The 144179-nt window shown below is 42.7% G+C and overlaps 2 protein-coding genes, 2 long non-coding RNA genes, 2 other non-coding genes and 6 pseudogenes across 13 annotated transcripts in view; 6 read left to right on the forward strand and 6 right to left on the reverse strand.

The window, feature by feature from the left end:
- The first annotated feature begins 14635 nt into the window (after positions 1-14635).
- Positions 14636-16540, forward strand: LOC116549097 (annotated as a pseudogene). The gene is made up of 2 exons (XR_004267712.1): positions 14636-14680; positions 15652-16540. The product of XR_004267712.1 is annotated as a steroid receptor RNA activator 1 pseudogene (transcript).
- Positions 16541-28093: 11553 nt separating this feature from the next.
- Positions 28094-49683, reverse strand: AMD1 (adenosylmethionine decarboxylase 1). The gene is made up of 9 exons (XM_032275030.1): positions 49241-49683; positions 36218-36304; positions 35059-35185; positions 33709-33811; positions 31708-31750; positions 31463-31607; positions 31085-31177; positions 30838-30993; positions 28094-30272 (listed from the first exon to the last, which is right to left on the reverse strand). Exons 1-9 carry the CDS (start codon positions 49348-49350, stop codon positions 30132-30134), a joined length of 1005 nt encoding a protein of 334 aa, XP_032130921.1. The 5' UTR covers positions 49351-49683; the 3' UTR covers positions 28094-30131.
- A 12405-nt stretch (positions 49684-62088) lies between these two features.
- On the reverse strand, positions 62089-65471 carry LOC116549098 (annotated as a pseudogene).
- A 132-nt stretch (positions 65472-65603) lies between these two features.
- Positions 65604-65710, reverse strand: LOC116549811. The gene has a single exon (XR_004268089.1). It is a non-coding gene; the product is annotated as a U6 spliceosomal RNA (small nuclear RNA).
- Positions 65711-68006: 2296 nt separating this feature from the next.
- On the reverse strand, positions 68007-69429 carry LOC116549455 (annotated as a pseudogene).
- A 49-nt stretch (positions 69430-69478) lies between these two features.
- On the forward strand, positions 69479-69639 carry LOC116549848. Its single transcript, XR_004268123.1, has one exon. It is a non-coding gene; the product is annotated as a U1 spliceosomal RNA (small nuclear RNA).
- Positions 69640-80063: 10424 nt separating this feature from the next.
- LOC116549053 lies at positions 80064-81083 on the forward strand (annotated as a pseudogene).
- A 13137-nt stretch (positions 81084-94220) lies between these two features.
- Positions 94221-111837, forward strand: LOC116549458. The gene is made up of 3 exons (XR_004267884.1): positions 94221-94233; positions 103356-103359; positions 110893-111837. It is a non-coding gene; the product is annotated as an uncharacterized LOC116549458 (long non-coding RNA).
- On the reverse strand, positions 96915-113246 carry LOC116549459. Of its 3 annotated transcripts, XR_004267886.1 has the most exons (4): positions 112749-113246; positions 112329-112433; positions 104645-104650; positions 96915-96926 (listed from the first exon to the last, which is right to left on the reverse strand). It is a non-coding gene; the product is annotated as an uncharacterized LOC116549459 (long non-coding RNA). The 3 variants fall into 3 exon arrangements; XR_004267885.1 differs by lacking the exons at positions 96915-96926; positions 104645-104650 and adding an exon at positions 104120-104133; XR_004267887.1 differs by lacking the exons at positions 96915-96926; positions 104645-104650 and having other exon boundaries at positions 112323-112433; positions 112749-113243.
- Positions 97693-98255, forward strand: LOC116549457 (annotated as a pseudogene).
- A 17737-nt stretch (positions 113247-130983) lies between the features above and the next one.
- Positions 130984-131763, reverse strand: LOC116549456 (annotated as a pseudogene).
- An 8176-nt stretch (positions 131764-139939) lies between these two features.
- Positions 139940-144179, forward strand: part of CDK19 (cyclin dependent kinase 19) — a 202288-nt gene continuing 198048 nt past the window's right edge. For 2 of the 5 annotated variants that reach the window (XM_032275032.1, XM_032275037.1), the window contains exon 1: positions 140216-140396. In XM_032275032.1, coding sequence (XP_032130923.1) covers positions 140269-140396 — 128 coding nt within the window. In that variant the 5' untranslated portion in view covers positions 140216-140268. Of the gene's footprint in view, positions 140397-144179 lie in introns of all 5 variants that reach the window. The other 3 variants (XM_032275031.1, XM_032275038.1, XM_032275033.1) reach the window with 3 other exon arrangements.

A 144179-nucleotide genomic window follows, 5' to 3' on the forward strand; every position in this document is an offset into this window, starting at 1 on the left:
GGATGACAGATCCAGACCCTGTCTTGAAAGTCAAAACAAACATAAAGAGCCCACAAAGTATAATTCTCTAGTATTTTATCTAATGAAAGTATAATAGAAGCTTTGCTGTTAAACATAAGATACAGAATTAATAAAGCGCCTGTGAATACATATTTTTCTTTTTGTTCTTTTTTCTTTTACCATACATATTCTGCTTATGTAATATTTTTCATAATTATTTTGGATCATAATAATTTTCTCTGAGATTAAGTCCTATATTTTGCCCAGGCTAGCCTCAAACTCTTGGGCTGAAAGATCCCCCTCAGCCTCCTGTGTGCCTAGGACCGCAGGTGGGCACACCATGCCCGTCAGGATCATAACAGTTTTCACTGATGTTTTAATGAATCTTGATTCTTTTTTAAGATAATGACTTATGGTATATGAATTATCTATCTTTTTTTTTTTTTTTTTTGAGACGGAGTTTCACTCATGTTACCCAGGCTGGAGTGCAATGGCCCGATCTCGGCTCACCGCAACCTCCGCCTCCTGGGTTCAGGCAATTCTCCTGCCTCAGCCTCCTGAGTAGCTGGGATTACAGGCACGCACCACCATGCCCAGCTAATTTTTTTTTTGTATTTTTTTAGTAGAGACGGGGTTTCACCGTGCTGACCAGGATGGTCTCGATCTCTTGACCTCGTGATCCACCCGCCTCGGCCTCCCAAAGTGCTGGGATTACAGGCTTGAGCCACCGCGCCCGGCTATCTTTTTTTTAAAAAAAAAAAAAAATGGGATTTCACCATGTTGGTCAGGCTGGTCTTGAACTCCTGACCTCAGGTAATCTGCCCGCCTTGGCCTCCAAAGTGCTTGGATAATTCACACCTGGCCTGAATTATCTATCAATTTAAAAATAATTCTAAAAAAGAAAAGAAAAGAAAAAGGCCGGGCGTGGTGGCTCACGCCTGTAATCCAAGCACTTTGGAAGCCAAGGCAGGCGAATCACCTGAGGTTGGGAGTTCAAGACCAGCCTGACCAACATGGTGAAACCTCGTGCTTAAAAAAAAAAGAAAAAATAATAATAATTCTAATTTTCTGTCACTCATCAAATGTATAATCCACTTGCATAAACCATTATTCTAAGTTAATGATAATTTCAGATGTACAGAAACATTGCAGGAACAGTACAATGAATTTCTAGATAGTCTTCACATAACATTATATACATTTCTTTATAAAGCCTATCTTATTGTAGAAAATCTCATCTATAGGTTTTATACAGATTAGACTCTACATATATATGTCTTTTTTTTTTTTTTTTTTTTTTCTGAGTAACTTAAGAGTAAATTGCAGACATAATGCCCTTCTAACCTTAATCCTTAACCGGAAAAAATATACAGCACCCAATTAACTATAGAGTAATCTAAGTATCGGTCTTTTCAGCAACACCCACTCAGATAATAATCATTGTTGATAGCATCATTTTCAAATTGTAGCATCTTCTAACGTGAACAATCGTAGATAAAAATCTAGCTATAAGAATAATTGATATAGTCTTTTAGGTCAATAGATATTTACTAAAGAATAAGTGCTTTAGCTGGGCACAATGGACATGCCTGTAATACCAACTACTTAGAAGTCTGAGGTAAGAGGATTGCTGGAACCCAGGAGTCTGAGACCATCCTGGGCAACATAGCAAGACCTCTGTCTCTACAAGACGGAGTCTTGCTATGTCACCAGGGTGGAGTGCAGTGGCATGATCTCAGCTGACTGCAACCTCTGACTCCCTGGTTCAAGTGATTCTCCTGCTTCAGCCTTCCAAGTAGCTGGGATTACAGGTACTAACCACCATGCCCAGCTAATTTTTTTTTTTTTTTTTAGACAGAGTTTCACTCTTGTTACCCAGGCTGGAGTGCAATGGCGCAATCTCGGTTCACTGCAACCTCTGCCTCCTGGGGTCAAGCAATTCTCCTGCCTCAGTCTCCTGAGTAGCTGGGACTACAGGCATGCGCCACCATGCCCAGCTAATTTTTGTATTTTTAGTAGAGACAGGGTTTCACCTTGTTGACCAGGATGGTCTCTATCTCTTGACCTTGTGATCCACCCGCCTTGACCTCCCAAAGTCCTGGGATTATAGGCGTGAGCCACCGCGCCCGGCCTCCCAGCTAATTTTTGTAATTTCAGTAGAGACAGGGTTTCACCATGTTGGCCAGGATGGTGCAATCTCCTGACCTCGTGATCCTACTGCCTCGGCCTCCCAAAGTGCTGGGATTATAGGCGTGAGCCACCATGCCAGGCCCAAAAAAGTTTTCCAAATTAGGTGGACATGGTGGTGCATGCCTGTGGTTCCAGCAACTTGAGAGTCTAAGGCAAGAGGATCACTTGAGCTCAGGAGGTTGAGGCTGCAATTGCTCTCTAGCCTGGGCAACAGAGCAAGATCCTCTCTCTTAAAAAAAAAAAAAAAAAAAAAAGGACATCTTGGGCCGGGCGCGGTGGCTCACGCTTGTAATCACAGCACTTTGGGAGGTCAAGGCGGGCGGATCACAAGGTCAAGAGATCGAGACCTTCCTGCCCAACATGGTGAAACCCTGTCTCTACTAAAAATACAAAAATTATCTGGGCGTGCGCCTATAGTCCCAGCTACTCGGGAGGCTGAGGCAGGAGAATTGCTTGAACTCGGGAGGCAGATGTTGCAGTGAGCTGAGATCACACCATTGCACTCCAGCCTGGCGCCTGCCGACAGAGCAAAACTCCATAAAAAAAAAAAAAAAAAGACATCTTTATTAAGCAATGACCACCACTCCTTCTTTTTTTTTTTTTTTTTTTTTTTGAGACGGAGTTTTGCTCTTGTTACCCAGGCTAGAGTGCAATGGCGCGATCTTGGCTCACTGCAACCTCCGTCTCCTGGGTTCAGGCAATTCTCCTGCCTCAGCCTCCTGGTAGCTGGGATTACAGGCACGTGCCACCATGCCCAGCTAATTTTTTTTTTTTTGTATTTTTAGTAGAGACGGGGTTTCACCATGTTGACCAGGATGGTCTCGATCTCTTGACCTCGTGATCTACCCGCCTTGGCCTCCCAAAGTGCTGGGATTACAGGCTTGAGCCACCGGGCCCGGCGAACACCACTCTTTCATGCTCTGTTTTTCAGTTTATATTTGTTTTCTCAGGTGTTACACAGCTGTTTTTGTTTTTGTTTTGAGACGAAGTCTTGATCTGTTGCCCAGGCTGGAGTGCAGTGGCAAAATCTCAGCTCACTGCAACCTCAGCTCACTGCAACCTCCACCTCCTGGGTTTAAGCAATTCTCTGCCTCAGCCTCCCGAATAGTTAGGATTACAGATATCCGCCACCATGCCCAGCTAATTTTTTCATTTTTAGTAGAGACAAGGTTTCGCCATGTTGGCCAGGCTGGTCTTGAACCCCTGACCTTGTAATTCATCTGCTTCAGCATTCCAAAGTGCTGGGATTACAGACGTCAGCCACCTTGCCTAGACTTTGGTTTTTTTTTTTTTTAAGAAAGGAGGTGATTGCTTCAGTACCACAGAATCCTATAGTAATTTATCATGTAATTTTCTACATGGAAGTCACTCTGTTAACTTGGGAGCACAAACAGGCATCATCGGTGGCTTTTCATAAGCCCCTGATAACTTTGTGTTGTTGGTTTTCTTTTGTTTTGTTTTTTTGTGGGTTTTCTTTTTTTTAGACTACTCTTGCTCTGTTGGCCAGGCTGGAGTGCAGTGGCACAATATCAGCTCTCTGCAACATCCCCCTCCTGGGTTCAAGCGATTCTCCTGCCTCAGCCTCCTGAGTAGCTGGGATTACAGGTGCCTGCCACCATGCCCAGCTAATTTTTGTATTTTTTTTACTAGAGTTGGGGTTTTATCACATTGGCCAGACTGGTCTGGAACTCCTATCTCAAGCAATCTGCCTGCCTCAGCCTCCCAAAGTGCTAGCATTACAGGGATGAGCCACCACACCTGGCCAGACCCTGATAACTTTGGATATACTTTAGGAAGAAGAAATTTTTTTTATCTGCATTACAGTAAACTAACCGGATCTATTTGTCTGTCATGAACCTTGTGTTCCATGAAACAGTGCCCACTATCTGATAAGCAACATGAAAGTACAGGACCAGTCTTCTTATTGTGTCCTTTGACGTCAAGCATAAAATAGTACACATTGCAGGAGTTTATCGGTATTCTTTACTATATCGTAATCTCCATGAGGGCAGGGCTCACATCCTCTTCATATCTATACCCCATTGTACCTTGCCTAACACTTTGCAGATAGTGGGTACTCAGTAAATGTCATTTGATGATCTCTTTGTCTAGTAAATAATTGAGAAACTTGGTTTTTAAATGGCATTTCACATTAAATAATTTTTTAAAATATAATATTTATATAGTGCCCATCACCTAAAATATTTGGTTTTCCTTATGCTCATTAAATATTTGATCCTGGGGTTGGGCATGGTGGCTCATGCCTGTAATCCCAGCACTTTGGGAGGCCAAAGCAGGCAGATCACAAGGTCCAGAGATCGAGATCATCCTGGCCAACATGGAGAAACCCCATCTCTACTAAAAATACAAAAATTAGCTGGGTGTGGTAAACTTAGCTGTGGATTATGCGCCTAGAATCCCAGCTACTCAGGAGGCTGAGGTAGGAGAATTGCTTGAACCTGGGAGGCAGAATTTGCAGTGAGCCAAGATTGCGACACTGCACTCCAACCTGGGTGACGGAGCAAGACGCTGTCTCAAAAATAAACAAATAAAAATAAGAAAATATTTGATCCTTTTTTCAGGGGTCAGATGAGGGCCATCCTTCTCTATGAAGTACCAATTGGTTGTTACAGCACTTATTGATGTCATTTTCTTATTTATTGTACCGTTCAGGTGACTTAGCATATTGGGTGGTTCTCTATCACCACATTAGATTTTTATTTATTTACTTATTATTTATTTTATCTGAGACAGTGTCTTCCTATGTTGCCCAGGCTGGACTAGAACTCCTAGGCTCAAGAAATCCTCCCACCTCAGCACGTTAGATTTTTAGTTGAGCACAGGGAAGAAGCATGTAATGTCTCCCTTGTATCCTGTAAGCATGGTGCCTTCATAACAAAGTTGCTAAATAAATATTTGATGATCCTGATGATCAATAATAAGTGGTTTACTGTTAAAGGCTTACCAGTTGCTTATATCAACCCCCAAAATACTTCAGATACAAATTTTCTAAAAGGAACACGCTTTGGGAGTGACAGCTTTGCTCTCACCTTGCTGCAGGCTTCCCTTCCAGACTCCTGCAGCCTGTCTCAGACCATACCCAGGCATAGCCTTTTCTGTATTTTATTGTCTTCATTTTCCTGGAAGCCAGGGGATTTGGAGGAGGATCAAATGGAAGGAGGGAATGAAGGGAAGGAGGGAGGGAAGGAGGAAATGAAAATATTTTTCTATGCATTGTGAACGTAGTGTACAAGATGTAACAAAAGAATAGGCAGATTTTGAAGACATTATAATCTACTGAGATAATCTGGATACACACAATTGAAAATATATAAAAGTATACAAATGTTGAAACCCAGTCTCTACTAAAAATATAAAAATTCGCTGGGCATGGTGGTGGACGCCTGTAGTCCTAGCTACTTGAGAGGCTGAGACAGGAGAATCACTTGAAGCCAGAGGCTGAGGTTGCAGTGAGCCAAGATTGTGCCATTGCACTCCAGCCTGGGCAACAAGAGTGAAACTCCATCTCAAAAAAAAGAAAAAAAGAAAAAAAATGGTTGAGTAAGTAGGAGGAGGAGCTAAATTGATAAGGAGATTTAGTGTAAATAATTTAAATAAAGTTTCTATGAAGAGCTGCTAAAAGCAATAAAAGGTTTATGAAAAAGGACTTAGTATTCAGTGTTTGAAGAAAAATATTCTTGCCATAATTGATATTTGTTGAACGCTTCTTATATGTCTTATATGTAAGTGCCTTACATATTAGCCCATTTAATCTTACAACTGCCCCATAAAGAAGACACTGTCATCTCTGTTGTACAGGCAAGGAAACTGAGGCACAGATCCTGGGTAACTTGTTCTCCCAATGTTCCACTGCTTCTAAATAGCAGACCTGGAATACAAACTCAGGCTGTCTGAATCTAAACCTGGTGTCTCTTCCAACCATCATGTGACATGGCTTCTCTTTCCACAGAGCTATGTATCTGTGTGGTAGACAGACAGGAGATTCATCAGTAAGTAGTAATGGTCTAAGTCATGTAGTGATTAGACTGAACTGGGACTGCGATCACAGAAAAAGCAAGAAAGGGATGAAGCTGAGAAAATTCACATGACAATTAGAGTTGCTAGAGATATTTGGAAATGGAGGTAAGGTATAGGAAGATAAATATATTATTTTATTCCAAAAAGATTTATTTATTTATTTAGTGACAGAGTCTTCCTCTGTCACCCAGGCTGGAGTTCTCTGGCTCAGTCATAGCTCACTGCAGGCTTGAACTCCTGGACTCAAGCAATCCTCCCTCCTCAGCCTCCCAAGTAGCTGGGAAAACAGTTGCGTACCACCAGATCTGACTAATTTTTTTTTTTTCTGTACAGAAGACAGATAATTTTTTTACTTTTTGCAGAGATGGGATCTGACTATGTCCCCAGGCTGGCCTCCAACTCCTGGACTCCAGCAATCCACCTGCCTCAGCCTCCCAAATTGCTGGGATTACGGTGTGAGCCACTGCTCCCAGCCCCCCAAACGATTTATTGAACATTTACTATGTGCAAGGAACTGTGTTAGGTACTGTATTCAGTTAAGAAACAGTGAACCAAAAAATTAAAAAAAAAAAAAAAAAAAGAAACAGTGAACCAGATAGACAGAGTCCCTGCATTTATGGAGCAAGATTGTGTTGTCAGTGGAAAACAGACTGCATATGCATAGAAAACACAACAAACTGGAAACGCTGGTTGTTTAGGAGAACTAGATGGAAGCAAGAATGTAGAAGAGAAACCTGTTGAATTTTACAGTTCTTTTAGAATTTGTCTAACAGATTTTCTCCTCCTTGACATGGACAGGGAGGGAACAAAGGAAACATTGAATTTTAACACATGAATGTGTTAACTGTTTTAAAAATGGAGTTTAAAAAATATAATATTTCATGGTGCAAAAAATGTATAGATTTTTTTGTTTTTTGAGACAGTCTCACTCTGTCACCCAGGCTGGTGTGATCTCAGCTGGCTGCAACCTCTGCCTCCCAGGTTCAAGTGATTCTCATGTCTCAGCCTCCCGAGTAGCTGGGACTACAGGCACTCGCCACCACCTGCTAATTTTTGTAGTTTTAGTAGAGATGGGATTTCATCGGGTTGTCCAGGCTGGTCTTGAACTCCTGGGCTCAGGTAATCCACCTGCCTCGGCCTCCCGAACTGCTGGGTGCTGAGATTACAAGCGTGAGCCACTGCACCTGGCCTATAGTTGTTTTCTTTTTTTTTTCCTGTTTTTTGTTTCTTTTTTTAAATGGCTAATGTATATGTATATACCAAACTGTTTTTTTTTTAAGTGAGATACTAAGACTGTGTTCTGTATAGTCACACATACACACACACGCCTGTATATGCATAGGCTTTCTGACAAGAAACTGGCAAACTGGACACCTTGAGGAAGGGAATTGGGTGGGAATAGAGATAAGAGAGGGAGTGACTTTTTATTCTACCCTTTTGTACCATTTGTGTTTTCATGAATTCGATTGTAGAATATACTGTGTACACATATTACTTAATAAATGCAAATGATTTTTAAAAATAGCAATCAGAGTCGGCCGGGTGCGGTGGCTCACCCCTGTAATCCCAGTACTTTGGGAGGTGGAGGTGGGCGCATTACAAGGTCAGGAGTTCGAGACCAGCCTGACCAACATTGTGAAACCCGGTCTCTACTAAAAATACAAAAATTAGGCCAAGCATGGTGGCTCATGCCTGTAATCTCAGCACTTTGGGAGGCCGAGGTGGGCAGATCACCTGAGGTCAGGAGTTCGAGACCAGCCTGACCAATATGGAGAAACTCTGTCTCTACTAAAAATACAAAATTAGCCAGGCGTGGTGGTGCATGCCTGTAATCCCAGCTACTTGGGAAGCTGAGGCAGGAGAATTACTTGAACCCAGGAGGCAGAGGTTGAGGTGAACTGAGATCATGCCATTGCACCCCAGCCTGGGCAACAAGAACAAAACTCTGACTCAAAAAAAAAAAAAAAAAAATTAGCTGTGCCTGGTGGTGCGCATCTGTAATCCCAGCTACTCTGGAAGGCTGAGGCAGGAGAATCACTTGAACCCGGGAGGCGGAGGTTGTGGTGAGCCGATACCACGTCACTGCACTCCAGCCTGGACAACAGAATGAGACTTTTGTCTCAAGGAAAAAAAAATAGCAATCAGAAACCTAGGAATTAATAGAGGTTTTATGGAGAAAGAATCCCATAAGTTTGAAATATTTTACATACCAGCGTGCTTTTCTTTAAGTTATAACTTTTACCAAAATTAACATTCAAAAAAAAAGTATGTGTGTGCATGTGCAGTGGAGGGAAACTAATAAAACTTTGGCGTTTATGGAAATAAGAGAACTAAAATATTTTGGCATTTGGCTAATGTGGGAAAAACTCCTCAGCTGTTAGAATTCTCTAGATAAGTCTTCAAAAAACACCTAAGGCAGTTTCACTTCTTACAATAGACACTGTGTTGAAACAGGTTCAGGTGGTGGCCAATCTCCACCCATAGGCTGCAGGGTTTTTGTGCTTTCTTGTTGAAATAATTAATCCTGACATGACAGTTTGTACTGTGTTTTAAACCGGAATTGATCCCCTCAGTTTCAAACAAAATTTGGATCATGAAACATACTATTCTTTTGTGGAATGAGGGCCAATTTGGTTGAACCATGATTAGAAAATTTAGTTGTATTTCTGGAGATATTTTAACTTTCAGGATTTTTTTTTCAGACAGGGTCTCACTCTGTCACCCAAGCTGGAGTGCAGTGGCATGACCATGGCTCAATGAAGCCTTGAACTCCTGGGCTAAATGGATCCTCCCTGCTCAGCCTCCCAAGTAGCCCCAGCTACAGGCATGTACCACTGCTAACCCAGCTACTTTTTAATTTTTTGTGTAGGGATAGGGTCCCCCTGTGTTGCCCAGGCTGATCTCAAACTCCTGGGCTCAAGCTATACTCCCACTTCAGCATCCCAAAGTGCTGGGATTACAGGTGTGAACCACCACACCTAGCCACTTTTGGAATATATGTGTATACAGAGTTTTGCACTTGTCTCCCAGGCTGGAGTGCAGGGGCAGGATCTCAGCTCACTGCAACCTTTGCCTCCTGGGTTCAAGCGATTCTCCTGTCTCAGCCTCCCAAGTAGCTGGAATTACAGGCACCCACCACTATGCCCGGCTAATTTTTGTATTTTTGGTAGAGATGGGGTTTCACCATGTTGGCCAGGCTGGTCTCGAACTCCTGACCTCAGCCTCTGAAAGTGCTGGGATTACAGGCGTGAGCCACTGTGCCCAGCCAGGAATTTTTAAAAACAGCATTATTGAGGTATAATTGACACACAATAAATCACACATACAAAAAAGTTTACAACTTAATAAATTTTGTATGTGTACAGTTGTCACTACAATCAAGATAATGAACATATCCATCACTTCTAAAAATTTTCTCCTGCCTTTTTTTTTTTTTTTTTTTTTAAATAGATATGGATTCTTGCTCTGTTGCCCAGGCTGGTCTCAAACCGCTGGCTGAAAGTGATCCTCCTGGCCTTCCAAAGTGTAGGGATTACAGGCATGAGCTGCCAAATCGAGTGGTATACATGAATCCATGTGATAAAACTGTATAGAACTAAAACGCTCAGGAGTATAAAATCAAAGGGCCAGGCATGGTGGTGGCTCATGCCTGTAATCTCAGCACTTTGGGAGGCTGAAGTGGGTGGATAATTTGAGGTGGGGAGTTCAAGACCATCCTGGCTAACATGGTGAAAGCTAGCCTCTATTAAAAATACAAAAAAAAAAAAAAAAAAAAATTAGCCAGATGTGGTGGCGGGTGTCTGTAATCCCAGCTACTCAGGAGGCTGAGGCAGGAAAATGGCTTGAACCTGGGAGGCACAGGTTGCAGTGAGCTGAGATTGTGCCACTGCACTCCAGCCTGGGTGACAAAGCAAGACTCTGTCTCAAAAAAAAAGTATCAAGGGCAATATCCAGGTTATAGTTTTGTAAGATGTTACTATTGTGGGAAACTGGGTAAATGGTACAGAAGAGCTCTCTGTATTATTATTATTATTATTTGAGATGGAGTTTCAAAAAAAACACCAGGCTGGAGTACAATGGCATGCTCTCAGCTCACTGAAACCTGTGCCTCCCAGGTTCAAGCCATTTTCCTGCCTCAACCTCCAGAGTAGCTGGGGTTACAGGTGTGCACCACCACACCTGGCTAATTTTGTATTTTTAGTAGAGACAGAGTTTCACCATGTTGATCAGACTGGCCTCAAACTCCTGACCTTGTGATCTGCCCATCTTAGCCTCCCAAAGTGCTAGGATTACAGGCATGAGCCACTGCACCCAGCCTGAATAATACTTAATTGAATGGGTATTTTGTTTATCCACTCATTAGTTGATGGACATTTGAGTTGATTCCACACTCCCATCTTTTAAATTGTAGCCATTCTAATGGGTTTGTAGTGATATCTCATTGTGATTTAGTTTGTATTTCCCTAATTATTAATAATGCCATATGTCTGAAAAAACCTTTAACTTCCTTAGATTTTTGAAAGATATTATTGTTGGGTAGAGAATTCTATGTTGATGGCTGGGCTTAGTGGCTCTTGCCTGTAATCTCAGCACTTTGAGAGGCCAAGGTGGGAGGATTGCTTGAGCCCAGAAGATCGAGACTAGCCTGGGCAACATGGCAAGACTCTGTCTCTACCAAAAAATAAAAATAAAAATTAGCCAGGTGTGGTGTGGTGGCACGTGCCTGTGGTCCCAGCTACGCAGGAGGCTGAAGTAGGGAGGATTGATTGAGTCTGGGAGGCTGCTGTTGCAGTGAGCCATGATTGTGCCTCTACACTCTGGCCTGGGCAACAGAGCAAGGCTGTCTTAAAAAATAATAGTAATAACCAAACCACAAAGGGCCAGGCAAGGTGGGGCTCACTTCTGAACCCCAGCACTTTCGGAAAGTGAGGCGGGAAGATCCCTTGAGCCCTGGAGTTCAATCTTGAAGTGAACCATGACCATGCCAGTGCATTCCAGTCTGAGTTACAGAGTGAGACCTTCTTTATTTATTTATTTATTTATTTTATCCTGTCTTAAAAAAAAATGTTTGTTAGAAATGAGCCATGTTAGTAAGATATGTTGAAAGTCCTAGCAGTTCTTTTTTTTTTTTAAACTCAATCTCAAAATCAGTAAAAGCAATTAAATCTACAAGGAAATGACAGTTGGTTTTTCTGGGTTTTTTTTTTTTTTTTTTTTGAGATGGAATTTCATTCTTGTTGCCCAGGCTGGCAATGGCATGATCTCCACTCACTGCAACCTCCCCGTCCCAGGTTCAAGTGATTCTCCTGCCTCAAGCCTCCCTAGTAGCTGGGATTACAGGCACCTGCCACCACGCCCAGCTAATTTTTTGTATTTTTGGTAGAGACGGAGTTTCACAATGTTGGCCAGGCTGGTCTCGAACTCCTGAACCCAGGTGATCCACCCGCCTCAGCCTCCCAAAGTGCTGGGATTTCAGGCATGAGCTACTGTGCCTGGCAAAATGACAGTATTAACTAATATTTATAAAGTGCTTATAATCTGCCATCGACTCTGTTAAGCACTATACTTGAATTATTGTATTTAATATTCACAGTGTTTAAAGCACATGCAGTAAATAGTACCTCTTCATTTTATTTCATTTTATCCTTCATTCATTTTATCCTGTTTGCAGAAGGATAATGAGGTTTGTCAAGGAAGATGAGGTTTGGTCAGTTTAAGAGACTTGCCTAAGGAAACACAGCTAATAATCATCAGAACCATGGATTGATCCAAGCCCGCCCGGTTGTTGAGTTTGTTTTTTTTTTTTTTTAAGACGGGTTTTCACCATGTTGGTCAGGCTGGTCTTGAACTCCTGACCTCAGGTGATCCGCATGCCTTGGCCTCCAAAGTGCTTGGATTACAGGCGTGAGCCACTGCGCCCAGCCAAGATTTTTTTTTTTTTTTTTTTGAGGCAGCCTCTCACTTTGTCACTCAGGCTACAGTGCAGTGGCATGATCTCAGCTCACTGCAACCTCCACTTCCCAGATTCAAGCAATTCCCCTGCCTCAGCTTCCCAAATAGCTGGGATTACAGACATGTGCCACCACGTCTGGCTAATTTTTGTATTTTTAGAAGAGACAGGGTTTGCCATGTTGGCCAGGCTGGTCTCCAGCTCCTGGCCTCAAGTGATCCGCCTTCCTCAGCCTCCCAAAGTGTGAGGATTATAGGTATGAGCCACCGCACCCGGCCGCTGAGATTTTATCTAACTGTGTTGAAATGTTATAATGCCTGTCCTGTGTTTTTGGTCTTACAAATATTTCTGAGGAGGAGGGAAAGACGAATAGATGGAGCACAGTCGATTTTTGTGCAGTGAAAGTACTCTGCATGATACTATAATGGTGGATACATGACAATATACATTTGTCCAAACCCATCAATGTGCAACAGCAAGAATGAACCCTAATGTCAACTACAGACTCTGGATGATAACGCTGTATCAATGTGGGCTTATCAATTGTAACGAACATGCCACTCTGGTGGAGGATGTATAATGAAGGAGGTTTTGCATGCGTGGGGAAGGCAATGTGTGGGAAATCTCTGTACCTTCTGTTCGGTTTTGCTGTAAACCTATAATGGCTCTCAGGGAAGAAAAAATTAAAGATAATGGGGAAAAAAGAATGCATGGAAAATACAGAGATGTCGGCCAGATCATTTAAAGGCTTGACTGGGTCTAGAGGACTTATCATTGGAATCATACTCCCTCATTTCTGCAACAACCTACTGGCCTATCAGTGTAGGAAGGGACTACAGAGGGTGTGAACACAGCACAGTTTGTGGGAATTATTAGGGCTATCTTGGACCTCCAGGCTTGGGAAATAGAAACAAAGCAGAAGGAAAAACAAAGAATAAAAGAAAAAACAAAGAAAACATTTTAAAAAATTAAAAAAAAGAAGAAACCAAGCAGAAGCTTACATTCTAGTAGAGAGTAATTCATCATGCTCTAGTAGACGGAGCTAGACAATAAAAAGGGAGCAAAAAAAATTATGGAAAATGCACATTATGGAGAAGGCCCTTCAAGCAATTCTCATGTCTCAGCCTCCTGAGTAGCTGGGACCATAGGCACGTGCCACCATGCCCAGCTAAGTTTTTTGTATTTTTAGTAAAGATAGGGTTTTACCATGTTGGCCGGGCTGATCTCAAACTCCTGGCCTCAAGTGATCTGCCTGCCTCCCAAAGTGCTGGGATTGCAGGCATGAACTACCGTGCCTGGCCCCAGATGTAATTTTTTTTTTAAAGTAGATAATAGGGGGGAAAAAAAAACTAGAAGAAATGTAAAATTGCCATGAATTAATTGTTTTGATTGTAGGAATATGGATGAATGGTGATTGGTTTCTGCTGTATGCTTTTTGAATTTTCAAATTTCCTAGAATACCAAAAATACAAAAATAATTTTAATTCTAAAAAAATATGTCTACTAATGAAAACTGTGGAAATGAGAACTTAAAACCAGCCCATTTCTGGGGGAGCTCTGGTGCCTCTCCATGCCTGGGACACAGTAGGTGCTCAGGAAGGAGTTTTGGATATCGCAGAAGCCTCCAGGGAAGGGTGGGAGGACTGCTGGAAAACAAGCCCTGCTCAGATCTCCTGGCTACTTGTGCAGGGCAGAGATGGAGGGACACTTGGAGCTCACACAAGAGACCCACCTCTTGCGTGGGCAGGACCTACATTCCTCAGACTCGGGAAGCCATTGAATAATCATCATCATAGCAAATGGAATTCCTCATCTACATGTTCCCAACACAGTTCCTTGAAAGATCTTGATCTATCACCACCAAGGGAGCAGGCGCCTAGAGGGCACTGCCCACAGATGCCAAGCGCTCTGTGCTGAGAGCTGCACCTGCTCAAGGTCATCCTGAAGAGAATATGCCGATGCTCTGCGGGTGAATGACTTGCCCCAGGCCCCTGAGTCACAGTGCACCTGGGATGGGATCCCACCTACTAGGTGAGGCGCTGCCTTGTGAGCAAACCCAGGGGACCTGGCTCACAAAACCTTTGTCTAGAAAGATGGAGGGACCCGAAAGGTGGGCACACAGCAGGTTTCTTGTTTACTTTTAGCATACAAACACAGAAATATCAGCACCTGCTCACTCCAGTCTCTGGCAATCCTGACCAGGCTTCACGATGGGTGAGGTGGGCTAGGAATGGGAAAGTGGATGATGACCTCAGGCCTAGAGACTGCAGCTGTCACCTGGGGACCCAGTGAGTCCGCTGCACGTTTGAGAGCTACCATTCTCTGCCACATTTAGTCTGTCCATCTGTGACAAGGACCAGGCTGGCAAGATTCCTAGCACCAGGACATCTGGCAGAGTTCAGAAGTGGGAGGGGTTGAAGGTAATAGAGCTAGTTCACCACTCCAGTTCTGGAAAAAATGCGAAGTGGTATGTCCAGCGTTCTAGGTCCTTGGTACTGTATGGTGAGTAACAAGCAAACAGTATTTTTCTAAATGGGAGGTGATATAACAGAGTAGCATCCTGTTTTCCTGATCTTTTGCTAGATTTCTAGATAATTCAACATGTAAAATGAGGGGGACTCTGGATTTTTGTTTGTTTTTGAGATGGAGTCTTATGCTATCACCCAGGCTAGTGTGCAGTGGGACCACCTCAGCTCACTGCAACCTCCATCTACCGGGTTCAAGTGATTCTCCTCCCTCAGCCTCCCTAGATGCGACTACAGGTGTGCGCCACCACGCCTGGCTGGTGATTTTTATACCCTCATATTAAAAGAACACGCATCATTGCTTTCTTTTCTGCGAATGGGTGGACACTGGATTTCTCTCACACTGCAGACATTCATGCAGAGAGAATTCTTAACTGTCAGATCTGGCATGGAAACGAGGCTGTAACTCCAGAGCATAAATAAAGGCTTGCGTTGACTCAACCTGGAGGTCTTGCCAGATGCTATATTTTGTCTTAACAGGGAATTAACGAGAAAATTGTACAAACCTAGTTACACCTGTTTCACGTATTCAATTAATGAGGCTTTTATTCCAAAAGGATGGAAGCTTCTCCTCAAGAGGATATTTACAGTGTGGCCACTCCAACGCCATTTCAAAACACTGGGCCCTGATGTAGTTGTAATCTTGCATTCCACCTAAACACAAGCATATTTAATTTTTTTTAGCGTCTAAAATTGGAGTAGAGCCAAATATCACGTGTATTGGGGACAAGTGAATCAGACAACTACATGGAAACAGAAAAAGATGAATTTGACGTGATAGCTTATAAAATCAGGGCTTGACATTCTATTACCCATGTATGACCAGACAATCCCAAATATTCTCGTATGGATAACTGGACCAGAGCTGACTGAAGTAAGATATTTCACAAGGATACATTGAAAAAATATGAAGTCCAGGTGAGTGTGCACCAATATTTTTTTAAAAAGAAAAACTGTGGGGAAGTGGAGATGGCGGAGCTGTACGTGAAGCCGGGCAACAAGGAGCGCGGTTGGAACGACCCGCCGCAATTCTCATACGGGCTGCAGACCCAGGCCGGCGGACCCAGGCGCACGCTACTCACCAAGAGGGTCGCTGCACCCCAGGATGGATCCCCCAGAGTCCCCGCCTCAGAGACTTCTCCTGGGCCTCCCCCAATGGGGCCTCCACCTCCTTCAAGTAATCCCACGTCTCCACCTGTGGGGAGTGGTCCTGCCTCTGGTGTGGAGCCCACAAGTTTCCCAGTTGAGTCTGAGGCTCTGATGGAAGATGTGCTGAGACCTTTGGAACAGGCATTGGAAGATTGCCGTGGCCACACAAAGAAACAGGTATGTGATGACATCAGCCGACGCCTGGCACTGCTGCAGGAACGGTGGGCTGGAGGAAAGTTGTCAATACCTGTAAAGAAGAGAATGGCTCTACTGGTGCAAGAGCTTTCAACCCACCAGTGGGATGCAGCAGATGACATCCACCGCTCACTCATGGTTGACCATGTGACTGAGGTCAGTCAGTGGATGGTAGGAGTTAAAAGATTAATTGCGGAAAAGAGGAGTCTGTTTTCAGAGGAGGCAGCCAATGAAGAGAAATCTGCAGCCACAGCTGAGGAGAACCAGACCATACCAGGCTTCCAGCAGGCGCCATAACCATCAGTTCCCCGGACTCACCTGATACCATCTCCTACGCCCTGGAGGCCTTCTCTTACTTGGCTCCCTCTTACCAACAAGACTGTCCCACTGGGCCTGACCCACCTATGAGGGAAAAGGTCCCACCTGGGCCAGAGGGAGTTCGTGTTACTCATAACATGCATTTCAATAAAAACATCTCAGTGGTGGGTCTTGGATAGATAAAAAAAAAAAAAAGAAAAGAAAAACTGTGAAGTAATTTAATTTTAACACAAACCGTTTACAGCTGGAACTCTTATCTTCATAAACTGCCTCTAATACTTAAAAACAGAAGGCCAGGCGCAGTGCCTCGCTCCTGTAACCTCAGAGCTTTGGGAGGCCAAAGCGAGAGGACACTGGGGTCCAGGAGTTGGATACCAGCCTAGGCGACATAGAGGCTCCACCTCCACAATCAAAGAAGTTTTGAAGTCTCTAGTCCACTGAATTACTCATTCTTTTGAATGGAATGGAGGCTTCCTTTTGTTTACTGATAACACTTGAGGATTTCTCATGTCAAACAGCACATCACAAATATGTACTCCCATTTCACAATGCAGTATTTGTGAAAGAATTCACAATGTCAACGTAGGATATTTTGGTAAGCAGAAATTTATCAAATTTCTTGCCAGGGCAAAGAATAGTTGGTTACTAGATTAGGGATTTATCGGTCTAAGTGTCTACTGTAAGAAAGGTGAAATTGTGAATCAACTGCTTCAGTTGGTTTCCATGTTCTTGAGGAGTCTTTCTCCTATGTAGTAACAGTCATGATTTCAAACAGGATGATCTACATTTCAGCCCTAAGAAACCAAAACTGTGTTCTACTGTGAATTATACTTTATTGCACATGCATTTAAACATATTTTATGTCTAATACATACTTCTAAAAATTACCCTGTCTCAGTCTCCTGAGTAGCTGGGATTACAGGTGTGCACAACCAAGCCCAGCTTTTTTTGTGTTTTTAGTAGAGATGGGGTTTCGCCGTCTTTTGTTAAGCCCTATCCTATCAGTTTGCAATGAGATAAGCACAGAAATTAAAATACATGTTTAGTTTTATAAATATTTGGCAATTTTGACTATATTAATTTTCAAAACGGGATATTTTTGATTTAAAAAATTCATTTGAATAGCAGTTGACTTTAACTGTCATTTACAAAAGCATCAGTCCGTGGCAGATTGGAAATAAAAACTGATCCTTCGGCCAAGCGCGGTGGCTCACGCCTGTAATCCCAGCATTTGGGAGGCCAAGGCAGGTAATCACAAGATCAGGAGATCGAGACCATCCTGGCTAACACAATGAAACCCTGTGTCTACTAAAAATATAAAAAATTAGCCAGGCGTGGTGGCATGCGCCTGTAGTCCCAGCTACTCAGGAGGCTGAGGGAGGAGCATTGCTCGAACCTGGAGGTGGAGGTCGCAGAGAGCCAAGATCGTGCCACTGCACTCCAGCCTGGGTGACAGAGTGAGACTCCCTCTCGAAACAAAAAAAACCCAAAAAACAAAAAACTGGCCCTTCAACAGCAAACATTTAAGAAGCTCTTCTAAATTACAGCCTCAAATTCCTGGACTCAAGTGATCCTCCCACCTAAGCTTCCCAAGTAGCTGGTACTACAGGTGTCTGCTACATTAGAGATGGGGATAGAGCTATGCTGACTAGGATGGAAGCCTTGTCTTTTTGATTGCCTATATGCCATTGGCCTCTATCTCTGTCCCTACCTGGTCTTACCTTAACCTTGGTCTCCATTCTTTTCCTGCAATCAGGGCAGCTACATACAGTGATATAATTTGCACTGCCTAAAGATCGATTTTCAGGCCAGGGCTGAAACCCAGCACACTCTCAGCTCCACTCTCCATGCCTCCCCACAGGTCTGTGGCTGCCCTGAAGGAGCAACCTTCTACTTCACCAAATAGAGTCCCTGCATGGGCTAGACTTATGGTAGGTGGCTCAGGGTGGAATGGGTGAGCAACAGCAGGAATGTGTTTTTGTTAAGATATTACTATTTGCTACTAAACAGTCCACATAGATTATAGAAATAGATAAGCAAAAGCACACCCACAATTCCATCACCAGGGTACTTTTGATTTCCTGTATCTATTGTACCACTATTTAAAATGACAAAGGTGATCATTTGCTGTTTGCCTGCCTCATATCTGCAGGAATACTTTTTTTTTCCAGATTGGCAGTGGATTTTTTTCCTTTTTTTTTTTTTGAGACAGGGTTTCACCACGTTGGCCAGGCTGGTCTGGAATTCATGACCTCAGATAATTCACCCGCCTCGGCCTCCCAAGTGCTGGGATTACAGGTGTGAGCCACTGCATCCGACCTCTGTGTTTGTTTTTAAGTTAGTTTTATTCAGAGTCTTTTGTTGTTGTTGTTGTTGAGATGGGGTCTCGCTCTGTCTCCCAGGCTGGAGTGCAGTGGCATGGATCTCAGCTCACTGCAACCTCTGCCTCCCAGGTTCAAGCGATTCTCGTGCCTCAGCCTCCCAAATAACTGGAATTACAGGCATGCTCCACATGCCCAGCTACTTTTTTTGTATTTTAGTAGAGATGGGGTGTCTTGCTCTGTTGGCCAGGCTGGTCTCCACTCCTGGCCTCAAGTGATCCGTCCGCCTCAGCCTCTCAAAGTGCTGGGAATACAGGTGTGAGCCACCATGCCTGGCCATTTTCCTATCTTACTTTTCCTCCTTAATGTTATAAAAAAAATTATGTCAATATAAATCTGTATGCAGTCTTGATAGCTTCATATTTCAATGTATAATTTTTTAAACAATCTCAATGTAAAATTTAAAAAATTATTTAAAAATTACTGTTGAGGCCAGGTGCAGTGACTGAAGCCTGTAATCCTAGCATTTTGGGAGGCCAAGGCAGGCAGCACCTGTGGTCAGGAGTTCAAGACCAGCCTGGCCAACATGGTGAAACCTCATCTCTACTAAAATACAAAAATTAGCTGGACATGATAGCAGATGCCTATAATCCCAGCTACTCAGAAGACTGAAACGGGAGAATCGCTTAAACCTGGCAGATGGTCGTTGCAGTGAGCCGAGATCGAGCCACTGCATTCCAGTCTGGGCAGCTGAGCGAGACTCCGTCTCAAAAAACAAAATTACCAGGCCGAGCGTGGTGGCTCACGCCTGTAATCCAAGCACTTTGGAGGCCAAGGCAGGTGGATCACCTGAGGTCGGGAGTTCAAGACCAGCCTGACCAACATGGTGAAACCCCATCTTTAAAATTAAAATTACGTGTTGAAAAGATTAAGCATTCTTTTTGAAGGTGCTCATAACCCCACAGTTGTAGCATAACAAATTTGGCTTTCTTTATGCACACTTTGCTTCATTAAACTCAACATATCCAAAGCAAATCTAGCTCCTTGTATCCCCATCCTCCGCCCTCTCCTGAGTTGTCAGTGGAATGAGGTCAGGAAACTCTTTAGGTCTATCCTTTACCTCCTTTGTCTCATCCCTTTCCTCCCCTCCCACTTTCTCATGTCAGCCCTAAGATTTCTTATCTCTCTAGTCTGACCGGCCTCCTGGCTTCCAAACTAACTTCCTGCAATCCCACTGTAAGCTGCACCAGCACTACCTTTTTTGGTCTTTTAAATTTTCCCCAAACTACTTCAAATACTTGAAAGTTATTCAAGTATTTGTGTTCTTATACAAAAACCTTTTGCTGAGAAGTTCCTAGAGAGGGACCTGGCTGTGAGCGGCTAGGAACCAATATTCCTGTTAAAGTAGAAGAATGAACACCTTAGTCCTGGGGGCGATCTTGGTGCGGCAGCATAGCACCTACCTCAATCCCATCTTGACCCTCCCTCTCCCTGCCCATACCAATTACATGCAGTTTGTAGAGCAAGGAATTTACTGGTTTCTTCAGAAAAAAAGATCTCCCTTAGAACACCACACCCTTGTCATCTTGTGGATTTTTTTTTTTTAGTCATGTCAAAGATGACCCCTCCTGTAAACCTTTTCTGAACTCCTTGGAAAGAGGCTCTCCTCTGTACATGCTTCTTGTGGGAAGTAGAAAAGTTCCTTTTCAAAGTTTCCTTTCTTGTTAAATCATAAGTGTGCTAATAGCTTTGTTAAGCCCTGTCCTATGTAGCTGTTAGACATGCTGTGCTTATAGGCCCGTAGTAAACTCTATGTTCTTGTACGTTAACCAAGATTATCTGTGCTGGACCTGCTCACAGGCATGTCCCAGCTCTCCATTGCTTTACCCATTTAGAAAAGTTTTAAGATGTTAACCAATTGGGTTTTAGTTTAGATTGTGAGGTCTGACTCCAGCCAATGGAGATCAGACACAGCAGTAAGGACGACCCCAAACGCATAAGGAATAAATTTGCGTGTGTCCCTTTGTTCTTTGTACTCTCATGGCACGACGGCCACCAGGAGTACCCTTCCTGCAGTCCAGGAAGTAAAAGTTGCATTGCTGAAAGATCCTTTGTCTCAGTGCTAATTTTTTTTTTTTTTTTTTTTTTTTTTTTGCAGCACCGAGCATCTATTTCCAACATTCTGTAACCCCTCATGTTGTTAACATATCTAATTCCTCTATAAGTAGAGACTAGACTAACCTCCTCCAAGGGTCAGAGACTTCAGCTCATTTCTGTTTATATTCTCAGCATCTACCAGTAAGACCAGCATTTAATTCATACTCATCCAGTTATTTTCAACTGAAAATCCATGGAGTTTTTTTGTTTTGAGACAGAGTCTTGCTCTGTCATCCAGGCTGGAGTTCAGTGGTGTGATCTCAGCTCACTGCAACCTCCGACTCCCAGGTTCAAGTGATTCTCCTGCCTCAGTCTCCTGAGTAGCTGGGACTACAGACGTGTGCCATCACGCCAGGCTAATTTTTGAATTTTTGTAGAGACGGGATTTCACCATGTTGGCCACACTGGTCTCGAACTCCTGACCTCAGGTGATCCGCACACCTTGGCGTCCTAAATTGCTGGGGTTACAGTGTGAGCCACCGTGCCCAACCCATGTAGTTTTTTTTTTTTTTTTTTGCTATGAAAATGCTTTATTAGGCAAAACTACATATTATAAAAATGCTTTAAAATGCAAGAGGACGAGATGTGAAGATACAAAGAACAAGTGCATAGTAACACATGGCTATCAGTACATATTGAAGAATCAACACTACTTCCCGCCTTTACCCAGAAAAGGAAGCTTCTAGGCCACCTCCTCCTCCTCAGCACACAATTATATATAATTGCATAGAACTTAAGAACACATTAACTAGGCTTTTTTTTTTCTTTTCAGAGCTTTGGTGGGTCTGTCTGTGAAAGGATGCAGGCTTCATCTCAGTATCTCTTACATATGAAATGCTAAAGGGGGCCAGCACGGTGGCTCATGCCTGAAATTCCAGCACTTTGGGAGGACGAGGTGGGTGGATTACTTGAGGCCAGGAGTTCAAGACCAGCCAGGCCAAAACGGTAAAAACCCATCTCTACTAAAAATACAAAAATTTAGCCAGGAATGGTGGTGAGTGCCACCAGCTACTCAGGAGGCTGAGGCAGGAGGATTGTTTGAACCTGGGAGATGGAGGCTGTAGTGAGCCAAGATCACACTATTGCATTCTTACCTGAGTGAAAGAGCAAGACTCCCTCTCAAAAAATAATAATAAATAAATAAAATAAAATGCTAAAGGTGAGGCTGAAGTCACCAGAACCAAACATGCTACCAAGGATGAGAAATTATTAAATGGCAAATAAAATAGGAGATAAAATAATTGAATTCTGAAGTTTTAAGTAGATTAAAAGGAAGATTGAGCCGAGAGATAGCAGTGATTAAAACAATGAACTCTAGACTGCCAGAGCTTTAATCTAGGCGCAATCATTTCTAGCTTCTCTAACCTTGGACAAAGTTACTTTTATTTTGAGATGAGAGTCTTGCTCTGTTGCCCAGGCTGGAGTGCAATGGTGCGATCTTGGCTCACCACAACCTCCACCTCTCAGGTTCAAGTGATTCTCCTGCCTCAGCCTCCTGAGTAGCTGGGATTACAGGCATGCACCACCATGCCTGACTAATTTTTGTATTCTTAGTAGAGTCAGGGTTTCACTATGTTGGCCAGGCTGGTCTTGAACTTCTCACCTTGTGATCCGCCTGCCTCAGCCTCCCAAAGTGCTGGGATTACAGGCATGAGCCACTGCACCCGGCCACAAAGTTATAGTGAACTACCCAGGTGCCTTTACAATTTTTTTTAAGTGAAAGCAAGTTTATTAAGAAAGTAAATGAATAAAATAATGGTTACTCCATACACTTTGCTTTTTGCCCCCAGTGTTAGAGGACCTGTTTCAGTCATCAGGTTCCACTACTAAACTCATTTCATTCTGAGGACAGAAACAGTATCTAATAGAATAAAGCATACAAACCATGACCATCTCAATGGATGAGAAAAAGTGGGGGTAGGGATGTGACATCTTCCATTCATGAGAACCCAGCAAACTAGAAGGGGACTACCTCAATCTAATAAGCAGCATTGATCATCTACATAAAACCAGTAGAGGCCAGGTGAGGTGGCTCACTCCTGTAATCCCAGCACTTTGGGAAGCTAATGTGGGCAGATTGCTCACTTTGGGAAGCTAATGTGGGCAGATTGCTTGAGCCCGAGGTGGGGCCCAGCCTGGGCAATATGGCGAAATCTCATCTTTACTAAAATACAGAATTAGCTGAGTGTGGTGGTGTGTGCCTGTAGTCCCAGCTACTCAGGATGCTTAGATAAGATCACTTGAACTGGAGAGGTTGAGGCTGCAGTGAGTTGACTGCACCATTGCACTCCAGCCTGGGTGACAGAGCAAGATCCTGTCTCTTAAAAATAACCCACCTCTAGCACTGAAATGTCCTTTGATGTAATAAAAAAAGAAAAAAAAAACCCTATGATTTTTTTTGAAACTCTGTGATTTCACTACTGCACTCGAGCCTGTGTGAGAGCGCAAGACCCTGTCTCAAAAACAAAAACTAGCAAACACTCTTGATGGAATATTCAATGCTTTCTTCCTAAAATTGGGAACAGGGCAATGATGTAAGGCCTTAATATAGGAACAGCACATGAGACCAAGCAAGTAAGGTACAAGTGCAAGGGAGGGAGCAGGTGCAAGGATGTACTCCCACTCAGATGCCCACTCTGCTTCCACTGCCCTGACAGTGCCTCCTTACGTTTTACTGCATACCTCACCTTAGTCACAGTCTACTGTTACCTCTTCTACTCACCACGTACTGAAAGTCCTAACCAGTGGAATAAGGGAAGAACCAACCAACCACCCACGATTAGCAAGGTCTCATAATACAAGTCAAAAAATTTTAAGTTGCTTTTCTATAAACTAGCAACAGTTGGAAAAGAAACCAATTCCATTTAGACTAGAGGTCCGGAGTTCCAGACCCGCATGGCCAACATGGTGAATGAAACCCTGTCTCTGCTAAAAATACAAAAAAAAGTTAGCCAGGTGTGGTGGTGGACACCTGTAATCCCAGCTACTTGGAAGGGTGAGGCAAAATCACTTGAACAGACAAGGTGGAGGTTGCAGTGAGCCAAGATTGTGCCACTGCTCTCCACCCTGGGCAAGAGCGAAACTGTTTCAAAAAAAAAAAGAAGCTGGGCGCGGCAGCTCATGCCTGTGATCCCAGTGCTTTGGGAGGCAGAGGTGGATGGCTTACAAGGTCAGGAGTACAAGACCAGCCTGGCCAACATGATGAAACCCCTCTCTACTAAAAATACAAAAAATTAGTTGGAAAAATTAGCCGGGTGTGGTGCCAGGCACCTGTAATCCCAGCACTCGGGAGGGTGAGGAAGAGAATTGCTTGAACTGGGGAGGCAGAGGTTGCAATGAGCCGAGATTCCGGGATTGTGCCACTACACTCCAGCCTGGGTGACAAAACGGGACTCTGTCTCGGAAAAAAACAAAAAAACAAACAAAAAACAGTTTAACTCAATTCTAATAACAATTCCATCAGGCTTAAAAAAATTGAAATTGACAGGTTTATTATTGTATTTATTTCACAGTCTAAAGGACAAAGTAATCTGCAAATGAAACAAAAGTAGACCACTTGACTTCAACAAGACTTTAAAGCTTAGCAATCTGTTATATTGGCACATGGACAGATAAAACTGAATCAATGAGAGAATACACTCCAGGAGGCCGGGCACAGCGGCTCTCACCTGTAATCCCAGCCCTTTGAGGCTAAGGCAAGCGGATCACTTGAGGCCAGGAGTTGGAGACCAGCCTGGCCAACATGGCGAAACTCTGACTCTAATAAAAATAAGAAAATTATTGATCCTGGGTTTCAAAAAATAAAATTTAAAAATATATGAAAATTAGCCAGGTGCGGTGGCATGTGCCTGAAGCCCCAGCTACTTGGGAGGCTGAGGCAGAAGGATCACTTGAACTGGGGAGGCAGAGGTTGCAGTGAGCCAAGATTACACCACTGCACTACAACCTGGGTGACAGAGTGAAATTCTGTCTTGGAAAAAAAAAACAAAAAATAGAGAATACACTCCAGAAGTAGATGGAGAAAAGAATCTTTTCCAGTGTTAGAATGACTTGATGGGGTAAGAAAAATGAACCTCAAACCTTACCTTACAATACATGCAAAAACTTGAGATAATAGACCTAAACATAAAAGCTTAAACATTTTATGAGAAAACAATACCACCATAACAATCTGGAGGTAGGCAGATTTATTTAGAAAAAAAGTCCATTTAAAAAATTGATAAATTAAGACTCCAGTGGAAACTTCTGTTTAAGACACATAAAAAATCAAGAGTGAAGACACACACAATGGTGAAAATATTTGCAAAATAACTGACAAGAAATTTTATTTGAAATACAGAGTTCCTATAACTTGGTAATAAAAACCAACCTAATTAAAAAATATACACTCAAACTCAGAGACATATTAATGGCCAATAAACACATGAGAACATGTTCATTAGTCATCAAGAAATGCAGACTGAAACCACAAGAGATACCACGACACACCCAGAAGTCACAATACTTGTGTGCAAATATTCATAGCAGCTTTACTCACACTTGCCAAAAACTAGAAACCAGTAAAATGTTCATTAACAGGAAAACAGTTGAACAAATTATAGTATATTCATACAATAGACTCCTACTCAGTAATACGGATCGTTGAACCTTAACAATATTTATGCTGAAAGAATTACAAAGTTCCAGGGAAAGAAAATGAACCCTAGTCCATGATGAAAACATTTCAGTGTGGTGGTGAGGGTATTGCTTAATTGCCTGGGTAGATAAGTGAGCTTTTGTCCTGGTAAGGTGAGGGCAAAGGAGAACCATCTACCATAATTACAGCTTAGGTTTTTGTTTCGTTTTTTGAGATTTCTCACTCTGTGGCCCAGGTTAGAGTGCAGTGGCACAATCTTGGCTCACCACAACCTCCACCTCTCAGATTCAAGTGATTCTTCCGCCTCAGCCTTCCGAGTAGCTGGGATTGCAGGCATGTACTACCATGCTTTGCTAATTTTTATATTTTTAGTAGAGACGGGGTTTTGCCATGTTGGCCAGGCTGGTCTCAAACTCCTGACCTCAGGTGATCCACCTCCCTCAGCCTCCCAAAGTGTTAGGATTACGGGCGTGAGCTACCACACCCAGCTGGATTTATGTATTTCAATTCAAATAAATTATACTTAAAAAGATGGGCATGTAGTTAGTAGACAGAAACGCCAAACTAGAATGGTGTTGAAACTTGTATATAAAGGTTTATCGTACCACTTTACTTTGTATGTTTGAAAATTCTCCATGTTAAGGCTGGGAGCGGTGTCTCACGCCTGTAATCCCTGTACTTTGGGAGGCTGAGGCAGGTGGATCGCCTGAAGTCAGGAGATCCAGACCAGCCTGACCAACATGGTGAAACCCCTTATCTACTAAAACCACAAAAAATTAGCTAGGCATGGTGGCGGGCATTTGTCATCCCAGCTACTCGGGAGGCTGAGGCAGAAGAATCACTTAACAGGAGGTGGAGGTTGCAGTGAGCCCAAATAGCGCTACTGCACTCCAGCCTGGGCGATGGAGACTATCTCAATTTAAGAAAATTCTCCAAATTAAGATGTTGTTTACAAATCTAAAATCTATTGTCTGGGCTCCATATATTTCCAACAATTTACCAGACATCCCTTGACATGTCTCTTTGATGGTTCTCTTGCCGCCTTGAAGTCAAAGACCTCTAGCTTTGTTTCAAATTTCACCATAGGGGTCTGTTGAGAATTCAGGAAAATGGTGGCTACTGCACAAAGGTCATGCTTTTTGTTTTTGAGACAGGGTCTTACTTTTGCTTGAGCTGGAGTAGTGGTGTGATCACAGCTCACTGCAGCCTTGATCTCTTATTAATTATAGAGACGGGGCCTCACTGTGTTGCTCAGGCTGGCCTCAAATTCCTGGGCTCAAGAAATCCTCCCAAACTTTTGGGATTACAGGTGTAAGCCATGGTGTCTGACCCAAAGTTCAGTTTTGGAATAAGAATTTGGACACTTGACTAGGCACAGTGGCTCACGCCTGTAATTCTAGCACCCTGGGAGGCCAAGGTGGGCAGATTGCCTGAGGTCAGGAGTTCCATACCAGCCTGGCTAACATGGTGAACCCTTGTCTCTACTAAAAACACAAAAATTAGCCAGGTATGATGGCACATCCCTGTAGTCCCAATCCCAGCTACTTGGATGACCGAGGCAAGAGAATCACTTGAACCTAAGAGGCGGAGGTTGCAGCGAGCCGAGATTGCGCCAGTGCACTACAGCCTGGGTGACAGAGCAAGAACATCTCAAAAATTTTTTGGACCCTTGCCATCATTCAAGGCACTAGCAACGAGGCCTGTGGAGGGCCCTAAGTGAAGAAAATCAGAAAAGTGAAACACACTAATGAAAATGTTTTAGGAAATCACAGGACAGTCTCTGAAAGCAGGCAAGGATGGAATCCAAATGAGCAGCACCTCTTCCATTATGACAAGAGGAAGGGCAAGGTGGATGCGAATGTAAAGCCTGAAGCCTGGAACCCAAAAAATCCATCAAGAATAAAATATCATCACATTTTTCACTTACGTGTCTATCTATGATGGAAACTTCAGGACTGCTCATTAATGAACCCCTGACTTCCTTCATTCACCTGTTTTTGGCAAATGAATCTTGCAAATACCTATTGCACAGATATATAACATTTTGCTTTTCTAGGAACACCATCTGCTTTTAATGAAAATTGAGGAAATATTTTCTAACTGAAGCATATTCTGAAAAAGATCAGAATATACATTTTCTTAAGATTTTCAGCTTATTACCTATTTGACAGCAGAACTAAAATGTTGCCAAATAAAGAAAATAAGTCAAGCATGATGGCAGAAGCCTGCAGTCCCAGCTACTTGGGAATCTGCAGGACTGCCTGAGCCTAGGAGTTCAAGGAATCAGTATATGCTATGACCGCACCTGTGAAAAGCCACTGCACTGCAGCCTGGACAACAGAACAAGATCCTAAGTTAGAAAAATGAAGAAAATTATCGAGCTTATAATTCTCTTCTACTTAACAGAAATAGCCATGAATGAAATAAGGAAACTTACAGTTTGATCATCCTCAACCAGTGTTTCAAGAGTCTAATCTGTAATAAAGGTTGGGACCTAACACTTTCAACCTTTTATCTCCAAACTCACAAATATACATTGCTATACTGATTTTAAACTTCAGATATACAGTATTTGGTCAAGTAGGTTACTTTAAAAAACAGGGCAACAGAAAAGTTTCTGAATGTCACTAGACAATTAAACTTTTATTGAAGCGTAAATTGTGATACAGAAATACATTTCAACTGATTTAAAGTCCAACACCAGTGAAAGGAGAAATTATGGCACCAAACTTTCCCTCCTCTATCACATCATGCTTTAGATGATGATTCAATCTACATTTCTGCTTTCTAGGCTTTGTCCCACACAACTTTGTGCAGTTTTTCAACATTAGAATTCTTAATTCTATTAGAAAAAAAGGAAAAAACCCTCCAGACCTCAAGTCAACAAATCTATTGGGATATCATGTATCAACAAAGTCCACCTTGAGCATTGGTCCTCAAAACAGAGCACCTCAAAATACTAGATGCTGTGCTCATTACAGAATCAAATTGATCACACTGATTGAAAACTTCCTCAATGAAACTTTCAATCAACAACATGCTTCAAATAAAAAGTCAGTGTTCCAACCACTTGATTTCAAACCAAGTAGATTTTAGGTTTAGAAACACTAAAAAAAGGTGTTTCGTTTATAAATACGGAAGGAACAAAAACATCACTGCACCAATCCAGAAATTATCAAAATATTTAGAGGACAATAAATATAAAATTCAGTTAACTTTGCTGTTTTCTCAGTTCCTTAAAATCCCAGAGTATCTGCAAATATACCTAAGATACCAACTCTTGAAAGTCTGTATTTCTAGACATTTTCCATTGAGTATTTTAGAATTTTATGTTTTATTTATTTATTCATGTATTCTGCTTCATGATGTTTATCTGAATTTGGACAATTCACATTCTGGACAGTCATTCACATTTCACCCTATGAATGCCATGGTGAGGGAAACACCATAGTTAGAGGAACAGATGAAGTCAGAACACTCACATGCATCACAGTCACAGAACTTTAAGTCACAAGATGAAAAGACATTGATTCTGCTTTGGATCAAAGTTTATAGAACACTAATGGAAACGGTTGCTAAAGGAAAAGTTAAGGTGAATGATCCAAGCTGACTTGATTTACTGAATCCAGAACAAAATTATGTTAAATCTCTCTGGTAATTAACTAAATAAAAATCCTTTTATACCACTACTTAGTAAGTTAGTAAAGGCGTGCTACTCATTAGATGCTAATCTCATTTACTGAGGAACACAGAATTGTTTGTTTTCCACAGTTCAGCCAGTACACTCTAATCTCAATCTACGACTCTGAGTCATCCCTGCTAATCAACTACTTTCCAAAAAAGCACATTACAATAAAAATAAGGCTAAATTCCCATGCCCTTTAAAGAATGTTAAGCCCAGGGACCATCTCCCCCATTTCTCATCTGGGGTATAGAATTAGTATATAAACCCACAGTGTTAACAGTGTATTGCTTTATTTGGGGTCTTGGGGGAGACACCAGGGAGAGGGAAGAAATCAAAGCACTAAAAATGCAGGGTCCAATAATGTTAAAATAGTAAATATGCAAAATGAGTAACTGGAATCATTTTCTTAAGGACTCGACTCATGGAAGAAGAACTTTAATTGCGGTTTCAAAAAACATCTGTATGAAGTAGAAACTGGTTTCAATAACATTAGTAAAGAATATGTTCTAGAAAGTGGAGGTAACTGGATGTAAAATTCTGGCAGCAATAGAACAGTCCCAGATGGTTGGGCTGAGGCCAACACCTAATGAGGACGAAAGCCTTGTCTGTGGGGAATTTTGGATGATACTTGGAGAAATACTACACTGTGCATAAACCAAATTGAGTTGCTTTCACAAGTGTTGTAAAGTTTCATATAGTAAAAGGTTTTTTTTACATGCACTTCAATTTCACAGCAAGAGTGGCAGAGAATACCTAAACACAGAAGAGAGCATTCATGCAAGATATCTAACTCCTTGATATAATAATGCATACAATTCAAAATGATTACACTATCATTACATCTAGGGCTTTCTGCAACTACACAGTGGTGGTTATGGAAAGCACTGCCCCCAGCATCGACATCTAGAAAGCATCCACCACCTTCTACGTGTGTTCTCTTTTTGCGTTTTTTCTTCATTTTTCTTAATCAACTCTGCTGTTGTTGCTGCTTCTTAGCAAAACTGGTAAAAACAAAATTGTAATCATTGAACATAGCACTCTGGCAATCAAGACGCTTAAAACCTTCAATCTTCTGGGGCGAAGAAAGCACTGTGCGACATTTAGAACTCTGGGGAGAAAATTAAATAACCATTAGTGTTTGCAATCCAGAAGTATTTTCAAACAAAACAGTTAAGTAACAGACTTTTTAGTAGAGACGGGGTTCCACCATGTTGACCAGGATGGTCTCGATCTCTCGACCTCGTGATCCACCCGCCTCGGCCTCCCAAAGTGCTGGGATTACAGGCTTGAGCCACCGCGCCCGGCCTCAGACTTTTATCTTAATGAAACTAAGGTATGTGACTTATTTTATCTGTCTTCTTATGTTCTGGAGGGACTGAGGCATCTTATGGTCCTCCCACCAGGCCTATAGGAACCCATCAATTTGGCTAGATAGAAGACAAAGACTGATAGAAATCTGATGCAACACCTAAAGCTTCTCATTTACCAGTAACCTCAAACAGTATTACCACTGGATATCTGAGTGGCTGGGTATATGTGCTATCTTAGAATACATCTTAGACCTTACTGTTCTCATTTCCTTTAAGATTTATGGTCATCAGAGAATAGACGTGTGGGTCAGTAAAAAAAAAAAAAAAAAAACATTTTATGGTCAATAAAAAAAATCAAATTACCTGATTAACAAACAAGGTGGTCACAAATTTTCCTGGTTTGAAGACTTCTACAACTTTCCTGATCAGGTCATCATAAGAGGTCTGACTTAAGTTTGTTTCAAAGCTAACATAAGAAAATTCTGGTTCTGGAGTGATGTGAATAGTCCAATAAGTTCCCTGAGAGAAACAGATCACAGTGTTAAGAATGGAAAGAGTATCACACATTTAAATATTTAAATAATTATTGAAGCAATATATAGCTACTCACATCCGATTTCATTCCATTCATTGAATACCCACAAGGATTGAACATTGTGGCATCAATGACAGAACCTGGTATCAGGTCACGAATTCCACTCTCCTGGGGGAAAAAAAAAAAAAAGACTCAGTTTAACAAAGGCCTGACAAAAACAGATGAGTTCAAAATTTAGTTCCAGGGTGGGAGGAGGAAGAACAGCAGGAAAAATAACTAATGGGTAGTAGGCTTAACACTTGGGTGATGAAATACTCTGTATGACAAACACCCATGACACAAGTTTACCTATGTAACAAACTTGCCCTCGTAACCCTGAACTTAAAAAACGAAAAATAAAATTTAGTCCCCATGAAGAAGAATCTAGCAACAATGATTACTCAAAATGCTTACACGAGTGACATCCTTTGCAGTAACACCATCTTTCATGTAGAACTGGTCCATAACTGCTGGGTCAAGCTCACTCATCAGAATTTCCAAAGTTTGATCTGGCTGACTGATTACCCGACTCTCTGGGAAATCCAGAGTATATAAGTACCTACATAAAAGTTAAAAATAGTTCCTAAGAATGACAATTGGCAATTTAAGTTAAATCTTACATAGGACAACAAAAATCCACAAAATTGCATTAAACATACCAACAGTCAGAATTCATACGTCCCATACAATATGCTGCTCCATCTGTTGAGGGAAGACAATGTAAAATAAATATAACACATCCATGTAACCAGTTGGTTACTACCCTCCCACAGTAAGCACAATGATACTATTTGCCATCTATTAGAAATGTCACCAATCAGTGGGCTGGGCGAAGTGGCTCACGCCTATAATCCCAGCACTTTGGGGAAGGCCAAGATGAAAACCCTACCTCTACTAAAAATACAAAAATTACCCGGGTATGTTGGCACACGCCTGTAATCCCAGCTATGTAGAAGGCTGAGGCAGGAAGGAGAATGCTTGAACCTGGGAGGCAGAGGCTGTAAGGAGCCAAGATCTCACACCACTGCACTCCAGCCTGGGCGACAGAGCGAGACTACATCTCAAAAAAAAAAAAAAAAAAAAAAAAAGAAGGGGCTGTGTGCAGTGGCTCACTCCTGTAATCCCAACACACTTTGGAAGGCCTAGGTGGGCGGATCACAAGGTCAAGAGATCAAGACCATCCTGGCCAACACGGTGAAACCCCGTCTCTACTAAACATACAAAAATTAGCCAGGCATTGTGGTGTGCCTGTAGTCCCAGCTACTCAGGAGGCTGAGGCAGGGGAATTGCTTAAACCTGGGAGGCAAAGGTTACAGTGAGCTGAAATTGCTCCACTGCACTCCAGCCTGGCAACACAGCAAAATTCCTTCTCAAAAAAAAGTCATCAGTGAAAGAAAAGGAAACAGCAGGTGAATTCTCAGATAAGCAGGATCAAGTGACTTGGTGGATATTGTGCACTAAACACCCAACACTCTGATTAGCCTAGTTTGGTTTCGTATTAGTAGATGTACTAAGTTAGATTTTCATGCTGGTGAGTGACTTTGTGCAAAGTTACTCAATTATCCTAGGTTTTCAGCCTTATCTAGGAAGTAAGGAGGTTATTAGATAATCTTTAGTTCCCTGACATCTATAAATAAAGCTTATTAAAAGGATGAAAGAAACCCTTACCAATTTCATTCAAGAAACACTAAGTTACACTGTGTAATTTTTAAAAAGTCAGGTCAGTTGTTATATAAAATGTTGGAGCAGAGGACTGGGCATTTTTCTGGAAGAAATCATATCCTTCTTCATATTGTCAAAGGACATTATGATCTATATGTTAAAGACCACTGAGGCTGGCGGACTGCTAGCGGTCAGGAGTTCAAGACCAACCTGGGCAACATGAGACTCCGTCTCTATTAAAAATAAAATAAAAATTAGCTGGGTGCTTGAACCCAGGAGTTTGACATTTCGGTGAGCTATAATGATGCCACTGCTCTCCAGCCTGGGAGAGTGAGACCTTGTCTCAAACAAAAACATAAACAGAACCACTGAGTGAGACAGAAAGTAGGGTGACAGCCAGATGAAGACGAACTCTCTCTATGCTATATGAAAACCCAGAGGGAGCAGGTCATCAATCCTACATTTTAAAATTCCATCTCAAGCAATTCCTAGATGGAAACAAATAAAAATAAAATAAAATTCCATCATTTAAACAGCACTGACTTGTGATACACCCTAGGACTTTGGGAGGCCAAGGCAGGTGGGATCACTTGAGCCCAGGAGTTCAAGAATGGCGCGGGCAACATGGCAAAGCTTTGTCTCTACTAAAAATACAAAAGCCAGGTGTGGTGGTGTGCACCTATAGCCCCAGCTACTTGGGAGGCTGCGGTGGGAGATCACTTGAGCCTGGGATGTTGAGCCGGCAGTAAGCTGTGATACCACCACTGCACCAGCATGGGTGGCAGAGTAATACCCCCATCTAAAACAAACCAAAAAACCCACAAGGAAAGCAAATACTAGTGTACGTAGAGTGCTAGGTCTGCATATGTATGCTCTCATATATACAAAGATCTCTTAGAGGTTCCACTTTCCATCTTTAAGAAGACAACAGTGGGGACGGGGAAAAATAAAATAAACGAAAAATAAAGACAACAGGTTTATATTGTATTTAAACTTACTTGGGAAAATTGCATTAAGAAACTCTATTTCTTCCTGGAAATTCCGGTGTGGGTACCCTTGGTGAGAAGGCTTCATGAAATTCTTACGAGAATAAAAGAAGCTCTTTATTTAAAAAAAAAAAGAAAAGAAAAAAAAGAAAGGAAAAAAATTAACTTTTAGATTAACTTTTAGATGTAGAATTCAATCATTTTTTCTAAATGAATCCACTATTTCCCACATATCAAAACTGGGCAAAATCAAAACTCAACTATTTCTCCCTACATTTCACTTCTAAAGTACACAAATTAGCTACCTGAGCTGATTCTAGTATAGCTATACGTTAATGTACATTTATGAGACTGCAAAATTTAGAAATTCTGTAACGGGAAAAATGTTAGGTCTAGCTGGGCATGGTGGCATAAGCCTGTAGTCCCTACTATTGGGAGGCTGAGGTAGGAGGATCACTTGGCCTGGGAGTCCAGCTAGGGCAACATACTGAGGCCCCATCTATCTTTTTAAAGCACACACTGCTTCAGATTCCTTACAAGAATTAACAGGTAACAACAAGAACTGTATTGAGTACTAATGACAATCCATCCTTTCCTTATGAAGTTAAAGATTACAATTCAGGCTGAGTGTAGTGGTTCATGCCTGTAATCCCAGCACTTTAGGAGTCCAAGGCGGGTGGAACACCTGAGGTCAGGAGTTTGAGACCAGCTTGGCCAACATGGTGAGACCCTATCTCTACTAAAAATACAAAAAAATTAGCCAGGCATGGTGGTGGGCGCCTGTAATCACAGCTACTTGGAAGGGTGAGGCAGGATAATTGCTTGAACCCGGAAGGTAGCGGTTGCAGTGAGCCGCCATTGCGCCATTGCACGGAACTGGGCAACAAGAGCAAAACTCTGTCTAAAAAAAAAAAAAAAAAAGCTGCTAGTCTCAGAAAATTATACCCTAGATAAAAACAACTTAGTTCTTGAAAAGTGTGAGAATTTAACTCAATACTGACTGTTGCTCTTCAACATAACTCTTCATTATAAAGATTGGACAATTTCGGTAATAACCTTTTTCTTGCTTTTCCTTCTTTTCTTACCATTTATCTATTATTATAAGTAACCATGTCAATAAATTAACTACTGAAGTATCTGGTTTCTTGATTTCTTTCTCCCATGCGAATTTCATCCTAATTCATTATCTGCTTCCTTCATATTTTCTGTTCCTGAGAATCAGATCTCTAAGGTATGAACACCTTACTATGTGTTTGCATGCATTTTAACAAAGGCAGTGAGTATATAATTTACTTGACATATCACAGGATAAGAACCTTAACATTTACTCCTGAAAATATATTTAAATGTTTGCTTACTTACTTGAATTGAGTCAAACCCACTGTAATCCCTAGCAAGCTTCAACAGGGGAACCAGTGCTTTCAGCAAGAGGGTGGTACCACATGTCTTCAAAATGAAACGTCTCTTGGAGACAAACATGCTACTCTCACTGCAGTTGAAAAAAGTCACAATATTGTAACAATATTAATGTACTACTGAGGATGCAATCAACCAATTGAATTATCATTTACAATTCTGGCTAGTACTTTTCAATATTAGGATCTCAAGAAAGCAAGTATCACTATTCTTTTCTTTTTTCTATTATACAAAACCACCGCAAGGCTTGACATACAGTAAGCATTTTGATAAACATTCGTATATTCATAATACAAACTTAGTTTAAAAAAAAAAAAAGAGGTTGGGCACGATGGCTCATAAGGTCAGGAGTTCAAGACCAGCCTGGCCAAGATGGTGAAATCCCTATCTCTATTAAAAACATAAAAATTAGCCAGGTGCATTGGCAGGCACCTGTAATCCCAGCTACTTGGGAGGCTAACGCAGGAGAATCGCTTGAACCCGGATGGCAGAGGTTGCAGTGAGACAAGATTGTGCCACTGCACTCCAGCCTGGACAGAGTAAGACTCTGTTTCAAAAAAAAAAGTCGGCCCAGGAAGGGGGTGCAGCCGGGGAAACGGCAGCCCTGCCCCCTTGCCCAACTGTGGTCTCCAGGGCTGGCCCACCCCCCAAAAAAAGAGTGAAAAGAAGGGTCTGTTTAATCCAGTATTTCCCCCCTGCAAGGCCTATTACAATATATACTGTAAGCATTCAAAGTATTTGTTGAATAAATTAACTCTGCAACTGTAAAAAAAAAAGGTGATGAGCTTTTACATACCAATTAGACAACTGTATTTGTATAGTGAAGCTAACTTTCCCTCTGCCTGAACTGTTCTGATTAAGAGGTCCTTCTTTACTAACTGGGAGGAAAAGATGGCAACCACCTTGAACTATCTGGTGAGGCTTCAAAACCTACTTCCTAGAAACACCCACGTTACACTGAACATTTCCTTTTATACCATGTTCTTAAAAATAATGTAAAAAAAAAAAAAAAAAAAAAACCAGAACTACAACTGAGAGGAATTTACTGTTTCACATAACATTAGGACTGAAATTAGCTATATAACACTTATTTTACAGGACTTACCTGAGTACATAAGCTTCCTGCTTGTCAGTTTTTGTCACACTTATGATTGAACATTGCACATCCTTCAAAAGTATGTCCCACTCAGATCTATCATTTAACAAAAAAATCATGATTAATCCACAACAGTACCTGCCTACTCATAAAAAATTTCAAAGCTCACATTTTCCCATAAAGACCACATTTTTAATTAATATTGTTCCAGCTTCTTTTATGAACACCAACATTTAGTTTGTTGCAAAATAGTCTATATTGGCATATCCAGATAAAGGATAGGTATATTATGCTATATATGAAAAAACAATAGGTCATTATACTATGTATTTAGAAATTACTAAAAGAAAAATAGGCAAGAGAATGTTAAAAGGTCCATAAACCAAGGTAAGCCATTAACTCATCAATGATTATAGAAATTCAATGGTATACCTTGTCTATAAAATTTGCAATTTTTTAACCTTAAGAAACACTTAAAAGCATAATTTTACCAATCTAATTGCCATAGAGATTTAAAAGCTTGTCTACCTGTCTGGACACTGAGTGGTGTTACTCTTGTAGCATTCACAAAAAACTACAATGACTTTGCTAATTACAAGCACACCTAGAAGATTTTGAGAATACTATGCAGCTCTCCAAATGCAATGAGAAAGCCCATTTAAAAGGAAATGTGCAGTACAAGCAACCATAGCAATGGAGGTCATATAGACACGAACAAACTAGTCTTAATTTGCCTGAGTTAGAATTAGGAAAGTGCTGATTCTTTCATTAGTGTGCCCATTATAAAAAGACAATGCATTCCATGCAACAACTTAACATGACCAGATATTGTCATTATTTTCTGAGACAGGGTCTCACTCTGTTGCCTAGTTGGAATGCAGTGATGCAATCACGGCTCACTTCAGCCTTGGCCTCCCAGACTCAAGCATTTCTCTTGCCTCAGTCTCTCAGGTAACTAGAACTACAAGCATGTGGCCACCATGCTCAGCTGTTTGCCAGGTTAGCAGAAATATTTTTTAGGCCAGGCATGGTGGGTTATACCTGTAATCTCAGCACTTTGGGAGGCTGAGGCAGAAGAGCTGCTTGAACCTGGGAGGTGAAGGTTCCAGGGAGCTGAGATTGTGCCACTGCACTCTGGCCTGGGGAACAGAGTGAGACCCCATTTCAAAAAAAAAAAAAAAAAAAAAGAAAGAAAAAGAAGCTGGGATTACAGGCACACACCACCAAGTCTAATTTTTCTATTTTTAGTAGTGAGAGGGTTTCACCATGTTGGCCAGGCTGGTCTCCAGCTCCTGGCCTCAGCTGATCTGCCTGCCTCAGCCTCCCAAAGTGCTGGGATCACAGGTGTGAGCCACCATGCCCAGCCAGCAAATCATTTCTTAACCAGATAAGAACTTTTAAGAGAAATCCAGCAGAATGTTTTATTCGTTTGTGTTAAAAAGCAAGCACAACACCTGGTAGAATTTTGTGCCTGTCTCACCATTTTGCTATAAGAAACTGTTATTGACCCATCTGCATACCCATACCCATTCAAAAATCTTTAATGTGTTAGGCTTGCTAATGATTACCGAGCTGAGTTCCTGTATTTGACTAACATTACTAAGCAACTTTATAAAAAGAGCTATTAAAAAACTGTAAGGTTCTTTAAAAAAGGTGCTAACAATTTGTTCATATATGGAAAGAATACATATACAGGACATACATGTGAAAACCCTTGAAATTACCCATGGCTTGTATGATGGGATACAACTGCAATCCCAGCTATCCCAGAGGCTGATGCAGAAAAATCACTTAAACCCAGAAGGTGGAGGCTGCAGTGATCTGAGATCTTACCACTGCATTCCAGCTTGTGCAACAGAGGGAGACTCCCTCTTAAAAAAAAAAAATTTTTGGCTGGTAGCAGTGGCTCACGCCTGTAATCCCAGTTCTTTGGGAGGCCATGAGAACAGCCTGGCCAACATGGCGAAGCCCCATATCTACTAAAAATACAAAAATTAGCTGGGCATGGTGGCAGGCACCTATAATGCCTGCTACTTGCGAGGCTGAGGCAGGCAGGAGATCCAACATGGGAGATGGAGGTTGCAGTGAGCCGAAATCACACCACTGTACTCCAGCCTGGGTGACAACAGCAAAACTCCATTTCAAAAATAAATAACTTTATTGGTGGGAATGAAATCCTGCTTAAGATAAATTTACAAAATTTGTACAAAAATTATGTACTATTAGACTCCAAATTCTGAATATGAAAGTAAATAAAAATACCCACTATCATTAAGTATTAGAAACATTAAGTAAAATTTAAGATTTTTTGTTTTCTAATTCAGATCTATCGATAATGCTACCTGCTTAAGTAATCACCTATTGACTTCCAAGTACAAGTTAGCATTCCTGCATATATTTTTTATCCAATGGACACACTAGCAAATCCCACCCTCCCTTTCTTCATTATAGTCACCATTTCTATTAAGACTTTTAAACATGTCCCATGGCTGAACTAAACAGTGTAACAATCTTTTCTTTTCTTTTTGAGACAGTCTGGCGCTGTGGCCAGGCTGAAGTGCAGTGGCAGGAACTCAGTTCACTGCAACCTCCACCTCCTGAGCTCAAGAGACTCTCCTGCCTCAGCCTCCCAAGTAGCTGTGACTACAGGTGTGCACCACTGCACCCAGCTAATTTTTGTATTTTTAGTAGAGACAGGCAGGGTTTCACCATGTTGGCCAGGATGGTCTCAATCTCCTCATCTCGTGATCCACCTGCCTTGGCCTCCCAAAGTGCTGGGATTACAGGCGTAAGCCACCACGCCCGGCCTGTTTCTTTCTTTTTTTTTTTTCAAGGCTGTTATGGCCAGGCATCATGGTTCAGAGAGCCCCTGAAGGAAGGACTACAAGGCCAGGAGTTCAAGACCAGCCTGGGCAACATAGCAATACCCAGTCTCTTAAAAATAAAATTAAAAAAGGGATTGTGCAGGCCTATAGTCCCAGCTACTCCGTAAGCTGATGTGGGAAGATTCCTTGAGCCCAGGAGGTGGAGGATGGAGGGAACCATGATCACATCACTACACTCCAGCCAGGACAATAGAGTAAGACTCTCTCAAAACAAAAGTATTCACCCTTACAACTTGTAGAATGGTTATGACACAGCTACTTTAAAATGTTGGTCTGTGTCCCCTTGAGGTTGATGTCTGCTGTTTTTTCCTTTGAGATGTTGAGATTTTCCTGGTTTTTGGTATGTTAATTAATTTAGGATTGTATCCTGGATATTTTGATCATGTTACACCACTCTAGGTATTGATTTTTAAAAACTTTTAGCAGATAATCAATCTCGTTTGATTCAGCCTTCAAATTTTTACTCAACTTTTGTAGGTTGTGTTACAGTTCCAATGTCAGGTTTGTTATGAAATCCTTTGCTATGCTATTTGCATCTGTCCCACTTATTTGCCACCCAATGGCCAGGCTGGCCCTAGGGAGGCAGTCTATTGTGTATTTTAGTTTCAAAGCTTCTGCCGGGCGCGGTGGCTCAAGCCTGTAATCCCAGCACTTTGGGAGGCCAAGGTGGGTGGATCACGAGGTCAAGAGATCGAGACCATCCTGGTCAACATGGTGAAACCCCGTCTCTACTAAAAATACAAAAAATTAGCTGGGCATGGTGGTGCGTGCCTGTAATCCCGGCTACTCAGGAGGCTGAGGCAGGAGAATTGCCTGAACCCAGGAGGCGGAGGTTGCGGTGAGCCGAGATCGCGCCATTGCACTCCAGCCTGGGTAACATGAGTGAAACTCCGTCTCAAAAAAAAAAAAGAGAAAAGCTTCTGATGCACTGTTTGGGGTGAGATCCACATAAAATGGCCCAGGAATGTTCATATAAAACTTTGTAGATTTGCTTTCTTCAACTTGCCATAGTCTCTCTGACAATGCCCGACTCACATAGGGAATAGGGGAAGGACTCTTCTTCATCCACTATCTATAAAAACAGGGCTTTAAGCTTGGGCATTATAGTGAGACCCTGTTTCTACAAAAAAGGCAAATCTACAAAGTTTTATATGAACATTAATTAGCCAGGTGTGGTGGTGCATGCTTGTGATCCCAGCTACTCAGAAGGCTGAGGCAGGAGGATTCCATAAGCTCAGGACTTTGAGGCTTCAGTAAGCTATGACTGCATCACCTCACTCCAGCCTGGGCAACAGAGAGGCCCTCTCAAAAAAAAACAAAACAAAACAAAACAAAAAAACAAAAAAAAAAACCAGGGATTTAGTATCTATACTCCGCAGCAGACTGCATGTGGCTGTGTCTCCCTCTAGGGCCAAGTGAGGAGAGGAGCAAGATAAAGTAAGGACCACCCAGAGATTCCATTGTGATACTCTTTACTCTTGGGACCATAGTTCCTTTAGTTTACTTTTTTTTTTTTTTTTTTTTTTGAGAGAGTCTTGCTCTGTAGCCAGGCTGGAGTGCAGTGGCACAATCTCAGCTCACTGCAATCTCTGCCTCTTGGGTTCAAGCAATTCTCCCGCCTCAGCCTTCAGAGTAGCTGGGACTACAGGCACGCGCCACCATGCCCAGCTAATTTTTGTATTTTTTAGTAGAGGCGGGGTTTCACCATGTTGGCCAGGATGGTCTCGATCTCTTGACCTCATGATCCGCCTGTCTCGGCCTCCTAAAGTGCTGGGATTACAGGCGTGAGCCACCACGCCCGGCCCCTCTAGTTTAAAAAGGATTCCCTTATCTTGTCATTTTAGGCATCTGCCTAACTACCACAGCTGCTGAAGGCCTACAAGGGGGTTGGGGCAACAAAACAAAACAAAACAAAAGCAAAAAAGAGGAAAGTTTTCCCCCTTTCACTAAAAGGGGGCCTCTCTTTCTTTGCAGACCAGAACTAGGAGAGCCTTTCTTCGAACTATTTTTGCCTGCCCCTACTGTTCAATTCTGGGTTTCTGGCAAGCCCAGGAGATACCAGAGAGGAAAAAAACAGGAAATTCACTGCTGGTTCAGTGGAATTTAAAGTTCTGGCTTTCCAATTCACCTGCTAAAATTTACTTCTCAGAGTCCTTCGATAGCTGCTCAACAATGCATTCTGTCCAGGGTTTATTAATTGCATTTTAGTAAGTGAAGACAGTGTAGCATGCTTTTTCTGTAATGGCAGAAAGAAATAACCTTTTGTTTTTTGACCCAGTCTCGCTGTCACCAGGGCTGAAGAACAACAGCACGGTCTACAGCTCACTGCAGCCTTGGCCTCCCAGGCTCAAAGAGATCCTCCCACCCCAGCCTCCCAAGTAACTGGGACCACTGGCACGTGTCACTATACCTTGCTAATATCAATTCTCCATCCAAACCTTTCCAACTAATAGTAATGCTCCAGTAGTCAATTTTTCAGTCGTAGTATCAAAAAACGCAATTGCTTTAAGAACCCTAGGACAAACAGTTGAACTAACCTAGTGATTATAAAGGCATATCTTAGAGTTGCTAGGCTCAATAAAAACAAATCAGAGGGCAAGAAAGATGACAGTAAGAAAAATGAATAAGATGGCCGGGTGCGGTTGCTCACGCATGTAATCCGCTGGGTAACAGAGTGAGAATCCGTCTTTAAAAAAAAAAAAAGAACGCGCGAAAAGAAGTCAATACAATAGTATACGTGTACATAAATAGGTGAAAAACCAACTCTGCAACAGCTGAAAATTTCAGCATAAATTATTTGTTACATTTCTGTGGGAAAAATGGCCTGCTTTTGTAAATAAAGTTCAGGAACCTAGCCACACTCATTCATTTATATGTTGTCTATGGTTATTTTCTTCCTATGAGGGCAGGGCTGAGTAGTTGCAACATAGACTGTCTGCCTTGCAAAATTTAAAATTTACAAACTTCCTTTACAGAAAGTTTGCTGACTCTTGTTTTGGTGGAAAGATTTTCAGTGCTCTGCTTTCTGATCAAATTAATGATGGAAAAGACAAAGTACTTTATACAGTTGACGGAGCCATTTTTCTAAATCACATATCTATAATTACAACACTAGACAATATTAAGGCTGGGTACGGTAGCTCAATCATGCCTGTAATCCCAGCATTTTGGAAGGTTGAGGTGGGTGATCACTGGAGGTCAGGCGTTCCGAGACCAGCCGGGCCAACATGGTAAAACCTCATCTCTACTAAAAATACCAAAATTAGCTGGGAGTGATGGCACGCACCTGTAATCCTAGCTACTTGGGAGGCTAAGGCAGGAGAATTGATTGAATCTGGGAGGTGGAGGTTGCAGTGAGCTGAGATCGTGCCACAGCACTCCAGCCTGGGTGAAAGAGTGAGACTCCGTCTCAAAAATAAAAACAAAAACCATACTATTCTATTCAAATACATCAATTTGGCAATCCTTGCTATTTAAACAGAGTTCAGTAAATCCAAGTGATGGTTATAAAGCTGAATCAAGACAAGCAAGACAGCAAGGTGACTTTGGGATTTGTTCGCATTACAGACCACATAATAGTGATCTAGTCATTAGAAATTATTATAAAGCTATTTAAGCACACAATTCTTTTTTTTTTTTCTTTTTCTTTCTTTTGTCACCCAGGCTGGAATGCAGTGGCATGGTATTAGCTTCCTCCCAGATTCAAGCGCCTCTCCTGCCTCAGCCTCCTGAGTAGCTGGGATTACAGGCATGTGCCACCATGCCCAGCTATTTTTTTTATTTTTAGTAGAGACAGGGTTTCACCATGTTGGCTAGGCTGGTCGCAAACTCCTGACATCAAGTGATCCACCTGCCTCAGCCTCCCAAAGTGCTGGGATTACAGGTCTGCACCACCATGCCTGGTCTCAACCACACGATTCTCAGGTGCTTATAAAAACACAAAGAAATATGTACAACGAGTTATTTTCTGATTTGAATTCCTTTTTCTCATCTTTTTTTTTGTCGTTCCTCCCTCCCACCCCTTTTTCTCATCTTAAATGCCACTTCTTTGATCTAACTCAGTGGTTCTCAACTTGTGATAATTTTGCCACCCAGGAGACATGTGGCAATATTTGGAGACATTTTTTATTACAACTGGGGTGGCAGTGGTGTTGCCAGCATGTAGTGGATAGAGGCCAGGGACACTGCTACACAGGTTATGATTAACAGGATAATCACCGACAACAATGAATTATCTGAACCAAAATGTCAAGAATGCTGAGGTTGAGATATCCTAATTTCACTTAAAGAGTAGGTACTAAAATATTAAATATAATCAGAGATCATGATAAATGATCCCAAAGAAACAGGTGTTCTATATTAATAATAACACATGAATTGTATGTCTGAAAAGCAACACTTTGGTGGCATGTCACATTTTATATTTAAAATGCTTTCTTAGAGGCTGAGGTCTAATAAAAATAGAACTTAGGAAGGGACAAGATAATTATAACAAGACTTCTATGTTGCCTGATTGAAACCCCATCTCTATTAAAAATACAAAAATTAGCCAGATATGGTGGCACAGGCCTGTAGTCCTAGCTGCTTGGGAGGCTGAGGCAGGAGAATCACTTGAAGCTAGGAGACAGAGGTTGCGATGCGCTGAGATCATGCCATTACACTCCAACCTGGGAGACAAAGCAAGACTCTGTCTCAAAAAAAGAAGTAGAAAATGACTGAGGTCAAGTATCTTGAACAAGTGTCCCAAGACTACATAACAGGGGAAAACAGTCTCTTCCACAAATGGTGCTGGGGGAAATGGATGTCCACATCCAAATAAAATTAAGTTGGACTTTTACCTTACATCATAAACAAAAATTAACTCAAAATGGATCAAGAACCTAAACATTAAAAGTGAATGAAACTCCTAGAAGCATACATACGGTAAATGCTTCAGGAGGTTAGATTTGGCAATGATTTCTTGGATATGACATATAACAAAATCAAAGACAAATGAAACTTGAAAACCTAAAATGTAAAAATTTCTATACATCGAAAGAAACAAGAGTGAAAAGACAACTACAGAATGAAATACTTGCAAGTAATCTGGTAAGGGGTCAATATTTAAAGTAAAAGAAACACCTACACACAACTCAACTGAAACAAAAGTGATTATAAAAAATAGACAAAAGGGCCAGGCGTGATGGCTCAATCACTTGAAGTCAGGAGAAATTTGAGACCAGCCTGGCCAACATGGCCAAACTCTGTCTTTACTAAAAATATAAAAATTAGCTGGGCGTGACGGTGCGTACCTGTAGTGCCAGCTACTAGAGAGCCTGAGGCAGGGGAATAGCTTAAACCTGGGAGGTGGAGGTTGCAGTGAGCCAAGATGGCACCACTACACTCCAGCCTGAGTGACGGGCTGTCTCAAAAAAAAAAAAAAAAAAAAAAAAAAGAAAAAAAAAGACAAAGGACTTAAATATAGAAGGAATCCATTAGTGCAGGGTTATGCTCTAATCACCTGAAAAGTGAATACATGGATCCTATCCCCATATCCAGTTAGGTCAGATACCTTCTGAGGATACCAGAAGATTTTTATTTAAAAAGCTTCCAGGTCATTAGATTACTTATTACTCCCTAATGTAAAACTGACTGGTTTCAGAGTTCATGTCATTTATCCAAAGTCACCGCAGTTTCCCAATTCTGATCTTACCTCATATTTTTAGGTTTTAGAGACTCTCATTACATGTAGTACATTCATCAGGGTGCCTTCTACCCCAGGTAGTAAGCCGTCTTTGGGTCAAAAGCATCCTAAAACCAAATTATTCTTGCGTAAAGCTAGACTGGCCACAAGATTCTGAGGATGCCTTCCTGGGTCAGTCAATTCAGATACCCAGAGAAATAAGCCACCCTTTGTGCAAAGATATGAACCCAGAATGCAGCCACACTATTATAATCACATTATTGTTTCTCTATCTCAAATTTTTACCCCAATCAGTATAATTACTCCTCTCACTTTTCTGCTACTCTGAATATGTGCTTCTTAAAGACACATGGTTTGTAAACAGTTGCAATCTTTTTGTTGTTGAGACAGGGTCTCACTCTGTCACCCTGATGGGGAGCAGTGGTGCAGTCTCATTTCGCTGCAGTCTTGGCCTCCCAATGGCTCAAAAAAATCCTCCCACTTCAGCCCCCTGAGTAGCTGGACTGCAGACATGCACCAGGATAGGCCACCATGCACGCATAATTTTTCAATTTTTTTGTAGAGTCAAGATTTCACCATGTTGCCCAGACTAGTCTCAAACTCCTTGGCCTCTCACAGTGCTGGGATTAGACATGAGCCACCAAGCCCAGCCCTGAAACCTCTTTGAAACTGCTGGGAGGAATGTAATGAGCAGCTTAATTCTTTAGTAGGAGGCATTTCTACACCCCAAAACATTACACTAAAAGGTTTTTTGGCAATGGCTTGTAAATTCCTTCAATGTAAATTATTGATAGTGCAATGCTGCATAATGATGTACTCAAATAAGGCATGAGTTTGGGGAAAGTTACGCTGAGGTGTGACTATCTTTGCAACTGCCCCAATCCTTTACTAAAAATTGTGTTTTAGTTTATAAAATCTGAGTAAAACACAGGAACAGCTGTACATCCCACCAGTTCTAGTTTTCATGTTCATGAATAACTATAAAAATAAAAAACCTCTAACCTTTCATCCTTTCCACCTCCATTACAATTTCCCATCTAAACCCACCTAACTACTAAAAACAGCTCAGGTCTGTCTGTGATGCTGTCTAAAGCAAAAGGGATTTCCAGTCCTGAAAAATCACTCTTAGCAAAATTTTCTATTTTCTAACAGACTTCCTCCTTAATACTCTCAACCTCCCTGAAGCTGCCATTTCTTATAAAAAGCTTTTGTTTGGTACAGCACTTTGATCTAACAACTAAACCATTTTTTAAATGGTCACTGATTTTTATTCAACATGCCTAAAATCTGAAAAATTAGAGAAAACTGCAAGTTACCGCTAAGAAACTGCCTCTCCCTTAATTGTCCTTTATTCATCTGGATACACCTGGACTGCTGCTTTTCATCAACAGTATCGTTTAACTCAAGCTATATCATACAGGATTTTTCTTTGCTAAATTTCTCAGTATTACATCATTTGTTCACTAAGATAAATTATCTTAAATGGTCTTCAAGAGGGAAGCAGTGTTTAGTAAAAGGTGTACATTCAGAAAGGATTCCAGCTTAACTTGGCATTAAAGCTTGGACTGATGAGCCAAGTTTGCTTAAAGTGAATTCTATTCCTTCATACCACACACAAAATCAATTCCAGATGGATTGCAGGTCTAAATATGAAAGGTAAACATCGTTTAGGAGAAAAAAAATATATTTCAGACTTTGGGATGAGCAAACAGAGAGAAGTACATTCCCTCTGTTTCTTAGAAGAATGAGTGAAAAAGGTTGGATATTTTCTCCCTTGAATTATTTATAACACTGCAGAGAAACCATCTGGGCCTAGATGATTAATGACCGATTCTAGTTATTTAGGTGTTCTAGGACTATTTTAGGTTTTCTATTTCTTCCTGCGTTAGTTTTAGAAAGCTATTTTTCCAGGAATTTTTTTCTCCCTAATATCCTTATCTTGTTATCCTTGCCTTTAGCATCGATACTAATGCTCTCTTTGAACATTTAAGGCTCTCACTCTCTTAATCCTTTCTATGTCCATGTGTTTATAATGCTTTATAAACAGATTGGTAACACTTCTTCCAGAAGCTATGTACCATTATTGCCTCCATTTTAGAGACGAAGAAACAGCTCACACAACTATTAAATGCTGAATTCAAGTCTTGTTATTCCAGAGGCTGTGCGCTTAATCATATCATTTGAGTAAAACATGTCATGCTTTATTCTTCTAGATGATCGATTATCCTTCCCTGGGGTCTCTGGGGCTGGCACCCCACGTCCCCACAAACCAGACTCCATCGATGATACTCTCTTTGCCAGGCCATTGATTTTAGGTGATTCATCGAACATCCATTTCAGGTTTTTTTTGTTTAACAACCTGGTAAATAAATAACGACTTGAGTGGTCACTGAAAAATGTTCCTACAAAGGTCACCACTGGACCTCTTCGTTAAATCAAGAGATTTTTCAGTTCTTGCTTAACTTGCTTTATCTACAACAGTTATAATGTGGCAGTAGACGACAACAGTTGTTTAATGAATGTTACATGTCCACAAAATGGATGGCACTAAATCATGAACTGTACTCAAGGGAATATTTTATCCTTCAAGGTTTAACTTTGGCCATGATTTTAAGAGCCACACTGAAAAACAATTTCGGCTGATTAAAGTACAAAGTAAAAATGGTTCTTAAACATTTAAAGAGAGCAGGCTGCTTTTGCAAAAGCCTCTTCCCCCTCCCTCCACTTTGACTCAGGAAACTCTAAAGAGCCAAACCGCCACGAACTTGGGGAGAACACAAACTTCTTCCCTTTATTAAGAACATGTACTTACTAATTATTTAAGGGCTCAAACATCTAAAAAGCCAAAGTGACAATTTGTTACTCATTTTCTAGGACGGTTCTTACCCATTAATTCTTCCTTGCCAAGATTTTCTAGGTAATAATCCTGATCACAATCGTTTTACCAAATGCCTACCAAAAATATCTGCTCTCTCATCAGTCAAAGGAATACCAAGCTTCTCCATGACCAAAGCACCGCTTCCTATAATCTACACTTGAGCCTGGCACGTAGCAAGCACTACAGACATTTTAAGTGTCACACGAAGCTTAAAAAATTAGACCTATTCCGTTTTTTTTCTACAATGGAATCGTTCAAGATGTACTGCTAGAAACTGGGCTTCCCATCCTGCCTTAAAGTCTCGGTAGCACGTGTCTGCCTGGATTCCCTTTTCCAGTTGCTTTTTGTCAAGGGACAGCTCCGAGAGCAGCCAACATTCCTAAAACGCCCATTGGCCCACACCCTGGGGCCAGGCTCTGGGTCGGGCCCAGGAGCTCATTGGTTGCCGCCTCTCAATGAAGCAGGCAACGCCGGTTACTCTGCCACACGGCCACTCTCGCCGCACTTGTGCGCAGAGAAGCCAGGGATCCGGTGGCAGGGCCTAGGAAGGCAATGGGTGGCTACTGGTGCGACCGCCGCCGGGAACAAGGCCCAAGCAGCCAGGGGATCTCTGTGTTTTTACTTAAGCTTGGATTTCCACAGTAATACCAGCTAAAACGCCTCTTCGGCGCCGTCAGCTTATTCTCTCCCGCCTGATGGCCCGCGGTGGGAGTGGGCCCCAGATTCCTTTGCTCAAGCTTAAGGCATTATGTCCTGGGTTAGGCGGGCCTCCCTCCACCCGAACCTCTCCAGCCCCGCTCTCCCGGCTCCCGCCGGCTCCGTAGCAGGTTACACAAACCAAGGTCAAGAGACTGGTGAGCAACCCTCGGCGGGCTCCGCGGCCGCGTCGGGGGCCGCCCCGGGGACTGCGCCGTCTGCCCAGCCGCCCCGAAAAGGCTCTGGCGCAGAGCACGTTAGGGCAGCGGTGGGGCCCAGCCACTGCGACACGACTGCTCCCGCCCAATCCCCGCCGCTCGAGCGCCACACGCTGCTCGCGGCCACCGCGGGTGGGAGGCCTGCTCGCTAGCCCCTCAAACCAGGCCGGGAGGGCCTCTTCGGTCCGCGCCCGCGGCAAGAACGAGCGCCACTCCCTCCCTCCATTCCCCGAGGCGGGCACGCCCGAATTAGCGCCTGACTAAGCCCGCCGAGCCACACCTGCCGGAGGGAACCCGCGCAGGCGCCCCCGACCCCCACCTGGGGCCCCTGCCGCCAACTACTACCAAGGGACAAGTCCGGAGGCGCGGGCCGCAAAACCACCCCGGGCCGCGCCGCCCACCGCCCCGCGCGGGACGTTACCTGAGCACGCGGCCGCGCCGGCCTCCTCCCCTCCCCCAGGGCAGTGCTAGGCGCGGCAACTACGGCGGGAGAAGCCGGACACGGCCGATCTCTCCGAAACCGCGCACCTTCCAAGGCCGCCGAAGCGATCCCTGCCCGTAGACCTGCCCCCACCTGAAGGCTGCGGGAACCCGGGCCCCGCCCGTGACTGGTGCCTCGGCGGCGGCGACAGTCCCCGTGCCCGGATATCAGCGAGTGCCCTGGGGACCCACCTTGGGATAGTGCGAAGATCCCCAGATCCTTGGTTTGCGTCGGGCTGCTGCCGGGAGAACCAAACCTCCAGCAGCTTCTCGGTCCCTTCGAAAAAATGTGCAGCTTCCATCACCGTGAGACTAGCGAACAACCAACAACCACAGAAAATCAACTAAATTAAACCTCTTCTCCCGCCGCTGCCGCCGTCGCTGCGGATTGTTCCAGCTGTGTTACTAAAGTTCAGGTTCCTTTTTTTTTTTTTGCTATAATTTTATATTAACTTTTTTTAAAAAAGGACTAATAAAATTTTCCCGGCTTTGTGTGAGCGAAAGTTGAACGTGAGTCTTTTGGAAATAGAGGCAGATACAGTTCAGTCTCTTGTATTCCGCTGCTTCCCCGTTAGAGAGAGTAGAGCGAGCGCTAGCTAATATCGCCGGCCATACTGTGTAAGCGAGGGCGCTGCGTGAGCACCGCCTTTATATACTCCAGCAGCCCTAAAGGGCCAGGAAGTGACGCATAGTCCCGCCTCCATGGCCCATAGGTGCTGCCGCCTGTCAATCACTCGCGGTCGAGTGGTGGCTGGCTAACCGAGGGCCTGCGGAGAGCGCCGGAGCTGCCGACTGCGCTGCGGCTCGGGCTGTCCCTGGCCAGTAAGTGGGAGTCGGTGCTGCGATGTCCGGCTGGGGACTAGAAACCTCGGATCGAATGCAGAGTGGGTGGGGAGAGCGGGAACGGAATGAGGAAAGGCTCTGCAGAGTTTGTTTAGGAAAAAAAAAAAATGGTTAGCAGAAAACATGGGTGGGTCCTTTGGGGTGTTGGTGGGGTTCAGCGGGGACTGTGGCCAGCGTTGGGTTGGTGCTGTCGTTTTGATCTTGTGCAGTTCACCGCGACTGCTGAGATATTTGGCCATTCTTTAAAGTGTGTTTTCCCAAGGCGAACGCAGTCAGGCGTTAAAACTAAACATTTGTCCGTGACGCGCACGTTGTCAGGGGTCGAATTAGAAGGCGCTTTGATTCTGCTCACGCCTTGGCTGGTGTGCGAATGAATGCAGTCCTTGGCTGGTTTATACAATAGCCAGAAGCATTGTCTTCCCATTTCAGAAGAGAAAAGCAACGTGGCGCCCAGCCTTGGAGGGCTCCGGCTCTACCCACCTCCCACCGTGTGGCTCGCCGCGCCTCGCAGTTGGCTGAGCGCAGCAGCCACCGGGAAGCACTGGCAACTGTGTTGCTCCATTAGGTCAACTGGTGGGAATTTATTCAGCAAAACTGCTTCTAGAAACTGAATGTGTTAAATATAATCTGAACTTATTTGATCATGTTTTTCTTTGAATTTTATCAAACCGATGTATTAATTGATAGAAGTTCTCCTTACCCCCCACCAAAATTTACAGTGCTGCCTTCTCGTGTACTTAAGAAGGATTTACCTGAAAATTAATGTAACGGATTCCTGATGGTAACTTAAAGAACTGTCAGTCTAATATTTCATTAATCAATGTTAAGTATAAAATAGTCGTCAAGCCATGGAAAACAGTTTAACCTCAGATGGCAAAATTGTGGTAACAAAGTTATGACTTTGAATTATGGGAGGAAAAAAACCAAGCTGACATAAAAATTGCTATTGTTACAAGGCAAAAAGAATGTTCACTATCATCCTTAGAAAAAAACTTTCCCCAAAGTGAAATAAGATAATGTCAGCATGAAAAATCCACTGAAAAAGACATGGTTTGGGTTTGCACTCTAGATACCCTGCATAACAGCACCGTTTTACAATAACGTGGATTCATGTGTCGGTGAAATCTGTTGAAAGAAGCTATGTTGTGAGCTAGGCACATGTACTACTCTTGCCATGTTCTATAAGCATCCAATTCAAACTGCGGATTAGGACAAAAGATAATAAATGTTGCTTATTTTATAACGATAAAAGAATGTGGTTACTCTACTTGGAATAGAGATAAAAGAAGTATTTCTGTGTTTTACAAGCTGTTCAATTATTTGATGGTTGCTTATTGAAGAATCTGCCTACTAAACCACCTCAAACACTAATTGTGGTATAAACATAATTTGGCTTATAATTGCTTATAATTAGTTGCTTCTCAACTACTATTATGCTTTTTCCCAGTGCAATTTAAGTTAATATAAAAGTGCCAAGAATCTTGGCAAAGTAAATCATCGTTAATTTGATATAGGATAATTTAAATAGACTCTACCAACTGGATTGGTCCTTTGTAAAATATATCATTTTTCTTGTTATCTTGAAGCTCAAAATTCCTAGTATACTCTGGTTTCTCTTCAGATTGTAGAAATAATAAAAATTAAAATCCCTTGTACTAAGTTGGTTAATCTTTGCTTGAATATTTTCCTGAACTCAATATGTCCGAAATACATTTATCATTATTTCTAAACTGATTTCCTTTCTCAGCCTCATTTATATCAAGAGTGACCATTTTTTTCCCCACATTTCCAGTTTTTAAAAAATGGCTCATTGGACATCGCACTTTGCACACATAAAACACTTAAAGGACTTCCATCCTCTAGACCTTCTTAAGTTATCTCTGATTGTACCCCTTCCCTTTATTCTCTTCAGTAATCATTCCTATTAAGATCTTACTCAAATTTTTAAAAATCCTTACTTGACCCCACTTCTACCTTCAGCTGTCACCCAATTTCTCTGCTTCTCTTAACAGCAAAACTCCCTAAAAGATGTAAAGACATGTTTATACTCATGGTCTCTGCCTCTTTATCTCTCCTTCAAATTCTCCAAATTGGTATTTATTCCTTGCACTTGACTGAAATGGCACTTCTCAAGGCCCACTTCTTGCCAAAGCCAGTGGTTGCCAAAGCCACTGAGACCAATGAACGGTCTCAATCCCCATTTACTCAATCTTTCAATAGCTTGTGACACAATTAACTATGCCTTCCTTCTGGAAATGAGTCTCCAGGCTTTTCTGACATCTTTCTTTTTTTTGGTTTTCCTTGGACATCTGAATTTTCTTCCCAATGCTGCAGTGCTCTTGGCTACTCCTCTCTTCTATATACATTTTCTCCCTAGGTGACCTACCTCATCCAGTCCATGGCTTTATGACCCACCTGTAATATTAATGACTTTCAAATTTATATCTCCAGCCCAGACATCATCCTTGAATTTCAGTCCTTTGAGAGACTTGCCTCACTATTTGAATGCCTAACAAGCATATAGAAGCTACTATTATTAGAAAAGAGCTGTTCTTTTTCACAGCACAATCTGCCTCCTCCCCACAAACGCAAAAAAAAACTAACAAAAACCCAGCTATCCTCAACTCAAGCTTCCCGCTGACCTCTCTGTCTCTACTCTTATCTTTTCTTACCTCTTTATGGTCCACCCTTTACACAACAAATCACTTCATTAAATAGTAGTTGCTTAAACTCAAAATCATCAACGATTCCACTCTTTCCTGCATTGTCCTACATCCAACTTATCATTAGCTGTGCTGAGATTTCTAAAACATTTCAAGAATTTGTTCTGTCTTTACTTCTACCATCACCCTAGTTCAGAGCGTAAAATTAGCTCCCCTGGACTTCTGCAGTAGCTTTCTAACTATAGTAGTCTTTGTCTTCACTTTGCCACCTCACTTGATTTAACACAGAACAGCTAGAGTGATTTTGTTTGTTTGAGTGTCTCCGTAGCCCAAGATAGAATGATGTTTTTAAAATATAAGTCCAATTATGACACTTATTAAAATTCTCCAATGGTTTCTCGTTACACTTAAAATCAAAATTTCTTACCCTGGCCTTCAAATCCCTAAGTGATTTGGTCCTGAATTAATTCTCCTTCAACGTTATCTCTACCATTCACTTTCTGTACTCTAGCCATTCTTACCTGTTTCCCTTTAGGTCATTTTCATTTATCTGAAATGCTCTTTCTCTCCTCTTGGTATGGCTTGTTCATTCTTGTCATTTAGATCTTAGCTTAAATGTTGCCTCTTCTGAGAGGTCACTAAGCTACTATAGCAAAGAGATCTCCAAATACAGTAACTCAAAGATTAAGGTTTATTTCTCTCTCACATAACAGTACAAAGGTAGGCAAGTAGTTTAGGGCTAAGTGGGCAGCTCTGTTCCATGAGATCATTCAGGGAACCAGGTTCCTTGTAACCCTTTTTTTTTTTTTTAAGATGGGGGTTTCACCATGATGGCCAGGCTGGTCTTGAACTCCTGACCTCAGGTGATCCACCCACCTCGGCCTCTCAAAGTTCTAGGATTACAGGCATGAGCCACCATGCCTGGCCCCCTTCTAACCCATTTTGACCATAGAGTAAAATCTTTATTCTCATTGTTAAAGCTGGCTTAATCTGTCCACAGACTAGCCTGGAAGAAGAAAAAAAGAAAGGGACAAAAACTACTTTTCTTATAAAAACAAGATGTGGAAACTTTTTTGTTTTGTTTTGTTATTGTTTTTGTTTTGAGACAGAGTCTCACTCTGTCACCCAAGCTGGGGTGCAGTGGCTCCATCTCAACTCACTGCAGCCTCGACTTTCCCGGGCTCAAGTGATTCTCCCACCTCAGCCTCCCAAATAGCTGGGACTACAGGCAAGCGCCACCATGCCTGGTTAATTTTTGTATTTTTAGTAGACACCTGGTTTCACCATGTTCCCTAGGCTGGTCTTGAACTCCTGGGCTGATGATCTGCCCACTTCGACCTCCCAAGGAGCTGGCATTACAAGCATGAGCCACTACACCTGGCCTTAGATTCAATTTAAAGTGGTGAAGAAGTGTGCTAGAACTGGCTTCCTCCGCTTTGTGAGAGCTAATTGTTACATTCTCAGAAATTTTGTTAGTGAGTTGACATCCCAGTGGTGGTTTGAAACTAGCAATGCTGTGAGTATTTAGGTCAGTGAAATCGGCAAACTCTATAATCAGGGTTCTCCATATCCTCAGCTAGGTAATTGTTAAATATTTACTGATTATTAAACGTTTACTAGTATGCCTCTGGTTTTACAAATCTGTCACACTGATGGTGTTGAAAACATGGTTTTCTTTGCCAGGCACAGTGGCTAATGCCTGTAATTTCATCCCTTTGGTAGGCAAAGAATAGAGGACTGCGTTAAGCCTAGGAGTTCTAGACCAGCCTGGGCAACATAGTGAGACCGCCATCTCTATTTAAAGAAGAAAGAAAAAGAAAACATGGTTTTCTCTAATGTCAGTGCAAGTTTTACTGCCCAAGGCTGTTGTTGGACTTCAAAGATTATAAGTGAGAAAAGTGTTTTAGAAATTGTAAAACACCATGTAAAGATATGGTATTGTTACTGCAAAATACAGAAGAAACAGAAGCAAAAGTAATGAAGAAAGAAACAACACTGTAATGCCTCAGATTACATTGAATTACATTAATTTAAGTTTTAAATTAAACTGTGAAACAAAAGTGCCTATATATAACCTGTCCCAAAAGCTGTTTGTCTTCTTTGGTGTAACTAGTGTGGATAGAAGAGATATACCAGAAGTGAAAATAAAATTTTATTTGATATGACTCTCCTCAACGTTCAGTACTGTATTTCAGTTTATCAGACATAAGTGAAAGACAAGTAACAGAAGAAAGTGAAACTAACAGGAGAGAATAAGAGGCTCGGAATATAACACACTTAGTGATAATGTTTCCTAGGATGAAATAAATATTTAACAGCAGATATATGATTAAAAATGAGAAAAGACAGGCCAGGTGTGGTGGCTCACACCTGTAATCCCAGCAGTTTGGGAGACCAAGGCAGAACGGTCAGTTGAGGCCAGGAGATCAGGGCCAGCCTGGTCAACATAGCCAGATCCCGTCTCTATAAACAAACAATAAATAAGAAAAGATGAACAATGAACCTAATGGAAATGGACAAGGCCATTTATAAGCAGTGTGGTTGACCATTGTCCTGGCAAAATATGCCAATGTAATTTTCCATCAGCAATTACTCATTTTCATCCGTAATTAAATATTCGGTAAGCAAAGAATTTGTAAGTGCTGTTTGCAAATTTTATGTGGTTCATGAACACTTTCATTATTTCTGCTTTAAAGTATTTAACCAGACAATCTCTATGAATGTTTTTAAATTTATTTTTTCTTTTGAATTTTTTTAATTGTTTTTGGAATTTTACTTTTGTATTTACTTTTTTTTTTTTTTTTTTTTTTTGAGTCAGAGTCTCACTCTGTTGCCCAGGCTGGAGTGCAGTGGCACAATCTTGGCTCACTGCAACCTCTTCCTCCCGGATTCAAGCAATTCTCTAGCTTCAGCTTCTGGAGTAGCTGGGACTACAGGCACCAGCCAACATGCCTCGCTAATTTTTGTATGTTTAGTAGAGATGGGGTTTTGCCATGTTGGCCAGGCTGGTCTTGAGCTACTGACCTCAAGCGATCCTCCCTCTCAGCCTCTCAAAGTGCTGGGATTACAGGCATGAGCCACCACAACTAGCCTATATTTACTTTTTATGTTACAATCTCAACTATGCTTATTCTGTTAGTTAAATGATTAAAAAGTAATTGGGCTGGCACTGTGGCTCATCCCAGCTACTTGGGAGGCTGAGGCAGGAGGATTGCTCAGAACCTAGGAATTTGAGGTTACAGTGAGCTATGATTGAGCCACTGTACTCAAGAGCAGCCATGAGTTCACTGTTCTCAGCCTGTGCAAGAGAACAAGACTGTCTCTAAAAAAAGGAAAGCAAAAAGTAATTGTTTAGAAAGTGTTGTTGGAGGCTGGCCATGGTGGCTCACACCTACAATCCCAACACTTTGGGAGGCCGAGGCGGGTGGATCACCTGAGGTCAGGAGTTCAATCTGACAAAAATGGTGAAACCCTATCTGTACTAAAAATACAAAAAAATTAGCTGGGCAGGGTGGCAGGGGCCTATAATCCCAGCTACTTGGGAGGCTGAGGCAGGAAAACGGCTTGAACCGGGGAGGCGGAGGTTGCAGTGAGCTGAGATTGCAGCATCACACTCCAGCCTGAGCGACAAGGGCAAAACTCCGTCTCAAAAAAAAAAAAGAAAGAAAGAAAATGAAAATGGGCCGGGCGCGGTGGCTCAAGCCTGTAATCCCAGCACTTTGGGAGGCTGAGGCGGGTGGATCACGAGGTCAAGAGATCGAGACCATCCTGGTCAACATGGTGAAACCCCGTCTCTACTAAAAATACAAAAAATTAGCTGGGCATGGTGGTGCGTGCCTGTAATCCCGGCTACTCAGGAGGCTGAGGCAGGAGAATTGCCTGAACCCAGGAGGCGGAGGTTGCGGTGAGCCGAGATCGCGCCATTGCACTCCAGCCTGGGTAACGTGAGTGAAACTCCGTCTGAAAAAAAAAAAGAAAATGAAAATGAAAGTGTTGTTGGAGCTCAGAAACCAATACCACCATATATGGCTTGGTGAACTGAGGAAGACTCAAGGTCTCTCTGACTTACACCCCTCCCTACACCCACTCTCTGTAAAATTGGAGTTCCTTTATCTTCCTGAGATCTAGACCATCAAAAAAAAAAACATTTTTTTCCTCCCTAGAAGACCAAGAATGTAACTACACCAGAACAGAACTTTTCACAGGATAATATACAATTTAATCTCTGTTCCCTAATCCATTCATTCTCCCTAGTATCAGAATTCTTCTCCCTACTTCTACAACCTGTTTTGCTAGCATGGTCTATAAGCTTCTGAACTACAATGAGGGTGGGCAATCACTCTGTGATTTTCCTCAGGTGCTCATCGTGTAATTGTTAAGTACATTTGTATGCCTGTTCTATTAAACTGCCTTATGACAGTGATTTTCAGTGAACCTTCAGAAGGCCAAGTGGAAGCCCTCCCCTTTCCCCTACAGTATATAACTATGAATTGAAGCGAATGTAAACAAAACGTTACATTTACATTGTATAATACATTTACATTTTGTTACAGAAATTGTAAAATAATCACGGAATTATTTTCAGATTAATTATGATTAATTAATGATTAATCATAAAAACTATGATGATTATTAAAACTTTAAAATAATAAATGAACTAAAATTTATTTATTTATTTTTATTTTATTTTATTATTTTATTTTTTTTCTTTAAGTTCTGGCACTCAGTCCATATTTCATTTTTTTAAGGCGGGGTTTCACCATGTTGGTCAGGCTGGTCTTGAACTCCCAACCTCAGGTGATCCGCCCGCCTTGGCCTCCAAAGTGCTTGGATTACAGGCGTGAGCCACCATGCCTGGCCATGAATTAAAGTTTAATAACAAAACTTAAAATTAAAATTATGTAGATAAGGCTAAAGTTCTTTAATTTATTTTTTTGAAAATGTAATGAAAACCAGGCGTGGCAGCTCACCCCTATAATCCCAGCACTTTGGGAAGCCAATGTAGGCAGATCAACTGAGGTCAGGAGTTCAGGATCAGCCTAGCCAACAAGGTAAAGCCTCATCTCTACTGAAAATACAAAAATTAGCTGGGCGTGGTGGCAGGCACCTGTAATCCCAGCTACTCAGGAGGCTGAGGCTGGAAAATAGTTTTAACCCAGGAGGGAGAGGTTGCAGTGAGCCGAGATTGTGCCACTACACTCCGACCTGGGCAACAGAGACTCAAAAAAAAAAAAAAAAAAAAAAAATCTGCAATTCTAACATTCCATGTCCCTTTTGCTACAAATGTAAAGAATCAATATCACACTTTATTGATAGCAATAATATAAAAGTGCTCAGTTTTGCAAAATGTTCCTCAGCTACCTATCTGAAATTTCACCCTAATTTGTGAGTATGTCTGGTGTCCTAAGAGAAGCAAGAACATGCTTGACACTAGGAAAAGATACTCTATTAGGCCAAAAGCTATTGCATTCACACTGAGAGAAAGAATTTGACAAGCTAATTATTTTGCCTTTTCTCTTATCTGTTTCTGCTGTTCAGAATCCTCCTCACATTCCAAAGCAAGGTCTTTCTCCTACTTCGACAGCAGCAGAAACCATTAAGCTTTATGGCATTTGTATTTGGTTGCCTTTTGTTTTGTAGACATAGAGCAAGTGATGTGAAGTGTTTCCCTGGGGTCTGGAGTGGATATTTAAGTTTGTAAGTCATACAATGCCAGCCTGTATGCTGAATTCCAAGTAACAAAGGTGTCTGTGTGTTATTTAATAAATACATTTTGGGGTTTGTGACATGCCGGGTTAAGGGCAGGGGCCCCTCTTGCTGGGTCTATGGGTCATGCTAGTTAGAGTTCACAAAATTATTTATTGACTATAGCTCCTTGAAGGCCTGGTGAGAGACAATGGCCAAGAACAAATGAAGAGGGCAGAAGTCCCCAGGAATGTGTTTCACACAGCCAGACAAAAAAACATAAAGGCCAAAAACAAAGCAAAACCCAGTTGCCACTAATATATATATATATTTTTTGAGATGCCGTTTCACTCTTGTTGCCCAGGCTAGAGTGCAATGGCGTAATCTCGGCTCACTACAACCTCTGCCTCCCGGGTTCAAGCAATTCTCTTGCCCCAGCCGCCCAAGTAGCTAGGAACAGGTATGCACTACCATGCCCATCTAATTGTGTATTTTTAATAGAGATGGGGTTTCACCATGGCGGCCAGGTTGGTCTTGAACTCCTGACCTCAGGTGATCTGCCCACATTGGCCTCCCAAAGTGCTGGGATTATAGGCATGAGGCACCACCCCCAGCCTGAGTTACCACTAATTTTAAGAAGATGAACATTGTAAATGATGAAAAAATTAGCAGAGTACATAAAGCTTTTGTAAATATACAAAAGGAACTTGCACACTTCTCAAAAGGCCCTTTTTTAACCTCTACAGAAAGAACTGATTCCTCAGCAGTGTCATGAAAGTAAACCAGTTAGTTCGACAAAGCTACAAAATTAATGGCTCATTTGTAATATAGTGATGGTGCATCTAATTCCCCCCAAAGACCAATAAATTATAAATGTTTTATTTAAAAAACTTACCATGAGCAATAAACTCAGTAACTGAATTTGCATAAATATTTGTCCTCAGAAAACATGAGCTTTTAAATTTTAATCTGACAGATGTTTTGAGATAGTGATTGATGAGACCCCAATCATGGGGTGGGACCCCTGTGATAGTGATTAGTGGGACCTCCTAACTTTCTACCTTTGTCTATTAGTGGTCTAGAAAGACTAGGGAAGTATTGGGAGTTTGGGGACTTTGAGCTACAGCTATAAAAAGCTGTAGAAGCTATAGTCAGGCTGGGTGTGGTGGCTCACGCCTGTAATCCAAGCACTTTGGAGGCCAAGGAGGGTGGATCATCTGAGGTCAGGAGTTCAAGACCAGCCTGGCCAACATGGTGAAACCCTGTCTCTACTAAAAATACAAAAGTTAGCTAGGCACAGTGTCAAGTGCCTGTAATCCCAGCTACTTGGGAGGCTGAGGCAGAACTGCTTGAGCTCTGGAGGTGGAGGTTGCAGTGAACCGAGATGGAGCCACTGCATTCCAGTCTGGGTGACAGAGACTCATTCTCAAAAAAAAAAAAAAAAAAAGAGAAATCGAATAAATAGGCCAAGTGCAGTGGCTCACGCCTGTAATCCCAGCACTTTGGGAGGCCAAGGTGGGCAGCACTTGAGGCCAGGCATTCGAGACCAGCCTGACCAACATGATAAACCCCATCTCTACTAAAAAAAAACAAAAATTAGCCAGGCGTGATGGTACGTGCTAGTAATCCCAGCTACTCAGGAGGCTGAGGCAGGAGAATTGCTTCAACTGGGAGGTGGAGGTTGCAGTGAGCTGAAATCTCAATACTGCCCTCCAGTCTGGGCAACAAAACAAGACTCTGTCTCAAAAACAAAAAAAGTAAACAGGCAAAAAAGGAAATCAGAGGAAACAGAAATAATGCAGGAAGTAGACGTAAACTTCCAAAGATAAAAGATGATAGTTATACTCCATCCAAATAAGAGAAAACTCTATCCATAAAAACCAAACAGAACAATCACACAAAACCAGAATACTATGAATAAGGAGAATTCAAAGAACAAAAAAGAGTGCTGGGAAATTAAAGCTAGGATTGCTGAGATTTTTAAAAATTGGATCTCTACAAAATTGCAAAAAAAATTAGCAGAGCATGGTGGCACCTGCGTGTAGTCCCAGCTACTCTAAAGGCTGAGGAGAGAAGATTGCTTGAATCTAGACGTTTGAGGCTGTGGTGAGTCATGATCATGCCACTACACTCCAGCCTGGGTGACAGATCAAGACTCTGTCTCAAAAAAAAAAAAAACCAGAAATTTTAAAGCGAGAGATAAATTTAAAGAACTTTCCAAGAAAGTTGGACAAGTCAGAGATGAAAAACAGAAGAGAAATGAAAGGAAAATTAGTTAACAAGTCCCCATATCCAGATAATAAGAGTTCAAGAAATGAAAAGAAAGGAAGTAATTTTCAAAGAAATAATACAATAAAAAATTTCAGAACAGAAGAACATAAGTTTCTGGCCAGGTGTAGTGGCTCACACCTGTAATCCCAGCACTTTGGGAGGCCAAGGCGGGCAGATCATCTGAGGTCAGGAGTTCGAGACTAGCCTGGCCAGCATTGTGAAACCCATCTCTACTAAAAATACAAAAATTAGCAACAAAGTGAGACTCTGTCTTAAAAAAATTTTTTTTAAATTTTTAATAGGTCATAAAAGGTTAAAGAATCAGAATGCATTGAACTTCTCAACAGCAACGTTGGAAGCTTAAAGACAATGGAGCAACACCTTTAATATTTTGAGTAAAAATTATTATTTTATTTTTCATTTAATTTAATTAATTTAATTTATTATTATTATTATTATTTTGCAATGGAGTCTCACTTTGTTGCAAGAGCAAGAGGCTGAAGTACAGTGGCATGATCTTGGCTCACCACAACTTCAGCCTCCCAGGTTCAAGTGATTCTCCTGCCTCAGCCTCCCAAGTAGCTGGGATCACAGGCGTATACCAACACCATGCCTGGCTAATTTTTGTAATTTTAGTAAAGATGGGGTTTCACCATGTTGGCCAGGCTGGTCTCGAACTCCTTACCTCAGGTGATCCACCCAGCTTGGCCTCCCAAAGTTCTGGGATTACAGGCATGAGCCACTGTACCCGGCCTATTTTTATTTTATTTTGTGAGATGGAGTCTCACTCTGTTGCTCAGGCTGGAGTGCAATGGTGCGATTTTGGCTCACTGCAAGCTCCGCCTCCCAGGTTCGAGCACTTCTATTGCCTCAGTCTCCCAAGTAGCTGGAACTTATGGGTACATGCCACAATGCCTGGCTCATTTTTGTATTTTTAGTAGAGACGGGGTTTCACCATGTTGGCCACACTGGTCTCAAACTCCCGACCTCAAGTGATTTGCTCCCAAAGTGCTGTGTTTTTTTAATCACATAGAATGATATTATTATTAGGGCAATAGAATGAAAATATTAAATAATTAGTTAACTTCAGGTCGTGGCTTATTCTACACTCTTCTTATTTGAGAAGGAGAAAAACTAGAAAAATTGGAACAATAAACTATGACTATTAATATATTTTCTCTCAGGATATTGGTTTTTTCCTTCTTACAAACGGGTTTTATTGTGTTTGGTCCACAGTTGTATTTCGCATGGTCTCATGGAGGAGGGACTCTGGGTGGGTGTCCCTGTGCAGTACTTGGCAGGGCACGTGGCCAGGGGAGACAGAGCAATATGGCTAGCCAGCCCAGAAGGGGAGAAGGCAGGCTGGGGGCTTCTTAAAACCTACTGAGGGGCTGGGCGCAGTGTCTCATGCTTGTAATTCCAGCACTTGGGGAGGCCAAGGCGGGAAGATCACCGGAGGACAGGAGTTTGAGACCAGCCTGACCAACATGGTGAAACCCCATCTCTACTAAAAATGCAAAACTTAGCTAGGCATGGTGGAGCACCTGTAGTCCCAGCTACTTGGGAGGCTGAGGCAGGAGAGTTGCTTCAGCCCAGGAGGTAGAGGCCAAGATCGACCACTGCACTCTAGCCTGGACAACAACAACAACAACAACAATAACAAAAACCTACTGAGGCCACAGTTGGGGTTGGGGGTAGGGAGCCGTTAGAGTGGAGAGGGTCAGGCTTAGCCCGAACAACTCAGAATTCCACTTCCTTGTACCGGCCTCACTTTCCCCACCCGGCCCGGGGCAGGTAGGAGGGTCCTAGGGAAACCCAGCCACTTGGGAGCCTGAGATATTTGGCATCGTGTCCAGGTCCCCTTTCCCAGGGGACTCATTTCCCAGCGCCATCTCCACTGTCCCTGCCTCGTTCTTCGGGGAAAAAAAATGTATTTTTCTTGTGTTAATACTTCCTGAAATTTTTGCGGATACAGAAACCACAAACTGATCAGCTGACAAAAGGGGAAGAGGCAGGCAACCGGAAGCCTTTGGGGACCAGCTCCCTCCAAGCCCAGGTATTTTCTCCCCAGCACAGCTCGCCCCACAACCTGGACATGCCAGCAGAGACCCTCACCCTACACGTATCCGGATACAGCCTCGACCCCTTCCCCTACAGCCCGGTGGCTCAGTCCTGCGAAGGACCAAGGCAAGGGGGAACAAAGCCCTGCTGCCTGATCCAACGCCGCAGCTCACAGACCCTCGGTTGATTGGCAGCACTGAACAGGTTAAAAAAAAAAAAAAAGATGAAAACAGATAAACCCAAAACCCCGATGGGGAGACGATGTGAGGAGAGAGCGTGCTGGGAGCCTCAGTGACCCCCCTCCTCCTGGTAGTAAGGGGGATATTCAGGGACCTCCCGCAGTTGCTGGAGGGATCCCGGCCAGCCACTGTGCCTTGCAGGCAGTACTTGGGATCATGCATCTGCCGGCCCAGGCCAAAGACCTGGCCGCTCTGGTTGGCACCCTGCATGTAGCCCATCTGCAAGGGACATGGAGGAGTTGTCACACTTGTCGGTTCCCAGCTTGGTGTCGTGGATGTGCCCCCGGGTCCCGGGAGCCGTCATGCCCACCTGACTGGCACACTTGTTTGTATCCATCCGGAGGCTAATGGTCCAGTGGTCCATGGGGGGTCGTAGAGATGCCTCCTTGCACAGTAGGCGGAGGCGGTCATGCCTGACTGGCTGGTGCATTTGTTGTTGCCCATCTGGATCCCGGTGACTCACTGGCCCGCCTTCAAGGCGGCGTCGTGGAAGTTCTGCTCCTGCTTCTCCCGGTACTTGACGCCAATGTCCACCCCGCGCTGCAGACCCTGAGTCTTGGCCTTCCCCGTCAGGGCGAGAAGAGACACCTGCACCTGCGTCGGGTTCCCACTCTCCAAAAGGTCGCTGGCCTCGAATGCGTCCATGGGGTTCTTGCCGTAGCTGACCATGGCCTTGATGAAGCTGGAGAGGTTTTCTAGCTGGTGCCAGTTCTGCATGGAGCGGTTGATCCTGAGGACGGAGCCCGGCTGTAGCTTGTTCATGAGTGTGCATCAGATAACCACGTCCTTCAGGCCCTAAGTCGGGGCCGATGGACAAGCTGGAGAGTTCCTCGATCCAGCTGCGAAGCTCTGCCTCCTTCTGGGGGTCGTATTTGGACAGGAGCGGTTCTTGACCTCAGCCGACAGCCGGTACGAGGGGTCCTTGTTGTGCTGCGTGGAGCTTATGGCTGGCGGGCGCGGGGGCCGGACAGGACCGCCAGGCGGTCGCGGGGATGGGATGCACTCCTCTCAGGAGATAGATAGATATATAGATATATATAGGGAGAGAGAGGGAGAGAGAGAGAGAGAGACGGGGTGTCACTCTGTCGCCCAGGCTGGAGTGCAGTGGCGTGATCTCGGCTAACTGCAACTTCTGACTCCGAGTTCAAGCGATTCTCCTGCCTCAGACTCCTGAATAGCTGGGATTACAGGCGGGCGACGCACAGCTAATTTTTGTATTTTAGTAGAGACGGGGTTTCACCATGTTGATCCGGCTGGTCTGGAACTCCTGACCTCAGGATCCGCCCACCTCGGCCTTCCAAAGTGCTGGGATTACAGGCGTGAACCACTGCACTGGGCCCTTTCAGGATATTTTTATATGGGCTGGGCATGGTGGTTCACAGCTGTAATCCCAGCACTTTGGGATGCCAAGATGGGAGGATCACTTGAGTCCAGGAGTTTGAGACCAGCTTGGGCAACATAGCAAAACCAAGTCTCTACTAAAAAGGAAAAAAAAAATTATTGGGGCATGGTGGCAAGCGCTTGTAATCCCAGCTACTTGGGAGGATGAAGCTGATCGATAGCTTGAGTACAGAAGTTCCAGGCTATAGTGAGCTATGATCAGTCTACTGCATTCCAGCCTGGGTGACAGAGCAAGAACCTGTCTTTAACTCTATCTATCTATCTATCTGTCCATCTGATATTTTTATGTGGAGCTGAAGGTCTTCTGTTATCTGGACACAGGTTTTAGTTGGTACTCAAAACTTCCAATCATTCTAGAAGCTACAGGAGTAGTTGGGAACATTTAGCACCCACCCCAATTTTTTTTTCTACCAATGCACTGATCTTGGACCACTCCTTTTCTTTCTTCCTTCCTTTCTTTTTTTTTTTCAAAGACAGAATCTCACTTTGTTGCCCAGGCTGGAATGCAGTGGCGGGCAATCTCAGCTCACTGCAGCCTTTGCCTCCTGGCTTCAAGCAGTTCTCCTGCCTCAGCCTCCTGAGTAGCTGGGATTACATGTGTGCTCCCACCATGCCCGGCTAACTTTTACATTTTTAGTACAGATGGGATTTCACCATATTGGCTAGGCTGGTCTTGAACTCCTGGCCTCAAGTGATCCACCTGCCTTGGCGCTCCAAAGTGCTAAGATTACAGGCATGAGCCACCGTGCCTGGCCAGATCACTCCAATATTTTATTTTTTTTGAGACAGAGTCTCGCTCTCTCACCTGGGGTGGAGTGCAATGGCTTGATCTTGGCTCACTGCAACCTCCATCTCCCAGGTTCAAGCGATTCTCCTGCCTCACCATGCCCGGATAATTTTTTGTATTTTTAGTAGAGACCAGGTTTCACTATGTTGGCCAGGCTGGTCTTGAACTCCTAACCTTGTTATCTGCCTGACTTGGTCTCCCAAGCTGTTGGGATTACAGGTGTGAGCCACTGCGCCCAGCAACCACTCTAATTTTTAATAAACCAAGCTGTATGTGCCGCATACCAAAATCCCATTCTGTTTTTGGAATAAGGAGAATAAACTGATATGATTTGACCCTTCTTCCCTCCAGAGTCCGAACCTCCAACTCAAGAGATAGAGCCTGAAAAAGTCCAACTCAGAAAGTCCATTTCAACTTATCTGATGTCTAGGAATTTGAGATACTAGTTGTCTTATCCCTACCCACTTCCCCATCTCAGAAAATTTGCCCTACCACAGAGTCCCTGGCAGAGACAGTTATGCTACCCACCATTAGATCTTGTCTCCATAGCCACAGCTGATTGGATCACAGAAGAACACCTAATCCAATCAGAAGCTTTTTTCTGCCTTCACATAGGATGCCTTACAAATTTGGGTGTCATCCTTGCACAGTGACTATGTTAATCTTCTCTGTATTGGTCCAATTTTAGTATATGTGCTGTTTATGTGAGCACCAATCAGATTCTTTTGCTTGCTAATTTGAACTAGAGACTTCGACTTTGAGTTAGTAGCTCAGTGGAAGACACCAGAACTGGAGAATCAGGTAGTGTGAGGAGGGGCAGCTTTTTTTTGGTGTATGCATGCTCGTAAATGGAAAAATCCAGTCATCAGAGATAAGCCATAGCCTGGATGTGCCAACAGATGCAGAAACCACACAATCCCAGAGAAAGGTGGAGAGAGTAGTGATCTGACAACTTTGAGTTTTATGACTTCTACTTGGGATCTGTGAGCTTCCCCTCTGGATTTCTTACCATCCTCTTTTAATTAATTAATTAATTTTTATTTATCTTTTGAGACAAGGTCTTGCTCTGTGGCCCAGGCTGGAGTGCAGTGGTGTAATCATGGCTCAGTGCAACCTCAACCTCCCAGTCTCAAATGATCCTCCTACCTCAGTAACCAAAGTAGCTGGGACTACAGGTGTGTACTATCACACTTGACTAATTTTTAAATTTTTTTGGAGTTTGGGTCTTGCTATGTTGCCAGGGCTGGTCTCCAACTCCTGGACTCGTGTGATCCACCCTCCTTGGCCTCTCAAAACATTGAGGTTATAGGCATGCATCACTGCGCCTGGCTGATCATCCCCTTTTAAATTGGGTTAGGATAGCTTTCTTTACTCGTAATCAAAAAATACCTGATTCACCAGTTTTTAAAAGTCAATTTTTGTCACTCTACCTTTTAGCACCTCTCTCTCAGCCTCCAGATCCTATGGATTCCCTGTAGTCTGTGTAAATTGGTCAGGAGCAGGGAAATAGGGAGAATACATTTCCTTAAAATGTCCTAGACAAGAGACAATCGGATCCTTCTAGATATAGGAATTCGGGGGTTCTTCAAGCCTCAGCCTGGCCTGCAGCAATTGTGGCAGCCTTTGGAAGAAACCAGATGGTCAGCCACGTGATGAATAATCTATGTAACTTAATGCCATTTATTAATTTATAATTGTATTAAACTTTAATTTATGAGAAAATTTTGTTTTAAAGCTATTAACTATGTTTTTCTACTTGTTTTGCTACATTTTTATAAAACAAGGCTATTAAATCTTGGTTGCAGGTTTCTAACCATCAATTTTTTGGTAGATTCAATATATAGTATATAGTTACAGAGTTTTAAGTACATATGGAAATTTTCAGAAATTTTTCATTTCTTTGATCTCAAGGTTCTTAAAAAGCTGACATAGGTCAGGCATGGTAGCTCATGCTTGTAGTCCTAGCAATTTGGGAGGCCAAGGCCGGAGGATCCCTTGAGGCCAGGAGTTCAAGAACAGCCTGGACAACATAGTAATACCCCCATCTGCCCTTTTTCTCAATTAAAAAAGAAAGAGTGAGAGAGAGAACTTTAAGTCATGCAATTAGAGAATGTGAACAGAATCTAAGTCGATATACATAAATACACCTAACCTTCTCATTTTACACGTAACTTGTTTAGCATTATTTATTTGCAATCCACAATTGTAGTTTTCAACTTGGCAAAATCTCATATATACTGTGTATTTACATTGTAATAAGAAAGCACAAAAATCAGGATCCTTCAAATGCTAAATACATAAAATTCGTGAAACCAGGAATTTCTACATTTCAATATAAACTCAACTAATGAGTATTATTCCACAGAATGCAAGAATTACAAACATTTAAAGAGAATGTCACTATTGTCACCAGTATAAAAGTAGATACCTTTTTTTTTTCTTCTGGAATCAGGCGGTACCTTAGCACTAAGATACCTTTTTTTAATGGGTACATATCAGAAAATTGTGAGTACTTTGGAATCTGGTCATATTACAACACATATACTTTTTTTTTTCGAGACACAGTCTTGCTCTACTGCCCAGGCTGGAGTGCAATGGCATAATCTTGGCTCACTGCAACCTCTGCATCCCAGGTTCAAGTGATTTTCCTGCTAAAGCCTCCAGAGTAGCTGGGATTACAGGTACCTGCCACCATGCCTGGCTAATTTTTTTTAGTAGAGATAGGATTTTACCTTGTTGGTCAGGCTGGTCTCAAACTTCCTACCTCAGGCGATACATCCACCTCAGCCTCCCAAAGTGCTTGGATTACCAGCAGGAGCCACCACACCCAGCCACAACACATATACTTTTAAAGTAGCTTTTTTTTTTTTTTTTAAAGTTGGGGTTTCACCATGATGGCCAGGCTGGTGTTGAACTCCTGACCTCTGGTGATCCACCCACCTCGGCCTCCCAAAGTGCTAGAATTACAGGCGTAAGCCACTGTGCCCAGTCTTTTTTTTTTTATTTTTTTTATTTTTTTATTTTTTTTTTTTACTGTGAATATATTTTTAATTTAGTCATTCTGTTTACAATTGAAACTCTGGGAATTTAAAATTAACATCCTTGCTCGTGAGTTTCTTACAGACACCAGAAAAAGTTTCAACCTTGTGTTCCACATTGTTCTGCGGTGCTTTGTCCAAATGAAACTTCATGAGCCGGCTGCCATCCAGTTTCACACGGATTCTCTTGCCCGCAATTTCGCTTGGGAAGACGAGGTCCTCAAGGACTGCATCATGCGCAACTGTCAGTGTATGGCTCCTGGGACGCTTTTGCTTATTTTTGTACGGCTTTTTTGAGTTGGCTTTGGCAGAATTCTCCTCTGAGTGACAAAGACAACATGCTTCCCACTGAACTTTTTCTCCAATTCGTGTACTAGCTGGACTTGGATTTTCTGGAAAGATTTTAGTTGAGGAACAGGAACAAAGATTATGATAACTTTCCGGCCACCACCAACTTCAATTTCCTTGGCTGCTGTAATATTCAGCTCCCTGAGCTGAGCCTTGAGGTCCAAGTTCATCTCCAGTTCCAGAAGAGCCTGGGAGATGCCGGACTCGAACTCATCTGGCTTCTCGCCATTGGGCTTCACGATCTTGGTGCTCGAACTGAACATGGCTTTCTCCTTGGTGAGCGCCGACTTAGGAAAAGACCCAAATCTCACGAAAGCATGTCAAAATCCCTAAAGTAGCTTTTAAAAAAAATGACTTTCTTCTGTGAAGGAGGTATGAAAAAAGAAAAAAAAAAGAAAAAATGATGTTCAATTCCATTCTGACATCATAAAAACATGCATTTATTTATAGGTATTGGTTATACTGTTGTGGGAAGTAGAAAAGTTCCTTTTTAAAGTGTTCTTTCTTGTTAAATAATAAGTATGCTAATAACTTTGTTAAGCCCTATCCTATGTAGCTGTTAGACATGCTGTGCTTACAGGCACATAGTACCCTCTATGTTCTTGTACTTTAACCAAGAGATCTATGCTGGACATGCTCGCAGGCATGTCCCAGCTCCCCATTGCTCTTACCTGTTTAGAAAAGTTTTAAGTTGCTAGTTAATTGGATTTTAGTTTATATTGTGAGGTTTGGCTCCAGCCGACGGAGAGCAGACACAGCAGTTAAGGACGACCCCAAATGGGTAAGGAATAAGTTTGTGTGTATTCCTTTTGTTCTTTGTAGTCTTGTGGCAAGATGGCTAGTGAGAGTACCCTTCCTGCAGTCCAGGAAGTAAAAATTGCGTTGCTGAAAGATCCTTCATCTCAGTGCTAATTTTTCTTTGTGGTACGAAGCATCTATTTCCAACAACTATTTCCAGCACTGTTTACAATTATTAAATACTAGCTATATACCAGCTACCAGGAGATGTAAAAAAAAATTATTATGAAAAATAAAAATCATTTTGGATGAAAGGAAATAAATCATTTCTGCCTTTAGCAGTTAAAAATTCAAGTATTGTTACCTGGTAGGGGAGATACCGTGATCACAAAGTGGTTTTCCCAGGGCGAGGCTTATCCATTGCACTCCAGTGTGTTGACCCCTGTGATTTCTTCAAATGTGGGAAACTAGACTGCACAATATGTGGTAGGGCAGACTGCATTCTCGCTTTCCCCTGAATCAAAAAAGAAAAAAAATTCAAGTATTGGCCAGGTGCAGTGGCTTACACCTGTAATCCCAACACTTTGGGAGGCCGAGGTAGGGGGATCACTTGAGGTCAGCAGTGTGAGACCAGCCTGACCAACATGGTGAAACCCCATCTCTGCTAAAATACAGAAATTAGCCAGGTGTGGTGGCAGGCACCTGTAATCTCAGCTACCCAGGAGGCTGAGGCAGGAGAATCACTTGAACCCGGGAGGTGGAGGTTGCGGTGAGCCGAGATCACACCATTGCACTCCAGCCTGGGCAACAAGAGCGAGACTCTGTCTCAAAAAAAAAAAAAAATTCAAGTATTTTACTATGAATTTAATTACATATGACTCTTTAATTGTTATAATTTCTATTTTAATTATTAACCAATAGATATTTTATAGCTTAATTTTTTAAAGAACTCAATTATGTGAACAAGGTGTTGCAGATTTTAGCTTAGCTTTGTCCAAATAGGCTGGCATTCATATATTTGCTTCATCCCTTGGAATTAAAATTATATCAGATGTTATATAGAAAGGAGTGATGCTCTCTTGAACTAGGGAGGTGGAGGTTGCAGTGAACCAAGATGGCGCCCCTGCACTCCAGTCTGAGTGAAAGACCGAGACTCTGACTCAAAAAAGAAAGAAAGGGCCGGGCCATGGCTCACACCTGTAATCCCAGCACTTTGGAAGTGAGATGGGTGGATCACCTGAGGTCAAGCATTCAAGACCCGCCTGGCCAACATGGTGAAATCCCATCTCTACAAAAATACAAAAATTAGCCAGGGATAATGGTGGGTGTCTGTAATCTCAGCTACTCAGGAGGCTGAAGCAAGAGAATCACTTGAACCCAGGACGTGGAGGTTGCAGTGAGTGGAGATTGCACCACTGCATTCCAGCCTAGGTGACAGAGTGAGACTCCGTCTCAAGAAAAAAAAAAAAGGAGTGATTCTTTTATCCTTTGTACTCATTTATTTTTCTTTTCATGGACCTTGCTGCCCTATATAAAAGTTAGTTGTAACTCATTTAAATTCAGGTCTCCAGTGTGCAGTAGTGTATTGCTTAACTGGACAGGGCTGTAACCCGAAGTGTAAGAAGGGGAGTATCCGCATTTCCCAACAGCAAGTCTTTAGCAATAAAGGTGCGGCACCACCAGTGCTAAAGGATACTATTCTAGTTAAACGTGTTTGTGTTCTGAATCTTCATTGTGCAGTAAGCCAGTTTATACATTCTAATCCATTAATAAAGAAAAAGAGGAAGAAAGAAAAACAAAAACCACTCTTCAAAACCAAAAGCCATCTACCGCCTTTGAAAATTCCTGGATTTGCATTTGCAGAAAATACAAATGAAGAGAGATCCAAGCTGGCTGATTGCTAGCAGCTCGGGATTGTAGCTCCCAGTGAAAGCACAGAGAACGAGAGGACGCCACACTTTCAGACGAATTTTTGTTGCTCATGGACCAGGAGATTCCCAGTGGAGGAGCCACATGGGTCGCCAGCTCGACTCTTGTGGCCGGTGTGGCGGTTTTGCCGGCGCCTCGGTGCAGCGGTTCTTGGTGCAGAGTCAGAAAAGCACCGTCAATCTTAATGCCGCTGTTTTAGCCGGCGCAGTGGATTGCTCAGATTCCAGCGCTGGGAATCAACAATTTGGACGTCCACTCAGAAACCCAATTAGAAAGTCAGTAATTACAAAAATGACAGATGGATAAATTATAACAGAGGGAAGAAACCAGCCTAAAAAGGCTGAGAATACCCAAAATCAGAACACCTCTCCCTCTACAGGGGATCACAGTTCCTCATCAGCAACGGAACAAGGCCTGATGGAGAACCAGTGTGTTCCATTAACAGAAGCAGGCTTCAAAAGGTGGTTGATAAGAAACTCCTGTGAGTTAAAAGAACTTGTTGTAACCCAATGCAAAGAAACTAAGAACTTTGAAAAAACGTTTGATGAAATGCTGATGAGAATAGACAATTTAGAGAGGAATATAAGTGACTTAATTGAGCTGAAGAACACAAGAACTTCATGAAGTATGCACAAATTTTAACAGCCGAATTGATCAAGCAGAAGAAAGGATATCAGAGGTCGAAGACCAACTTAATGAAATAAAAGGAGAAGACAAGGCTAGAGAAAAAAGGATAAAAAGGAATGAGCAAAGTCTCCAAGAAATATGGGACTATGTGAAAAGACCTAATCTACATTTGATAGGTGTACCTGAATGTGAGGAAGAGAATGAATCCTGGATTTTCCTTCACTCCTCCCAAGTTCTGCAGTTTCAGAGCAGGCTTCCCAACAGGAGCTGGGAGAGCAGGGCAGGGAAATGCTGCTAAGTGACATGGGGTTTAGTTGTGCAATGGAGTATCAGATGACACTTGACATTGAGCCTTGTGCTGCTTTACAGCCATTCCACAATATAATGGAAGAGCTGCAATATTATGTAGATAATGCAGTATTGTGGACAGAGAGGCAAAATAGAAAATTCCTAGCTGCAACTGTTAGTTCCAAAAGGTGAGGTAGTTTAAGAATGATGTGATTAGGCCAGTGCAGTGGCTCACGCCTGTCATCCCAACACTTTGGGAGGCTGAGACGAGAGGCTCACTTGAGGTAAGGAGTTCAAACCAACCTGACCCAACACAGTGAAACCCTATCTCGACTAAAAAATACAAAAATGGTCGGGCACAGTGGCTCACACCTGTAATTCCAGCACTGTGGGAGGCCAAGGTGGGTGGATCACGAGGTCAAGAGATGAAGACCATCCTGGCCAACCCTGTCTCTACTAAAAATACAAAAATTAGCTGGGCGTGGTGGCGCACGCCTGTAGTCCCAGCTGCTCAGGAGGCTGAGGCAGGAGAATCACTGGAACTCAGGAGGTGGAGGTTGCAGTGAGCCGAGATTGCGCCACTGCACTCCAGCCTGGCGACAGAGCAAGACTCCATCTTAAAACAAAACAAAACCAAAAATTAGCTGAATGTGGAGGTGCACGCCACCTGTTTTCAAGCAGAAGAATTGCTTGAACCTGGGAGGTGGAGGTTGCAGTGAGCTGCACTCGAGCTTGGGTTGCAGAGTGAGACTGTCTCGAGGAAAAAAAAGAGAGAAGGAAAAATAGAAATGCTGTTGTATACAGGCACACCTCAAATATATTGCAGATTCAATTTCAGACCACCCCACAATAAAATGAATATTGCAATAAATCACATACACACTTAAAAAAAAAAAAGATATGCTTAATTAGCCAGTGATGCAAGTTCAAAAAAAAAGAAAGACTGATAAGGTTACTTATATCTGAGTTTTTCTTGTTACTTCCTTCCACACCCCAGAATAAGCTTAGGTTTAGAACTAATTAATTAATTAATTAATTAAAACGTTTGTTCATTCAAAAAATATTCTTTGAGAAACTATAAGGCAGAGTGTTAGGCCGAAGTATGAAAATCAACTCTTACACTGATGTTATGAAATTTGCATAAGAAGTTTGGTGTAAAAATGAAAAAGTATGGAGATCAAAGCCAGCAATTCTTTGTATTTCTTTTTATTTTATTTATTCTTCTTTTTTTTTTTAAAGATGGGGTTTCACCGTGATGGCCAGGCTGGACATGAACTCCTGACCTCAGGTGATCCACCCCCTCTCAGCCTCCCAAAGTGCTAGGATTACAGGTGTGAGCCACTGCGTCCGGCTCTTTATTTCTAAGATAAGGCAAGAGAATGAGCCTTTATTTGATATGACTATGGGTTCCAAAACCGATATTTCCCAGTTGTTGAAGGAGGTGACCAGGAAGTCTAAACATGAATAGCTATGCAATATGTATTAAAAATTCATTATGGGCCAGGCACGGTGGTTTATGCCTGTAATCCCAGCACTTTGGGAGGCCGAGGTGGGTGGATCATGAGGTCAGGAGTTCAAGACCAGCCTGGCGAAGATGGTGAAACCCCGACTCTACTAAAAATACACACAAAAAATTAGCCATGTGTGGTGGCAGTCACCTGTAATCCCAGCTACTTGGGAAGCTGAGACAGAGAATTTCTTCAACCCCAGAGGTGGAGGTTGCACTGAGCTGAGATTGAGCCACTGAACTCCAGCCTCGTGGACAGAGCCAGACTCCCTCGCAAAACAAAACAAAACAACAACAACAAAAATCATTAGGAGTCATGCATTTACATAATCCCAGCACTTTGGCAGGCCGAGGCGGGCTGAGTTCTAGAGAGCTAGAACTCAGAAGCTCAAGACCAGCCTGGGCAACATGGAGAGAGCCCATCTCTGCCCAAAATATAAAAATTAGTCAGGCATAGGCCGAGCGTGGTGGCTCTCACCTATAATCCTAGCACTTTGGGAGGCAGAGGTGGGCGGATTTCCTGAGCTCAGGACAGTTCGAGATCAGCCTGGGCAACATTGTGAAACTCTGACTCTAGAAAAATACAAAAAATTAGCTAGGCTCTGTGGCGTGTGCCTGTAGTCCCAGCAACTCAGGAGGCTGAGGCAGAATTGCTTGAACCCTGGAGGTGAAGGTTATGGTGAGCCTAGATGGCACCACTGCACTCCAGCCTGGGTAACAGAGTGACACAGAGTGAGACTGGGCAACAGAGTGAGACTCCATCTCCAAAAACAAAAACAAATTAGCCAGGCCTAGTGGCGCAGGCCTGTAGTCGGTAGGGAGGATCATCTGAGCCTGTAGGAGATTGAGGATGCAGTGAGCCGTGTTCCTGAAACTGCACTCCAGCCTGGATAACAAAGAGAGACCCTGTCTCAAAAAAAAAAAATCATTATGTTTTAGAAGATTGCAGGCCAGGAGCAGTGGCTTATGCCTGTAATCCCAACACTTTGGGAGGCCGAGGTGGGTGGATTACCTGGGGTCAGGGGTTGGAGACCAGCCTGCCCAACATGGAGAAACCCCATCTCTACTAAAAATACAAAATTAGTCGGGCATGGTGGCACCTGCCCCTAGCTACTCCAGAGGCTGAGGCAGGAGAATAACTTGAACCTGGGAAATGGCAGTTATAGAGAGCCGAGATCAATTACACTTCAGCCTGGGGAAAAAGTACAAAACTCCATCCAAAGAAAAAAAAAAAAGCCAGGCGTGGTGACTCATACCTGTAATCTTATCCCTTTGGGAGGCCGAGGCAGGTGAATCACCTGGGCGTGGTGGTGTGTGCCTGTAATCCAGCTACTAGAGAAGCTGAGGCAGGAGAATCCCTTGAACTAGGGAGTCAGAGGTTGCCAGGGTCAGAATGAGCCGAGATGGCGCCATTGCACTCCAGCCTGATGGCAGAGTGAGACTCTGTCTAAAAAAAAAAAAAAAAAGATTGCAAGGGTTCTGTTTTAAAAAAGCTCTTGATTTTACTTTAAATAATTTAATTTATGCACATTTCAAAAAGCATATTGTTGTTGAAGTGCGCTGCGCTTGTTACTTATTTTTTGCATATTCATTTATTATTCTGTTTAGGATAACCTTTATTTTTCTTCTGGCAAATAATATCTCTAAGATAAATGAACAATCACATTTATTAAGTGCTTAATTTATGCAAGCTGGGGTGATGTTAAACACTATGCGATTGGAACCAATTTTGAGGGCCAGGTGTGGTGGCACACGCCTATAATCCAGGCACTTTGGGAGGCTGAGGTGGGCAAATCACTTGAGGTCAAGAGTTCCAGAGCAGCTGGCCAACATGGTGAACCCTTACTCTATTAAAAATGCAAAAATTATAAGAACTCTAAGTAAAAAAAAAAAAAAATGCATATATACCTAGTAATGGGATTGCTGTATCAAATGGAATTTCTATTTCTAGGTCCTTGAGGAATCACCACACTGTCTTCCATAATGGTTGAACTAATTTACACTCCCACCAACAGTGTAAAAGTATTCCTATTTCTCCACATCCTCTCCAGCATATGTTGTCTCCAGATTTTTTAATGATCGCCATTCTAACTGGCGTGAGATGGTATCTCAATGTAGTTTTGATTTGCATTTCTCTGATGACCAGTGATGATGAGCATTTTTTCATATGTTTGTTGGCCTCATGTATGTCTTCTTTTGTAAAGTATCTGTTCATATCCTTTGCCCACTTTTGAATGGGCTTGTTTGTTTTTTTCTTGTAAATCTGTTTTAGTTCTTTGTAAATTCTGAATATCAGCCCTTTGTCAGATGGGTAAACTGCAAAAATTTGTTCCCATTCTGTTGGTTGCCGATTCACTCTAATGACTGTTTCTTTTGCCGTGCAGAAGCTGTGGAGTTTGATTAGGTCCCATTTGTCTATTTTGGCTTTTGTTGCCAATGCTTTTGGTGTTTGGATTATAAATCATTCTACTATAAGGACACGTGCACACAAATGTTCATTGCAGCACTGTTTACAATAGCAAAGACCTGGAACCAACCCAAATGCCCATCAATGATAGACTGGATAGGGAAAATGTGGCACATATACACCATGGAATATTATGCAGCCATCAAAAACGATGAGTTTGGGTCCTTTGTAGGGACATGGATGAACCTGGAAACCATCATTCTCAGCAAACTGACAGAAGAGCAGAAGATCAAACACCACATGTTCTCACTCATAGGCGGGTGTTGAACAATGAGAACACATGGACACAGGGAGGGGAGCACTACACACTGGGGTCTGTTGGTGGGAAATACGGGAGGGACAGTGAGGGGTGGGGAGTTGGGGAGAGATAGCATGGGGAGAAATGACAGATATAGGTGACGGGGAGGAAGGCAGCAAATCACACTGCCACGTGTGCACCTATGCAACAATCTTGCATGTTCTTCACAAGTACCCCAAAACCTAAAATGCAATAAAATAAATTTAAAAAAAAATGCAAAAATTACCTGGATATGGTGGTGGGTGCCTGTAATCCCAGCTACTAGGGTGGTTGAGGCACAATAATCACTTGAACCCAGAAGGAGGAGGTTGCAATGAGCTGAGATTGTGCCACTGCACTCCAGCAAACAAAATCAGACTTCTAGAAAGGCACGGGGGCTCAAGCCTGTAATCTCAACATTTTGGGAGGCCAAGGTGAAAGAACTGCTTGAGGCAGGAGTTTGAGACCAGCTTGGGCAACAGAGTGAGACCCTGTCTCTACAAAAATTATAAAATTAGCCAGGCATGGTGACATGCTCCCTGATCCCTATTATTCAGGAGGATGAGGCTGGAGGAGTTCAAGGCCTTGAGCCTAGGAGTTCGAGGCTGCAGGGAGCTATGGTTGCACCACTGCACTCCAGCCTGGGCAACAGAGACCTGTCTCATTTAAAAATAAATAAATAAAAACTATCAAACTTCTCTCTGTTGGATGAGGATGCAGGCAGACTAATGAAGGGTTGCCCGCCTCCCCCTGATAGGGTATGAGCAGAGCCTGACTGATGCCTGTGGCAGTTTCTTCAGGCTGCTGTCACAAATTGCCACAAACTGGGTGGCTTATAACAACAGGAACCGATTAGCTCACAGTCCTGGAGGCCAGAAGTCTGAAATCAAGATGTCTGGAGGGCCGTGATCTCTCTGCAGCCCACAGGGGAGAATCCTTCTGTGCAGATTCCAGGTTCTGGTGTTGCCTGCAGGCCTCGGCAGTCCTTGCTTTATGACAGCATAACTCAAATCTTTGTCTCCACACGGCCGTCTTCCCTCTGCATCTGTGTAAACAAACTTCCGTCTTATTCCATAGACACTAGTCATAATGGATTTAGGGTCCACCCTAGTCCAGCATAACCTCATTTTAACTTGAGTACATCTGCAAATAGCCTATTCCCAAAAAGGTCACATTCACAGGTTCCAGGTAAATATAAATGTTATGGGGACAGCATTTAATCCAGTGCTATGTCCAAACTTTGACTCTGTCACTGAATGAGGGGCCATCCTGAAAATGCCATTCAGTGGGAGTTGGAGGACATCTTTGATATCCATGGACAGGAGTTACTTATTCATATTTTTCTTTCTTTGCTTAGTTTTTTTTTTTTTTGTTTTTTTTTTTTTCCTGAGACAGAGTCTCACTCTGTCACTCAGGCTGGAGTACAGTGGTGTGATCTGACTTACTGCAGCCTCCACCTCCTGGATTCAAGTGATTCTTGTGCCTCAGCCTCCTGAGTAGCTGAGGCTACAGGTGTGCACCACCACACCCGGCTAATTTTTGTATTTTTAACAGAGACGAGGTTTTCCATGTTTGGCCAGACTGGTCTCAAACTTCTGGCCTCAAGTTATTTGCCCACCTTGGCCTCTCAGTGTGCTGAGATTTCAAGTGTGAGCCACCAAACCTGGCCAATTTTTATCTTTTTTTTTTTTTTTAAGACAGGAGTTGCCCTGGTCTCTAACTCCTGGGGTCAAGCATTCCTCCTGCTTCAGCTTCCCAAAGTGCTAAGATTATAGGCGTGAGTCACGGCACCTTGTCTTTCTGCAAAGGAGAGTCTAACTACAAAAATGTTACTAGAACACTCCCTCTCCATCTTTTAGTGGTATCACTCTAATAACAAAAATATATTGTGGTAGAAAAATTTTAATCTTTAAAATAAGGCTAGTGTTTTCTGTCGACAAATTACAAGACTTTTTTATTGTCATTTTTAGTAGATCCTGTGTGGGAAAATATTGGATGTCTTTAAAAAGATAATAAATACAATGTGCTACAAAACAAAAACAAAGTTGATTAGTCCCACTATCAAGCTGATGCTTATTTCACAATTTTCATTCAGAAAAGAGATTATGTTTTTGTTTGAGAGTCTCGCCCTGTTGCCTAGGATGAAGTGCAGTGGCACAATCTCAGCTCACTGCAACCCTGCCTCCCATGTTCAAGTGACTCTCCTGCTTCAGCCTCCCAAGTAGCTTAGACTACAGTCTCCTGCCACTATGCTGGCTAATTTTTGTGTTTTTAGTAGGGAAGGGGTTTCACCATGTTGGTCAGGCTGGCCTTGAACTCCTGACCTCAAGTGATCCACCTGCCTTGTCCTCCCACAGTGCTGGAATTACAGGTGTGAGCCACCATGCCCGGCCAGAAAAGAAATTTTGAAATGAAATAAAAGATTATTGAAAAAAAGAGAGGATGCCAGGTGTATTGGCTCATGCCTGTAATCCAAGCACTTTGGGAGGCCAAGGCAGGAGGATTGCTTAAGCTCAGGAGTTCAAGATCAGCCTGGCCAACATGGTGAAATCCTGTCTCTACTAAAAATAGAAAAATTAGCCAGGTGTGGTTAGGACGCTGAGGCAAGATAATCCCTTGAACCCTGGAGGCAAAGGTTGCAGTGAGCCAAGATGGCGCCATTGCACTTCAGCCTGGGCAATAGAGTGAGACTTCCTGTTCTTAAAAAAAAAAAAAAGAACCAACTTTGGGCTGGGCGCAGCAGCTGATGCCTGTAATCTCAGCACTTTGGGAGGGTGTGGTAGATGAATCACTTGAGGTCAGGAGTTTGAGACAAGCTTGGCCAACATGGTAAAACCCCATCTCTACTAAAAATACAAAAATTAGCCAGGCGTGGTGGCACATGCCTGTAGTCCCAGCTACTCAGGAGGCTCAGGCAAGAGAATTGCTTGAATCCAGGAGGCAGATGTTGCAATGAGCTAAGATGCACTCCAGCCTTGGTGAAAGAGCAAAACTTTGTCTCAAAAAAAGAAGAACCAACGTTGAAATAAGAAAAAAAAAACAGGCTGTGCTTTTTTTTTGAGACGGAGTTTCGCTCTTGTTACCCAGGCTGGAGTGCAATGGCGCGATCTCGGCTCACTGCAACCTCCACCTCCTGGGTTCAGGCAATTCTCCTGCCTCAACCTCCTGAGTAGCTGGGATTACAGGCACGCACCACCATGCCCAGCTAATGTTTTGTATTTTTAGTACAGACGGGGTTTCACCATGTTGACCAGGATGGTCTCGATCTCTTGACCTCGTGATCCACCCGCCTCGGCCTCCCAAAGTGCTGGGATTACAGGCGTGAGCCACCGCGCCCGGCAAAAAAACAGGCTGTGCTTTGTAGCCGCCATGTGTCCTGGGTAGTCAGGTGCTGTCATGAGATTTTGGACTCTGTGAAGACCGTCCCTGGATCTTGGGTTAAAAATCTGTATTCTAGGCCGGGCACAGTGGTTCACATCTGTAATCTCAGCATTTTGGGAGGCCCAGGCAGGCAGATCACCTGATGTCAGGAGCCTGAGACCAACCTGACCAACATGGAGAAATCCTGTCTCTGCTAAAAATACAAAATTAGCTGGGTGTGGTGTCTCATGCCTATAATCCCAGCTGCTCAGGAGAACCGCTTGAGTCTGGGAGGCGGAAGTTGCGGTGAGCGGAGATCGTGTCATTGTAGTCTATCCTGGGCAACAAGAGAGAAACTCAGTCTCAAAAAAAAAAAAAAAATCTATATTCTAGTCTAAACCATGAGAAGAAAAAATAGTATTTACTTATGAGATGTAGAAGGCAGAAAATGTTTTGACTTCCCGAGTTCTTACAGAACTTACTGTCAGCCAAGGGCATTGTTACCCCAAGGTTGTGAATGCTCTAAAGAAACAAGTGGACAAACTGACCCTAACTTCTAGAGCTTTCTATAATAACATGCTTGGTGAATACGAGGAGTATATTACTAAACTTTTCAACTACCACAAAGTTCTTCCTATGAATACAGGCATGGAAGGGGCAGAGACTGCCTGTAAACTAGCTCATAGGTGGGGCTGTACCATGAAGGGCATTTAAAAATACAAAGCAAAGGTTCTTTTTACAGCTGGAAACTTTTGGGGTAGGACGTTACTGGCTACGTTCAGTTTCACGGAGCTGACCAATTGCGATGGTTTTAGACCGTTTATGCTGAGATTTGGCACCATTCCCCATACTGATCTGCCTGCCCTGGAGCGTGCTTTTCGGGTCCAATTCAGGGTGAAGCAAGTATTGTTGTTCCGGATCCAGATTACCTAATGGGAGTGCGAGAGCTCCGTACCAGGCACCAGGTTCTGTTTATTGCTGATGAAATACTGATGAAATTGGCTGGAACTGGTAGATGGCTGGCTGTTGGTCATGAAAATGTCAGACCTGATAGAGTCTTTCTTGGAAAGGCCCTTCCTGGGGGCTTATCCCCTGTGTCTGCGGTGCTGTGTGATGATGACATAAATGCTGACCATTAAGCCAGGGGAACATGAGTCCACTGACGGTGGCAACCCACTAGGCTCTCGAGTGGCTATTGGAGCCCTTGAGATTTTGGAAGAAGAAAACTTTACTGAAAATGCAGAAAAAATGGGTATTGAGAAAGGAACTCATGAAGCTACCTTCTGATGTTGTAACTGCTGTAAGAGGAAAAGGATTATTAAACGCTGTTGTTAAAGAAACCAAGATTGTGATGCTTGGAAGGTGTCTATGACTTCGAGATAATGGACTTCTGGCCAAGCCAAACCATGGCAGCATCACCAGCTTTGTGGCTCTGTTGTTGATCAAGGACAATGAGATTCATGAGTCCACTGAAATCATTAACGAGACCATCTTGTCTTTCTGAGGTAGCAGCTGTTTTCAGTAGTTCCGGGAGCCAGCTGGAGACAGGCAGTCCTATAAAAGCTCTGCTCTTAATGTGGGTACATTCTCTTCTATTCTCGTGTATCTTCAAAGACTTTGTTTTGGATATATGTTTTTCTTTCAGTTGATATATAACAGGACAATGTTTATGAACCTACTGTTTACTTTGTAACGTAGCTAAGGGAATATAATGGCATCTATGTTCCGTGAAAGTGTTTTGATGTGCATGTGTACTTTCTTTTTTTGTTTTTTTGGAACAGAGTCTCTCTCTGTAGCTCAGGCTGGAGTGCAATGGCGTGATCTAGGCTCACTGCCACCTCCGCCTCCTGGGTTCAAGCGATTCTCCTGCCTCAGCCTCCCAAGTAGCTGAGATTACAGGCATGTGCCACCATGCCCAGCTAATTTTGTATTTTTAGTAGAGATGGGGTTTCTCCATGTTGGTCAGGCTGGTCTCGAACTCCTGACCTCAGGTGATCTGTCTGTCTTGGCCTCCCAAAGTTCTGGGATTACAGGCATGAGCCACCGCACCAACTACATTACTTTTTAAGGACAAAATGAATAAATTAATATATCAGAACATAAAAGTGAGTTCAATTCTTTGGTTTTAATCTATTTTCAACACCATGATGTGAAATTCAATTTCACCTATGTTTTGCTGTGGTTTGAATGTGTCCCCCAAAGTTGTGTGTTGGAAACTTGTTGTGGGGAGAAGACCCCATAAGTGCTGAGGCAGGAGTCAGAAGCCTCAGCCTTTTCTTGAGGGAATGTGCTCTCTTTCTGGGTCTACGATGGGGCGTAGTTTTAAGGGCAAGAACTTCCTAGCCCCACGCCCCCCTCCCATCTCTCTCCATCCGGGAGATTTAATGATTTATGTCTGAATTTCGGGAGCACAGGAAGAAACTAAGAGTCAATCATCCCAGGGGAAGTTTAAAGGGACTCCTTTTATTGGTCAGGGGTCTTAGAGAAGGTGGGGGTTCCTCCCAGGTTAAAAGTCCCCTTCTTCCACACTCCTTCGGACTCCAGGTTTGGATCCCCTTCCAGGAACACTCTCGTGGAAACTGTTTCTCTCTATCCTGGATTTTCCCTCTGGAGTCCCCTTCCACACTCTCTCGTGGAAGCCTGTCTTCCCCTTCTAAACCCCAATATATCATTTCCTCTCCTGGATTCCATCTTTCTGGATTCTCTCACTCAGTGTGAGAGGAATTTTCCTTCTCTGGTTTTTCCCCTCTGGGAACGTTTCTCACTCAATGTGAGAGCAGCTTTTCTTGCTCTCACTCAGTGTGAGTTAGCTGTTTCTTTCTCTCTCCTTATCTGGTTTCTCTCTCTCTAAATAAATAAAATCACTTTCTATAACACTTCTTAAGTCTGGTATTTATTATGTACTGCGCTGTGGTCTCCTCACCCATTCTTGGGGAGTGAGTGACCAAGAACCTGGAGAAATGTCCTCTCAGGGAAACTGAGGGGGCACCCCTGAACCCCAATATTACATTCCCATATAAATAATGAAGAAGAAAATAACTAGAGACATAACCATAGTAGTTATTCATAGGTGATCTTATTCATATGTGATCTTAGTTATTCATAGGTGATCGTAGTTCTTTTACTAATGCCTTTCAAGTCTCGAAATGTGAACCTGGGGTGACATTGTGAAAGGAATGATGCTAAGGCAAGACACTTTAAGTCCTCTGTCACACTTGTGTAAGGGCTGCTGGAGGGCACCTCGGCTGTGTGGCAGCACCAGCGCTGGGAAAGCGCCCGCTGTTTAGCCAGCTAGGGAAGGAGAAGCTCAAAATGGCTGAGACGTCGCCTTCCTAGGGGGAGTTAGCAGAAAACTCTGTTCCTCCAAGCTCTCACGATAAGCCTGACGGCTGTCAGGGAAACCCACAGACACCTGGGGGCTTAATTGTCTCTATATGACACTGTGCTTCAGTGGTCACGTCCCATGTCCACTCTCATGTTCTGCTTCTGCACCTGGTTCCTTAGAAGAGATAATCAGTAAAAGTAATATAAATCTTAATGTCTTTGTTCTTTTTTGACAAGTATGGAAAAGTGCTGACACATTATGTTCCTTACCTCATCTCAGCTACTAGAAAGCCTTGGCCCCTACCTATATGCCACATGATATACTTGACCCTACCACTGACCACCAATGCCACACCCTACCTACTCTGCCCCCAGTTTTGTACTCAATACAAGTCAGAGTGTGCAGACACTCGGGGCCACTGCCGGACTCCGAGCTCTGGTTAGCAGTGGACCCCTGGGCCCAAACTCTCTTTTCTCTATCTCTGTGTTTTGTGTCTTTTATTTCTATAGTTTCTCTTCTCCACACCAGCAGAGAGGGGCTCAAAGGACCCTGTAGGGCTGAACCCTACAACTTTATGCCCCAAATCAATGCCATTGGGAGATGCGCCTTTATGGGAAGCATTTGGGTCATAAGGGCACCACACTCAAGAATGGATTACTGCTGCTACAGTGGGAGTGGGTTCCTTATTATTTTAAAAAATTTTTTTTTACCTCCTTCTCTCTGTCTCTCTTTCTCTCTCTCTCTCTCTCCCCCTCTCCCTCTCCCTGAGTCTCTCTCTCTCTCTCCCCCGCTGCTCAGAGTGTGGAAAAACTCAAACTGTTTTTACTGTGCTCTCACACCACAACAATCATCAACACAGAAGACTTTTGTGATCAAATGTGTGGAGGTTTTATCCCACACACCAAGTAGGCAATCACGTTTGCAGCAGACACCATCTGGGTGTCCTCCGATTCAATTCGGACACTATCTGCTTGGAGATAGTTCAGATCCTACAGGTGAGGACTCAGTCTCCAAGACTTCCCTCACTTCAGACACCCGTCACTAGCTTGGGCCTCCAGAACTTCTGACTGACCAGCTCTGGGCTCCCACAACCCTCCCTTTGGGCATGATTAATTTGCTAGAATGGCTCTCAGGACTCAGGGAGACACTTATGTTTACCAGTTTATTATAAAGAATATTACGAAGAATACAGATGGAGAGACACACGGGTTGAGATATTGGGGGAGGCGCGCAGAGCCTCTGTCCCCTCCCTGAGGGCACTACCCTCCAGGAACCTCTGTGTGTTCAGCTTTCTGGAAGCTCCACAAACCCTGTCCTCTTGGACCTTCATGGAAACTTCATTGGATAGCCATGATTGGCTACCACTTGGAATGTGATTGGACAAAAAGTGTATGATCTAACACTGACAGACTTAGGGACGCTCAGCAAGGCCTGCCGGTTCAGATTCGTCTTGGGGTCCCTGTGCAGCATTCCTTCTCCAGAGTATGGAACAGAACCCCTTCTGAATTGAGGGTATTATGACCTACAGGCAGACCAGGTAGGTTTGATAATTTCTTTATGGCCAGCTTCAAGACAGAAAGGCAAGAGAAGAGTCCTGGCTTGGGGCGAGAAAGAAGTAAGTGAACGGAGGGCAAAAGAAGGTGAGAGAGAGAGAGAGAGATTCTGTTTTTGGAGGCCCAAAGTGCCTCAACATAATAACAAGAGCTATGGGAGTTACGAGCCAGGAGCTTTGAATGTAAACCTATCTATTAATATATATAATATTAAACTCCCACTCTTGCCCTTCCACTGTGGAATGATGGAGCAGGAAACCTCTTGCCAAATGCCAGCCCCTCAATCTTGTACTTCCCAGCATCAGGGCTGTGGGCCAGTAGATTTGTCTCCATGATGAGTTACCCAGTCTGTGGTATTATATTACAAGCAGCACAAAATATACTTTTTTTTTTTTTTTAAGAGACGGGATCTCGCTATCTTGCCCAGGCTGGAGTGCAGTGGCTATTCATAGGCTCGATTCCACTACTGATCAGCACGGGAGTTTTGACCTGCTTCATTTCCGACCTGGGCCAGCTCACCCCTCCTTAGGCAACCTGGTGGTCCCCCGCTCCAGGGAGGTCACCATATTGATGTCGAACTTAGTATGGACACCCGATCGGCATGGCACTCTACAGCCCAGAACTCCTGGGCTCAATCGATCCTCCCACCTCAGCCTCCCGAGTAGCTGGGACTACAGGCACGCGCCACCGCACCTGGCAAAATATACTGTTAAACTTCCTTTTGTGAGTTGATTTTTCAGAGAGCAAAGGGGAAGTTTTCTGTTAGCCCCTACGCAAGTCTCTCTTGAAACCCTGATAATAGACTTGTTTACCTTGACACTAAGAAGGTTGGGAAAGCACCAAAATCCACATGTGATGTGCCCAGGCTGACTTCCAGGGTTTCATGTTATAAGACCTAAAGTTCTTATGAGATTGTCTAAAACAAAACAATGTAAGGAGGCCAACGGTGGTTCCACGTGGGCTAAATGTGTCTATAACGGGCTCCAGCTTGTTTTCCTTATCAAGGAGCAGAAAATCATCAAGGTGTTGAGAGTACAAGCACAGAGTCAGAAAGCTAAATTTAAAAAGCAAAGTTTTTTGAGTAATAAATCAAAAGGCTAAAAAATTTATCAAACTTGTTCTAGCATAGTGAGAGATAAATCAACAATACCCATTATTATTATTATTATTATTATTTTTGAGTAGGAGTCTCACTCTGTTGCCCAGGCTGTAGTGCTGTGGGATAATCTTGGCTCACTGCAAACTCTGCCTCCTGGGTTCAAGTGATTCTCGTGCCGCAGCCTCCTGAGTAGCTGAGACTACAGGTGCACACCACGTCTGGCTAATTCTTTTTTTTTTTTTTAGTAGTAACCAGGATGGTCTCCATCTCCTGACCTTGTGATCCACCCACCTTGGCCTCCCAAAGTGCTGGGATTACAGGCATGAACCACTGCACCTGGCCAATATCCATTATTCTTTATACTCTTCGGTAATTAAAAAAGATTTATCGGCTAGACACAGTGGCTCATCCCTGTAATCCTAACACTTTGGAAGGCCGAGGTGGGCGATCACCTGAGGTCAGGAGATCGGGACCAGCCTGGCCAACATGGCAAAAGTCTGTCTCTACTAAAAATACAAAAAAATTAGCTGGGAGTGTTGTTAGGCACCTGTGATCCCAGCTACTTAGAGAGGCTGAGGCAAGAGAATCACTTGAACCTGGACGGTGGAGGTTGCAGAGGGCCAAGATTGTGCCACTGCATTCCAGCCTGGGTGACAGAACAAGACTCTGTCTCAAGAAAAAAAAAAAGATTTCTCAAAAAAGTACTTATGGCTTGGCATGGTGGTTCACACCTGTAATCCCAATATTTTGGGAGGCCAAGGCTGGACGGTTGCTTGAACCCAGGAGTTTGAGACCTGCTTGGGCAACATAATGAGACCCCTTCTCTATTAAAAAAGAAAAGAAAAGAAAAGGCCTGGGCACAGTGGCTCACGCCTGTAATCCCAGCACTTTGGGAGGCTGAGGCAGCTGGATCACCTGAGGTCAGGAGTTCAAGATCAGCCTGGCCAACATGCTGAAATTCTGTCTCTGCTAAAAAATACAATAATTAGCTGGGCATGGTGTGGGCGCCTGTAATCCCAGCTACTCGGGAGGCTGAGGCAGGGAGAATTGCTTGAATCTGAGAGGTGGAGGTTGCAGTAAATTAAGATCACATTACTGTACTCCAGCCTGGGCAACAGAACTAGACTCCATCTCAAAAAATAAAGTATCTTCTAAATATTATATAACCTTTTATTATTTATAATGATCATATATTATGTCTGTATTTCAAAAATCATTTCTGAATATTTAAAAATTAATCCCAAATAGAACTAGAACGAAGATGCCTTCTTTCCAAGTAATCACCACGCTCAATCCTCAGTCTAGGTTTCTGTGAACTAATCGAGCAAATACTTAGAGCCATCTCCAGCTGCTCCAGTTTGAACATTGAACTCAGGATCTTTAGTCAAAGCCTTGTACTGGTAAAATTTGCTGAAGTCAGTGTTACATTGCATATTCCTTTAACACTTCAATGCATTCCCACAAGTTTCCCAGGTTCCTGTTAATACCAGCTTGCAAGATTTAGCAATTATTTTGGTATGTAAAGCCTTATCTACTTGGAACACATGTTTTAATTTCCCCCCCAGGGCCCTCGGGGAGTGCACTGGTTTATGGAGGCAGGCAGGGATGGTCTTTAGGAGAACAGGCATCCCCTTGCAAGGTTACGGCCCTGGGAGAGGTTTAAACAAGGGAAACCAGTTTCCTGAGACAGTTAGGGAGTTCTGTTTTCACTGGCACGGGAGGGTCAAAGGAACTTGGGGGTATAAGATTCCCAGCTTCGCCTGAGTCCATGCAAATATCCCCAACCCACATCTAAGAGTTTACTTCCTTCCCAATACCCTCATCTTAACATGAAAGATTTGATGAAGTTGTGTGTTGTGTTGTAATTCTATAATCTGCAAAATTAAATTTGGGGCTTTGTCTGCCAGGCAGTTGCAAGAGAGCCGTTTTTTTTTTTGTTTGTTTTTTGTTTTAGTTTTAGTTTATTGTAAATTAATGATTTATGGTTGTATATATGAACAGATCAGTTCTTTTATGGTTATTGCCGAACTTCTCTGGGCCTCTATTCTTTAAGAGTTCAATTCACTGTCATTTTCTTCTCCTCCTCCTCCTCCTTCTTCTTTTGACAGTATTTTGCTCTGTCACCAGGCTAGAGTGCAGTGGCATGATCATGGCTCAGTGCAACCTCAATCTCTCAGGCTCAAGCAATCCCCCCCACCTCAGTTTCCCAAGTAGCTGGGACTACAGGTGAACCGCCATGCCTGGCTAATATTTTAAATTTTTTGCAGAGATGGGGTCTTGCCATGTTGCCCAGGCTGGTCTTAAACTCATAGGCTCAAGCAATCTTCTTGCCTTGGCCTCCCAAAGTGCTAGGATTATAGGCATTAACCACAATGCTTGGCAACATTTTCTTATTCTTACTGAAATATTCTTCTATTCTCCAGTGCTACTAGAAGAAATCATCTTTTTTTTTTTTTTGAGACAGAGTCTCATTCTGTAGCCCAAGCTGGAGTGCAGTGGCACGATTTTGGCCCACTGCAACCTCTGCCTCCCGGGTTCAAGCGATTCTCCTGCCTCAGCATTCCGAGTAGCTAAGATTACAGGTGCTTGCCACCATGCCTGGCTAATTTTTGAATTTTTAGTAGAGGCAAGGTTTTGCCATTTTGACCAAGCTGGTCTCGCACCCCTGACCTCATAATCCACCCACCTCAGCCTCCTAAAGTGCCGGGTTACAGTCATGAGCCACTGCACCCAGCTGAAATCATCTTATCTTTGGCTATCTTTATTATCACATCAGGCAAGTTCTTGAATTCTCAAAACCTTGCCCTTTTCAAGCTCTTCATCCCAAACAACACAGCTCATATTTTCAGGAATCACAATGTCATCATCCCGTGCTGTAATGGTTAATTGTGTTGACTTCCCGAGGCTATAGTACCCAGTTTAATCAACCACTAATTTAGGTGTTGCTAGAAAAAAAATTGCTGGAGGAATTTTGTAGATAGGATAAGCATCTACAGTTGACTTTAAGTAAAGGTGATTTTCATACATTAATTATCTGGGTGGACTTAATTCAATCAGTTGAATGGCCCAAGAGCAAAATGGAAGTTTCTCTAAGGAAGGAGAAATTCTAACCTTGGGCTACAGTTTTAACTTTTGCCTGAGTTTCCAGACTAAGCACTTGCTCAAGGTTTCAGACTTGCTTAACCAGCCCCCGCAATTATGACAGGTAACAATTCCTTGTAATAAATTTATAAACTTACACACGCACGCACACACCACACACACACACACACACACACACACACACACACACACACACTACTGGTTCTTTTTCTGGTAGAATCCTGATTGGTATGCATGCCATGCTTTCAGAGATAGCTACATAATTCGCTTGGTGCATTGCAAAATGAAAATGTAAGGATTGGCTGGGCAAGGTGGCGCATGCCCGTAATCCCAGCACTTTGGGAGGCTGAGGCAAGTGGATCATCTGAGGTCAGGAGTTTGAGATCAGCCTGGACAACATAGTGAAACCCCATCTCTACTAAAAATACAAAAATTAGCTGGGCATGGTAGCATGTGCCTGTAGTTTCAGCTATTCAGGAGGCTGAGGCAGGAGAATCGCTTAAACTTGGGAGGCGGAGGTTGCAGTGAGCCAAGATAGCACCATTGCACTCCAGCCTGACTGACTGAGACTTCATCTAAAAAAAAAAAAGAAAGAAAGAAAGAAAAGAAAATTAAAAAAATAAAAAGAACAAACAGAAAAAAGAAAAGAAAAGAAAATGTAAGCACCTTGTATAAAAAGCAATTTTTCTTTTTCTTTTCTTTTTTTTTTGTTGAGACAGAGTCTCGTTCTGTCACCAGGCTGGAGTACAGTGGCATGATCTCGGCTCACTGCAACCTCTGCCTCTGAGTTCAAGCAATTCTCCTACCTCAGCCTCCTGAGTAGCTGGGACTACAGGCATGCACCACCATGCCCAGCTAATTTTTGTATTTTTAGTAGAGACAGGGTTTCATCATGTTGGCCAGGCTGGTCTCGAACCCCTGACCTTGTGATCCACCCACCTCAGCCTCCCAAAGTGCTGGGATTATAGGCATGAGCCACCATACCCGACCAGCATTTTTCTTTAAAAATATTTTATTACTTATAAAACAATCGGATAAGAAGTGATACCTGACAAAAATATAAATTTATTGCAAAAACATTTGGTGTCATAATTTTATAGAATAACAACAAATAATACTTTATTAATGTGATACCTTGATGTGATCATAAGATTTTTCTGGCTTGCTTTTCTTCAAATTCATTTATTAGGTCATCAAAATGTTTACTTTTAGCAACATCAGTTTCAATCAATGTAATTGAAAGCAACCTTAACTCCGGCAAATGCAAGAATGTGAATAATTTTTAATAATATTTATTTTATTTTATTTGTGAGATGGAGTCTCACTCTGTTGCCCAGGCTGGAGTACAGAGGCACAATCTTGGATCACTGCAATCTCCGCCTCCCGGTTCAAGCAATTCTCCTGCCTCAGCTTCCCGAGTAGCTGGGATTACAGGCACCTGCCTACGCCCAGCTAATTTTTGTATTTTTAGTAGACACAGGGTTTCCCTATGTTGGGCAGGTTAGTCTCGAACTCCTGACTTCAGGTGATCCACCAGCCTTGGCTTCCCAAAGTGCTGGGATTACAGGCATGAGCCACCTTGCCCAGCTGTATAATTTTTTTTTTTTTTTAAGACAGTTTTGCTCTTGTTACCCAGGCTGGAACGCAATGGTGCGATCTCGGCTCACTGCAACCTCCCCCTCCTGGGTTCAAGCAATTCTCCTGCCTCAGCCTTCCAAGTAGCTGGGACTACAGGTTAACGCCACCATGCCCAGCTAATTTTTGTATTTTTAGTAAAGACGGGGTTTCACCATGTTGACCAGGATGGTCTCGATTTCTTGACTTCGTGATCCACCTGCCTCGGCCTCCCAAAGTGCTGGGATTATAGGCATGAGCCACCGCGCCCAGCCTAACTGTATAATTTGTAATTGTAAGAATGATCTTTCTGCTGATACAGTGGTTACTGGAGCTATTAAGAGCATATTACAGACTATGGCCAGCTGCTGGGGAGGCTGAGGTAGGAGAATCTCTTGAACCCAGGAGGCAGAGGTTGCAGTAAGCCAGGATGGTGCCAGTGCACTCCAGCCAGGGCGACAGAGTGAGACTCTGTCATTAAAAAAAAAAAAGAGTATTTTACAAACTGTGACAACATTGGGATAAATTTCTAAGTTATTTTGAAGTACATATTTTAATTCATCTAGAGCTAATGATTTATATGGGATAATTCTTTTTTTCTTATTTTGAGATGGAGTTTCACTCTTGTTGTCCAGGCTGGAGTGCAATGGCATGATCTCGGCTCACTGCAACCTCCGCCTCCCGGGTTCAATCGATTCTCCTGCCTCAGCCTCCTGAGTAGTTAAAATTACAGGCATGTGCCACCACGCCCAGCTAATTTTGTATTTTTAATAGAGATGGGATTTCTCCATGTTGGTCATGCTGTTCTTGAAATCCCAACCACAGGTGATCCACCTCCCTCGGCCTCCCAAAGTGCTGGGATTACAGGTGTGAGCCACCTCACCTGGCCATAATTTCTCTTTTTAAAAAAAATAATTAATTTATTTATTTTTTGAGACAGAGTCTCACTCTGTTGCCCAGGGTGGAGTGCATTGGCACAATTATGGTTCACTGCAGCCTCAACTTCCTGTGGTCAAGTGATCCTCCCACCTCAGCCTCCTGCTTTGTTGGGACTAAAGGCAAGCACCAGCAAGCCTGGCTAATTTTTGTATTTTTTATAGAGACTAGATTTCACCATGCTGCCCAGGCTGGTCTCAAACTCCTGGGCTTATGAGATCCTCCTACTTTGGCCTCCCAAATTGCTGGGATTCTCCACGCCCCAACGAAGTAGCTTTCATCTAGATATCATAAAAATACTAAACTTGGCTGGGCTATGTTGGCCTGGCTGGTCAGGAGTTTGAGACCAGCCAGGCCAACATGGCGAAACCACATCTCTACTAAAAATACACAGAATAGCTGGGCATAGTGGCACATGCTTGTAATCCCAGCTACTCAGTCTGGAAAAAAAAAAAAAAAGACTGTGATTTTTTTTTTCTTTCTTTCTTTCTTTTTTTTTTTTTTTTTAAGTAGAGACAGGGTCTGGCTATGTTGTGTAGACCAATCTCAACCTCCTGGGCTCAAGTGATTCTCTCACCTCGGCCTCCCAAAGTGCTGGGATTACAAGCATGAGCCACTGCACCCGGGATTCTTGTATAGGTGGATTAGTGCTTGTAGGAGGCAGAATAATGGACCCTCAAAGATATCAATGTCCTAATCTTCAAAACCTGTAAATGTTGTGTTACACAGCTAAGGAGGATTTAGATTGCAGATGGAACTAAGAATGCTAATCAGCTGACTTTAGAGAGATTATTCTAGATTATCTGGGGAGGCCCAGTATAATCACATAGGTCCTTAAAGGTGGAACAGGGGCCGGGCGCGGTGGCTCACACCTGTAATCGCAGCCCTTTGGGAGCCGAGGCAGGCAGATTGCTTGAGCTCATGAGTTTGAGACCAGTATGGGCAACATGGTGAGACCCCATCGCTACAAAAAAAATACAAAAATTAGCCAGGTGTAGTGGTGCACTCCTGTAGTCCGCTACTCCGGAGGCTGAAGTGGAAGGATCCACCTAAGCCCGGTAGATGGAGTCTACAGTGAGCTGAGATGGAGCTACTGCACTCCAGCCGGGGTGACAGTGAAACCCTGTCTCAAAATGAATAAATAAATGTATTAAACATATTTATTTTATATTCTGTCTAAAATTCTAGTATCTGAAGTTTTTGAAACTGCTTCTAACTCATAGTATTTTATTTCCTTGTGTGCTTTTTGATTTTTTTTCTTTTTTTTTTTTTTGAGATGGAGTTTCACTCTTGTTGCTCAAGCTGGAGTGCAGTGGTACCATCTCAGCTCACTGCAACCTCCACCTCCTGGGTTCAAGCGATTCTCCTGCTTTAGCCTCCTGAGTAGCTGGGATTATAGGCCTGCACTACTAGGCCTGGCGAATTTTTTTAGTATTTTTAGTAGAGACTGGGTTTCACCATGTTGGCAGGCTAGTCTTCAACTCCTGACCTCAGGGGTCCACCTGACTTGGCCTTCCAAAGTGCTGTGATTACAGGCATGAGCCACTGCGCCCCAGCTGTTCTTTGACTTTTGACTAAAAGTGTATGGTTTTTTGACTTTTGGCTAAAAGTTTTGGTTCATTGGAATTGTTTGAGGTCTAGATTGAAGGGTGTTCTTCCAGAGAGGATTTTCTTTTCCTTATACTGTCTGTCTAGGGCACTACCAACCTAAGACCAACTTAATTTTCATCATAAAGTGTTTGGGACCACACAGACACTAAGAACTGTGGGGAATCTGAGATTCTACTCTGCCACGGTTAGCCTGCCACGTTGCTTGGATGTTGGCAGAAAACATGCTATTCTTTGGTCAGAGACAAAAGACAGTTTATTACTCAAAGCAATAGCAGTAGTCAGAGTGTCAGCGCTTGTGTTGGTTCCCCAAGTCCCAAATACAAAGTGGAGCAGGTGACATCTGCATATGCAGAGGGTTGCATTACAGCAAAGGATCCCCAAATTTAGGGAACATGGATGTTTTATGATGGGCATTAAGTTTGCTGCCTTTTTCTCCCCAGCAGAGGTAGCCATTATTCCTATCTTCCAATGCTATGAGCATATCTGCTGTCTGGTCTGGAGCGATATGCCATCTTTATCTTCCAAGCCTGCTTACTACACAAATTGGTAAAAAGATAGTGTGGAGCAAAGGCAGTTAGGGCTGCTGCTCACCAGATAGGCAGAAATGTGTGAGACTCATGAACAGTTGTTTCCAATCAACAGGTAGTTTGAGTCTGGACCAGGAACCCAGGCTTGTATTTAAGCAAATGTTTTGCCAGGCTAGGTGGCTCATGCATATAATCCCAGCACTTTGGGAGGCCGAGGGTGGGAAGATCACTTAGGGTCAGAATGCTGAGACCACCCTGGCCAATATGGTGAAAACCTGTCTTTACTAAAAACACAAAAATTAGCCAGGCATGGTGGAGCACACCTGTAGTCCCAGCTACTTGGGAGGCTGAGGCAGGAGGATTGCTCCATCCCGGGAGGCAGAGTTTGCTGTGAGTTGAGATCATGCCACTGCACTACAGCCTAGATGAGAGTGAGCCTCCATCTCAAAAAAAGTAAATACAATAAATAAACAAATATTTTATGTAATCTATCCAGCATTTTAGTTTTCTTTTTTTTTTTTTAGTGGGGGCATGGGAAGTTTATTTCTTGTATCTAATCTGCCATGCTGCCAGAGTGGCCAAAATGCAGTAAGGCAATTATTACTGGAGCTTAGGGTATCCTGAGCCACCTGAATAAATGCTGAGGGCTGTTCAACCTTTTGTTCTTTATCAAGGAGGCTGTCAGGTTTGGAAAAGAATGTACTTAGCCAACATGGCTGGGAAATGACATTTTTTCAGTTAACTGGGACTTTTCCCTAAAAATTTGCCTGCTCTAGGATTAATATCACCCCACATAAGGCTACTATACACAGGAAGTAAGTTCTCAGGGTTCTCTCTCTCTCTCTCTTTTTTTTTTTTTTTTTTTTTTTTGAGACAGAGTTTTGCTCCTGTTGCTTAGGCTGGAATGCAATGTGTGATCTCAGCTCACTGCAACCTCCATCTTCTGGGTTCAAGTGATTCTCCTGCCTCAGCCTCCCGAGTAGCTGGGATTACAGGCATGCACCATCATGCCTGGCTATTTTTTTTTATTTAGTAGAGATGGGGTTTCACTGTGTTAGTCAGGCTGGTCTTGAACTCCTGACTTCATGTGATCCACCAGCGTCGGCCTCCCAAAGTGCTAGGAATACAGGTGTGTGCCACCGCAATGAGCCGTTCTCAGGATTCTCTAAGTTGTCCATAGTTACACAGTTACATTGTTTTTTTCTTGGAAATTTTATTTATTTGAGACAGGGTCTCAATCTGTCACCCATCCTGGAGTGTAGTGGCATGCTCATAGCTCACCACAGCATTGAACTCCTGGGCTCAAGTATTCCTCCCACCTGAGCCTCCTGAGTAGCTGGGACTACAGGTGTACACCACCACAACCGGCTATGCTGGCAATCTTAGAAATGTTGCACATTTCCAATGTAATCACTAACACAGTAACTATCTGGATTCCTGCAGTGTAAACACACCAAAAACTTGCTCATGGGCCCAAAGTGTGGCCTATGATCAGCAGTAGCAGCAGCACCTGAGTGCAGTTAGAATTGTGTTCTACGGGCTGGGGCTGTGGTTCACACCTGTAATCCCAGCACTTTGGGAGGCCAAGGCAGGAGGATTGCTTGAAGCCAGGAGTTAAAGACCAGCCTGAGCAACATAGCAAGACACCTCATCTCTACAAAAAATAAAAATAAGATAAAGATAACAAATAAAAATAAAAATAAAAATAAAAATAGAAAACTAGCCAGGAATGATGGCATGTGCTTGTAGTCACAGCTACTCAGGAGGGTGAGGCAAGAGGATTGCTTTGAGTCCAGGAGTTCAAGGTTACGGTGAGCTATGATTGCACTACTGCATTCCAGCCTGGGCAACAGAGCAAGATCTCCTATCTGAAAAAACAAAAACACAAAGAAACAAAAGAGGCCAGGCATGCTGGCTTACGCCTGTAATCCCAGCACTTTGGGAGGCTGAGGTGGGCAGATCACTTGAGGCTAGGAGTTTGAGACCAGCCTGGCCAACATGGTGAAAGCCCCATCTCTACTAAAAATGAAACTATTATCCAGTTATGGTGGTACAATCCTGTAATCCCAGCTACTCGAGAGGCTGAGGCATGAGAATCGCTTGAACCCAAGAGGCAGAGGTGCAGTGAGTTGAGATCGTGCCACTGCGCTTCACCCTGGATGACAGAGTGAGACCCTGTATCAAAAAATAAAAATAAAAAATAAGGGGCTGGGCATGATGGCTCATGCCTGTAATCCCAGCACTTTGGGAGGCCAAGGCAGGCAGATCACTTGAGGTCAACAGTTTGAGACCAGCCTGGCTAACATGGTGAAGCCCTGTCTCTACTAAAAATATGAAAGTTAGCTGGGCGTGGTAGTGCATGTCAGTAATCCCAGCTACTCAGGAGGCTGAGGCAGGACAATCGTTTGAACCTGGGAGGCAGGGATTGTAGTAAGCTGAAATCATACCACTGCACTCCAGCCTGGGCTATGAAAAGAGACTGCATATATATATATGCAGATGTCTGAATGCTATTTCAAATGACCAATGTTAGGTTTTTTTGTTTGTCTGTTTGTTTTGAGTTGGAATTTTGCTCTTTTTGCCCAGGCTGGAGTGCAATGTGGCGATCTTGGCTCACTGCAGCCTCTGCCACCTGGGTTCAAGCGATTCTCCTGCCTCAGCCTCCCAAGTAGCTGAGATTATAGGCATGCGCCACCACACCTAGCTAAATTTTTTGTAGTTTTAGTAGAGATGGGGTTTCTCCATGTTGGTCAGGCTGGTCTCAAACTCCTGACCTCAGGTGATCTGCCCACCTCAACTTCCCAAAGTGCTGGGATTAGAGGGGTGAGCCACTACGTCCAGCCTCTTAAATTTTACAATAGTTATGCTATCCATAGAGGCAATTGGGGAAGTTACAAAATCTCATGCCCTCCAAAACAGTGGCTGAATTCTGCCTACATTTTAGCAGAATTCAGGACCCTTTTGAATCTGCCATTGTGAAATTATAATGGAGCTGACCTAACCAACTCCATCTTGCTTGTAACCTCCAAACTGTCCTTGTTCATTCCTGCGCTTAGGTTCAACTAACTTTGGGAGGAACTTAGTTTATAGTTTAAAACAAAGATGATAACAGCTCTTTCCCAAAACAAACCTCCTTCTTGCCTGGGAACTAGGCTGCCTTTGTAGGACTAACAAATTAGCCACAAGATTAGAAATTATGGTTTAGGAATCATGCAGCTGGAGCCTACAAGATTCTGACCCTCTCTTAACTGCTCCTAAGATCAGTGCTTGAGGTATTTTGCAGACCTTACACTTGATGTATCAAGTGGCGCCACCCAGATGGATAAAATGGCTCATCTGATCTTGTGGCCAGAAACTGACTCAGAGCAAAGGTACAACTTCAATTCCCTACCTAACTAACTTCATCGTCTACCTAACCAATCAGCACTCCTGGCTCATTAGCTTCCACCTACCCACCAGGTGTCCTTAAAAACTCTGATCCCAGAATGCTCAGGGAGACTGATTTGAGTAATAATAAAACTCCTCCTGTCTCCCGCACAGCCAGCTCTGCGTGTTACTCTTTCTCTATTGCAATTCCCCTGTCTTGAGAAATTGGCTGTGTTTAGGCAGCAGGCTCATAATCCTAATCTTGTGGCCTTTCATTAGTATTACAAAGGTGGTTTCAGTCCTTGAGCAAGGAGGGGTTTCATTATAGAGAGGGACTATTATCATCCTTGCTTCCAAGGTAAACTATAAACTAACCTACTCCCATGGTTAGTTTGGCCTATGGGCAGGAATGAGTAGCCTGTGAAGCTAGAGGCAAGGTGGAGTTAGCCATGCTAGTTTCTTCTCACTGTCCTAATCTTTGCAAAGGTGGTTTCAAAATCACGTTTTTTTTTTGTTGTTTGTTTGTTTGTTTTGTTTTTTTTTGAGACAGAGTCCTGTTCTGTTGCCCAGGTTGGAGTGCAGTGGCATGATCTCAACTCACTGCAACCTCTGCCTCCCGGGTTCAAGTGATTTTCCTGCCTCGGGCTCCTGAGTAGCTGGGACTACAGGCATGCCACTACCATGCCTGGCTAATTTTTTGTATTTTTAGTAGAGACGGGGTTTCACTGTGTTAGCCAGGATGGTCTCGATCTCCTGAACTTGTGATCTGCCTGCCTCATCCTCCCAAAGTGCTGGGATTATAGGCATAAACCACTGCCCCCAGCCCAAAATCATGGTTTTAAGAATCAGAACCTGAGGTCCACTCCTAAAAACAGTGTGACCTTAAACAAGTCACTTTAACATTTCCAAACATACAATTCTTATTTTGCAAGATTGTTAAGGGAATAAAAGGAAACCTTATAAAAGAGTGCCTATGGATTCCCGCCGCTCTGCCCTTCTCTGTCTTCTCTGCACTGGGAGCAGTTCTCCTGCCACAGTCCCTCATTCCCTCAAAATGTTTGCCTGCTCCAAGTTCGTCTCCACTCCCTCCTTGGTCAAGAGCACCTCACGGCTGCTGAGCTGTCCGCTAGCTGCAGTGGTGCTGAAACCACGAGAGACACTGACAGATGAGAGCCTCAGCAGCTTGGCAGTCTCACACCCCCTTACCTCACCTGTCTCTAGCCACAGCTTCCAAACCAGCGCCATTTCAAAGGACATCGACACGGCAGCTAAGTTCACTGGGGCTGGAGCTGCCACAGTTGGAGTGGCCGGCTCTGGGCTGGGATTGGGATTGGGACTGTGTTTGGGGGCCTCATCATTGGTTTCACCGGGAACCCTTCTCTGAAGCAGCAGCTCTTCTCCTACACCCTTCCGGGCTTTGCCCTCTCAGAGGCCATGGGGCTCTTTTGCCTGATGGTGGCCTTTCTCATCCTCTTCGCCAAGTGAAGGAGCCGTCTCCACCTCCCATAGTTCTTTCTCCCATGTGTCGTCGGTCCTGTGTGGTCCTTTTCCTATATACCTCCCCAGGAGACCTGGAAAGGTGGTTGGCTCAGGGTGTGATAGAGAAAAGACAAATAAATACTGTATTAACAAGAAAAAAAAAGAGTGCCTATGACAGTCCCTGTGGTGTAATGATATATAAGAGATATTGGTTTTTATCCACATTCCCTGGCTCATAACTCTCACAGTCCTTGTTATAGTTTTTGTTACAATGTCGAGTGCGTTGGGGAGGCCTCAGGAAATGGACTCTCTCTGCCCTCCTACCCTCCTTTCACTTGCCCCCGGAGATGGAACTTAATCTTCCCTCACACCTGCACCCTTTCTGATTGTGGGTGTCCAGACCCTCCCCAGAGGGGGCCGCTCTATACCCTGGGAGAATGAATACTGACATCATGAAGTCCAAGAGGACTGTGTTCTGAGAGCTTCTGAACTCTTGAATGTTCCCCAAGGCTGGTGGGCCCAGGGTGAGCATGGACGCTCCGAGCCCCTTCCCCCATACCTTGCCCTGTGCATCTCTTCATCTGTATCTTTTGTAATATCCTATTTTATAATAAACCGATAAATGTAGGTAAGTATTCTGTGAGCTGCTCCAGCAAATTAATTGAACCCAAAGAGGGGTTTGTGGGAACCCCAACTTGAAGCCAGTCAATCAGAAGTTCCAGAGGCCTGGACTTGTGACTGGTGTCTGAAGTGAGTGGTGGTCTTGGGGACTGAGCCCCCAACCCATGAGATCTGACACTATCTCCAGGTAGATAGTGTTGGCCTTGAATTGGAGGATACCCAACTGGTGCCTGCTGCTTGGTTTATGTGGAAAAGCACTTACACCTTTGGCCACAGAAACATGTGTCATTGTGGTATGAGAGTAAAGATAAAACATGGTTTGAAGGTTTCTCTTAAGCAGTGCCTATCACATATTAGGTAGGCAATAAATGTTAGTTGACTTTCTTTTCTCTTTTCATGCCTTGCCTAGAGAGAACTTTTTTCCCTATCATTCAAGTGTATAGAAACAGAGTGTTCTATAAATCCATGAGAAATGTCAGATATTAACATAGTTTACATTTGCATATGAATGGGAAAGATACAATCATAAAAGTTTCCTTGAAGGATGAAATACCGTTTATAACCCTAGAGATAAATGAAAAAAGTTTAAATTAAAACAGAAGTTGGGGGCCAGGCATGGCGGCTCACGCCTGTAATCTCAGCACTTTGGGAGGCTGAGGTGGGTAGATCACTTAAAGTCAGGAGTTTGAGACCAGCCTGGCTAACATAGTGAAATCCCATCTCTACTAAAATACAAAATTAGCTGGGTGTGGTGGCGGGCAACTATAATCCCAGTTACTTGGGAGGCTGCGGTAGGAGAATCCCTTGAACCCGGGAGGCAGAGGTTGCAGTGAGCTGAGATCGTGCCATTGCACTCCAGTCTGGACAACAGAGCAAGACTCCATCTTAAAAAAAATAAAATAAAACAGATAAAATATTGAAAGTTAGGTAGAAAAAGGTGTCCACCACATAGCCCAACATGCTTATTATAAGGAAGTTTGAAATGTAACACTGAACTTTCTTTTCTTTTTTCTTTTTTTTTTGGGATGGAGTTTCACTCTTGTTGCCCAGGCTGGAGTGCAATGGCACAATTTTGGCTCACCGCAACCTCCACCTCCTGGGTTCAAGTGATTCTCCTGCATCAGCCTCCCGAGTAGCTGAGATTGCAGGTGTCTGCCACCATGCCTTTCTAATTTTGTATTTTTATTAGTTAGTTATGCTGGTCTCGAACTCCCAACCTAAGGTGATCTGCCTGCCTCGGCCTCCTAAAGTGCTGGGATTACAGGCTTGAGCCACCACGCCCAGCCTGAGCTTTCTTTCTTTTTTCCAAGACGGAGTTTTGCTCTTGTTGCCCAGGCTGTAGTGCAGTGGCACAATCTTGGCTTACTACAACCTCCACCTCCCAGGTTCAAGGGATTCTCCTGCCTCAGCCTCCCGAGTAGCTGACTACAGGCATCCACTGCCATACCCAGCTAATTTTTGTATTTTTAGTAGAGTTGGGGTTTTACCTTGTTGGCCAGGCTGATCTCAAACTCCTGAACCCAGGTGATCCACCTGCCTCAGCCTCCCAAAGTGCTGGGATTACAGGCATGAGCCACTGTACCCGACCAACACTGAGCTTTCTAATTACCAAAGCTAAAAGGAAAATTCAATAAATTACATAAAGAAATTACTCTTTCGGGAGGCTGAGACAGGAGGATCCCTTGAGCCCAGGAGTTGAATCTGCAGTGGGCCATAAGGGGATTGCTGCACTCTAGCCTGGGGACAGAGCAAGACCCTGTCTCAAAAAACAAAATAAATAAATAAAAAGAAAATATTCCAGACACTATCCTTTATATTAAGGTCCAAAAGGAACCTATTGCATGGATCCTTGTACAGGGAGCATGGAACAATTTAATGAGATATATTTTCTTTCTTTCTTTTTTTTTTTTTTGAGACAGAGTTTCGCTCTTGTTACCCAGGCTGGAGTGCAATGGTGCGATCTTGGCTCACCGCAACCCCTGCCACCTGGGTTCAAGCAATTCTCCTGCCTCAGCCACCCAAGTAGCTGGGACTACAGGCTGCGCCACCATACCCAGCTAATTTTTGTATTTTTTAGTAGAGACGGGGCTTCACCATGTTGACCAGGATGGTCTCGATCTCTTGACCTACTGATCCACCTGCCTCGGCCTCCCAAAGTGCTGAGATTATAGGCATGAGCCACCACGCCTGGCATGCAATATATTTTCATGGTGCAATTGGAAAGCAGTTGCTTTTTATTTTGGAGACTGAGTCTCTCTCTGTCACCAGGCTGGAGTGCAGTGGCACCATCTTGGCTCACTGCAACCTCCACCTCCTGGGTTCAAGCGATTCTCCTGCCTGCCTCAGCCTTCTGAGTAGCTGGAATTACAGGTATCCGCCACCACGCTTGGCTAATTTTTGTATTTTTAGTAGAGACAAGGTTTCATAATATTGGCCAGGCTGGTCTTGAACTCCTGAGCTTGTGATCCACCCACTTCGGCCTCCCAAAGTTCTGGGATTACAGGCATGAGCCACTGTGCCCAGCCCCTTTTTTTTTGTTTTCTGAGACAAAGTTTCGATGTTTCATCCAGGCTGGAGTGAACAGCTGTGATCATTCCCTCCAGCCTGGATGAGTGAACGATCACACCTGTTCACTCCAGCCCCCTGGGTTCAAGCGACTCTCCTGCCTCAGCCTCACTGCAACCTCAGCCCCCTGGGTTCAAGCGACACTCCTGTATCAGCCTCCCAAGTAGCTAGGATTACAGGCGGCTGCTACCATGCCAGGCCAATTTTTGTATTTTCAGTAGAGATGGAATTTTACCATGTTGGCCAGGCTTGTCTCAAACTCCTGACCTCAGGTGATCCACCCACCTCAGTCTCCTAAAGTGCCAGGATTACAGGTATAAGCCACTGCACCCCGATGGAAAGTAGTTGTTAACATAATAAAAATATAACTTTTAAGAGTTATATTGTTATTGTTATAATAAAATATAAAAATATAGCTCTTTTTTTTTTTTTTTTTTTGAGACGGAGCTTCACTCTTGTTACCCAGGCTGGAGTGCAATGGCGCGATCTCGGCTCACCGCAACCTCCGCCTCCTGGGTTCAGGCAATTCTCCTGCCTCAGCCTCCTGAGTAACTGGGATTACAGGCACGCGCCATCATGCCCAGCTAATTTTTTGTATTTTTAGTAGAGACGGGGTTTCACCATGTTGACCAGGATGGTCTTGATCTCTTGACCTTGTGATCCACCCGCCTCGGCCTCCCAAAGTGCTGGGATTACAGGCTTGAGCCACCGCGCCCGGCCTAAAAATATAGCTTTTAAGAGTTATATTTTAACATAACATATATATTATATTTTATTATAACATAATAAAATATAGCTCTTAAAAGTTATATTTTTATTATGTTAGTTATTATGTGGTATGGTTTTTCATACTAGTAGATTTAATATGGATTGAAGACAGGCTGATTTTTTTTTTTCCTTCTTTCATTACTAAAACCCAGAGCTTGATAAGCCCTCTGGAAGTGGATTATCTCTAATTTTTAGAAAACTTTTATATATCAGAGGAATTTTTTTTTTTTTTGAGACAGGGTCTTGCTCTTGTTGCCCAGGTTGGAGTGCAATGATGTAATCTCTGCTCACTGCAACCTCTACCTACCAGGTTCAAGCAGTTCTCCTGGCTCAGCCTCCCAAGTAGCTGAGATTACAGGCGTGTGCCACCTCACCTGGCACACGCCTGTAATCTGCCTCATCCTCCTGAGTGTCTGGGACTATAGGCACACACCAGCACACCCAGCTAATTTTGTAGTTTTAGTAGAGACGGGATTTCTCCATGTTGGTCAGGCTGGTCTCGAACTCCCAACCTCAAGTGATCCACCCACCTCGGCCTCCCATAGTGCTGGGATTACAGGTGTGGGCCACGGTGCCCAGTCCAGAGGAATTTTTTTCTTTTTCTTTTTTTTTCCCCCTCCAGATTAGCTTTACTGTATTAGGAATTTTTTTTTTTTTTTTTTCTGAGATGGAGTTTCGCTCATCACCCTGGCTGGAGTGCAGTGGCACACTCTGGGCTTACTGTAACCTCCACCTCCTGGGTTCAAGCGATTCTCCTGCCTCAACCTCCCGAATAGCTGGGAGTTCAGGTGCCCGCCACCACATTTGGCTAATTTTTTGTATTTTTAGCAGAGACAAGGTTTCACCATGTTGGCCAGGCTGGTCTTGAATCCCTGACCTCAGGTGATTTGCCTACCTCGGTCTCCCAAAGCGCTGGGATTATAGACGTGAGCCACTGTGTCTGGCCAGGAATATCTTATGTATCAGTTATGAACCTGGTAAAACTTCAGCCAGAATTATTGTAACCCGTATAGAAAGCATGTAGACAACTGGAAGAAAATATTTTTCTTTTTTTTTTAAGTTTTAAATAGGGGTGGGACTCTCGCTTTGTTGCCCAGGCTGATTTCGAACTCCTGGGCTCATGTAATCTTCCCATCTCGACCTCCCAAAGTGCTAGGATGACAGGTGTGAGGCTTTTTTCTTTTTTTGGGGGGACAGTTTCTCAGACTGTAGCACAGTGGTGGTGTCACAGCTCACTACAGCATCAAACTCCCGGGCTCAAGCAATCTTCCCATCTCAGCTTTCCAAGTAGGACTATAGGCACTTGCCACCACATCTGGCTAAGTTTTTAGAAAAATTTTTGTAGAGACAAGGTCTCATTGTGCTGCCCAGGCTGGTCTCGAACTCTTGAGCTCAAAGCATCTTCCCTTCTCAGCCTCTCAGAATATTGGGATTACAGGTGTGAGTCAAGGTGCCTAGCCTGAAAGCACTGTTTCATGTCTATCAACAGAGACCAACTCTTCACCAGCCTATAAATAATCTCAGCTTGCTATACCCACTAGGTTCATTTCCAGTAAAATAAATACAAGTACATTAAAAAACAAAACAAAGCAAACAACCTTGGTCAGGACAGAAAAAAGTATAAAAAGGTTTTCTTAACTAAAAAAACAAAACAAGCCAATTGATGTCTTAGTTTTGCTATGATTTTAGAAAGAAAATGTTAGCATCGAAGTTTCCTGTGAATTTCCTAAGAGCTTGAAACAAAAATAAATGACAAGAAATGTTTTGGAAATATTCTAAATGAAAATCTTTTGTCAAATTTTTTATACTCCAGTATTTAGTGACTCTATTATCTCTATACTATTGTGTAGTATTTTTTTTAACTTCACAATATAAATGAACATCTTTCTCCATCGATACAAACTAGATGTACAACATTCTGTTACATGGTTCCAGTAAAGTCCACTGAAAGGTTATATTATTATTTATTTAACCAATATTTAAATTGTTTCTATTTTTCGTGATAAAACAGTCATAGCCAACATCATACATATATATATTTTTTAACATCTCCAAAGATAAGCATGGATTTTTGTTGTTGTTGTTCATGTATCTTTCCACACTTGTCTAGTTACTTTCTTAAGACTTCTCAAAAGTGGGATTGTTAGGTCAAAAGGGATACTTTTGGATTCCTATTGCCAGATTGCCTTCAGGAAAGATTACATTGGCTTATCTTCCCATTGAGAATGTATGACATTGTCCAATTTCCCAGTCTTTAGTTAAAACTGAGCTAGCTTCAGTGATTTTTTTTTTTTTTTTTTTTTGAGTCAGGGTCTTGGTCTGTTGCCCTGGCTGGAGTGCAGTGGTGCAATCACGGTTCACTGCAGCCTTGGCCTTCCTGGGCTCAAGTGATCCTCCTGCCTCAGCCTCCCAAGTAGCTGGGACTGATTTTTTAAATAATAGAATTTGCAAAGATTCAGAAGATCTGCATAACTCAATGAAACAAAATATTTTCCAATGACAAATGTCTGATGCTACAAATTAAGAAAAAGATCCATTCAAAGTGCAGGATAGACCAGTGGATTTTAAGGTAACTGAATATAAAAACTTCATTACTATAGTTTCAGATTCCACATTGTAACTAACTTAGTAAACATACCACTTGTTGAGTTTTGAGGTAGTATCATATAATAGTATCCATATAATTATCTGAAAACGCTATTTAAATGCCCTTCCCTTTTTTAACTATATACTATGTAATGCCAGATTTTTTTTTTCTTGTAGATATGGGGGTCTCACTGTGTTGCCCAGACTGATCTTGAACTCTTGAGCTCGAGCAGTCTTCCTGCCTTGGCCTTCCAAAGTGCTAGGAATACAGGCATGAGCCCCGCATTCAGTGAGATTTAAAATATATATATATGTGTGTGTGTATATATATATACTTAACCAAAACAACATATTGCAATAGAATGACTGCAGAAGCAGATAGGGAAATCTACCTGTAGTCTATAAATTTAGATATAGAGATTTACAAACATGTAAAACAATGACATGCTTCTCATTTTTTTATTTTTGTTTTGGAAAGCACAATTATTTTCATATAAACATGCTAGAATTATTATTTTTTTTAGGAGATGAGGTTTTACTCTGTCACTCAGGCTGAAGTGCAGTGGCATGATCACAGCTCACTGCAGCCTGGGACACCTGGGCACAAGTGATTCTCCCACCTCAGCCTCCCAAAGTGCTGAGATTACAGGCATGAGTTACCATGTCTGGCTTTGTTATTTCTGAATAATTAATAATTAACCAAAAAATTATCAACCAGTCTAGACAACAAAGTAAGACTCCATCTCTACAAAAAAATCAAACAAATTAGCCAGGCGTGGTCGCTGGCACCTATGGTCCCAGCTACACAGGAGGCTGAGGCAGGAGGATTACTTGAGCCCAGGAAGTTCAGGCTGTAGTGAGCCATGTTTGCAGCACTGCACTCTAGCCTGGGCGACAGTCTCAAAAAAAAAAAAAAAATCAATTGTTATTCTTCATACACAAAATATTGATAACTATTACCCACATAAGCAAGAGTTCTTATGTTCCTCAACTCTTATTTATTTTATTTTAATTTCATTATTATTATTTTTGTAGAGACAGGGTCTCACTATGTTGCCCAGGCTGGTCTTGAACTCCTGAGCTCAAACAATCCTCCTCCCTCAGCCTCTCAAAGTGCTGAGATTATAGGCCTGAGCCTTTGTGCCCAGCTTTTATTTTTCAATTTTTAAGAGGGTAAACAAATGCAAAGTCCAAAGAGTTTGAGAGGAGTTAGTATACTATATGAGTTTTGTTTTAAAAAATAGTTTTAGTCAAATTAATTTTTTTCTTCTTTTTTTAAAAAAATTAGTCCTTTTTTCTTTATTTTATATGGAAGGATTGTTAGTCACTAAAATGAACTATTATAAAAGTATATAGGCATACATGCTAAGTCCTACTTATAGAGAAATAAATTATAAAGTCACTGAGAAGATTTTAAACTAAACTATTCCTGAGAATATTTAATAGGCACATTGCAATTCTTTCTCCAGATTTACTTACTAACCATGGCTCTTAGTTTCTATTTCGGTTTAACTGGTTCTTAGAATTAGGCTACCTGAAGTGTTCTTTTTTTTCCCTGGTGCATACAATAATTTTTGTTTGATTTTTCTGGATGTCTTTGCATCATCAAAACTAGTGCTATATCCCAATTCTATCATCACATTCTCTTGGCCATTGTAGAAGGTAAATCAGAGGAGAAAAATACTCTGGACAACTGAAGCATTCTTTTATTTCACAAATTATGAATTTCTATGGAGTACTATAAACTGCTAGGCACTATGCATTTCTTGGTGAATGAAATAGACACAGCCTTTGCCTTCATACTATGATTCTTGCTTCTGTTTAAAAATAGGTGAATTGGCCAGGCACAATGGCTTATGCCTATAATCCCAGCACTTTAGGAGGCTGAGGCAGGTGGATCACTTAGGCCAGGAGTTTGAGATTAGCCTGGCCAACATGGTGAAGCCTCATCTCTACTGAAAATATAAAAATTAGCTGGGTGTGGTGATGGGTGCCTGTAATCCCAGTTACTTTGGAGGCTGAGGCAGGAGAATCACTTGAACCTGGGAGGCAGAGGTTGCAATGAGCCGAGATTGTGCCATTGCACTCCAGCCTGGGTGACAGAGTGAGACTCTGTCTCAAAAATCCGCAAAAACAGAAAAAAAAAAAAAAACCACCAGAAAACAAAAAGTGGATGGAACAAACATGTCCTGTGTTTCTTAACATATCACTGAAATAGATTCAGAAGTGAAAAGAGGGGTAACCTAAGAGTGAGAACACTACTGGATGAGCTTTTATGTATTACTATTCTTACCGGTGATAAGTTCAAATTTTAAAAGTACATAAAAATAAAGACAAATTATGTCTATAACACTGTGATAGGTTTGTAATAGAGTACAGGCAGCTATAGCTTTTCTATAGGTCTTGTATACAAGGTTGGAGAGATGCAGGTGGTTTGTCACAGACCTCTGAGCAGTTCTGGGGCTACCAGAGTTGGCACAGGAGGGAGTGCAGCAATAGACTTCAGAGCTGGGTTATCAATTGAAGAATTGCACATAGGCCAGGCTTGGTGGCTCATGCCTATGATCTCAGCACTATGGGAGGCTGGGAGGCTGAGGTGGGAGGATTACTTGAGTCCAGGAGTTTGAGACCAGCCTTAGAAACATAATGAGTCCTCATCTCTACAAAAAATTAGCCAGGCATGGGCCAAGCGCCATGGCTCACGCCTGTGATCCCAGAAGTTTGGGAGGCTGAAGTGGGCAGATCATGGGGTCAGGAGTTAGATACCAGCCTGGCTAATATGGTAAAACCCATCTCTACTAAAAATACAAAAAAAATAGCCAGCTATGTGGTGTGCCTGTAGTCCCAGCTACTCGGGAGGCTGAGGCAGGAGAATCACTTGAACCAGGAGGTGGAGGTTGCAGTGAGCTGAGATAGCGCCACTGTACTCCAGCCTGGGCGACAGAGTGAGACTTCATCTCAAAATAATAATAATAATAAAAATTAGCCAGGCATGGTGGCCCGCACCGTAGTCTCAGTTACTTGGGAGGCTGAGATGTGAGGATTACTTGAGCCTGGAAGTTTGAGGCTGCAGTGAGCTGTGATCATGCCACTTCACTCCAACCTGGGTGACAAAGTGTACCCTGTCTAAAATAAATAAATAAATAAATAAAAAAAATTGCATATAAAACAGTTGATTTTCTCTTATCCACTCCATTTCCCCTATGGGAAAAGTGTTGTCAAAGCAAAGCCATTAGACATTTAGCATCAGGCTGAAAACAGGAGTGGTGTTGAAAGACAAAAAATGCTAAGGTTTCCAATGTAAACATTAGCTCCTGAGAGGAAAGTGAAAGACAAGATTGACAAGAGGCCTTAAGAATCAAAGAAGACTGGCCCGGGCGCGGTGGCTCAAGCCTGTAATCCCAGCACTTTGGGAGGCCGAGGCGGGTGGATCACGAGGTCAAGAGATCGAGACCATCCTGGTCAACATGGTGAAACCTTGTCTCTACTAAAAATACAAAAAATTAGCTGGGAATGGTGGCAGGTGCCTGCAGTCCCAGCTACTCAGGAGGCTGAGGCAGGAGAATTGCCTGAACGCAGGAGGCGGAGGTTGCGATGAGCCGAGATCACGCCATTACTCTCCAGCCTGGGTAACAAGAGTGAAACTCTGTCTCAATAAAAAAAAAAAAAAAAAAGAAAAAGAAACAAACAAAAAAAAGAATCAAAGAAGACCAACCTTTGACTAATGAGAGTCCTCAAGGCTGGGTATGGTGGTTCATGCCTATAATCTCAGCACTTTCCGGGGGTCAACCAGTCGAATACCCCTTTGTAAATATTGGCCAAACCGCATCCATTATACACTTCTTTATTATCATTACCCTAATTCCCCTCTCCGCTTTAATCGAAAACAAACTACTTAAATGATAAACATCCTTGTAGTATAATTTAATACCCCAGTCTCGTAAACCAGAAAGGGAGAGCATCTACTCCCCAGGACAATCAGGCAAAGAATATCTAATTCTACCATCAACACCCAAAGCTGATATTCTAATCTTAAACTATTCCCTGAGTAACTAATTAATTTTTATATCATTGAAGGCTTAGCCATGAAGTACTTTGTAAGTACATATAATATAATATCTTTACCCTTATTATGTAATTAGTACATTATTGTTTGTTCCCATGAATAATACATAGTACTGCAAATGCTTAATTATACATAACACATTAAACCAAAACGTGCATTAAAACACCACAAAGCATGCTTACAAGCAAGAACTGTAATCTCACATCAGACCATAACACATTTAAATCCAAAAAGCACATAAGAACACAGCGAGCGCACGAATATCATCTAGTACATAGCGTCATTAACTGTACATCTGTACATTAAGTTATTGATTGGACATAGCACATCACACTTTGACAGTCCTTCTAACCATGGATAGCCATCATTATATTTGGTCTCTTAATCTACCATCCTCCATGAAACCAGCAACCCGCCCACATTTGCTGCTGTTCTTGCTCCAGGCCCGTATAGACAGGGCTTGGTTATACTGAAAAGATATCTAGCATTTGGCTCCTACCTCAGGGCCATCTCATTAAGATCGCATATACATTTCCCTTAAATAAGACATCACAATGGTGTGGCGCTATCACCCTCTTAACTCAATCACGGGAGCACGACGGGCCTTTAGTATTTTAACTTTTGGGGGTATAATCATCAGCATTGCCAGGAGGCTCCGGAAGTATCCCAACCACTGTCCTGTGGTAACTGAATGTGTTTTGCCAGGCTTTATGCTATCATCGCACTTATATTGAATGTCTTGGCCCGCATCCTGACCACTAAGGTGTTATTCAGTCAATGGTTACAAGTATAATAAATAATTAACTAGTATTTATACCCAATTAAATCCAAAGCCACCACTCCAACAACCAAGTATATATATATATACCCAAAACCTTAAGCACAATCCATATTTTCTGAGGCAGATACCATAAAGAGACATCCCACTACTAACATTATTGACTAATACAAGTCCTACTAACTGGAAAACATATGCGCCCTACAATTACCCTAAACCAATAGATAATACTGCCCGTGGTTACTCCCCACATACCTCAAACCATGCCTTTCAGAAAACATACTTATACTAATGTAGTAGTAAGTTAGATTTTAAACCTATATAAGCCCACCACTATATATATCCGTTTAAGTATTTATCAAGTTAATGTAGCTTAATATTTAAAGCAAGACACTGAAAATGTCTAGACAGGTAATAATCACCCCATAAACATATACAGCTAGTGCTCGACTTACGACCACGATTTGTTCCAACAGACCGGTCGTAACACGATTTGGTCATAAGTTGAGTAGGCTATATGTACAGTACTGTGAAATGATGTCATAAAAATCTTTAAGTCATATTTTGTCATAATTTTCTTTCATTATTGTTATATATCATAATTTTCTTTGTTCATTTTATTCAATTTGTATCATCTCTACACCATTTTGTTTCTTATTTTTACATTCGTCAGGTTTAAGTAAAACACTGCATTACCAGTACAACTGGTTTAATATTTGCAAAACATACAAAATTACAAAATACAGGGGCATACAAAAATACAAAATACAGGTGTAAAAAATACCATAGGAATCATTTTCCCAATTGCAAAACATATCAAAATATATAAACATGTACGAAACATTTTATTGGCCGCTGGTGCTTGGCTGCGGATCGTTGATGTCGTCATCTGAGGCAGCAGTTGGGGTTACCGGAGTTGGTTTTTTCATAAACATGGTGAGCTTTGTCTGAATTGTATGTTTCTTTTTTTCTTCATAAATTTCACGATACGGACTTAACACATCTGTGCCATCCGTTCAATCCTTGCAAATCGTTTGATGTTTGGGTCCATTGCTTCGAAATGTATAAGAAGTTTATTGGGAGGGGTTTGATGAAAAATATCCAAGACACAAAACATAAATTGCTGTACGGAGTCTGGGATAACAGTTGAAATGGTGCATGCGGAGATGGTAGTGCTGCCGGAAGCTGGTCCGCACTGTCGTACGCCCAGCTGGGCAACGTTTGTGCTGCCAGATGCGGAGCAGTCGTGGCTAGTGATTGTGGTCGAAAAGTTGAATGGTCGTAAGTTGCATAGGTCGTAAGTCGATTAATACCTGTAGGTTTGGTCCTAGGCTTTCTATTAGCTCTCAGTGAGATTACACATGCAAGCATCCACAGCCCTGTGAAAATGCCCTCTAGATTATCAGAACATGAGGAGTGAGTATCAAGCACGAGTACATGCAGCTCAAAACATTTTGCTTAGCTACGCCCCCACAGGAAACAGCAGTGACAAACTTTTAGCAATGAACGAAAGTTTAACTAAGTTACACGGACTATTAGAGTTGGTCAATTTTCGTGCCAGCCACCGCGGCCATATGATTGACTCAAGTTAATAGAGCCCGGCGTAAAGAGTGTTTAAGATTTTATTCCCAATAAAGTTAACCTATAACTAGGTCGTAGAAAACCCCAGTTATGGTAAAATATCCTATGAAAGTGGCTTTAGTACCCTGAATACACTATAGCTAAGGTACAAACTGGGATTAGATATCCCACTATGCTTAACCCTAAACTTCAATAACTTAACCAACAAAATTATTCGCCAGAACACTACAAGCAATAGCTTGAAACTCAAAGGACCTGGCGGTGCTTTACATCCATCTAGAGGAGCCTGTTCTATAATCGATACACCCCGATAAACCTTACCACCTCTTGCCCTCAGCCTGTATACCGCCATCTTCAGCAAACTCCTTAAAAAGTAAGCAGAAGTATCATCATAAAAACATTAGGTCAAGGTGCAGCCAATGAAGTGGGAAGAAATGGGCTACATTTTCTAAATTAGAAAAGCTACACGATAGCCTTTATGAAATCTAAGGGCCTAAGATGGATTTAGCAGTAAATCAAGAATAGAGAGCTTGATTGAAACCGGGCCATTAAGCACGCACACACCGCCCGTCACCCTCCTCAAACATCACATAAAAGTACATTAACAATAAACCACTACACACTGATATAGAGGGGATAAGTCGTAACATGGTAAGCATACTGGAAAGTGCGCTTGGACGAATCAAAGTGTAGCTTAAACTAAAGCATCTGGCTTACACCCAGAAGATCTCACAACAGATGATCGCTTTGAGCTAACTCTAGCCCAAACCCTGTACAACTAACTATACTACTTAAATACAATAACTAAATCATTTACCTATTACAAAAGTATAGGCGATAGAAATTATACTATAGGCGCAATAGATATAGTACCGTAAGGGAAAGACAAAAACCTAACAAAGCATAAAAAAGCAAAGACAAACCCTTTTACCTTCTGCATAATGAATTAACTAGAAATAACTTTACATAGAGAACTTCAACAATGCCCCGGAAACCAAGCGAGCTACCCAAGGATAGCTAAAAGAGCATACCTGTCTATATGGCAAAATAGTGGGAAAATCTGTGGGTAGTGGTGACAAACCTACCGAGCCTGGTGACAGCTGGTTGTCCAAGATAGAATCTTAGTTCAACATTAAATTTACTTACAGAACCATTTAATCCTCCCATAAGGGACAGCTCTTTAGACCCTAGGAAATAACCTTTTATAGAGAGTAAAATATTCCACGACCATAGTTGGCCTAAAAGCAGCCATCAATTAAGAAAGCATTTAAGCTCATTACTTAATTACTCTTTTTTTTTTTTTTTTTGGGACGGAGTCTCGCTCTTGTTACCCAGGCTGGAGTGCAATGGCGCGATCTCGGCTCACCGCAACCTCCGCCCCCTGGGTTCAGGCAATTCTCCTGCCTCAGCCTCCTGAGTAGCTGGGATTACAGGCACGCAACACCATGCCCAGCTAATTTTTTGTATTTTTAGTAGAGACGGGGTTTCACCGTGTTGACCAGGATGGTCTCGATCTCTTGACCTCGTGATCCACCCGCCTCAGCCTCCCAAAGTGCTAGGATTACAGGCTTGAGCCACCGCACCCGGCTTTTACTTAATTACTCTTAATTCTATTCATTCCACTGAACTCCTAAAACACATTGGACTAATCTATTACTTAATAGAAGCAATAATGTTAGTATAAGTAACATGAACTTATTCTCCCTGCATAAGCTTATCTCAGACCGAAACAACTACTGTTAGTTAGCAGCCCAATCATTACATACTACAGCTTAATTTATCCATTAACTAAACTGTTAACCCAACACAGGCATGCATCCAGGAAAGATTTTAAAAAGTAAAAGGAACTCGGCAAACTCTACCCCTGCCTGTTTACCAAAAACATCACCTCTAGCATTATCAGTATTAGAGGCACTGCCTGCCCAGTGACACATGTTTAACGGCTGCAGTACCCTGACCGTGCAAAGGTAGCATAATCACTTTTTCTCTAAACAGGGACTTGTATGAATGGCCACACGAGGGTTTAACTGTCTCTTACTTTTAATCAGTGAAATTGACCTATCCTTGAAGAGGCAGATATACCTAAATAAGATAAGAAGACCCTATTGAGCTTCAATTTAATAATACAAACTAGTACTTTAAAAACCCACAGGCACTAACCTACTGTCAATGTATTATAAATTTTGGTTGGGGTGAACTCGGAGTATAGCACAGCCCCCAGAAAGACACATACCAAGACCTCACTAGTCTAAGTAAATCTACACTTATTGACCCAATAACTTGATCAATGGACTAAGTTACCCTAGGGATAGCAGCGCAATCCTATTTTAGGGTCCATATCGACAACAGGGTTTTTTATGACCTCAATGTTGGATCAAGACTTCCTAATGGTGCAGCCGCTATTAAGGGTTCATTTGTTCAACGATTAAAGTCTTACGATCTGAGTTCAGATCGGAGAAATCCAGGTCGGTTTCTGTCTATTAAATATTCCTCCCAGTACGAAAGGACAAGAGAAATAGGGCCTACTTCACAAAGTGCCCTCACAAATCAGATGACCATTATCTCAATCTTACAAGTTACTACTCTTACCCAAGAACAGGGCTGGTTAAGATGGCAGAGCCCGGTAATTGCATAAAACTTAAAACTTTATGATCAGAGGTTCAATTCCTCTTCTTAACGACGTGTTTATAGTTAATTTATTCTTACTAGTTATTATTATTTATTCCTACTAATTATTATTATTTATTCCTACTAGTTATCCTGCCCTAATTGCTACAGCATTCTTAACACTCATAGAACGAAAAATCTTAGGCTATATGCAATTCTGCAAAGGCCCTAACATTGTAGGCCCCTACGGAACACTCCAACCAATTGCCGATGCAATAAAACTTTTTACAAAAGAACCCCTACTACCCGCAACATCCACCACAGCTATACGTAGCTGCCCCAGCCCTAGCCCTCTCCATTGCCCTCCTTCTATGAACCCCCCTCCCCATACCATATCCCCTAATTAACTTCAACCTGGGCCTCCTATTTGTACTAGCAACATCAAGTCTAGCTGTTTACTCAATCCTATGATCTGGATGAGCATCCAACTCAAACTACGCATTAATTGGCACATTACAAGCTGTAGCTCAGACAATCTTATATGAAGTTACCCTGGCTATTATTCTACTATCAACCCTCCCAATAAGTGGTTCGTTTAACTTAAACACTCATTCATTACAACACAAGAACGCTCGACTCCTACTACCATCATGACCCCTAGCCATAATATGATTTATCTCCACATTAGCAGAAACTAACCGAGCCCCCTTCGATCTAACAGAAGGCAAATCAGAACTAGTTTCAGGTTTTAATATTGAATATGCTGCGGGCTTATTTGCTCTATTCTTCATAGCAGAATACATAAATATTATTGTAATAAATACCCTAACCACTACCATCTTCCTAGCAGCACCTTACAACACAACTGTATCAGAACTCTACACAATTAATTTTATAACCAAAACCCTTCTATTAGCTACCCTATTTTTATGAATTTGAACAGCATACCCTAGATTTAGCTATGACCAACTAATACATCTCCTATGAAAAAATTTTTTACCACTTACACTAGCACTATGCATATGATATATTTCAATACCTATCCTAATATCTGGTATTCCACCCCAAACATAAGAAATATGTCTGACAAAAGAATTACTTTGATAGAGTAAATCATAGAGGTTTAAATCCTCTTCTTTCTAGAATTATAGGAATTGAACCCATACCTGAGAACTCAAAATTCTCTGTGCTACCTATTACACAATATTCTAAATAGTAAGGTCAGTTAAATAAGCTATTGGGCCCATACCCCAAAAATGTTGGCTTAACCCTTCCCGTACTAATATTAATCCTTTAGCCTACCTCATTATTTCCCTTACTATCCTAATAGGAACCGTAATTACAATTTTAAGCTCACACTGATTCCTCATCTGAATAGGCTTAGAATTAAATATGTTAGCTATCATACCAATACCAGCTAAAAACACAAGCTCCCGCTCCACGGAAGCATCCACTAAATATTTTTTAATTAAAGTAACCGCATCTATAATCCTCTTAATAGCCATTTTCCTCAACAACCTATTTTCTGGACAATGAACAATTAACCCATCCCTTAATCAAATTTTATCTACAACAATATTAATTGACCTGATAATAAAATTAGAAATAGCCCCCCTTCACTTCTGACTCCATGACGTTTTATCTATAGGAGCAGTATTTGCTATTATAGGGGGCTTTATTCACTGATTTCCATTATTCTCGGGTTATACACTTGACCAGACTTATGCTAAAATTCATTTTATCATCATATTTGTAGGTGTAAATTAAACTTTCTTTTCACAGCATTTTCTCGGCTTATCTGGAATGCCTCGACGATATTCAGATTATCCCGATGCATGCACTACATGAAACATCGTCTCCTCTGTAGGCTCATTCATTTCACTAATAGCAGTTATTCTAATAATTTTTATAATTTGAGAAGGTTTCTCCTCAAAATGAAAAGTTTCAACCATTGAGCAACTATCTACCAACCTAGAATGACCCTATGGCTGCCCTCCTCCTTATCACACATTTGAAGAGTATACTTATGTAAAAGCTCTAAGCGAAAAAGGAAGGATTTGAACCCCCCAAAATTGGTTTCAAGCCAATCCCATAGACTCTATGACTTATTCAATAAGATATGAGTAAAATAATTACATAACTTTGTCAAAGTTAAATTATAGACCAAAAATCTATATATCTTAACGGCAACACCAGCTCAGTTAGGCTTACAAAAGGCTACATCCCCTATTATAGAAGAACTTACTGCTTTTCACCATCACACACTTATAATTATTTTCCTAATTAGATCACTAGTCCTATACATTATTTCCCTAATACTTATTACAAAACTAACCCACACTAGTACCATAAATGCCCAAGAAGTCGAAATAATCTCAACTATCCTTCTCGCCATTATTCTTATTATAATTGCTCTTCCATCCCTACGTATTCTATATATAACAGACAAATTTAATAAACCCTACTTAACCCTTAAAGCAATTGGTCACCAATGATACTGAAGCTATACTCAGACTATGAAGATTGAGCCTTTGATTCCTATACCAACATATTTCCTTGAACTCGGCGAATTTTGACTTTTTTTTTTTTTTTTTTTTTGGGACGGAGTTTCGCTCTTGTTACCCAGGCTGGAGTGCAATGGCACGATCTCGGCTCACCGCAACCTCCGCCTCCTGGCTTCAGGCAATTCTCCTGCCTCAGCCTCCTGAGTAGCTGGGATTACAGGCACACACCACCATGCCCAGCTAATTTTTTGTATTTTTAGTAGAGACAGGGTTTCACCATGTTGACCAGGATGGTCTCGATCTCTTGACCTCGTGATCCACCCGCCTCGGCCTCCCAAAGTGCTGGGATTACAGGCTTGAGCCACCGCGCCCGGCCCTCGACTTCTTAAAGTAGATAATCGAACAACCTTACCAATAGAAGCAGCTATTCGTATGCTAATTTCAACACAAGACATCTTACACTCATGAGCTGTCCCAACACTGGGTGTTAAAACAGATGCAATCCCCAGATGTTTAAATCAAGCTATACTAGCCTCTATGCGACCAGGCCTATTTTATGGGCAATGCTCAGAAATTTGTGGAGCAAACCACAGCTTTATGCCTATTGTCCTAGAATTCATTTATTTCCAAGATTTTGAAGTATGAGCCTCTTACTTATATCACTGTACAGCTACTTAGTATTAACCTTTTAAGTTAAAGATTGACAGAACCCCTCTCTCTACAGCGAATGCCTCAACTAGATATTTCACCATGACTAATGGTGATCCTATTAATAGTTGTAACCCTATTTTATATTATTCAGTTAAAAATACTGAATTTTATCTTCCATATTACCCCTTCATCAAAATTAACTAAAACACAAAAACATAAAACAACTTGAGAACTAAAATGAACCGAAATCTATTTACCTCTTTCAATACCCTGATAATCTTAGGAATCCCCCTAGTAGTGTTATTTTTTTTCCTACTACACTAATTATGCCCTCTAACAACCTAATCAACAACCCACTTTCCTCCCTTCAACAATGACTAATTCAACTTACACTAAAACAAATAATAACAGTTCATACCATTAAAGGACGAACTTGATCCCTAGACTTCTAGGTCTATTTACCTTCATCGCCCTAAATAACCTTCTCGGACTTACACCGAACACATTTACACCAACTACTCAACTATCAATAAATTTAGGCATAGCAATTCCTCTGTGAGCAGCAACTGTGCTCATAGGACTTCGATTTAAAACAAAAGCATCTTTTGCCCATTTCTTACCTCAAGGAACACTCATCACACTTATTCCTATACTAGTTATCGTTGAAACAATTAGTCTTTTTATTCAACCAGTAGCACTAGCCTTATGGTTAACAGCCAACATCATAGCAGGCCACCTATTAATGCACCTACTCGGAGATACTACACTAACTCTTCTAACCATCTATCTCTCCTCTTCCACAATCACTATCATCATTATTATCTTACTAATTACCCTAGAATCGGACGTAGCCCTCATCCAAGCCTATGTTTTCACACTTTTAGTAAGACTCTATCTGCATGGTAATTCATAATGACACACCAAACATACGCTTAACACATAGTCAACCCAAGTCCCTGACCACTAACAGGAGCCCTGTCAGCCTTTCTATTAACCTCTGGCCTAATTATATGATTCCATTTCTACTATACTCTTCTCCTTACTGCAGGGCTATTAGCTAGCTCAATAACAGTATTTCAGTGATGACGTGATGTAGTCCGAGAGAGCACATATCAAGGCCACCACACTATACTTGTTCAAAAAGGTCTCTGATACGGAATAATCCTATTTATTATCTCAGAAATCTTCTTTTTTGCTGGTTTCTTTTTTGCTGGTAAAATGCTGGTGAGCATTTTACCACTCTAGTTTAGCCTCAACTCCACAAACGGGACATTGACCTCCTACGGGTATCTTCCCTCTTAACCCAATAGAAGTACCACTTCTAAACACAGCTGTTCTATTCACATCAGGAGTCACAATTACTTGAGCACATCACAGCCTAATAGAAGCTGCTCGAGAAGAATCAGCTCAAGCACTATCCATAACTATCGCACTAGGAATCTATTTTACCTACCTACAAATATCAGAGTATTCCGAAACTTCCTTTACTATTTCTGACGGAATCTATGGTTCTACATTCTTTATAGCTACAGGCTTTCATGGCCTTCATGTTATTATTGGAACCACTTTCCTTGCCACATGTTATATTTGCCAACAATTATATCACTTCACATCCAACCACCACTTAGGCTTTGAAGCCGCCGCATGATACTGACGTTTCGTAGATGTAGTATGACTATTCCTCTATATTTCTATGTACTGATGAGGATCTTACTCTCTTAGTATGAACAGTACCATTGACTTCCAATCAATAGGCCTCCATAGACTCGAGAGAGAGAGTAATTAATCTAGCACTAACTCTAGTGACTAATATTCTTCTAGTTTAATACTAATTACTGTTACATTTTGACTCCCACAATTAAATATATATACAGAGAAATATAATCCCTATGAGCGTGGATTTGACCCTGCAACCTCTGCCCACCTACCCTTTTCTATAAAGCTTTTTTTAGTCGCTATTACATTTCTTCTATTTGAACTAGAAATTGCCCTGCTATTACCTCTGCCATGGGCAACCCAAACAAACAACTTAATGCTAACAATCAACATAATTCTTGCTCTACTTGTTATTCTAGTATTGGGGTTAGCCTATGAATGAACTCAAAAGGGGTTAGATTGAGTTGAATTGGTATATAGTTTAATCAAAACAAATGATTTAGACTCATTAGATTATGATAAATCATTTTACCAAAGTGCCTTTCATCTACATTAATACCGCACTAGCATATTTCATATCTTTACTAGGATTGCTAATCTACCGATCTCACCTCATATCATCCCTACTATGTTTGGAAGGCATAATATTATCACTATTCATTGTAGCTACACTCACAACCTTAAATATTCACTTAATATTAATATATATAATTCCTATTACCCTTCTAGCATTTGCCGCATGCGAAGCTGCGGTAGACCTAGCCCTATTAATCTTAATTTCTAAACTACACAGCCTAGATTATGTGCAAAACTTAAATCTACTTCAATGTTAAAAATTATTTTACCAACAATTATGACACTTCCAATAATATGACTTTCAAAAAGTTATATAATATGAATTAATATAACCTGCAGCCTATTAATTAGTGCTTTCACGCTTCTACTCTTATATTTACCAAATAATTCATGTAACTTATCACTAATTTTCTTCTCAGACCCATTAACATCACCTCAGCCTGACTATTGCCACTAATAATCTTAGCAGTACAACGCCTCTACAATAACCCGCTTCCATGAAAAAAACCATACAGCTTAATATTAATTTTTTTACAAATCTCCCTAATCATAACATTTACAGCCACAGACCTAATCCTATTTTATGTCCTAGTCGAAACCACCCTAATCCCTACCTTAATTATCATTACCCACTGAGGATATCAACCAGAACGCCTCAACGCTGGCTCATACTTCTTATTCTGCACACTAGCAGGACCTCTTCCATTACTTGTTATGCTCCTCTATTACTTAAGTAGCTTAGGATCCTTAAATATACTAGCAATAATAATTAACACTAAAGAAGTATTACTTTCCTGAACTAATAATGTTATATGACTAGGGTGCATAATAGCCTTTATAGTCAAAATATGGACTTCATCTATGACTCCCTAAAGCCCATGTTGAAGCCCCAATTGCTGGCTCAATAGTACTTGCAGCACTCCTGCTAAAACTAGGTGGCTACAGCATGATACAAATTACCCCTATTCTTAACCCCCTGACAGAAAAAATAAGTTACCACTTTCTTATTTTATCTCTGTGAGGTATAGCTATAACAAGTTCTATCTGCTTACGACAAGCTGACCTAAAATCACTCATGGCCTACTCTTCTGTCAGCCATGTGGCACTTGTCATCCTAGCTATCTTTATTCAAACCCCCTGAAGCTTTACTGGTGCAATAATCCTAATAATTGCCCATGGCAATTATTAGGTGGGAGGATTGCTTGAGCCCAAGAGTTAGAGACCAGCCTGGGCAATGTAGTGAGACCCTGTGTCTATAAACAAAAAATAATAAAAATACATTTCAAAACATAAAAACAGGAGTCCTCAAAAGAGTTGTGAAATTGAGTGGCAAAGTAATGATAATGGAGAGAAAGAAAGTAAATATCACAGAAAATAACAGAGCAAAATGAATTAAAAATACCTGCACGCAGATGGTTGCTTGTGAAACCTCCAAGATTAAAGAATAGATTAAAGATTAAAGATTTAATTAAATCTCCAAGATTAAAGAATAGATCTTCAGTCTGGGCAACATAGTAAGACCCCATCTCTACAAAAAAATTAAAAATAAAAATTAGCCAGGCATGGTAGTATGTGTCTGTAGTCCCAGCTACTAGGGAGGCTGAGTTGGGAGGATTGCTTGAGCCCAGGAGGTCAAGGCTGCAATGAACTACCATCAGGCAATGGTCATATAGAGCAGATGAGCCCCAAATGGGGGCTTAGCCTGGGAGGGTTCTTATCTTTGCCCAGGAAAGAATTCAAGGGCAAGCTGGTGGTGTTAGACAGCAACTTTTACTGAAGCAGGAGTGTACAGCAGCAGCAAAAGTACTGCTCCTTGCAGAACAGGGCTACCTCATAGACAGTGTGCCTAGAATAACAGCTCAGGGGCCGTTTTCCAGTCATATTTATACCTAGTTTTAATCACATGCAAATTAAGAAGCAGGTTATTTAGAAATTTTCAGAAAAGCAATGGCAATGGTAAACTGCCACGGTGCTGGTGGGCATGTCTTATAGAGAAGTGCTGTTGGTACCTCTTCCCTGTTTCAGCCAGTCTTCCGTCTGGACTGGAGTTGAGTCCTGACTCCAATCTCAATGGTACTCCAGCCTGGGCAGCAGAGTGAGATCCTGTCTCAAAACAAAGAAACAGAAATTTATCTTAAACATTTTAGGGGAAAAATAGGACACTTAAAATGGACATTAAACAGATTTACAACACATCTGAACCACCGAATGTTAGAAAATACTGGAGTTAATGCCTCAGGGTTCTGAGAAAAATTCTTTTTTGTTGTTGTTGTTTTTTTTTTTTGGTGCCATGACTCGGATCTTTTTTTTATTATTTAAAAAAATTTTTTTTTTTTTTGAGACAGGGTCTTGCTGTGTCGTGCAGGCTAGAGTGCAGGGGCACAATAACAGCTCACTGCAGCCTTGACCTCCCAGGCTCAAGTGATTCTCCTGCCTCAGCCTCTCAAGTAGCTGGGACTACAGGCCTGCACCACCACGCCTGGTTAATTTTTGAGGTTTTTTTCTTTTTTTTTGGTAAAGATAGAGTTTTCCCACATTGCCCAGGTTGGTCTCAAAGTTCTGGGCTCAAGGGATCAGCCCGCCTTGGCCTCCCAAAGTGTTGGGATTGCAGGTGTGAGCCACTGTGCTCAGCCTAAAATTCATTTTTGACTTAGAATTCTATACACAGGGCCAGGTGCTGTAGCCTATGCCTGTAATTGCAACACTTTGGGAGGCCGAGGTGGGTGGATCACGAGGTCAGGAGTTTGAGACCAGTCTGGCCAATATGGTGAAACCCCATCTCTACTAAAAAATTAAAAAATTAGCCGGGCATGGTGGTGCATGTCTGTAGTCCCAGCTAATCAAGAGGCTAAGGCAGGAGAATTGCTTGAACCCAGGAGGCAGAGGTTGCAGTAAGCCAAGATCGCACCATTGCACTCCAGCCAGGGTGACAGAATGAGACTCTGTCTCAAAAAAAAAAAAAAAAAAAGAATTCTATTCATAGGCCAGGCACAACTGTAAGGAGATCAGTACAGGGTTTTAACAACAGAATGGATGAAAGGCACTCAACCTAGTTGAGGAGAGGTAAGAGAAGACTTCCTGAAGGAGATGATCCTGAGTTAACCTTAAACCATGAGCAAACAGCTTGGTAAATCTCTTCAGTAAATTTCCCTGACCTAGATTAGACTGTGGTAAGAGAAATTTTACCTCCAGATTCAAATTTGACTTCCAGATAGCTCATAAACTTTTCATGATGAAGGGCATAAGCATTTAAAAATAGTCATCATTTTGCTTACTATTCCCATCACATATGCAGGGAACCTGACTTGCAAGATTTGCAGCTCAGTTCTTCTCATGACTAATCCATTGATGCTGGGCACACCCACCTTTCTTTTTGACTTGGAAAAACTGTTAAAACCATCACCTTTTTCTTTTATTGCAGGTTTTCTTTTTTTTTTTTTTTTGAGACGGAGTTTTGCTCTTGTCATCCAGGCTGGAGTGCAATGGTGCGATCTTGGCTCACTGCAATCTCTGTCTCCTGGGTTAAAGCGATTCTCCTGCCTCGGCCTCCTGAGTAGCTGGAATTACAGGTGCCTGCCACTATCCCCGGTTAATTTTTGTATTTTTAGCAGAGACAGGGTTTCACTATGTTGGCCGGGCTGATCTCGAATTGCTGGCCTCAAGCGATCTGCCTGCTGTGGCCTCCCAAAGCACTGGAATTACAGAAGTGAGCCACTATGCCTGCCCAGCCTCTGTTTTTAAAAATCATCCCATTGTTCACTTCAAAATCTCTTTTCTGAATGAAAATTAAAATGTTCCAGCTCTGTGAAATAAGCATCAGCTTGATAGTGGGTTAATCAACTTTGTTTTTGTTTTGTAGCACATTGTGTTTATTACATATTTGAAGACATCCAATGTTTTTTTCACACAGAATCTACTAAAATATGACATAAAAACAACAAAAGATCTTGTAATCTGTTGACAGAAAACACTAGCCTAATGCTTAAGAATGAAATTTGTCTACCATCATATGTTTTTACCATCAGAATAAAGCACTAAAAGATGGAGAGGGTGTGTTTTAGTAATATTCTTGCAGGGTTTTTTTTTTTTTTGAGACAGTTTTGTTCTTGTCACCCAGGCTGTGGCACAGCGAAGTGATCTTGGCTCGCTACAACCTCCTCCTCCCAGGTTCACTCAATTCTCCTGCCTCAGCCTCCCAAAAAGCTGGGACTACAGGTGCCCACCACCATGCCTGCCTAATTTCTGTATTTTTAGTAGAGATGGGATTTCACCATGTTGGCCAGGCTGGTCTTGAACTCCTGACCTCAGGTGATCCACCAACTTCAGCCTCCCAAAGTGTTGGAATTACAGGCATGAGCTATTGCGCCTGGCCTCTTGTAGTTAGACTCTCCTTTGCAGAAAGAAAACATGAGGTCCAGGTACAGTGGCTCATGCCTGTAATCTTAGCACTTTGGGGGGCTGAGGTGAGAGGATTGCTTGCGCCCAGGAGTTAGAGACAAGCTTGAGCAACGTGGCGAAACCCATCTTAAAAAACAAAAACAAACAAAAGAACCTGAAAAAGAAAAAAAGAAAAATATAAATAAGAAATTCCTGTTTAGGGATGTCAAAGATGCCCTCCAACTCCCACTGAATGGCATTTTCAGGATGGCCCCTTATTCAGTGACAGAGCCAAAGCTTGGACATAGCACTGGGTTAAATGCTGTCCCCATAACATTTATATTTACCTGGAACCTGTGTGAATTTGACCTTTTTGGGAATAGGCTATTTGCAGATGTACTCAAGTTAAAATGAGGTTGTGCTGGACTAGGGTGGACCCTAAATCCATTACGACTAGTGACTGTGGAATAAGACGGAAGTTTGTTTACACAGATGCAGAGGGAAGACGGCCGTGTGGAGACAGAGATTTGAGTTATGCTGTCATAAAGCAAGGACTGCCGAGGCCTGCAGGCAACACCAGAACCTGGAATCTGCACGGAAGGATTCTCCCCTGTGGGCTGCAGAGAGATCACGGCCCTCCAGACATCTTGATTTCAGACTTCTGGCCTCCAGGACTGTGAGCTAATCGGTTCCTGTTGTTATAAGCCACCCAGTTTGTGGCAATTTGTGACAGCAGCCTGAAGAAACTGCCACAGGCATCAGTCAGGCTCTGCTCATACCCTACCAGGAGGAGGCGGGCAACCCTTCCTTAGTCTGCCTGCATCCTCATCCAACAGAGAGAAGTTTGATTTTTTTTTTTTTTTTTTCAAATAAGACAAGGTGGGGACGGGTAGGGGGTGAAAAAAAAATAAGACAAGGTCTTTGTTGCTAAGGCTGGAGTGCAGTAGTGAAATCAAAGCTCCCTACAGCCTCTAACTCCTAGGCTAAAGTGATCCTCATGCCCCATCTTCCTGGGTAATAGGGATCGGGGGCATGTCACCATGCCTGGCTAATTTTATAGCTTTTTTTAGTAAAGACAGGGTCATACTTGTTGCCCAGGCTGGTTTTGAACTCCTGTCTCAAGCAAATCTTCCATGCTGGCCCCCCAAAATGTTGGGATTATAGGCGTGAGCCACTGTGCCTGGCTAGACACCTGATTCTTAATCCCACTGCCTCCCAGTCCTACCTCCTCAGCTGTCCTGACATCAGCTCTGTACTAAGTAGGCCAGAATCTGTTTTCTGAATGCTCTTCAAGCCTAAATCATCCTTATTTTATTTATTTATTTTTTTGAGACGGAGTTTCGCTCTCGTTACCCAGGCTGTAGTGCAATGGCGCGATCTCAGCTCACCGCAGCCTCTGTCTCCTGGGTTCAGGCAATTCTCCTGCCTCAGGCTCCTGAGTAGCTGGGATTACAGGCACGTGCTACCATGCCCAGCTGATTTTTTGTATTTTTAGTAGAGACGGGGTTTCACCATGTTGACCAGGATGGTCCGATCTCTTGACCTTGTGATTCACCCGCCTCGGCCTCCCAAAGTGCTGGGATCACAGGCGTGAGCCACCGCGCCCGACCTTAAGGGAGCTTTATTCTCAGACTTTTTTTTTTTTTTTTTGAGACGGAGTTTTGCTCTTATTACCCAGTCTGGAGTGCAATGGCGCGATCTCGGCTCACCGCAGCCTCCGTCTCCTGGGTTCAGGCAATTCTCCTGCCTCAGCCCCCTGAGTCGCTGGGATTACAGGCACGCGCCACCATGCCCAGCTAATTTTTTTCTGTATTTTTAGTAGAGACGGGGTTTCGCCATGTTGACCAGGATGGTCTCGATCTCTTGACCTCATGATCCACCCGCCTCGGCCTCCCAAAGTGCTGGGATTACAGGCTTGAGCCACCGCGCCCGGCCTATTCTCAGACTTTTAATCAATGTTTAAGTAGTCAGAATATCACTCCTGGAAGAGTAACAGGTTTTTACTTGGCAGCGAATGCTCTGAAATCTGATTGGCTAGATAACAATTACCGGCAGAGTGGAAAGCACAAAGGCAAGGTAGCCTTCTTATACTTACTGAGGCAATGAATGTGTCAATGGCAGTGGCAGTGGTACCTACACATTCTCTGCATTTCATAAGCCCCATGACTCTCGCATACACGGAGAAAGGGTAAAAATGACTATCAATCAAATATGGAAACAAAAGAACAGAGGTGGTAATTTCAACATATACAAAGTAGGATTTAAGACAAAGAGGAAAGAATATTTCAGTGGGATCATTTGATCTTGATAAATGGCAAAATTGATACAGTAGTCTCCTCTTATCCACAGTTTCGATTTCCATGGTTTCAATTATCCATGATACAGAATAATAAGATGTTGAGAGAGAGAGAGAGATGAAGAGAGGACCACATTCATGTAATTTCTGTTACAGAACATTGTGATAATTGTATTTTATTATCAGTTACTGTTATCTCTTAAGTGTACCTAATTTATCAATTAAACCTTATTATCATAGGTATGTATGTATAGGAAAAAGCAGTGTGTGTGTATGCATTTGAAGTTCGGTACTATCTGGGCTTCAGGGGGCCTTGGAGTGTATCCCCCAAGGACAAGGGGGGACTACTGTACTGGGCATTGCAGTCATTGTCCTCTATAGTCATACAGACCTGGGGTTAAATCCTATCATCGTCTAACTGTAAAACTACACAAATTTTCCTCCTGGAGCCTCAGTTTTCATGTAGGTAAAAAGGAGAGAAAACATACCTTCCTCACAGGATAGCTCTGAGGCTTATGTTCGCTAACGTATGCCTAGGGTTCAGTAAAAGCTGTCGTGTTCATTCTACTTACTTTCCAGGAAACATACCAAAACCATTGTTTCTTTCCTCAAGCCCTCTGCCCTTACCTTCAGTATGCTGTACACTTTTTTTTTGTTACCAAAAACTTTATGCTCTTTTTAAAATTTATTTTTTTGCCTGAAGCTATGACATTTGAATGTTACCAAAAACTTTAAATTCACCATTTATTGGAATGAATTTTGTTACATTAAACAACTTTTTAAAAACACATATTTTTAAAATTTCAATAGTTTTTAGGATACAAGTGGCTTTTGGTTACGTGTGAGTAGTGTAGTGGAGATGTTTAAGACTTTAGCGCGATAGTCACCCAAGTAGTATCCATTGTACCCAATGTGTAGTTTTTTCTCTCTTAATCCTCTCCCACCCTCCCCCTTCTGAGTCTCCAGTGTCCATTTTACCACTCTGTATGCCTTTGTGTACCCATAGCTTAGCTTCACTTTCAAATGGGAATATACGGCATTTTGGTTTTCCATTCCTGAGTCACTTCACTTAGAATAATGGCCGCCAGCCCCATCCAAGCTTCTGCAAAAGACAGTATTTCAGGCTGGGCGCGGTGACTCATGCCTGTAATCCCAGCACTTTGGGAGGCTGAGGCAGGTGGATTGCCTGAGGTCAGGAGTTCCACATAGCCTGGCCGACATAGTGAAACTGTGTCTCTACTAAAAAAAAATTAGCTGCTTGTGGTGGCACATGCCTGCAATCCCAGCTACTTGGAAGGCTGAGGCAGGAGAATCGCTTGAACTCAGGAGTTGGAGGTTGCAGTGAGCCAAGATTGCACCTGTGCACTCCAGCCTGGGCAACAAGGGCAAAACTTTGTTTCAAAAAAAAAAAAAAAAAAAAAAAGACAGTATTTTATTCTTTTTTAATGACTGAGTGGTATTCCATGGTGTATATATACCACCTTTTCTTTATCTATTTATTGGTTGGTTGATGGGCACTTTGGTTGGTTCCATATCTTTGCAATTGTGAATTGTGTTGTGATAAACATAGGCATGCAGGTATCTTTTTGATATGCAGTAGTGGAATTGCTAGATTGAATGGTAGATTTACTTTTAGTTCTTTGAGGATTCTCGACACTTTTCCACAAAGGTTGTACTAATTTACATTCCCACAAGCAGTGTATAAACATTTCCTTTTCACCACATCATTTTCGTTATTTTGATTCTTCTAATCCATGAACATGAGATATATTTCCATTTGTTTGGGTCATCTATGACTTATTTCAGCAGTGTTTTGTAGTTCTTTTGTCGAGATCTCTCACCTCCTTGGTTAAATATATTCCTATTTTATTTTTTTAATCAGATATTGTAAAAGGGATTGAGTTCTTCTAGGAAAGAACTCAATAGGGAAAAGACACCCTATTAATAGTTTAGGCATTGAATTCTTTTCTAAAACTCATCTCTAGCTCTCAAGGAACTAGAGATTCAAGAATAAACCAAACCCAAAGGTAACATAAGAAAAGTCTTTTCCTTGAGTTCTTGATTTGTTCTCAGCTTGATCATTGTTGCTGTATAGCAGTGGTACTGATTTGTGTACACTGATTTTGTAACCTGAGACTTCACTGAATTCATTTATCAAATCTAGGAGTCTTTTGGAGTTTTCTAGGTATACAGTCAGATCAATAGTAAACAGAGACAGTCTGACTTTCTCTTTTCCAATTTGGATACCCTTTATTTCTTTCTCTTGCCTGATGGATCTGGTTAGCACTTTTAGTACAACTGAGCTGAAGTAGAAGAGTATAATTGAGTACAGTTGAGTTGAGTAGAAGAAGTGAAAGTGGGCGTTCTTGTCTTGTTTCAGCTCTCAGGGGAAATGCTTTCAACTCTTCCCCATTCACTATGATGTTGGCTGTGGGTTTATCATATACGGCTTTATTTTTAAATTTTTATTATTATCTTTTTGAGATGGAGTTTTGCTCTTGTTGCCCAGGCTGGAGTGCAGTGGTGCGATATCAGCTCACTACAACCTCCGCCTCCTTGGTTCAAGCAATTCTCCTGCCTTAGCATCCAGAGTAGCTGGGATTACATGCATGAACTACCATGCCTGGCTAATTTCGTATTTTTAGTAGAGATGGGGGGTTCTCCATGTTGGTCAGGCTGGTCTGGGACTCCCAACCTCTGGTGAGCTGCCCGCCTTGGCCTTCCAAAGTGCTAGGATTACAGGCATAAGCCACTGTGTCCGGCACATATATGGCATTTATTATTTTGCAGTATGTTCCTTCTATGCCTAGTTTGTTGAGGGTTTTTATCATAAAGGAATGCTGGATTTTTTTTTTTTTTAGATGAAGTCTCACTCTGTCACCAGGCTGGAGTTCAGTGGCACCATCTCAGCTCACTACAACCTCCACCTCTTGGGTTCAAGCAATTCTCCTGCCTCAGCCTCCTGAGTAGCTGGGATTACAGGCGCATGCCACTATGCCTGTCTAATTTTTATGTTTTCAGTAGAGACAGGGTTTCACCATGTTGGCCAGGGTGGTCTCAGTTTCTTGACCTCGTGATCCACCTGCCTTGGCCTCCCAGAGTGCTGGGATTACAGGCATCAGCCACTACGCTGGCCAGGTGTTTTTCTGTATCTATTGAGATAATTGTATGGTTTTTGTTTTTAGTTCTGTTTATACAGTGAATCACGTTTATTGACCTGTATATATTGAACCATTCCAACATCCCTGGGATGAAACCCACTTAGTCATGGAGAATTATCTTTTTGATGTGCTATTAGATTCAGTTTGCTATATGTTGCTGAGGATTTTTGCATCTAGGTTCATCAGGGACATTTATCTATAGATTTCTTCTTTGTTATGTCCTTTCCTGGCTTCATAGAATGAGTTAGGGAGGATTCTTTCTTTCACAATCTTTTGGCATTGGTTCAGCAGGATTGGTACCAATTCTTCTTTGAATATCTGCTAGAATTTGGCTGTGAATCCTCTGGCCTGGGCTTTTGTTGTTGTTGTTTTTGCAATCTCACTGCTTGTTATTGGTCTGTTCAGGATTTCTATTTCTTTCTCATTTGAGGGGTTGTATAGTTCCAGGAATTTATTTATTGCCCGTAGGTTTTCTAGTTTGTGTGCATAGAAGTGTTCATAGTAGTCTCAAATGATCTTTTGTATTTCTGTGGTGTTGGTTGTAATGTCTCCATTTTCATTTCTAATTGAACTTATTTGAATCATTTATCTTCTTGGTTAATCTAGCTAATGGAATATTGATTTTGTTTATCTTTTCAAGGGACCGCTTTTTTGTTTCATTGATCTTTTGTATTTTTCTTTTAATTTCATTTAGTTCTGCTGCGATCTTGGCTGTCTCTTCTCTTCTATTAGCTTTGGGCTTGGCTTCTTCTTATAATTGTATTTATTTTTTGTTTTTTTGAGATGGAGTTTCACTCTGTTGCCCAGGCTGGAGTGCAATGGCGTGATCTCAATTCACCGCAACCACTACCACCTGGTTCAAGAGCTTCTCCTGCCTCAGCCTCCCCAGTTGGGATTACAGGCATGTGCCACTATGCCTGGCTAATTTTGCATTTTTTTTTTAAATTATACTTTAAGTTCTGGGGTGCAGGTTCAGAATGTGCAGGTTTGTTACACAGGTATACACATGCCATGGTGATTAGCTGCCTCCATCACCCCATCATTACATTAGGTATATCTCCCAATGCTATCCCTCCCCTAGCCACCAACCCTCCCGACAGACCCCAGTATGTGATATTCCCCTCCCCGTGTCGATGTGTTCTCATTGTTCAGCTCCCACCCATGAGTGAGAACACGTAATGTTTGGTTTTCTGTTCCTGTGTTAGTTTGCTGAGACTGATGGTTTCCAGCTTCAAACATGTCCCTGCAAAGGACATTAACTCATCCTTTTTTATGGCTGCATAGTATTCCATAGTGTATATGTGCCACACCTTCTCTATCCAGTCTATCATTGATGGGCATTTGGGTTGGCTCCAAGTCTTTGCTATTGTGAACAGGGCTGCAGTAAACATATGTGTGCATGTGTCTTTATAACAGAATGATCTACAATCCTTTGGGCATATACCCAGTAATGGGATTGTTGGGTCAAATGAGCCACTGCATGTGGCCAAAAATTAAAAAATTTTAAAAAGAAAAAGTTTCAGGCTGGGCGAGGAGGAGGAGGAAAAAAAAGACTTTCAGGCTGATGGGGAGTCCTTGAGCACAGTTTCCCATTAGAGGAATCCTGCATCTTACAGGAATGGGCCTTCCTAATATCTTGCTATGCTCAGTCATGGGCTAGGAACAGCTCATTGGAAGTGTGGCCTTGGTGTCAACGCAGCAGTGGATTCAGAGCTCAGCAGCTGCGGTCTCCCTGAAGAAGGAGAGCTGAGAGGCTATTTTCACAGCCTTCATATTATTTTTAGGGCTGCATAATAATTTATTGATGGAAATATCATACTTTATTTATTCAGTCCCCTCCCAATGAACATTATAGTTATTTCTAGTCCTTTCCTATTACAAATAAGGCTTACTGAATAACTTTGTTTTACATCATCTTGCATATTTGGAGAGAGTACCACAACTTGGGGTCCTGGGGAAGCGGACTCTGAGATGGAGATGAATATATAATTGGTTTTTTTAACTTTATTAAAATACTGAGTTTTATTTCACATGTGTATTTTTGTCTCCCCATCATTTCCATGTCTGACCACTGCTATTACTATGTCCTCTCATAACGTTCCATACATACTTAAAACCAAGCAAGCGGTGGAGTTCTATCTTTAAAAACTACAGGCATTTTGGACAACACATTCTTGGCAATGGAACCTGGACAACATTTATCAAACACGGTAGGGAAAGTTTTCACTCTGCATTATAAAAAGGACAGCCAGATATCAACTGTTATAGAAATGAAATAAGATGGAAAACTTTTAACAAATTGTTTAAACTCTTTTCTTAAAGAGACTTCCTCTACTGCCAGAGATCTTAAATAGCCTCCTGGTCAGTCATTTGGAAGCAATTCTTCACATAATTGATGAACTTGGCTTCCACTTTGGGAAGAGAACCACCTTTTTCTATACTTTTTTGCACGTTTGCTTTAATGTATTCTATGGAACTAGGTCCTTTTGGTGTTTTAGGAGTTTTTTCCTGTTTTTGTGAAGGATTCTTGTCCTTTTGATCATGGTGTTGATGATGGTTTTGAGTCTTTTCCATTCTGATTTGACTTTTGTGCATTTTTAGCTGGAGTATTGCATATAGATTTCTTCACTAGTACTTTTTCTTCAGTTTCCTCATCATCAAAATCATCATCATTATCTTCATCATCATCATCCTCATCTTCATCAGCAGCAAGTTTTACTTTTTTCTGTGGAAACTTGCTACCACCTCCAGGGGCAGACTGCTGTCCAGACATACTTAAGAGTTTCACGGCCGGGCGCGGTGGCTCACGCCTGTAATCCCAGCACTTTGGGAGGCTGAGGCGGGTGGATCACGAGGTCAAGAGATCGAGACCATCCTGGTCAACACGGTGAAACCCCGTCTCTACTAAAACTACAAAAAATTAGCTGGGCATGGTGGCGCGTGCCTGTAATCCCAGCTACTCAGGAGGCTGAGGCAGGAGAATTGCCTGAACCCAGGAGATGGAGGTTGCGGTGAGCCGAGATCGCGCCATTGCACTCCAGCCTGGGTAACAAGAGCGAAACTCTGTCCCAATAAAAAAAAAAAAAGAGTTTCACATCCTCCTCCTCTTCATCTTCTGACTCTGCATCTTCTTCCACAGCTACTAAGTGCTGTCCGCCCGTATGCACTGACCCTGAACCACACTTCAAACGTAAGACCACTGGTGGTGTTATTTCAAAGCCCCCAAGGGAAACCGTTGGCTGTACAGACATTTTCAAAGTTGCCAGTGTTAACTTTAATTGGACTGCCTTCAGAATTCATTGCCTTTGCTTCAACAATGTACAATTCATCCTTTGCACCAGCCCCTAAACTGACCATTCTTAAAGATAACTGGTGCTCATTTTCATCATTATCCACTTTGAAGTGATCATCTTTGTCAGCCTTTAGTTCACAACTGAAAAGATAGTTCTGGGGCCTCAGGGGGCTCATGTCCATGTCCATCGAATCTTCCATCGGGTGGCGGAACACACTTAAGTAGAAGAGAAAGCGGGCAGAGATAAATGACCACTGCTCAAAAGAACAGCTGTGCAGGAGGGAATCACACCAGGATAATTGGTTTATTAGGGTGTGGTTCAATATCTACTGAAGGGAAAGGAGGAACACAGGATTGGGGAGACTGAGAAGTTGGTCTGCAACTTAATGATGGGCTCAATTAACCCCACAGGTATTTCGTAACTTAGTATCCTGTTTTTAAGCTTTGTTTATTTCCCCCTCTTTTCCTTCTTTGGCCCTTTGTATTACTTTTCAGTAAGGAAATAGTAACCTTTATACTCCTTCTTTCCACTAGGTACCCTTCACACTTATTTCATACTAGTGTATTTACTATGTTTGCTTAAAAGTTTCAGAGACTAAATCTTGAAACAATACAGGCAACTATGGAAATCGCCCCCACCAGGAAATTGCTTCATGGCTACAGGAGCCTAAGATGGTGCCTACCCATTCACCAGATAGAGAAATAAGTCAAGTTATGGGAACAAGTCACATTGACCTGCCCTGACTCACCCCCTGCACACCCTCCATGCCAAAACCTTCCCTTCCTAAACCCTCCATTTCACTTGGAAATTTGAGGTGGTTTCACTGAGACAATAACCTGGATTGTATTCCCCACTGCTGGCTTTAGTTTGTAATAAAGTCACTCACCTGCTACCATATCTTGATCTTGTTAATTTGTTTTTGTTTTTGAGACAGGGTCTTGCTCTATCTCCCAGGCTGGAGTACATTGATATTATTACGGATCACTGCAGCCTGGACTTCCTGGGCTCAATTGATCCTCTTGCCTCAGCCTCCCAAGTAGCTGGAACTACAGACGTGTGCCATGCCTAGCTAATTTTTCTATTATTTGTAGAGATGGCATATCACTATATTGCCTAGGCTAGTCTCAAACTCCTGGGTTCAAGCAATCCTTCTGCCTTGGCCTCCCAAAGTGTTGTGATTACAGGTGTGAGCCACAGTGCCTGGCCAACCTTGTTGATTGGTTTTGCAAGCAGCAAGTGGCCAAACCCACATTTGGTAACAATTTCAGTCCAGAAATGGGATGAGAAATCTGGGGTTTTATACCCCTACAGTGATCCATCATTGGATATAGGCTGCTTTAGGGAAATGGCATGACGCTAGGCGAGGTGTCACTTTAGCCAGGCAATTCCTGAAGAGGGCTGACAGCTGAAAGGTGTCTATAGCAATACTCCCAGCAACATCTTGGGAGAATAATTTCTTCCTGCCCTTCCCCTTCCTTCCCCCCTTCTCTTCTCTCTTTCCCTTCTTTCTCCACCCCCTGCTTTTTTCCTTCTTTTGGAGTCTTGCTATGTTGCTCAGGCTGGTCTTGAATGTCTGGTCTCAAGCAATCCTCCTGCCTCAGCCTACCAAAGAGTTAAGATTATAGACATGAGCCACCCTGTCTGGCCTGAGGATACATTCTTTAGTCCTGAAGAGGGGTCTGGGAGGCAAGTCATGGCACAAGGGGTATAATAGTAGAATAAATTCCTAGATGGTCTAGTAGGATAATAGGATAAATTCTTAGATGCTGGGTCTTAGCATATCTACATTTGTAATTTTAAAAGGTGTTGTCAAAATAAAAATATATTGTATATACTGTATATATTTTTCCAATATATACTTCCATAGGCAATGCAGGAAAATATCTGTTTCCTCTTGCCCTTGGTAACACAGGGAGTTGTCAAACATTTAAATTTTTTTAGTTAAGCTTTTTATAATCTATATTTTTTACTAAAACACTTTTCCACTTTCTTTCTTTCTTTTTTTTTGAGATGGAGTTTTGCTCTTGTCACCCAGGTTGGAGTACAGTGGCATGATCTCAGCTCACTGCAACCTCCACCTCCTAGGTTCAAGTGATTCTCCTGCCTCAGCCTCCGGAGTAACTTGGATTCCAGGTGTACGCCACCATGCCCAGCTAATTTTTGTACTTTTAGTAGAGATGGGGTTTCACCAAATTGGCCAAGATGTTCTCAATCTCCTGACCTTGTGATCTACCCGCCTCAGCCTCCCAAAGGGCTGGGATTACAGGCGTTAGCCACCATGCCCGGGCCACTTTTCCACTTTCTATTTACCCCCCAAGTACATATTCTTTCAACCCGGACTCTGCAATTTACTAGCTGTCTCAGTGTGTTTACATGTAAAATGGGAAAAATAGAACATGCTGGGTCTCAGAAAATAATACTCCAAAATATGGCACTTTGCCATGATGAACTAAAGCAGCCTCCAGCTGCTGCCTCCCTGCTGCCACCATTTCTCAATCCTCTGTCCCTGTAATCTCAGTAGCTAGGATTACAGGCAAGCACCACCATGCCCTGATAATTTGTGTATATTTAGTAGAGATAGGGTTTCAGCATGTTGGCCAGGCTGGTCTTGAACTCCTGACCTCAAGTGATCAGCCCACCTCGGCCTCCCAAAGTGCTGGGATTACAGGTGTGAGCCACTACACTGGGCCCGTTTAGTTTCTAATAAGAATCATTTACGGCTGGGCATGGTGGCTCAAGCCTGTAATCCCAGCACTTTGGGAGGCTAAGGCGGGTGGATCACGAGGTCAAGAGATCGAGACCATCCTGGTCAACATGGTGAAACCCCGTCTCTACTAAAAATACAAAAAATCAGCTGGGCGTGGTGGTGCGTGCCTGTAATCCCAGCTACTCAGGAGGCTGAGGCAGGAGAATTGCCTGAACCCAGGAGGCGGAGGTTGCGGTGAGCCGAGATCGGGCCATTGCACTCTAGCCTGGGTAACAAGAGCGAAACTCCGTCTCAGAAAAAAAAAAAAAAAAAAAGAATCATTTACTAACCATTTTGTGAGCATTGGCCCACTCATTTCGCCTAAGAGTTCTATTTACTACCTTTTAAAATTGTCACATTTTCCCCATCTTCCTCTCTCCAATGAAAAAAGATATTTTGAACCTGATTTGATTGTTGGGTAATCATTCTCCAGCAATTCCCCTTGTTTAAGCTCATAAGACAAATTTATATAGCCTTTTCTCCTATTAATCTGCCTATTGTCAGTACATTTTCAGGAAACCTTCAGAGGACAGAGAAGCTTTCCCTCCACCCCGACAACATACCTTATACAGATATTTTGTCACCACGCACAGTGGCTCATGCTTGTAATCCCAGCACTTTGGGAGGACTTGGCAGGAGGATGATAATGTCAGGAGTTTGAGACCAGACTGACCAACATGGTGACACCCCGTCTCTACTAAAAATACAAAAATTAGCTGGGTGTGGTGGTGGGCTCCTGTAAACCCAGCTACTGAGGAGGCTGAAGCAGGAGAATTGCTTGAACCCAGGAGGCGGAGGTTGCAGTGAGCCAAGACTGTGCCACTGCACTCCAGCCTGAGTGACAGAGTGAGACTCCATCTCAAAAAAAAAAAAAAAAAAAAAAAATTGGGAGTTTGATGACATAACAAATGCAAAACCCCATATTTATAAACAGCAGGCAACCAAAAATATTCTCCCTATCTTACCATCATACACTGATGACTTCTAAATTTGTACATTTAGGCCAAATTTCTTATTGGCAAGTAAAAATATTCATCTGTTTACTGGTTATGTTACTGTAAAGAGGTCGCGATCCAAACCCCCAGAGAAAGTTCTTGGAGCTCACTCAAGAAAGAATTTGGGCCAGGCGCGGTGGCGCGGGCCTGTAGGATCTCTTGTGTCCAGGAGTTCTGGGCTGTAGCATGCTATGCCGATCGGGTGTCCGCATTAAGTTCGGCATCAATATGGTGACCTCCTGAGAGTCGGGGACCACCAGGTTGCCTAAGGAGGGGTGAACTGGCCCAGGTCAGAAACGGAGCAGGTCAAAACTCCCGTGCTGATCAGTAGTGGGATTGTGCCTGTGAATAGCCACTGCATTCCAGCCTGGGCAATATAGCGAGACCCTGCCTTAAAAAAAAAAAAAGAAAGAATTTGGGGCTGGATGTGGTGGCTCACGCCTGTAATCCCAGCATTTTGTGAGGCTGAGGCGGACAGACCACTTGAGGTCGGGGGCTCAAGACCAGTCTGACCAACATGGAGAAACCCTGTGTGTACTAAATATATAAAAGTTAGCCAGGTGTGGCGGGGTGTGTCTGTAATCCCAGCTTCATGGGAGGCTGAGGCAGGAGAATTGCTTGAACCCGGTTCAAGACAGAGGTTGCAGTGAGCCGAGATCACACCATTGTACTCCAGCCTGGGCAACAAGAGTGAAACTCTGCTTCAAAAAAGGAAAAAATTGGGGTGAGTCCATAAAGTGAAAGCAAGTTTACTGGAGAAGTAAACAAAAGAATGGCTACTCCACAGGCAGAACAGAGATATGGGCTGCTCCACCGAGTATACTTATAGTTATTTCTTGATTACATGATAAACAAGGGGTGGATTGATTATTCACAAGTTTTTCTGGGAAAGAGGTGAGGATTTCCTGGAAGTAAGAGTTCCTCCCCTTTTTAAAGTTTATAGGGTAACTTCTGAAGTTACCATGGCATTTGTAAACCATCATGGCGCTGGTGGGAGTGTCTTTTAGCATGCTAATGCATTATAACTAACATATAATGAGCAGCCAGGAGTGCAGAGGTCAGTGAGCAGAGCAGTGGTCGGCATCCTGGTTTTGGTGGGTTTTGGCCAGCTTCTTTATTGCATCTGGTTTTATCAGCGGAGTCTTTGTGATCTGTGTCTTGTGCTGGCTTCCTATCTCATCCTGTGACTAAGAATGCCTAACCTCCTGGGAATGCAGCCCAGCAGGTATCAATCAGCCTTATTCTACCCTATTCAAGATGGAGTTACTGTGGTTCAAATGCCTGACAGTTATTTCTATCTTGATGCCCCCGTAGGCGCTTTGAATTCAATATGCCCCAGCCAAGTTTATCTTTCTCTCAAAAATTGCTCCCATCCCTGTGTTTCCTAACTTTCCAAAAGTGTTACCATATTGAAGTAAAAATTCTCAAAGTTATCTTGGATTCTTCCCTCTCCTTTAATCCAACATTTAAGGAATTAGTAATTACTAAGTCCTGTTAAATTTTATTCCTAAATAATTCTAGGATGTGCTTTTTTCTCATAGTCAGCACTATTCTTCTGTGGTTCAGATCCTTGTTTCCACCGTACTATTGCAATAGATTCTTTACTAGTCTCACTTTCCTCTAATTGATCCTAAACACTTTTGTCACAGAATTTGTTTAATACACAAGGCTTATTATAGTTCTCCTTAGCTCAAAAGTCTTTAATAGCTCCCTCCCTCTAGTTTTTCAGCTTCTTTCAAAACCTAGCAGGCAATTCACTGTTAACTTTCTTTATCTACCACTTCCTGTAGAATTGATCATTCCCGGCCAGGTGCGGTGGCTTGTGCCTGTAATCCCAGCACTTTGGGAGGCCGAGGCAGGTGGATCACAAGGTCAGGAGTTTGAGACCAGCCTAGCCAATATGGTGAAACTCCCATCTCTACTAAAAATACAAAAATTTGCTGGCTGTGATAGTGGGCACCTGCAGTCCCAACTACTCAGGAGGCTGAGGCAGGAGAATCGCTTCAACCCAGGAGGTGGAAGTTGCAGTGAGCCCAGATCACGCCACTGCACTACAGCCTGGGCAACAGAGCAAGACTCTGTCTCAAAAAAAAAAAAAAAAAAAAAAAAAAAGAAAGAAATTGACCTTTCCTATCTTTGTTCTCCTAATGAAGGTGTTATGTCCTATCCTAGCACAAATCCTGTTTAAGTGTGTATCCCAAGCATTTGGGACACTAGGCCCACCATTACAGGGGAGGAAACCCTTCTAGATTAACCCTTCTAGATTCTTGAGAACCTAAAAGGGCTTCCTCCCCTGTAATGGTGGGCCTAGTGTCCCAAACGCTTGGGATACACACTTAATTAGTTAAATTGATATGAGTCAGGTTAACAGGAGAAAAACAATTTTAATTACATATGTATGCACAAGAGTCCCACAAAATGTGGGACTCAAAGAAGGGCCAGATGTTTGACACTTACAATACATCCTGACCTCAGAAAGGAAGTGGGACTCTGCATGGTGGCACGAACCTGTAATCCCTGCTACTCAGGAGTTTGAGGCAGGAGGATCCTTGAGCCCAGGAGTTGGAGGCCAGACTGGGAAACACGGCAAGGCCAGTCTCTTCAAAATAAAAGTCAGGCTTGGGGCTTCCAGGGGTGGTGGAGACAAGTTAAGGGAGAATAAGAGGAGAAAATGTAAGGTGAATAAAGGTTGACTTTTATGCAGATAAAAGTACCCCACATGATAAAAGTTAATTAGGAGCAGCTCTCTTTCTGGTACAGATTCCTTTAATTATGAAAATTTCCTTTAGAAATGTAAATTTCTCTTCACAAAAGGAGAGTTTTGTCCTTTATTTTAGGCAGTAGAGGGGAAAGTGAAGCATTTTCCTGTGTGGCTGGATCTTCGTTTATTTTTGCTGAAAAAAATCAATATGCCCTAGTGGCATATTTTGGGGTGCATATTCTGTATTCCTTCAGCTATAATTTGGGTCGGTGTGTCCTGATCCCCAATACAATGAAATCAATCAACGTTCACCCTAACTAAAGGAGCTTTCTTAAACATTCTAGGAGAACCTCAGCATCATGAATAGGCCGTAAAAAAATCCTTTACAATTCAACCCAAAGGATCGTTTTAAAACATGCTTCCTCCAGGCACTTTCAATTATCCTTAGACAGATGGCCAAAGCCTGGCTACGGGAACCGCATATGCTAAGAGAAAACTGACTAGAGTTCCAAGAAAATGATGATTGGCTGCCGGGGTTCAGAAGTTGCAGGTTATCCTCTGGTCAAGGCAGGAACTAAGAAACTGCTGAAGGTTCAGTTTTTGAAATACGGTTTTTGCATCGTAAAGAAAAAAGATCAACCTATCAGAAAGAACGGAGCACATCCAATCACCAATCAAGAGCGGGAAAGAAGCCAAAGCTTGGGGATACCTACGCACCAACAAGGACGTCATTCTCCACCCCCTCCAATGAGCAGCGGGATGGGGGGCGGGGCAGTAGGCGGACCTATTGCCCTAGAAAACAAACAAGCTGCGATACAACTGTCCTCACCAGCCCTCGCCTGCCGAGCCACTGCAGCCAACCCCTCAGCAAGGTGGTGATTTAATGTTTTCCATTCTCTCCGCGTGGGGATAGTTACAGTGGAGTATCCCCTTCTCACTAGAGTAAGGCACTGTTTTCCCGTGCCTCCCCGAAAACCGCAGCAAACACACTAGAACTTTGAGCTTTCTGCCTTCACGAGAACCGGGAGCCCGGCGCTACCTGAGGCGGGGGTTGGGGGTGGGGAGCTGGTGCGCATGCGCGCATGCCTTGTAGGGGCGAGGCTGTGGCGGCCCGAGGTAATCTGGGAGCTGTATTTCTTAGGTTGATCAAACCGCCCGGGCCGCTGCGGCCTTGGAGACTACGTTTCCCAGGAGCCTCCGCAACCATGGGGCGGGCCGGCGGGTTCGTTAATGAGCTCGAGGAAGCCACGGCGCGGCCCACCAGGTTCCAAAACAAGGAAATGAAGGGAGGAGGCGGGACTGGGGGTGCCTGCGGGAGCCGCTGCTGCCGCCGTCGCGGAGGAGGAGGAGGAAGAGGTGGAGGAGGCGGCTGCCTCGGCCGCCGAGGAGTTCCTTGCTGAAGGCGGACCGCGGACCGCGGAGCGGCGGGCGGCGCGCGCGCGCCCGAGAGGAGGCTGTTGGAGAAGTGGAGCGGCGGTCGCGGGGGGAGGAGGAGGAGGGACTGAGCGGCAGCGGCCCCCGCGTCCCGTGCCTCTATGGGGGAAGCAGACAATGGATTATGATTTCAAGGCGAAGCTGGCGGCGGAGCGGGAGCGGGTGGAGGATTTGTTTGAGTACGAAGGGTGCAAAGTGGGACGCGGCACCTACGGGCACGTCTACAAGGCGAGGCGGAAAGATGGGTAAGAGCAGGGTCGGGAGGAGTAGGCTCGCTCGGGTCATCGCCCTGCCCGCCACCGGGTGGGATGGGTGGGTCGGAGCCCAGTCGGGCCGTGCGCGAGGGGCGAGGCGGAGGGGGTCGCGGGGCGGTGTCCGGAGATGCACTTCGAGGGGCGCCGGTTCCGCCTGCCTCCCCCGCGCGGCCCCGTTGCGCCCCTCGAACTCCCGCGGCGCAGCCCGGTCCGAGGCGTCGGTCCCGTCCCAGAGGGGCGCCCTCCAAGTGGTCGGAGACTGCGGCGGGACTCGAGTTGGGACCACGGTGGAGGAGGAGTTTGTGGGGTCTGGCCTCGAGGGAACGCAGCGGGCAGTGAGAGCTCCGCCGCGGAGTTACCTCTTCGGCCCTAGGTAGTGACGGTCGTTGTGGAACTTCCAATCGGCTGAGCGCCTCGCGGGGGCGGCGGTTTGAAACCTCGCCTGGGAGGCCGTCTTGCGAACACGGCCCGGGGTCCTCGCCAGCCCCGCGACACTGACGGGCCCGGCAGCGCCGCCCCCAGCCGCGATCTCCGATCCTGAGGCTGGCCGGCCCGTTGGCCCCTCGGTGCAGTCCTCCTATCCCTGTTGTTTGCCCAGCGGATTTCTTATTCGCACATTCTGAATTGCGTATCTTCCCCCTCGAAGGAGACCTCCTGTCGGGCCAGCTGCGTTTCGCACGCGGTAACTTAAGAGTTGGCTCAGTTCCCTGCTACCCACCCTCTACCCCGTAGCCCCTTGGGTATCTTGGGAATTTTGTCCTCTACTCCATCCTCTGCGAGATGACTGCGGGCTGGGGTTTATCGAGTACCTAGATTATCTAGAAGGGAATGAGTGACAGCTTGCCCTGAACCTGTGTTTTTCCAGGAGTTGAGGGAGAGCTGTAGGAACACCTTGGGAAGCTTTTAGTGATTGTCCTTTTAGGATAAGAAGAGCTGGATAATGTATTGACAATGGCTATTCTTCCTTGGTCTTGGAGGGCAGACAGCAGCTACAGCAGGACTGGTGGAACCAGCTCCTTGGCAGGAATTACCCTCCCCCAAGGTTAGGGACCCAGGAAGATAACCCTGTCCAGCATAGACTTTAAAGAGAGTTAGACTCTCTACGGAAGAGAATTGTAACGGAACATTTCTGAATAAACTGATCAGCCACAGTGACGTTAGTAACATTTGAAGTGCCGCTTATCTTTGTGCACGCTGTTATAATTTGATGTGGTTGGTATATGAACTCTAGGACTAAAGTAGGTTATGTGCGTATGCACTAATTTCATAAAACAAACACAACTCTATAAAATGCTTTATCATAAGGTATCGTGAAAATTGCAAAGTACTATCCAAGTATAAAGGATTATTATTATTGCGGAGTTTTTTTTTATCTTGTAATCACTGAACAGGCTTCAAGGTATCAGTTGTTTCTCATAATTCCTTTAATTACCAGGTGTCCTTGAATGCTTATCATGGAATGTAAGGTACTGTAATTAACATATTTTGGTTTTGGAATATCCACTCTACCTGTTATACTAGGGTTCTTGTAGAAATCTTACCGGATATATTTGGGGAAAGCACATCCAGTTTTCCTGTTTGGACATTGTTAATCAATCTGAGGTTGGTTTTTCCTATACTCCTCGTGCTAACTTTGTAATATACTTTAGGTTTAAAAAAATGTGTCTTAGTGGGTTTTTATTTTGTTTTTTGTTAAAGTAGCTTTCTTTTATTAGGCAACTTTTAAGAAGTTAAAAATTCTGCTTCTGAATTGTATTTGAATAGTATGGGCTTAAAACAAAAACCAGATAATACCTGCTTCTATTCTTTTTGAATATTCTCCCCTCTAATAAAGTATTTGATTCGAATACACTACCTTTTTGAGTGAAATTTGTTAATTAGAATTAATAAAGCTTCTTTAGTAGAGTAAGATTAGTTTGTGTGTCTTCAAAATATAACGCTTTTTTCTAAAAAAAAAAAAAAATCTTAGGACCTGAAAGCATTAGATAAAATCACTATGTTACATGTAAAAAAAAGCCATAATAAAGGCTTTTTTCCTGGACGACAAATCTGGTTGAGATTTGCAACTTTACAGTAAACACCCACATCTCTTGTGGGTTGGTAGTGGGATTAGTTTTATGTTCATTGATACCAACAATTTGAAAGAACATCTGTGTCCTGTGGGTTCACGTTTAAAAAAAATTTTTTTTTTAGATTGTTTTAAATTGTGAGGCAGATTTGCATAGTAAAGGATTTTACACTCTGATCATGGTAGATTACAGTTTAGCTCTTTCCAGATTTTATTTTGGTTAACTCAGAAAATGCATAATGCTATTTAAGGGAGCCAGAAATCACACAGGTTACATTAAAGAGAAATGATTCTGGTGTATTTAATGTATATAACCAAAGCGTTGTTCAGGTCTTGAGAAGAAATATTTGAAGAAATAAATTGACATAAAATATAATTGTTTAATACAGTTTACAAAATCTTAAATGTTATTCTCTTGAAGTATGACTTTAATTGAGGCAATGTTAATTATTATTATTTTTTTGAGATGGCATCTTGCTCTCACCGAGACTGGAGTGCAGTGGCCCAATCGGCTCACTGTAACGTCTGCCTCTCAGGTTTAAGCTATTCTTCTGCCTCAGCCTCCTGAGTAGCTGAGACTGCAGATGCCCACCACCATGCCCAGCTAATTTTTGTATTTTTAGTAGAGATGGGGTTGTACCATATTGGCCAGGCTGGTCTTGAACTCCTGATCTCGTGATCCACTCACCTCGGCCTCCCAAAGTGCTGGGATTGCAGGCGTGAGCCACCGTGCCCAGCCCCATGCGGTGTTAATTATATTACATAAATTTATAACAAGCTGAAAATGCAAGATTTATGTCTGAGGTTTTTTTTTTGCCTTTAATTAAAAATGTTCTTTGTTCACCTTTTTGTTTTGAAAGAGAAGCTTTTGACCCAACTCTCCTTTTTATTTAGTATTTATACTTTTGAATATTTTTTTGTGGAGACAGTGTCTTGCTGGTGTTGCGTGGGCTGGTCTTGAACTCCTGGGCTCAAGTGATCCTCTTGCCTCAGCCTCCCAAAGTGCTGGGATTACAAGTGTGAGCCACCATGCTGGACCTCCAACTCTTTTTCCATAAAAAAAAAATCTGGCTTAAAAGTTGTTCTTATTTGTTTTTTTGCTGTATAGAGACAGGGTCTTGCTGTGTTGTTCAGGTTGAACTCCTGGCCTCCCAAAGTGCTGGCACTACAGGCTCATGTCACCACACCCAGCCAAATGTTAGACTTGAGGAGAAACAAGTTCGGAATATTTCTGAACTTTTTAATACAAGCAAGAATTCATAAAATAATTTTTTTTCATTATTAGTAAGTCACACATGACAATTTATGGTTACAGATTTCAAGACTGCATTTTTCCAGTATGAAACATTTAAAAATTTGATTGATAAAGGAATATTTTTAAAAAGTTCTTTTATTGGCTGCGCCCTGTGACTCAAGCCTATAATCCCAGCACTTTGGGAAGCCGAGGCGGGTGGATCACATGAGACTGGGAGACCAGCCTCAGCAACAAGAGGAAACCCCATCGCTACTAAAAATACAAAAATTAGCTGAGCATGGTGGCATGCGTGGCTGACACAGCTTGTAGAGTTTGTTTCGTCAGGGTTTCAAATGAGTGGTTAATGACTACATAATGTATGCCATGAAATTATTCACAAATAATAAGTACAAGTAGACGCATATAGGTAAAACAATAGTATTTGCCTTTGATGGGTTTTTCACAATCGGTT

The sequence above is a fragment of the Sapajus apella genome, unplaced genomic scaffold (assembly GCF_009761245.1).
Source record: "Sapajus apella isolate SASKATOON/1434 unplaced genomic scaffold, GSC_monkey_1.0 scaffold6, whole genome shotgun sequence".
NCBI lineage: Eukaryota > Metazoa > Chordata > Mammalia > Primates > Cebidae > Sapajus > Sapajus apella.

What these genes read in the sequence shown, in the direction of transcription:
- AMD1 (XM_032275030.1), bottom strand. Translation starts at nt 49,350, where the DNA reads ATGGAAGCTGCACATTTTTTCGAAGGGACCGAGAAGCTGCTGGAGGTT. An exon ending in CGTATGAATTCTGACTGTTG is followed by an intron (nt 31,608 to 31,707) that starts GTATGTTTAATG and finishes ACTTTTATGTAG; the next exon opens with GTACTTATATACTCTGGATT. An exon ending in CTGCAAAGGATGTCACTCGT is followed by an intron (nt 31,178 to 31,462) that starts GTAAGCATTTTG and finishes TTTTTCCCCCAG; the next exon opens with GAGAGTGGAATTCGTGACCT.